This window comes from Onychostoma macrolepis, chromosome 08 (genome assembly GCF_012432095.1).
Source record: "Onychostoma macrolepis isolate SWU-2019 chromosome 08, ASM1243209v1, whole genome shotgun sequence".
NCBI classification, from domain to species: Eukaryota; Metazoa; Chordata; class Actinopteri; order Cypriniformes; family Cyprinidae; genus Onychostoma; species Onychostoma macrolepis.
In genome coordinates, this window is record NC_081162.1 from 6818509 (window position 1) to 6940404 (window position 121896).

The window sequence follows — 121896 nt, forward strand, 5'->3', positions numbered from 1 at the left end:
TACTGTGTTGCACGGCAATGTTAAAGTCTGCTTCTGCCTTGACATTGTTTGGAAATATGTGAAGGAAACATTTCAGAGTAAAAATATAAGTAACTGGCCATTCTGTGTCCAAAATGCAAGTTACTTAATATTAACTGTTGCATAAAAACAGTATCACTGTCTAAAGCTATATCAGCGCCATCATCTCAGGGGTGGTATTCAGCGGGATTTTGCTGTTACTCTTGATTAAATATCACAGCTTCTCAGATTTATTGGATAAATCATCTATTCATCTACAGTATATTAAAATGTGATTACATCAAATAGACTGCTGTGACAGTACAAAGGACAGAACTGTATAATTTATTCATTTGCATTTATTGCATTATGATATATTGCGCATATTTACAGCTACTTTTATATTTGAAATTGATTTGATAGGTAACAGCCATAACTGTTAAAACTGTGTTATTTGTAAAATTATGTATGGTTAGAGAAAAAGAAAGATAATAAAGATATACTTGCGTACAAATAAAGGTTCCAAAAGGGGGTTTCATGACATTCGGTTCTCCAAAGAACCTTTCAGTGAACAGTTCTTAAAAGAACCATATTTTCTCTTAGTGTGAAGAACATTTTGGAAAGAAACTGGAAAAGAAAGAAACTTTGGAAAGAAACTTTCTGCAAAAGAATCTTTTGTGCAATGGAAATCCAAATTCATATGGATTGCTTAGATAATGCATTCTTGGAAAAATCTGAAAGTTCATTTTGAAAACGTTGAGTTTTTTTAATGGTATAGACGTTAATATCTTTAACTATATCTGTTAATATCTGTAATCTGAGCCCAGTTTGAGACATTGTTGAGATGTCTTCTTAAACTCCGTTGAACACATGTGAGATTACTAGGATATTTTTCTCAGGAGAAAAGACTGAAAAGCACAAAACTTTCTTTGTTCTCTGTTTAACCTTATTGTTTTGGAGGCTATTCCTAACACTTTTGATTTAAAAAAAAAGCATATATTATTATATTTTTAAAAAATCATAATAAAATTTGAATCAGGTGTCAAATCAGGTGTGTCATTCCAAGAAAAATCAGTAGAAGCAGTGCTGAAGTGACTGCTTGAAAGCTGTTATATGAGTTATATGAAAGCAGTCTCTGGAGGTCAGACACTGGAGATCTTACTCCCTTCCCATGTTTCTCTTCCTGGGTTTCATAACACAAACCTGAGGCCCAGTGGAGAGCTCTTCCTGCAACTGAATAGAAAACACTTTTCATGTCCTTACAAGATGACAATGAGAATGTTTCGATTTTCCTACAAAAACACGGGAACTTCGTGAACGGCCGGAGTTTCCTGAATGTGGCCACTGGTAGGAAACGGTTAGAGGAAGTGAGAAAGCGCAACAGGAAGCACTCGGTGTGCGAGGATAGTAGAAAGTGTTTCGTGTGTTCGCGTATGAGTGGGAAGTGTGTGTGAGAGCTGAGTTGTTTATGGGGATTTTCCTTTGCATCTGCATCAGGACTTCCCATCCAAACGGAAAACGGCTGGAGTTCCCTTCTCAATTGTTCCACAATTATGACAATGTTTTTATGCACTCCAGGGCGGCTTTCATAACACACAACAAACGGCCAATTAAACCATGTGGTCAGGTGAACACCCTGCTTGAGCGCGTTTGTTAGCTCTTTATTAAGTGTCTCTGTGGTTTTGTTTCATATAACTGTCCTTTGTAATCCACACTACTGAGATGGGCAGTCTCATTTTGCAGTTTTGCATTTACACCCTGCTCCCTAGAGCTCCAGCAACACAAATAATAAGGGATCCCCTCATTATGAAGACACACTCCCACTGCTCCGATCCATGCTGATGTCAGAGACGAGCTCTCTCTCTCTCTCTCTCTCGCGCTCTATAAGGTGACCTGCCTCTTTGGAAATGCTCTGACAAGGCATCTGCATTTGAGTCTTGCTATAGCTTTAGTTTAGTAACTAGTCTGACTGATGCACTTTGTAACTGGACTAGCTTTGGAACATTTGCCCTCTGAGGTCTTTGGAGTCATTTAGAATAAAAGTGGATAAACCTGCTTTTGCACCGGGGATTTTTACTTGTTTTTACATTGGGATTCATTTTTTGAAAACCTTGGAAATGTGTTCTGGAAGGAATCAGAGGACTCTGGCTGCTATTTGCACCATCTTGATGTTTGTTGTATGTTCAGCTGAAGGAGAGGTGAGTAGATTTGAGCCAGTGTGTTGCACACATGTAACAGACATTGCTCTTCATGTTTGAAGGCTGTGCAGGACTACATTTTTCTCCTTCCTTACAAACATTCTAATGTTGTTGAACTCTGATGCTAATTTCTCTTTATTGAGCATAACACATTTTGAAATAATGGAACCAGATATTTGTTTGATTTCAGCTCAAGTCATCTGATTTATTCTATACTCATAACTGTTAATGAAGCAAACTGATATTGTTTTCTTGACATGTGAAGATAAAACAAAAATTCGTTTTAAAAATGTGTTTAATGTGGTAACAGCTAAATGTTGTGTGATTAAATGTATTTTTAATAAATGTTAAAGATCAAAATATGCACTACTGTTAAAAACGTTTGTGTCAGAAAGGCAAGAAATTAATACTTTTATTCAGCAAGGATGCATTAAATTGATCAAAAGTGACAGTAAAGACATTTATAATGTTACAAAATATTTCTATTTTAAATAAATGCTGCTCTTTTGAGCGTTCCATGTATTAGAGAATATTGAAAAAATGCATCACAGTTTAAACAAAAATATTAAGCAGCATAACTGTTTTCAGAAATGTTTCTAGAGCAGCACATCAGCATATTAGAATGATTTCTGAAGGATCACTGAAGATTGTGGATTAATGATGCTGAAAATTCAGCTTTACATTTTTAAATATATTAAAATAGACACCAATTATTTTAATTGATTATTTTTATTTATTTTTTTTTTACTGTATTTTGGAGCAATTAAATGCAACCTTGGTGAGAACAAGAGACTTTTTTCAATAAAACATTTATTAAAAAATATTTATTTTTATGAGTTTTTAGTTTAACATTTTACTTGAATATTTTAATTTTATAAACATGACCTTTTGACCATAGGTTGCATCAAGAAAGTATTTGTTTATGGAGATCACATCAGGTAGAAATAGCTCCTAATGGTAACAACGGCACAGTTTATCTTACAGTGTATATTTATGATTCAATTCTACAGTCACATTTCAAACACAGACACCTAAGTGAGTGTATTATATAAACACAGCCGAACCCACTCATACAAACTTACAAAAACATTGGCCTGACAACTCCTACGCTGTCATCTCAGTGAAAGCCTTTCATTTCTGACTGCTGGCCTTATGTAATGAAGCTGTGTGCTCGTCTCTCATCTGCTGTTCCTGCAGGCGTCCAGAGGCTGTTCCCGTCCCTGCTCCTGCCCCCCGTCTCCACCCTCCTGTCCGCTCGGCGTGAGCTGGGTGCTGGATGAGTGCGGCTGCTGTAAGGTGTGCGCCCAACAGTTCAACCAGGACTGCGGCCCTGACCGACCCTGTGACCACATCAAGGGCCTGCGCTGCCACCTAGGGGCCGGAGGGGACCCTCGACGTGGTCTCTGCAGAGGTAAAAAAAAAAAACACACTGCTGAGACAGATCTGCTCTAACAATAATGAGTGTTTATGGGAGAACTTTTCTGTTCTGTATATATATACACACACAGTGGTGGCCAAAAATTTTTTTTTTTGCCTCCAAAACATGATTTCATTTCTCTGAGCTCTGAGCACAACAAGTATCAGATGAAGTGAGTTGTACTGTTTTTATCCACTTTTAACTTTAATATTTGGTATGTCCACCTTTTGCAGCAATTACAGCAGCACATCTCTCTGGCATAGTGTCAATATATTTCCTGAGAAGTTCAACACTAATGTTATCCCATGACTTCTGCAACTCAAGCCAAAGGCTTTCCTTTGAATGTACAATAGATCTGTCCAGTTTATTTTCCAACTCGCCCCAAATTTGCTCGATGGGGTTGAGGTCTGGATTTTGAGGAGGCCAGTCCATCATTTTCAATATTTCAGCAGATTCCTTCAGTCACAGGTAGTTCCTGCAATAGTTCATTTTATGGGTATTGTAATGGCCAATTCAACCAAAATAACTGAAACCTCTTAAATATGCCAAATGGCCACCACTGAATATATTTAGTCTATACTTACACTTACTTGTATATACTTAGTCTCTTAATTTACTTCTTCCTCATTTATAAAATAGAAGGATAAAATATAGGGCAACTTCTGCTCTATAACAGATGAATAAGAAATTCTGTAATATGTGTTAAAATGCGGGAATTTCTACTGCAAACTGACCTAAGAAGATTAAAAAATTGCTGGTGTTTGTTTTAAAAATGTAACATAAACAAATAAATAGATAGATAGTCAGATAGACAGAAAGACAGACAGACAGGCAGATAGATAGATAGATAGATAGATAGATAGATAGATAGATAGATAGATAGATAGATAGATAGATAGATAGATAGATAGATAGATAGATAGATAGATAGATGATTGATGGATGTCAAAAATTGTGGAGAAAAATGTTTCTAAAAATATAAAAATATTTATAAATATATAATCTGTAGTTGTATTTGTCAGAGTTGCAGTTGAAAATGACCAAATTTATGAATTAAATTTGTTTTTTGAAGAATTTAAAATATGAAACAGTTTTATTTTTATTTGTATAACCTTAGTTAATTATCTGTCAGCCATAGGGTAACTCTATAATACATTTAAGAAATTATATAAAAATGTTATGTTATATTATTAAATTACCATAATCAAATAAACTTTATAAATGTATAATATATTTACAAAATATGTTATAATCAGACCTGTTTGATTGTAAAATTTGTAATGAATGAATAAATAAATTAATTAATAAAAAAAAGAAGTAATGAATCACTGTCCCCAATACTTATGTCATTACATTAATGCCAAACATTGTAAATAAAAACTTTTCTAAACATATAAATATATAATCTGTATATGGTTGCCAAACAGTAATTTATTTATTTATTTATTTGTTTAAAATAAGATACAATGTATTTATTTTTATTTGTATGAATCCAAAGGTAATTTTTAGTCCAAGGACTTTTCAAGTTTTACTCCAAAAATGGGTAACAATTTATTTGATGTGTGTCCTTGTTACATGTATTTGTATTTACTACAGTAATAAGAGTAAATAATGCTTTGGTACAAGAACTAGCACTAAACCAAACCCTAATCCTAACCTTAAATAGTAATATTACTTATTCGTGTTGTTACACTGTAACAAGGACACATTCAAATAAAGTGTGACTCAAAAGTGATTTGATTATTAGAATTGTTATTAGTTAAATAGTCACTTTAGTGCTGCATCTCTGGCTCTTGACGGAATGATGTTTGTTGTGTGTCTCAGCTGAGGCTCAGGGCCGTCCGTGTGAGTTTGCTGGTCGTGTGTATCAGCACGGAGAGGATTTCCAGCCCAGCTGTCAGCACCAGTGCAGCTGTATGGATGGTGTGGTGGGCTGTATGCCGCTGTGTCCACACAACATCCCTCTGCCCCGCAGACACTGCACCAACCCGCGTCTGGAGACGCTGCCGGGACGCTGCTGTGAGGAGTGGCTGTGTGACGATGATAACAGCATCAGGGAAGACCCACCGGACCCTCGTCCCCAGCACACCCCATCCAACCACATCAGCAAACTCATACAGAGCGCTAACAGCGTCCTGTCCCAGAGGGGCTCCTTTCAAGGTATTCTTATTATATATTTTACACTGTAAAAATGATAAGTTGACTTAACTTAAAAAAATTGAGGAAACCCGTTGCCTTAAATTATTCATTAAATTATAATTAAAAAAAAAAAGTTAAGTGAACTTGACAATTCACTTAACTTATTTTTTAAATTATTATTTACTTAATTAAGTCAACTTATCACTTTTTACAGTGTATATACTGCATTATATATTGTGACAGTGTTAGTTTAGTATCTATTGTTGTTATTAATATTTTAAATTTGTTTTTATTTTTAGATTTTCTGTTTTAATTTTAGTTAAAGTTTTAGTAAACCAAAAACTATAGTTTTTATTCATTTTTATTTTTAGTTATTTTATTACATCAAGTTAAACAAGATTAAAGAAATGCTGATAAAAAAAAAAAAGGTTTTCCTTTTCTAAAATATTTTATTTTAATTTTATTGTAGTTAACATTTATTTTATTTCAAATAACAAAAGAGTTTTTTATCATCATGGTCTGTTGAGATTGAGTTAACTGTTTTCATATTTATTCCCAAGGAATAAATTCAAACAACATACATAATAAAATAAATAAATAAAGAGATAAATAATGATAAATAATAAATAAATATTATATATTCTAAATAATATAAATAATCTATAAAATAAATACTTCACAAAATTAATAATTTTTCTAACCTAAATGAAACTTTTTTAATATGGGTTTTATATATGGGTTCTGTATTGTAGCAATTTTATGGAAGATGTTTAAAGGCTGTTAAGATGAACATTTGTTTATAATCAGTTATTATATTAACTTGTACATTTTAAAAAAATATAATTTTAAATGAGACTTGGGGTTGGGTTCTTTTGACTTAGACCAATATGCAACTGCCTAACAACCACCCAGAACACCCTAGTAACCACCATGGTGAAATGTGTTCTTCATGGCTTCTCGTTCTCATTTACCCTGCAGAGTGGGCGTCCTTGCCAGTGTCTCGGGTTCCCTTCCCATCATCCGAATGTTTCCCACAGACCACAGGCTGGTCCGGATGTTCTGCATCCTGCGGGTTTGGCATCTCGAGTCGTGTGACCAATAGTAATGCCCAGTGCAAGCTTGTTAGAGAGACTCGTCTTTGCCAGATCAGAGAGTGTGACATTACTCCAGCTATGAAGGTCAGATTCTACTTTTTTATGGTGTAATGCAATATTTTAATGCATATTAAGCAGACAGTCTACTAATACTCTAATGACTGCTAGTTGATATTTAGTTGCAGAGTTACTTATAGCTAATGGAATGTCTAAGTGGACTATTAAAATAAAATGTTAGCACTGAGTATACATACATTCATATATACAAATATATAAATGCCCATACTGTAAGCTCATTCATATGCTAGAGTGCAAAAATGAAATAAAATAAAGTAAAACATTACTTTTAAATCTACAATGAAATATCTGTTACTTTTTCAAATAAGTAACGCAAGTTACTTTGTTTTCCCATTTATTAACTGACAGCTCTCCTCTCTCCCTCTAAAGAGAAATTGAGTTTTTATTAATTACACTTATGGTGTGAAAGGGCCTTTACGGTTTGTGTTTTTTTTTTTTTTGCTTTTTGTTATTAAAAAATAAATAAGCAAGCCCAGCCCAGGTGATAAAAAAGTAACGCTAAAGTAACGTAATGCATTACTTTCCATAAAAAGTAACTAAGTAACACAATTAGTTACGGTTACACTTTATTTTAAGGTGTCCTTGTTACAGTGTAATTATACATTTAAGTACTGAGGAATATTAATTAACTACATGTACTTACTATATGGTTAGGGTCAGGATTACTTGCATGTAATTATGCATAATTTATTGTTATTATAATAGTAAGTGTAACATGTTTAACAAGGACGCCTTAAAATAAAGTCTTACCTTAGTTACAATTAGCTACTTTTTTAGTAACGCAATATTGTAACACGTTACTTTTAAAAGTAACTTTCCCCAACACTGGTTGTTTTTATGCAACAGTTCAATAAACAAGAAGTTAATATTGAGTAGCTTCTAGCTTGTGTTTCAGCAAAATTTGGCCAGTTGCTTCATATATTTTAATTCACATATTTCCAGGAGAAGCCAAAGGCTCAAGCTTATCAATCACATTAATGGTTTCTCGTTGCTTTTATGTCATGTAGAAAGGAAAGATGTGCAGGCAAACGTTGAGGTCTCGGGAACCGGAGCAGATCACGTTCGCCGGCTGCTCTACGGCTCGCCGCTACCGGCCTCGTACCTGTGGCTCGTGTGTGGACGGCAGGTGCTGTCAGCCGTCCTCATCCCGCACGGTGCACCTGCGCTTCCGCTGCCCGGACGGCGAGAACATCACACGTAACGTCATGTGGATCCAGCACTGCCACTGCAGCAAGAGCTTCTGCGGGGTTCAGAGAGAGCGATCCTCACCCACCGTCAGCCTTCACAACGACATACACACCTTCTCTCACTGAACACATACTCACACACAACGCGCCATCACTCCATAATGGCTAAAACTCGCATTTCACTCACAAAGGACGCTCCAAAGGAGTTTCCTGAACTATAGAATAGTAAACTGTACTAGATTGTATATAGTTTTTGCACTTTATGTGTTCCTCCTTTGCTTTGACCTACAGGCCCTGATTCTCATGAAAACATGTCCAGGTCACTTTTCTTGAGGATTTGTCAGAAGGCATTGTTAACTGTTGTTAGCCCATCTTTCTGCTTTTATTTATTCTGTTATTTTTTAATCTGAAGTGTTTATTGTATCTTGAAGGATAAGTGATTTATTTGGCATCAGATGAATGACTTCCTGTCACTCGATGGGTAAGAGAATGCACTAGTAGTGAGGGCAGTGAGATATTACCTGATTAAGAGATCAAATTTAAACTTTTTAAAATATTATTTCTATCCATTCTTCACACTGCAGAGTTTTTGCTCGTATATTAAAGGGATAGTTCATCCAAAAATGAAAATTTGATGTTTATCTGCTTACCCCAGGGCATCCAAGATGTAGGTGACTTTGTTTCGTCAGTAGAACACAAACAAAGATTTTTAACTCAAACCGCTGCAGTCTGTCAGTCATATAATGGCAGTCAATGGGACTCGTGACTTTGAAAGAAAAAAAAAACATACACAGACAAAACCAAATGAACCCCTGCGGCTCGTGACGATACATTGAGGTCTAAAGACACGAAACAATCGGTCTGTGCAAGAAACTGAACAGTATTTATATCGTTTTTTACCTCTGATCCACCGCAATGTCCAACTGTCCTGAGCGCGTTCACAGCATCCGGCGCGTGACGCGTCAATGTGCTCTGGCATAGTAGATGCATGCGCGGAAGTGGTCTAAACAATGAGTGACGTATACGCACGGTGGATCAGAGGTAAAAAAACAATATAAATGCTGTTCAGTTTCTTGCACAGACCGATTGTTTCGTGTCTTTAGAAATCAATGTATCGTCACGAGCCGCAGGGTTTAATTTGGTTTTGTCTGTGTATGTTTTTTTTACTCTCAAAGCTGTGGGTCCCATTGACTGCCATTATATGACTGACAGACTGCAATGGTTTGAGTTAAAAATCTTCATTTGTGTTCTACAGACGAAACAAAGTCACCTACATTTTGGATGCCCTGGGGGTAAGCAGATAAACATCAAATTTTCATTTTTGGGTGAACTATCCCTTTAAGGTGTACAGATGTCTTTCGCAATTTTCATGAGTTAATGTGTGGAGGAAAGCAGGATAGAGATGTGTTTTTAGCACAGATGAGTGTGAACGGATGACTGGAGACTTGCTTTGTCTTTTGTACAGTGTACAGGCTTCACTATAGGTGGAGTGACTCTTTGAAACTGCTTCATTTTTCGGGGCATGCTTTAAATTCTAGACGCTCTCTTGTATAGGAGTAAACGACTATTTGTATAGTTAAGATATTGACTATAAATGACTTTGCTGATGAGTTTGTTACAAAAAATAAAACATTTTCAAATGCTTGTTTGTGTTGTTTGTAACTGACTAATTCCTGCTTTGTTCTCAAGAAAAACTTCTAAGGGGGCCGCATGATGACTTATATTATGTTAAATTGAATTAACTTAATTAAAATGTAAAAGCAAAACATAAAATGACATATATTTTTAAAAATTGCACTGCTGAAAAACTGTTGTTTTATTAAAGAACATACTAAGTGAAGTTTGATGACAAACTTTGATGTTGAGTTTTAGGTTTTATTACCAGATAGACAGAAAGAAAGTCAAATGAAGACAGGAAAACAAATTAAATCTCAGGTTGGCATTAGATTGTATTAAACCCTCCAGAAACCATATCAAACAGGCTACCTCTTCAGACACAATTAGACTTCATAAAATCGCTAAGAAATTGCACATTTCTAGCACGTTTCCAACAGTATTTCTTAACAAGTGTTGTTAGGCAATGTTAGCATGTTATTTGGTGTTATTAGCATGAGTTAATGTGTTTTACAACATGTCTAATGAAATTGGCTAAGAAAGCTCTATCTACTTTTAATAGTGTAGTGATTCATAGAACAGCGCACACAAGTCATTTTCAAGTCAATCCGCACGACCACCTTGAACTTGTTCTGAAATCTGCATTGGAATCTTTCACCCTCATGTGTAATTCATGATTACGTGGATTCCTATTGAAATGACTGGATTTTGCCAGTGAAAATTAGCCAAAAACATAAGTCACATTAGCAAAATACCATGGATAAATTATGATTAGTGTGGAAAAATTATGGTTAATTTGTAGTTGGCTAACCATTTTTTTGTAGTAAAACCATGGTTAATTTTCATAGGGGATTTAACTTTAACTTTAACAGTTAACTTTATGCTTCTAGCAAGTTGTTAGCACACTGCTAGCATGTTCTTCACATATCTTAGCATGTCGCTAGCATATTTTAGCCAATTTTTAAACACACTGCTAATTTTAATATGCTTTTAGCGTGTTCCAGCATGTTGTTAGCACACTGTTAGCATGTACAGTGCAGAGCAAAGTTTTCAGTTTATTTTATTTTTATTTTTTATTCAACAATGTGAACATTTTTTCAGACTAACTCGTCTGGAGTAAATAAAAACAGGACTTTCATTTTTTTTGGACTATCCCTTTAAACTTGTACTTTATGTGTGCATCCGAGCGAAAGAGACAAAGAGAGAATGACTGTCAGTTGAGGTCTCAGCACAATTTCTTGGCTTTGCCGTACAAATATTACAGTCGGCTTTCAAATTCCACACTCTTCTCTGCCCAATCTGTTCTTCCTCCATATATACATATAACACTTGATGAGCTCTTTATGCGGTTTAGAAGATCACTAAAACCCAAACCTCAACCACAGTAGGTCTGAAAATGCTTGCTTAATTAGAAGTCAGTGTATACTGTAATGAGGCAGCCACATCAGTCATGTAACATACTTGAAACATCAGTAGCCTATCACTGCTCTTAAAAATTTAAGGTTGCCTTCAAGGATATGGACAATGATTTTTGTTAAGTATATGTTATAAAATTAAAGTTAAAGAAGGCTTATAGAACTGCTTGCCATTGCCAGGGACAAGCTAACGTCATCACTGATGTAAAATGTGCCAGTTTCTGAGATGTTTGCTCTATAAGGGCCTCACAGATCTCCAAAAGACTGTTTGACTTGTTTGCCAAGTCAGAGTAACTGTTCTAGTTCAATTGTGTGCAGGCTGTCTTTGTTAACTTTAAGACATGTCCCTTGGCAACAACAATCACCCAACAAAGAGAAAAGACTAGTACAATAGTACAAAATAGCAGTGTATGGAGCTTTGGGTTTAAACTCAAGTGTCATGTGATACAGTAATGGATTCATGCATTAGCAGACAATTTCCATAGGTAACAAAATAGCAGTTGAATCTTTTAAAAATCCAGAGAAAAGAGGGGCTTAACCTTCAGAAAGTTTTGTTTGTTCACCCCAGGTGGTCAAATTACATGGTTTATGAGCCGTTTTATTTTCTCTTCATGTTATATTTATTTTATATTTACAACAGGGTGTCACCGTTTAAAGAATGTTCCATTTAAAACATAAAAATGTTTAAATGGCAAAATATAGGACACACCAAACTTGGGCCAGTGTAGTTATTAATAACTAAAAGTGTTGAAATAAAGCTGCATTAAAATCTGAATATAAATATTACACGAAAAACTCAAACTTAAAAAAACTTGTGATTGGCAGAGCTGCTGAATAAACTAGGCTAAATAAAATTATGTTGAAGAACTACAAATACTAAAACTAAAGCTGGGAAAAATTTAAGCTAAATAGAAATGTAAAAAAAAAAAAAAAGTAAGAAACTTACTTAAAATTGAAATAAAATTTGAAATTAAAAATAAAAGCTTATTCAAAATATTAATAAATATTTTATAAATGATAAATATATACATTACATATGATTCATATATTATAAATATAATAGTATATAAATAATGCTTTAAAAAACAGTGCTTGGGTACACACTTAAATATTACATTTTTGGTCACTGAAATAACAGGAGAATCTGTGGTGCATAATTTCTGTTCAGTCCAGTGGGAAGCTCCAAAGAGGAAGGCCAGGATGATCCAGGTCTGCTGCAGGCTAACAGCGAGATGTGAGGTTCAACACGGATCTGACAGAGGAACTGGAAGTATGTCCGAACACAGAGCAGAAGGCCACAGGGTTAAAGGCTAGCACACATACATCTAACTTTCACAACAATAAATAAAACCTGCATCTTCAGGTTAGTTAGCAACAATGAGCATATTGATACTTAAATAGGAAAAACATAATTAATATCATATCAAATCCGGATAAAATAAGTCTTGGTGGAGCAGTGGGGAGAAAAAAAATAGGAAAAATGCTCAAATGAAAAAAAAAAAAAAAAATCAAGTGGCAGATGATGGCTGCATCTACAGTCTTCCTCTGTTTGTCTGCTATAGATTACTCTACAACACTGACCTCTAGTGTCACCAACAAGACCTTAAGATGATTTTACAGAGGAGAATGCTACAAATCCGACACTCTCTAGTTAAGATTATGAATTCAGATTATGTGGCTCTATCTGTTTGTGAATCGTTCTTTTGAATCTTATCAGAGAATCGAAACTGTTGAGTGAGATGATTGACGGGCGTCCGGTCAGCAACTTTAATAGCAGAAATATTACAAATAAAACATCCTGGAAATACATTGTATTATATTATATTATATTTGGGTGACCGTTTTTATGAGCTGAATCATGACTGCAATTAAGACACATAAAATTACAGTAAACACCCTTATTAATAAATACCCTTAGTAGCCTAATAAAGATGAATCTCAGCGACCATCCAAGGTGGCACCTGGATTATTTAAATTATTATTATAGCCAAATAGCATTATATGTAAAGAATATAAATATTAATATATAATTAAACAATCTATCTTAATTTTAAAAACATGAAAACAAAACCTTTACCTTTTTATTTATTTTTTACATTTTTATTGAAGAAAATAGTTTTTGAAACTATTGTTTTATATATATATATATATATATATATATATATATATATATATATATATATATATTATTATTTATAGTTATGTTAATATTATATTATTATAGGCCTTCTAAATAATATAGTTTTGGAAAGAGAGGGTCAGAAAGCATAAATGTCAAGGACTACGCAATGAAGTAACGCGTCTTGATGTAAAATAATCACTGGATTGGATTTTTGACCCAATTCTTGAAACAAACTGTTCAAAAGAATTTTTCAAAATGAGGTCTTCAACTTTAGTTGCATGTGAGTTTGTCCTTAACCTCTTAAGACCCTGCGGCCTCAGATGAGGACATTATAGTTTAGTGAATTTCTCTGAGACTATACATGCCACAGTTTTAAGTCTGGATGTCCTGTACAGAGCACATTCAGGGCTTTTCAGAGATACTAAATGATTGTTCATCATGACCACTCCCTCTCCTTGGTCTTCAGAAATGTCTAATATTAATTTAATGACACTCTTATGGAAATATGATAATATTTTGTAATTATCATTTAAATCTGACAAATTTTTAAACTGTGTGCCATAAATCAACATCTCAGGAAAATGTTATGAAACAGGATGTTGATTTCATACATGTCCTCATATGAGGACACCGGGTCTAGAAGCATGTTTGTCACATTTGGGAGACATAACAAATGAATAGGGAAAGAAAATATATTTCAATATTCCTATGAAATATTATATATTATTATGAAAATCTTGTCAATTATTGCTCCCGTTTTTACACTTTTTTTTCATTAGGGTAGAGTGGGGGGAAACGCCCCCCTACTGTTTTTCCCAAAATAACCACAAGATAAAGTCAAGATAAATTTTTATTGTAACTATGGACTACGTTGACGAGAGTGAAGGGGAAGTTTTCACCGTGAAGCTTACACTGGTGATGTACCAGAGAGAAAACAGATTTCACAGTAAATGTTAGTTTCCAGCAGTAAGAAAAAAAAGTGTTTGAAAGCTTGTTGATTTTGCTGTAAATGTTTAAAGCAAATTGCTTTGTCAGACTGGGGGGCATTTTACCCCACCCATGGGGGTGTTTTGCCCCATAGGTGGGGTAAAATGCCCCACTTGGCACAAATTTAATTTTTGTTAAAAATCAAATAACATGAAAACTCTGGACATTTTTCATACTTGGTTTATAGTTTATGCCATTTTCACAAAAATTATGATAACTTTTCTGAACACATTTAACTTTTGTTTCACTGAAGAAAAAAAAGACACAATCCTTAAGGGGTGCGTTGTCCCCCCACTCTACCTTACATGTTGCCCCAAGAACACATTAATATGCAAATTAGATTTAGTTTATAGATACATTGTATATAATGAGAAAACCCCTTTATGGCCATTTTAAACACATTTTGCATAAAGTAAAATGGCATATCAAATCATTCTGTTATAACATAATGTAGTTGAGGCTCATCTTTATACAAAGTTTGGTAAAAAAAAAAATCCTGAAAACTAAAAATGTATTGGTGATTTTAAAAAATCAATAGTTTTTGCCTATGCATGTTCATTCATGTCTTTTTATTAAAAAAATAAATAAATAAAAATTGAGTCCCGATGTCCTCTTTCTCTCTCTTTTTAAAAAAAATGCTCTAAACAATGTAATGACATCTATCTATCTATCTCTCTCTCTCTCTCTCTCTCTCTCTCTCTATATATATATATATAACAATCCTAAATTTACTTTAGTGTAACGTTTACTTACCGGTAATTACAGTGAATTTTCATAAGGGTTACTTTATAAATACCCATGCTATCTGTTTTGTTTGAGAATAAAAATTGATTATCCGGTTTATATTTTTATAAAGAAATTTAATATGCAATATGTCTAATTTGAGTGATTTAATATTCGTGACGGACAAATATTTATTAGGCTTATATTGATTATGTTATAAGCCACGCCCCGAAATGATTAAACCTATCAAGGTGAAGTGTACAGCTCTGTTACGTCACGCCTCTGATATTAAATAGACCCGCGACGCCTCTGTAAGTCAGTGTCAGTGAGCTTCACTCGGTGCCCGTCTGCTTCAAACATCTCACGGAATAAAGTCCACACTCTCGAGCTCTTCTTTTGGAGCGCTGCGCAATGCAACGGAACCAGTAACTATTCACTGTCCAGCAAAGCGACGTTAATTAAACCGTGTTGCCGGTTATTGTACAATGTGGGCGTGAAGAGGAGGACAGTCATAAGAGCGCGAGTCTCGAGGTGGATAACTTCAACTTTATACAGTGTAAGAACTCACTGGAGCATCGACGCTCTTCAAGGTCAGTCGCATTCTGTACACTCACATAATGAGACATTTTTAATGATATAAATTCAGATGGACTACATTTCAATGTATGAGCTGAGAATTTAAAGTTTAGAATGCACTGTGGTTTCATCAAGACATGTTCTGTATTGTAATGCTGCTTCTGTGCTAGATGCAATTGATGTCAAATATTCATGCAGGTTATGGCTATTTGAGATAGATAAACAAATAAAAGAATATATATATATATATATATATATATATAGATCAGATCAATCAACTGACAAAGCCAAAAGAAAATAAAAGTGATCGAGTCAGAAATTTGAGTTGTCCTTGTGTCCTTTGGATGGTGAACAAGAGTTGGACTGCACATATATATATATATATATATGTATAAAAGTGAATTTTATATACATAGAAAAATGCATTAAATGCAATTAACCTAGTGGTTTAAAGGGTAAAGATGTAAGAATTACAATTAATTAGTTTTTTTTTTTGAAGGCTGCACTGTGATCCTTAAATAGAGTCTTTTTTTAATGATTCTTCTTCTATGCCTGATTTTTTGGTATTCTTACACCAAGTGCATAGAAAAACATGATGAATCATTAACTTTTTTAGTGTTTAGTCTTCACTTTGGCACTATTACTTTATATCTTATATAAATTTGTCATCTCAATGTTGACCAATATATTTGCATCACTGTGTAGTTTAGGATGCATTTGATGACTTGTTCATTTGATTTCACAGCCAACAAATATTCATTTATCCGAGGTACTGAAGAGTTTAAGAATTTATATTTAGGAAAAAGAAAAACATTGTTTAACCACTGTTTTAAATTGGGAGAGCCATGTCCTCTTCATTGCACTGCTGTATTGTTACATCTAAAGATTTGTATGTGATCCTGCGCCACAAAACCAGTCATAAGGGTCAATTTTTTTTTAATTGAGATTTATACATATTCTGAAAGCTGAATAAATAAGCTTTCCATTGATGTATGGTTTGGTAGGACAATATTTGGCCGAGATACAACTATTTGAAAATCTGGAATCTGAGGGTGCAAAAAAAAAAAAAAAATCAAAATATTGAGGAAATTCGCCTTTAAAGTTGTCCAAATGAGGTCCAACTTTATGAAGTCCATATTTATGGTAGGAATTTTACTAAATATCTTCACGGAACATGATCTTTTCTTAATATCCTAATGATTTTTGGCATAAAAGAAAAATAGATTATTTTGACCCATACAATGTATTGTTGGCTATTGCTACAAATATGCCCATGTGACTTATGACTGGTTTTGTGGTCCAGGGTCACATATGGTTTGTTAATAATCATACATGGTTAGATTAAGTTCATAAAAGCTGGTTTTCTCATTTGCCTCCTTGCAGCTGTAGCTATGGTGAACAGCCAGGTTACAGGCGGCGCGTGTGCGTCCAGGTCGTGCGCGGGCTGTGGGGGTCGTATCGCTGACCGTTTCCTGCTCTTCTCCATGGAGCGCTACTGGCACACGCGCTGCCTCAAGTGCTCGTGCTGTCAGGCTCAGCTGGGAGAGATCGGGACCACCTGCTACAGCAAAGGAGGCATGATCCTCTGCAGGACAGACTACATCAGGTCAGACGCAAGCTCCAACACCAAAGAACCTGAGACATTTAGATTCGTTGTGAGAAGTGTTACAGTAGATGTATTTGATCAACTGATATTAGATGACCAAATTAATTGGGCATGATAAGTAGCTTGTTTTAAAACAGTATTTCTGTATGACCCCTCTTAGCTCAGAGGTCATGACCTTCTCAACCACATCTAGCAATTTATTATATTAACATAATCTGTTGAGCTCATTGTAGTAAAACTCTTTAACTAATTTTAATAACTAAAAAAGAAAGAAGTCTAAACCCTGTTACTCTCATTTTCTTCCCTTTTACAAATAATAATAATTCCTAAAATGGTGTCACCCAGGGAGTAACATCATTTGGATCTTTTCTAAAGTATTGTATTGTATTGAGCATAACCCTTCCACTCTGTTACCCACATTTTTGTGAACAAACATGTTTTTTGTGATTCGTGTAAATGTGATTTATAGGTTTATCATTTACTACAAACCAGCATTTGGTCCCAGACTAGCTGTTCCTGCTGAGTTATGGCTTGATTCTACCTAAAATTTCAACCCTGTTACCGTTTACATTTGACCAATTTTTTTAAAATTGGATACGTCTGTTTGATTGTATTATCTACTAAAATTTGATGCGTTTTAACGTTTATTTAGCTGAAAACACACAAAAAGTAAGATTTTCTATCTTATTTTAGTAACAGGGTTAAAATATAGAAAACCACATATAAAATAATCAGAACATACAAACATTTTTGTATATTTCGTTTGACCTCTTAATTTGTACTGCACTAATATAACTTCTACGCACTTAATTTCACTAATCAAGTGCTGTATGGTGTTACTTACATATTTTAAGAAATCGTTAATTGCTACAAAATGTGGGAGCAAATTACAAATGGAAAAACTAATCTTACGCTCTTAAAATACCATGCATGACGTGAGTTAGATTTAACAACTAATAATGAGTGTGAAAAAGGCTTTTAACTCATAGTGCCATGTTTTTTCACCTCCACATTTAGTAGTGACCACATCCGAAATCTTAATTATTATAACAAAGACGCGAGTCGATAATGAGACTGTTTGAGGCAAGAGTCTCCACAGTCATTTGCAATTCAAATAGCCTAGCCAAAGTTGTCTGAAGCTGTAGTTGTCATGCTATGCTGACAAGCATTTTGTTCTTGTGTTGATTTGCATTGGACTCATTTGCATCCACCGGGTGCTGATGATCTCTGCAGATGCATTCTCACATGCTCCCACAGAGAACATCAGAGACGCTGCATGCTGTCTTAGATGCATCACACGGCATCATTTAATGTTAAGCCTGTTGTGTCAACTCTGTGGGAGATTACACTGCTGAAGTCATAACTGTTCTCCTGCAATAAAGCAAAACATGGTTCTACGTGTTTCTTCTACTTCATTTGTGTTTTCTGTGCTTTCCAGGTTGTTTGGGCACACGGGGGCTTGTAGTGCATGTGGTCAGTCCATTCCAGCCAGTGAAATGGTCATGCGGGCACAGGGCAACGTCTACCACCTCAAGGTTGGTTATGTGAAGCACAATTATGACAGCATTGTAAAAGTTCACCCAAAAATAAAAAATACTCTCCGTCATGTCTTTCTAAACCTGTATTAAAAAAAGCAGTTTGCTTACCTTTGTGTCTTTTCAAACCTGTTTGACTGACTTCTTGAAACACAAAAAAATTTGTATGGACAACGAGAGAATTTTTTCAAAACATCATCTTTACAGTCTACAGAAGAAAGAAAGTCATACAGGTTTGGACGACATGAGGCAAATGAGGTAAATGGCAGATTTTTCATTTTTTGGCTGTGCTTCCCTTTAACTTGAGTTCTATATTTAATGGGTTTCTAAATAGCAGATGTTCATTAGAGCTGAATTAAACACGTGAATCTTTATTTATTTATTTGTCATATTACAGTATGGTACATTTATTTCTCTGGGCCAAGCCTAGATATCTTACAGCTTCTCATAATAATGTTCCCCTAATGCTAACCTCGTTCAGTCTCGTTCTATTACAATGAAACTGACCTTGGTTGCATGAGGATTAACTCATTAAAAAATAATTTTAAGCACTTAGATGAGGCAGTTAGTTCAGGCTAACCCTGACTAGCAGCTCTGCATACTTTAATAAAACACATGGCTAATAATTAAGCACTTATAACACACCGCAGGGTCAAATTTACTTGATTCTGTCTTTTCTGTTCTAGTGCTTCTCCTGTGCAACGTGCAGAAACCAGTTGGTCCCCGGTGACCGATTCCACTATGTAAACGGCACCATATTTTGTGAGCATGACCGGCCAGGAGCTGCGCTCCTTAATACTCACCTGCAGAGCAACCCAGTGCTACCGGACCAGAAAGTGAGTTTTACTCTTTAAGGTCATATTACAATATGAGTTTGGTCTTTGTCTGCAGTCCATAACTAAAGTGTTTTCAAAGAGCATAAACATGCAGTTTAACTAATCTTATGTCTTGTAGGTTTGCTGAAGGACTCCCCGTCTTCTTCGTCCCTTCCTATTCTCCTCTCTCGGTTTACCCTCCAGTGTCCTTCTCATCACAGCTCTTCACTGACATCCTCCAGACACTCCTCCTTTGATGCACTTATGTTTTCACAGACTTAAATGAAAAAGTATCTTTGAGTGGGAGAACGAGTTTGGGCTGAGAGCGATGGAAGCATTTCTTTATATCTGACTTCATATCAAACTGTGTGGGGGATTCTGCAGTATCTCTCATTGTGGCTTTCTCGCCCCCTGAAAACAGAAGTGACTTCTGTTTTCTCACAGGATATCCTGCCTTTCTCACATCTAACCTCAGAGAGAAGGCTTCAGCTGAAAGCAATGTGTGCTTTTTCGAGTCAAGATGAAACTGCCTTCACAACCCGTTTTTGACATATATCCGATTTAAAAAGGATATTTAATCATGAACAAATGCATCAAGAATTGTTTGGAACTTGAAAAGTGGCATTACATAAGAGAGACTGGTGATGTCAGCCTAAAAGGGTGAAAGTTATTACATTTTGTTGAATTTTTCTGTTGCCTTTTTTTAATTTGAAAAGATGTGTACTGATAAACCATGCACACTAAAGGTGTGGTCACATCGGTTTTGCTGTAAAAATATCTGTTGTCAATACTGTAGCAGTGTATTAAGCACAGCTCACACTTGAATCACTTTCAAACCATTTCCAATTGTGGTGAATTTGCGTGACCAATTCGAACATGAGCGAAGTCTGTGTAGAAACTATTTCAACCTCATGCAAAATTGTAACCTACTGATCCTTCGCAAAGAGCTTGTTTCACAGGCGATCTGACCAATCATAACACTGAATCTGCCATCTTGTCTGACAAACATATCAGACAGGGCTGCATTTCCCAAAAGCATCGTAAGCTTCGGTATATCGTAGACCCATTGAAACCAGTGGAGCTACGATCAACTTAGGCTTATGATACTTTTGGGAAACGCAGCCCAGGAGAGTAGATTAACTTCAGTAGACTCAAATTTGAGAAATGGTGTGTATTGACGTCTTTCCGCGGTTTAAATAAAATACGTTCTGATGTTCATTCATGTTTATTTCATGCTTTAAATAAATATGAAAAGACGATCACTTCACGTGCCGCTTGAACTGAGGCAATCTCTCGCGACACATTAAAGAGCCACAAAATGGTATTTATTGTTTTAATTTCTTTAAAAAATTATTCAATTTGAAAGCTGAGACCTTGTTTCATACCAGAAGTAACCTGCTCTGTCTTGTCTGTCAGTGCGATGTCAGTTTTCTCTTTGTCTCTTGAGTGGGTTGGACATAGCAACAGTAACCAAGGTGGGCGGGTTTTTGTGAAGGGTCAAATGCCAAACAACTGGATTTCGCCCACAAATTTGCAACAAGAAGTAAATGTGACACACTTTAACATCAGAAAAGTGCATTTAGAAAGTAAATGGGGTCGGTTTTGAATTCATGTTGACTAACGTCAAAAACAGAATATCTTCGTACATCGTTTGGGGTGTAGAATTGTAAATATGTTTTTATACCAGTACTCTCTGTAACGGTTGAATTATCTGCTCAACATGTGATGTCTATTTAAGGAGCAATTATCCAATAAATGGGAAAACAACAAAACCCAGCCGCCAAGAATGAATTTGTTGTCCCTTTTTACCATCCAGATTTCACTGTTCATTGTTTATTACTGTTTTTCTGCTAGTTATTAGCTTTACTCTCAGCGGTGCAAACCTGATTACCCAGAGGGTTAGTATGAATAGGGCTTGAGCTCGGACCATTACAGAAGCAATTAAATGTGAGCGTGGAGTGTGTAAGTTCATTGTGAGTGTCGTATCTGTGCTGCTATTGCACTGGGGAGGCTGAACTCTGCTCTGATCCCGTGTTTGAATTTAATAAGGACTAATCTGCCGCCTAGTTAATTAAGAGGCAGTCGCTCCTTTCCATTCGCTGCCTCAAAACAATCACACACGTTAAATGTTTACCATGTCGCAATTAAAGTACACAGCACAACTTTTTCACCCCCTCTCCTTTCCCACAACCTCCTGCCCTTGAGTAAGCCACCTCTAAACTAGTGGGAAATTGCTCTTCTTTTAAATTTAGAGACAAGTAATTGACACACACACACACACATATATATATATATATATTTCCCCAAGGATTTGTTTTTTCAATAGTAATTCTACAGGTTTTTGCAATTAAAGGACAAAAAGTTGATAACCAATAAATTACTAACCAAATTTTTGTAGTTATCTTATTATTTTGTATGTATATTTGTTTTAAGAGAAAACCTACTCTGCATTAATTTCTTGTTTTATATGCATTAATTTAATGTCTCATGCATGGCAACAAAAAGCACCATGAAATTCATAAGGACTTGTAGGAAAGATGCAGCGATACGGTCTTTAAATTAGCTCCAAAAATGGCACCTTAATGCGCTTAGTTATAAAAAAGCATCCCTGATGTCAGTGTAGGTGCTGATACTGCATCAATTATTTATTTCACATTCGATTGAAAAGCATCAGGCAAATTCATTAACGTATGCAAATGATCACAATTGCAATTATCTTCATATCTTGATAAGTAAGGAAATCAAAACCTCGGCACAATTTGAATCCCACCGTGCCTCAACTTACACTCTGCATTCAAACCAATCAAGCTTCATCTGCATATTCCTAATTAACCACGCATATTCACATGCCAATTAGAGGGTCTGAGGAAGAAAAAAAAGCCTCTTAGTCAACAGGCATTATCCTCTATCAGAAAAGTTTGCAGGTGTATGAATTGCTATGCTGCTTCTGTCATGGAAAAAGTGTTTATACTCACTAATTAATCATATTAACACATGCAAATGAGTGTAATTGCCTGAGTTTCCATGCCTCACGCTGTGAAAAAGTGGGAAAGAGAAGAGTGTGGATATTTGTACTAGCTAACAACTTAGAACATTTAGAAACGCTTTGTTTTCCTCTCACAATTTCTGTATCTAAATGTCACACGGCCGGTGTCTTCAATTTCAAAACATTCACTTATTCAGCCTTTTCACCACTTTCCGATGCTTCCTGTCATTTCGCCAAGTGCAACATGCTCTCAAAAATGTTTTTGTTGGTCCTAGAACAACATTCTATCAACCAATCAGATTTTGAGGTTAGGGTTAGGGAATGAGGTAAAATGCTTTTTATATATCACATTCATATCATCAATATATGTCCCTTTCATTTTAGTTAAGGGTTTTGGATAGAGTTAAGAACAAGTATTTTGAACAATTGTAGGTTTATAAAATTGCTTCAGGAACAACAAAGAGAACAGGCATAATCATGGTATAATAATAACCATCAGTGCTGGATAGTAACTGATTACATGTAATCTGGATTATGTAATCAGATTGCAAAAATTAAGTACTTGTAATTAAATTATATTGCATTTTTAAATACTTGTAATCAGACTACAGTTATGTTTTTGATTACATGATTACACATTATTAACACAATAGCATTACTCATAATTTATTGATTCTCCTTATCCTTTTTCATCTTATACATTTCCTCTCTAAAGTAGCCCATGGCTTATATATTTGCTTTCTCTTTGTATTTTTATATCAGTATGGTGTAAGATTATCCTATTTAAATCAATGTGATAAACGAGTTAGGTCAAAAGTGATCTAAAAGAAAGTCTGATTACATTACCAAAAATCTGTAATGTAATGGATTACGTTATGGGATTTCGGCTGCAACCATAGAGAGGACAGGAAATGACACCATCTGCACGAGCACCATGATTCAACTTGGGAAATCAATTGAAATTCACTTCAGTTGACAGAATTTATTTATTTGGAACACCCTGTAACATCATCAAACAGATGAAACTTGAGTCAGACCTATTAGAGAAGTTTAAGTATGATGACACAAAACTTCTGTAAATTAATAATACATGATCTGTAATATGTTTGAGCAATATATGTGTGTATATAATACATCCATGTGTATTCATATAATAGTATTAATTCACTATAAATTGTCTTATTTGAAAGTGCTTTTGAAAAAGTCTTTTGCAATGTCTGATGTGTTTTTGCTTATTTATCAATAATTGTGGTAGTTTCAATGTAATCACATTTCTCCCCTGCTGAAAAAAACAATAGAACCCTGCCCAAAACACAATAGAAAATGTAATGGATTTAATGGGAATTGTATTGGTTTTAATGGAAACTATAATGGTGTCTACTGGTATGTGATGGATTCTATTGGTGGGATGTTAAATCCTATGGAAAAATGCCCAAAACACACTACAAAGAGGAATTTTGTAAGGGTTTTACTGGAAAAAGCTAATGGTTTATAATGGTATTTTGATGGAAATCATTAGAATTTCTGTGATGGTTTCTATTGTGCTTCTATTGTTTTTTTCTATTGTATTGTTTTTTGTTGTTTTTTAAAGGGTCACACACTTTATACCGGCAAACATCCATGTGCAAAACACACCTAATATTAATTAAACTCATTTTCCCTCCTTTCTTTTACTCTGACTTATTTCTTATATTAAATACTGGAGTGATGTGCAATGAGTAGTTAAATTTCCCTATAGGCTACAATTCCTGTGAAGTAATGTATCAGTGTTCCCTTATTCTCTTTTTCCTTTTTCTCTTCTTTTGGCTACACAGGACATTAGCTGAGTCAGATTGTACATGCTAACCACTAACACACATCGCCAACAAATCTTTTAGCATTCATCTTTTGACCCTTTGACCTTGATTTGTTATTAATAGTATGTAGAGGGTGAGAAATAATGCAGAAATCGGAATTGATGTGAAAATTCACATCCACTGCATAAATAAGTGCTGCAAGGATGACATACTGTAGGACAACCTGTAATTTAGCATCACTCTGTTCCCTTGACTAAAACCCATTAAGATTTTTCCACTGGCTTTTGGATTTATTGCAGAAAATAAGCTCTAAGATTCTTACTCATTTTTTTCATCATGTTAATCAAGAACACAACTTATATGAGTTCTGAAGCCTAAATAAATCTGAGGTAAAAATCTAAAGTTATTACAGTATGTATTAGCATGCATGCTAACTGCTTAGCTCTGCATTTTCTTTTTTTAAGCAGTGTGTGAGCAGGAAGTTATGCGAGCTAAACTCACACCGCATGAGCCTCATAGCACGATGTTCAGCCACAGCCTTGCCAAACCTCAGCGCATTCTCTTTTTTGGTCTTTCTGCCACTTTTATTGATATTGATAGTATAGACAGGACAGATTATGATGCAGAAATGCAAACTAACATGAGCAGCACTCAAACTTACGTCATTAGCCTCATAGCATTGTTGGAGCATGCATGCTAACCCCTAAGCCTCAGAGTAGAGGTCTGTATGATTTTTTATTAAAATTAGTCCCCCTCCTGCTAAAAATAAGTTATATTTCTTTCTGCCCTATCTTTTACATGTTGACAGAGTCTCACAAATTCTCTCGCTTTTCCTGCGCACACACATTGGAACATGCATGCTAACCGCTAGTATTTTGTTTTTGGCATGTTTATTGCTATTGATAGTTAAAACCAGGGAACAGGAATGGAGGTGAGCTGAACTCAAAGCACACCACAGCTCGCTGAACGCGATAGGCCGCGGCTCTGGCAGATATCAGAGCACTCAATAGACTTGTGGTTTTGGTCTCCATCTCTCTGAGTCTCAACGTTTTGACAAAACAACGCTCACATCAGACTCTCTGCTTCGTGATCCTACACGTAATATCAACTCATTAGACTTTCATATAACAGGAGGGTGCGGTCGGTTGTCGCGAGCTCCCTCAGGTCTCCATCAGATCGCTTTCTAGAACATGTCTCTTCAGTGTTAGCTAGTAATGAGCCACTTGTGCAGTGAATCAGTAGGGCCTCTGCGACAGAGAGACAGACTTGACAACTGTGAACTTCCTAGAGCAGAGAATGTCAGAGAAGGAGAGAGGCAGGGTGAAAAAAAGCAGGCTCCTCGGCCAATCAGAGCGCTTTGAATAATTAAGGCGATCGGCTTAATTAGCTCAATTACGTTAATTTGACCACGGAACATGGCCATATGGTGAAAGGAAACAAAAGAGGGGGGAACTAATTAAAAGTAAAATAATGAGGATTTTAATTAAGCTTTTCCCCAGACGTCAGTGAGAGGGGATCTGGTGCAGGAGAGAGTAATTAAAGTAGTGTAGCGCTGGCAACATTTCTCTCTCTCTCTTTCTCCTACTTCTCTTTCTCTCCCTCACTTTTTCACTCACTCTCTCAGAACTGTGAGGGCTCAATCGGTCTAATTAAATCTGTAAATAAATTAGCTACATGGAAGCCTGCTTGAGTTGACACCCCACCCCCAACACAAACACTCACCCACACGCCTCTCCTATCTTTATCTCCATAGCATGACTTGCGGCTGGGGCGGAGGTCTACCTCAGATTAGTTTCTGACTAAATATTGCTCGCCAAAGTTGTGGAAGCTTTGTGCGTTGTGTATTTTACGTGAAGAGCTCCACTACCGTTGTTCTCACCTCTTTAGTTTCCATCAAAACACCAGTAAAACCATGGAAACTTGCTGTTAATGACCACTGTTGTCAAAAAAACTAAATTGAAATGGCTTTTTGAAAGAGATGCCATACTCATTTACTATGGTTTTACAGCATTACCTGTGGTAATTTGGAGTAAAGAAGGGTTAATATGGTACATTTTCTTAGGATGTGATTACACAAGGAAATATGTATTTTTCCTTTTCCTCATAACTATGTCAGCTTTCTTTTCTCAAATATGTTTGTATTTCCTGCCCCTAATTTGCAATCCAGGTTCACTGAGAAAAACGTGCCTGTGGCAATATTTCTGAAAAATGCTATTTTGCGAAACTTTCAAAGCGAATTGTCCAGTGAGTGGCTGCAAAAGCATGTTCAGTTTTATCTGAAACAGATGAATGTGAATGTGGCAATGTTTTATTATATTTGTTGATGTATGTATCACAGTAGTTCGTAACTGAAATGTCCGGTTATTGGAATTAAAAGGCTACTGATAGTATTAACAAAAGCAATGCGAGATAAAAACACATTAGCTTGAAGCAACCATGTAGTTTTAGCTTGCTTCTATAAGTCTTTAAACATTTTTATCCTAACTTGTGTTTCACAGGATTCGTACATTGTAAATGCAATGCTGTACCAGGTGCACTACCGAGCAATTTTACCACATCAGAAAAACCATATATGGAGCTGGTTTTGTGTTATAAATGTCAAAATACAAATCATGCACTATTGTAAAAGTGTTTTGAGGTCATAATATAGTATTGTGCAAGGAAATGCATAAAAATAAATCTTTATTAATTAACAAAATCTGTCTGGTAAACGTGAAATCTTTCACCCTTACACAAAATTTCGTAGAGCTTCCTATTGAAATGACCGGATTTACTTTAAGTTTACTGCTCCTGTATTGTTGTTTGGATAATTTTCACATGTGAAATCCAAGCATTTCAATAGAAATCCACAAGATCTGAATTTTTGCTTAATTGTGAAAGATTTCCCCACAAACATTTTGCAACAAGTTCATGCTGATTATGTAGATTTGTCACATTGACCAAAGAAAGCTGTCTGGTTTGAAAGCAACTTGTGTGAGCTGTGCTTCATACATTACTATGCTATTGGCAATGTACCTTTGTGGCCAGCAAAAGTTCACTAATGTGACCATACCTTAAGCCTTGAACCCGTGACACACAAATATCCAATGATTGTCGTTCATCTGCTTTTATATCTGAGCTCATTTGAACCAGAGCCACAGGCTTCCACAGGCACAACATCAGACACAACACAAAGCCCTTAATATTGCCCATGCTGCTCTGCTCATCGGTTTCTGTTCCTGTTAAAAGAGTCCACCCGCAGGTCCGCTCGCCATGTCGGACTGAACCGTTCCTTTAAGGGCTGATTTGCCTGTAATATCTCATTACACCAGACCTTGATCACGTCCTCTCTTCTTCTGCGTGCCCCCAGCCCCCAATCTTTTTTACTCACATTGATGGCACATTTTTAATTAGAAAATGCATTCAGACTGACAACAAAGTGATTTGCATATTAAATTAACAGCTACTTACATTCCATGGTGCCTGGCAGAGGAGCCAGTTACAAAGAGTGTGCGAAAAAATTGTGTACCCAGACTGCTATATAACAACCTTTCATGTACCTTTCATTTGCATGCATCCCCAAATATAAATTTAAATCCATACACTGGTGTGACAACTGAATCAACCCATACAGAAAGGTAATATATTCACATATATGTGAAGCACTGTTAAATATATTGAAATATATTTTGAAAATATATTGAAAAAATACATATAATGCTCATGTTGCGTGTGTGTGTGTGTGTGTGTTTACATAGGCTATTTGTGAAACTATATTCATGCCTCATATGAATTTTTAATCAATGTGTTTTTGCAATGCAGCAATGCATTTTGTTTCTACACTACGTTTACCATTTTTAAAGCTATTATATTATATTATATTATATTATAGATCCCATATTCTCATTCAATTTAGGCCTACTGTCCACTTAAACAATGTTATCAAGTTTCAGGACAATTTCCTAATTTTATGTACTATTATGTAAATGCTGCGTAACTTTCATGTGTTTGATGGGCGCGCGCGTTGAACATTCAAGGCGCATTTAAACTGGAGTGGAGGGAGTTACCATGGAAACGGGGCGGCAGCTCAGCTGACAAGTAGCATAAAAACTCCGTCTCACTGTTGTTTTTACTGCTTTCAGGTAAGTTAAATTAAATTACTAAAATTACACAAATAATACATACAACTGTTCCTGACACTTTCTTACATGTAATTGACATGCTTCTGTTGAATATTTACTTTACAGAAATGGTTCAGTGTCATCGGAAAAAGTCTGTTAGCATCACAACCGTCAGCTAACTATAGAGGCTAACAATAAGAGCTAAGCTAGCTATATATTTGAGCCCTTATTTATGAAAGTTTGGGATTTTAATGACATATTATGTGTAGATGAGTAATTTTTATAGCTTTGTAAATGTTTTGCTGTCGATTTGTTAATGGATGAATTGAAATAAGCTAATTAATTTCACCTAAAAGTATGCACTGTACTGTTAATCCACTTACATGAACTAAAATGGGCGGAAACTATTCCAAAGAAATATTGATAAGAATTGTACCGTGATTTCAGGAGTGTCAGAAAAAAAAAAACCTCTAACAGAGATATATGAAACACCGGTGATCTGAGAAAGCTTGTAGAGAATGGGAACCTACATCACGCCGCGTCGGATTCCGCCATGTTTTAGGTCACGCTCAGGAGCACACAGCATAAACAAATGCAAATCACCCCAGAAAAAGCCGACCGTTTTACATGAATATTTTTTGAAAAACATCTTACATACGCTTAGAATAAAATGGACTAATATGTAAATCTCTTTAAATAATAATAATTAAAAAAAAAAAAATCGCTCTTTTGTTTGTCTGAGAGGCTGCAAATATTCATTACTATTCAATCTCCTTCACTACAGTGGCTATATAGGCTAACTGATAAAACACTTATGACAATTAGCCATGGTTTTACTATAGTAAACGTGTAGCGACCGTGTTTTTGGTGTATGTATTACCATTCATATAACCACAATCTTATTAAATACCATGGATAATAGTTAGAGTAGCAAAACCATGGCTAATTTTGTAAGGGGAGAATACACTATATCTCAAACTAAACTAGCTAGATCTCAAACAGTGGATCATTGTTATCGTCATATTGCCCGGTAAAACTGCTCAGTGTTAAGAGTTAAGCCATTATAGACGTAACAGAACTTGAAGCTGCTTTGAAACAATGTGTATTGTGGATGCTATGCAAATAAATACATTGACTTGACCGAACCAAGTTGAAGACTCCTACTAGCGATGCCGAACAACGATGCGAGCGCTCAAATAAATCAATGATCGAAACTTAATCTGTACAAAAAGTGGCCGGGTATTAACGAGCTGCCGCAAATAACATTTCTATATATGAAATGTCTTCTATTTGTGGTGTGTGAGGGCTTACAGTTTAATGCAAATCACTGTATCTATAATATATTAAATCTACAGAGATGAATTATAAAGCCACATTTTATTTTAGATGTTAACCATACCGAGTTTCAGTTTAATTTTCATCCGAGTTCCATAGTGAATGTTGACATATTTAATGTTTATATGATTCAACTTAGATCGCGTTGGAATGATCAATTGCCATAGCCCTTATCATCAATGTCTGCAGGTAAAACTCTGCTTTTTCGGCTTTCTAACGTTTTTCACAACGGCCGTGCAAAGGGATATGGCAATTGATGATACAGTAAGCCTTAACCACTGCAACGCAATCTTAAGTAGAATAATATAAACATTAAATAATATAAAACGTCTACATTCACTACCACTCAGTCTCCGCTGTAGCTCCCGTGACCTAAATTCCCAGAATGCATTGCCGCTGTGACGACACATTCCCAGACTCAAATAAGTTCATATGCATTTTTCACAATATATAACATCATGCATCTTTAAAACCTAAAAACGTAAATTCTCTTTTCTTAAGATTTTTTTGTATCTTCCTCTGCTGTAGTTTATTTCTAATAAATATGACATTGTATATTACATAATGTTGGCTCTGTGACAGATTGTTTATGTTCCTATATTTTTCCATGCTGATGGCTGTGCAGCAGAGTTGGAGGGGACCTCTTATCAAAGAACATCTCCAAGGCACTATGAACCATCTGACTAGTAAGTAAAACCCTCAAACATTCAAAAGTTTATCATATATTTAAAAAAAAAAATCAAATAAATATCAAATATTTTTTTAGTCCTGTATGTCTTAGAAAGCCATCCTGTTTAACACTGCATGAGGACACTGCAACCTACAGAGGGGTACAACATAATTCAAAACGAGACACAGATGATAATAAAAAAGTGCTTTGAAATGAAAATTAATAATGGTAAGACAGAACCGAGAACCGTGAGTGCCTCACTTCAAAGTGAAACAGTCTGTAATGGTCATCATCTGCCATACCAGATGGACAGTGAAGGTGGGAATTAGAAGTAAGATTTTCTAAACTTTAAATGTAGTAAAGTGTTTGTTCAAGTAGACTTTGTTGCTTGTGGAAACCTCACACAAGCCTGAAAGGTGCTTAAAACTTAAAATCTTAATTGCACTCTTGAAAACTGTTCACCAAAACTGAATTTCAGTCCGGCAGAATTTTCTGCACACTTCACCACCAAGATCAAAATGAGTGTTGTGAATGTAAAAGCTTCACATCACGTTTATAACAATCATTGTTAATATTTGAATTGTATTTCAGGGCTGTTCGTGAAGACAGACAATCAAGAGATGTTGTGACAAGCTGGACAGAATTCAGCTCCAGATCTACCCTCCACACCAGACTTCTCACTCGCAAGGATTGCTTTCTAATAGCATATTATTTGTTCTCTTCAGGGTTAGGTGCATGCAGATGTTACTTGATTTTAGATATAATGAAAACTATATATATATATAACAGTCACGGCCAAAAATATCAGCACGCTTGGTAAATATGATCAAAGAAGGCTGTGAAAATTAATCTGCATTGTTAATCCTTTTGATCTTTTATTAAAAAAAATCACAAAAATCTAACCTTTCACTGGAGAATAAGAATTTAAAATGGGGGGAAATAAATGTTTTTCCTCTAATACACATGGGCCACAATTAACGGCACCCTTTTATTCAATACTTTTTGAAACCTCCATTTGCCAGTTTAACAGCTCTAAATGTTCTCCTATAATGGCTGATGAGGTTAGAGAACACCTGACAAGAGATCAGAGACCATTCCTTCATCCAGAATCACTCCAGACCCTTTAGATTCCCAGCTCCATGTCGGTGCTTCTTCTCTTCAGTTCACTCATTATCTACAGGGTTCAGGTCAGAGGACTGGAATGGCCAGCAGAAGCTTGGTTTTGTGCTCAGTGACCCATTTTTGTGTTGTTTTTGAGGTTTGTGTTTGGATTATTGTACGGTTGGAAGAAACATGGCCCATTATAAGATTTCTAACAGAGTCAGTCACTTATTGATTTTTTATCTGTTGGTATTTGATAGAATCCATGATGCCATGTGTCTAAACAAGATGTCCAGGACCTCCAGCAGAAATATAGACCCACAACATCAAAAATACAGCAGTATATTTCAGCAGTGTTTGCTACTAAAAAGCTGACCATAGAAGCCAGTCCCATTTGAAGTTCCAGTCGTGTCTGATAACTGAATATGCTGGAGTTTGTTTTTGGATGAGCGAGGAGAATTTTTCTTGAAACCCTCCCAAACAACATGTGGTGATGTAGGTGCTGTTTGACAATTTTTTTTTAAGGCTTTCTGACCCCGAGACTATTTTCTATTAGACTCAATTAACTATTTTCTGCAATTCTCCAGCTGTGGTCCTTGAAGAGTCTTTAGCCGCTCAAACTCTCCTTCTCACTGTGCATTAGGACGATATAGACACACGTCCTCTTCCAGGCAGTTTCGTAACATTTTATGTTGATTGGAAATTCTTAATTATTGCCCTGATGGTGGAAATGGGAATTTTCACTGCTCTAGCTCCTTTCTTAAAGCCACTTCACTAATTTGTGAAGCTCAATTATCTTTTGCTGCTCATCAGAAATATATTCTTTGATTTTTCTCATTGTGATGGATGATTGGGAATTTGTTTTCCCTCCTATTTATATTTCATAAGCTTTCAGAATTTTGTTAAATATATTTTTAATATATATTTAAAAATATATTTACATATATTGTATAATATATATTTTTGTGTACAGAAATGTAATATGTTAACAAATATTATAAATTAATATATGGACATATATTGCAAATTAATATATTTACATAGTCTGGTATCTAAATGTATTTACATATAAAGGAAATAAATATATGTAAATATCTCCGATAAAAATATATTTAATATATGTGAAAAATATTAAAAGCGGCCAAAATCAAATATTTAAATATATTTTAATATATATTTCAAAATATATTTACATATATTGTATAAAATATATTTTCTTCTATTTTAATTTAAGATATTTGAATATATCAAATATATATTTATTAAAATATATTTCAATCTATGTGACTTCTGTATGGGAATATTCAAGTATTCCAAATTAAACGTAAAATCGAAGAAAATTGAAATTTTAGCCCTTAATGGTTACATCCCTGATTTTATGTGAATGAAATCTGCAATGGAAATGCCCCTCTCTTCATCTATCTTCACAAATTTTCCCAAGTTACATCAACTTATCAAGCCCAGTATTTTTATATCGCCCATATTTTTCTCCCACTTCCCTCCTGATTCCAGATAGGACAGTTTACAGTGATAGTGGCAGTGTTGTGTCGGTTTGAGGGCTCAGGAGAGCCCTGTTCTGGTCTCGTTCCCCTCAGGGAAGCCAGATGCTGCTATTTGCCCCAGAGACTGCAATGTAACAGAGGACCCTGACTAAATAAAAAACATTAACAGCGACTACACGGCGAACAAAGATTGGCTGCTTCAAAATGCTCCCCAGTATCACGTCTTGATTAGGATGTTGTTGATGCAGACTCAAGACTGTCAGGAGAGCTTGACACAGAGCGACATCCCCTACCCTCTCCCCTGTGAGGGAAGTAAACAAGAAAAATAATTAGACATGCTGGCATTAATAAACAATTATATATGGTATATTAAAGCAGTAAGTCATTTAAGGGTGCTTTACAGTGATTTTACCACAAGTAAGGGGTGTGCTTGGGAATAAACTTGAACCATGGTACAATCACTGTATTACATGCTGTTGAGTTGCTTTTATAAATTCCCAGCTGACCACTGATAAAAGATTAATTGATATGTTCAATTAATGCCATATTTTTATTATATTATATTATGGTTTTCAATTATTTTAAATATATATATTATTAATATTATAGATATTTAATAGTATTTTACACAAATACATGTGTATGTGTGTGTAAATTACTATTAGATATCTATAATATAATATTAATATAATATTATTAAGATTTAATTATTAGTGCATGTGCAAATTACTATTAAATAGCTGTAATATTATTATTATTATTATATTAATAAGAATTAATTATTGGTGTGTGTGTGTGTGTGTGTGTGTGTATGTGCACACACACACACACACACACACACACACACTAATAATGAATTCTTATTAATGTAATAATAATAATACGATTATATTAATATATTAGAATGAAACACACTTTCATTCTCTCTCTTCATGTTATTACAATTAAACATTTTAATAATAAAAATATAACATATAATTTTTCATATTATTATTATTTATTTTTTATGTATTTTTAATGTAGTTTTTTTTCTGGTTTAATTTCAATTCATTACAACTTTATCATCCTAACAATTTGAGTTTGAAGCTGTATTGATTTATGTGCTATTTAACGTATTCACTTTAATGAAATTTAATCAGATTCTGTAATTCTGTTTTATTAAGGAAGGCATATCTTTTGTGTTCACATGTTAATGACCAAAGTATTACAGTCATTCTTCGTCTTGGTTCATGACAGATCCAGTCGGTCAGATGTTACTGAGGTCCTCATGTATCTAGGGCATGTGAAAGTGGATACTTTGATTGTAAAGGACTCTAATTTCTGTCCTCTTGCATGCATTGCACTTTTTCGCTTTCATTCTCTCTCTCTCCATCTATCTATATCCCCCCACAGCCCAGGTGGGTTTGACTGTTCATTAGCACCCTGTGAAGAGGAACAGATGCAGATAGAAACACCTTCACACAAACACATGCAGACTGACATCAGTAGCAGAGCACACAATTAAAGTTTCAAGACACTGAATATCCCCAGGATTTAGATCACAATTAGAAGACATTTCTTTTAGTGTCTTTTTTTCTTTCTCTCACTCTTTGTCTGAGCTCTCAGAGTTCTGTGATTAATCCAGATGTAGTTCATAAGAAAAGTCAACCCATGTATGATATTCCTTCATACGTGAAACACATAAGGAGATATTATGGTGGATGTTCATGCTGCTCTTTTCCAAACAATGAATGAATTTTGTGCTATAATACTATTTTTTACAGTTGACATTTTGTATACAAGACTAATACAAGTTCTGAAGCCACAAGAATGGCAATTTCACTTCATAAACTAATTATTTAGTCATTATTAATTATCTATAATAATGAATAATGATTTTCAGTTTGTTCTTCACCACACAGGTGATTTATGAGTTTTCTCAACTTATTTTTGTGGGAGATTCTCAAATTTTTGTTGTATAAACTTAAAACGACAAGTTGAGAAAACTCAAAAATCTGCTGAAGCTGGTTGCCTCAAAATTTTAAGTTGGCTCAACTTTTTTTTTTTACAGTTTAGGCTATACGTAATACATTTATTTAAAATTTCCAATTTTAGTTCTTGCAATTTAGTGCTTCAAATGCATTTAGGATGATTTCAATGCTTTCAAAATGGAAAAAAAGGCAGTGTGAACATTCTTCAAAATATCTTCTGTTTTTAGAAGGAAGGAAGAAAAAGAGGGGAATAAAACAAAGGTGAAAAAGGGAAAGAGAAAGAAAGAAAAGGGAAAAATAAAAGAAGAAAATGAAAGAAAAAACAAAGAAAGAAAAGAAAAGAAACAAAGAGGTTTGGAAGGACAGAGTGAGTAAATGATGACCGCATCTCCATTTCTGGGTGAACTGTCCCTTTAAGAGCTTTAGTGCTTTTGTATTGCTCACTTTGGTAAGTTTTGTTAGATGCTCTGCTGTCAATGTGAATCAATATCTGGTAGTTAAATGTCAGTTGGTTTGGCATTTGAGAGACTGATATCTTTCACAAAAAGGGGAAAAGATGAGCGAGGCCTTCCTGTGGCCTCTGAACTCTCAGTCACGGCTCTTGCTGAGGTGTTCACAGGTGCGTCTGACACAGACGGGGTGTATCTGAAACAGACAGGAGTAAAAAGCCAAGAGGCAAGGGGTGCTGCGAGAAAGCGGACAGACTCAGATGAGATAAGCCTGAGCTACAGCCTTACACTCGCTACGGCTAACCTGGAAATGGCAGGGCTGGAGTGAGTCCTGAAAACTGTGTGTGTGTGTGTGTGTGTGCGCGTGAAATGTGTGTATGTAAATGCCAGTACAGCTCCTCTGAGGGAGCCCCACCTTACTGAACCACAGCGCATCTCTCTCGTTATCATCCTTCACACACCTGCTCACACAGACAATAGTGGCAGTGTGTGTGTGTGTTGATGGAAGAAACAAGAAGTGATCAAGCAAGGTCAGGAGAATCTCCATCCTAAGTGCGTTGGGCTCACCTGCTCTTCATCTTTCTAAACAGTCAAACTGTGGTTTGTTTATTCATTCAGTGTGTGTGTGTGCAATTGATAAACAGTAACTTCGGTATCTCTGTTCTTGATCTTTTTGGTTTTCAGCTTTCGGTATGCATCTGACCTCAGCGATTGTGCTCGTGAACGTGCGTGTTTGTGCAGCCTGTGTCGATTATTTCAGTAAAGTGCTGTTGAAGACCTGAAACATGCTCCCTTGCAGTCTGTGAGGGCCCATAAAGGACAAATAATAGATATAAATAAAGGGATAAAAAAAATTGAGATTTGAGTAAAAATAATATTTTCAATGCTTTGCTTTCTCTCACACGTTTTGTGAAATGAAAATTTTGAAAAGGAACACACATTTTTGAGTTCTTTTTAAGGAAATGCAAATTTGTCAGTGAAACACAAAACGCTTGTGAGTGAGCGGGAAGTTTCTCAGTGGAACCCAAAAGTTTGGAGTTCTTTATAAGTGAATGCAAAGTTTTTTTCTGGGAAATGCAAAGATTTTGCAAGAGAACGCAACATTTGTGGCGGAACGCAAAACTTTTAAGCACTAAACTGAAAATGTTTCTTTTTCCTCCCATCTCATAGTTTTCCATCAGCGTGTTACTTTAGGGGCTCCGTAGAATGTAAATAATTTGGGATGGAAATTTATAATACACAGACAAACTACTTTACTAAAAGTAATCTGTCTTCACTGACTATGACAATTCAAACAATCTACAGTTGTCAATACAGTATACTACACTTCATTAACCTCCAGGTTAACCTGTGACATTTTTATCAGCTGTTTGGACTCATTCTGACGGCACCCATTCACTGCACTGACGTAATGTTAAATTCCTCTGAATCTGTTCCCATTAAGAAACAAACTCATATACATCTTGGATGGCCTGAGTGTGAGGAAATGTTTGGATGAACTATTCCTTTAATCATATGACTGTGTGTCCACCAAAGTGTTTTTTAGCCAGCTGAAAACACCTAGCTGTGAGAGCGCTTCTGCAGTGCAGTGCTTTCAGTTGAGATGCTGAGGTTGCTATGATATGGAATATCTTTCGAAATAATATGGCAGACGCATCGCAAATAAAATGTTTCACTAAGCATTATTTTTCATAACAATATTGTAGTAGTCGGGGAATTCCAAATGTTAAAGACATGAATATTCAGAGACAAGCAATATTAACTTATCCATTGTTTTCAGTCAAAGTACAAGCAGGGTGTGACAGTCGGTGAGGTATTAGTCCCGCCCCTCCTCTACTGTGATTGGACGGCTGGGTAAAAAGTGACAGTGATCAGCGCTGCGTTTTACCCAAAGTTGAACATTCCGCTGAGACACGCTCCGCATGCTCCTGCCGTTTTAAAAACCATTTCAACTTGCTACTCAAAATATCCTTTGGACCCTTTCTTGACCATGTGCAGGCCATTGCAAAAACTTGCCCCCCTTAGTTACTGGTGCTATGTCCGACATGCCGCTTTCACTCCACACGTCATGTTCTCACGCAGTGAAAAATACATCGCGGAGCAAAGAGGAAACTGACAACGTGCCGACAGACAAGACGGACCAGGTTACTTCTATGTAAGGTATGAAACAAGGTCTCAGCTTTCAAATTTTGTCATTTTTTGAGAAATTCAAACAATAAATACCATTTTGAGGCTCTTTAATGCGTCGTGACAGATGATCATCTCTTCCTCTTTCCTAGTTATAGCACAAAATAAACATGAAGGAACATCAGAAGGTATCTTGTTTCAACTGCTGAAAGACGTTCACTGATGTTAATCTACTCTCCTGTCTGGTTTATTTGTCGGACAAAAATGGCAGATTCTGTGTTATGATTGGTCAGATCAACTGTCAATCAAACTCTCTGCGAAGGGTCAATTCAACAAAACATTTCCTTTGCACTCTCAGAATAAGCATCCATCTCCTTCAAGAAAAATTCCATCACAGCTACCAAAACTATATTTCATATGTCGTTGAGTTGTGAAATTGTCAAAGTGCAATTAATAATGCACAGCAAGCACACATGCGTTCACTGAATGGGTGCTATAGCAGGCATTAATGTAAACTGTTTTTACAAGGGTTTGGGTTTAGCTAAAGTAGTTAGCATTGCCCAGTGAGCCTCTGCTTGTAGATGCTATGCAATCTCAGGGAAAACAACACTCTCCATTGACAGCCATCAAAAAGTATTCGATTTCATAGATGTTTTTTTTTCAAGCTTTTTGATTAGCCAGTTAGCCATTTAGCATTGTCATTTTCCTGTGGGTTCAGAGTGATTAATTGGCATTTTTGGATCAGGTATCAGATTTCAGACTGCATACTCACTGGTTCTTGCACTAGCTAAGCAGTTGCCATGACTGGGATGCAAACGTGTAGCTTTCTCCATATATTATAAACTGCCTTGTATTCTACAAAAAGTTTTCTATTTTCAGTGAGCAACTCTCATGGTGGAGAAAATGTTAAAACCGTTAAAGTTCAAAATGTTTCTTACTTTTGTACTGCCACAGTAACACACAGAAACACGTGAAGTAAGTACAGTTTGCAGTGCACTGGCCAAGCATTTGTAGGCTATATGAATTTGTGAACTTGCATATTCATTTTTTTTTTTTCAGGTGTAACATCTGATGTACACTGCTCTGTAGTTTTAAGTTCATCAGATACATTGATGCATTAGAATTTAACTAACTTGTCAAATGCATTGCAACTGACGAAATCAGTGCAATGTTCATGCATCTGTGCTTGTGTGTGTGTGTGTGTGTGTGTGAGGTTATTGTATAAGTCTCAAAGGAATTCTGATAAGACTTTTGGAGCCAGACTGTAGACACTGTGCAGCAGACAAACCGATGACTGGGCAGATATCGCTCTCTCTCTCTCTCTCACACACACACACACACACGTTTGTTTTTGTGAAAAGTGGGGACATGGGGTAATCTCCTGAAAAGTCACCTTCTCCTTGTAATACCCATGTCATACCCTTGTCATTATACAAATTTATGTCCCCATTTGTCACAAAACACACACACACACACACACACACACAAACACACTCTCTCTCTCACTCTGTTTCTTTCTCACTTTTAGTTCTTTTCAAATCAGACATCCCTTTAGAACTCAAGCCTGGGGAGACTGGGGCAAGTTGTCACACTACACTTTTTACTCCAGTAAATATTTTATTAAGGAATGTTTACTTTTACATACACTTTCATATACATTTAAAAAGTTTGTGGGTTTTATTCAGTAAGGATGCATTAAATTTTACATTGTTACAAATAAATAAATGCCGTTCCTCTGAATTTTATATTAATCAGAGAATCCTTATCAAAACTATCACGGCTTTCACAACATATGAAGCAGCACAACTGCTTTCAACATTGATAATAATAAGAAATGTTTCTTGAGCATCAAATCAGCATATTAAAATGATTTCTGAAGGATCGTTTGACACTGAAGACTGGAGTAATGATGCTGGAAATTCAGCTTTGATCACAGCATAAATTACACTTTACAAAATATTACAATAGAAAACAGTTATTTTAAATTGTAATAATATTTTAAAATAATAGGCCTACTATTTTTTACAGTATTTTTGATCAAATAAAGAACCTGAACCTGTTAGAATCAAAGATACAGGTTATAAAACATTTAAGACAAGGTGAACAAGGTGTTTTAAACCAATATAAAACCACACACACAGAAAACATTTGTGTAATTCAACTTTGGACCTTGTAATTTTTGAGATACAGCCCGGTGACAACTAGCCCCAGAACACAACTACCTGCTTAAAGTGCATTTTTCAGCACTACCAAAAAGTGCTGCTTGCTTTTATAAACAAGCAGCAGATTGAAACGCTCACACCAGATGAGCAGTTTAAGTAACAGAGCATTCAGTGAAGATGTCAGCAACGATGGTGTCAACAATTACAATAAGAGATGACGGTGAGGATGATCTAATGATGATAATAATCAGTCATATTTCATTTCAGCTCAGTAATTATTCACAGCCTCAGTTCCTCTTAAGTGTCTGTTTATAGAAGAACCACCCCGTTACTTCCCTGCTTATACTGATTGCTATCAAACCAGCAGGAATTTAACCCGCAGATCTACACACCATAGCTGACAGTGTGGAAAGAGAAGATTGATTATAGATGTCACACTGAGGTAATGAACGCAGTTCCACAAATGCCCACTTAAAAGAGATCGTTCACCTAAAAGTGATAATTCTATCATCATTTATTCACCTTGTGTCATTTCAAACCCGTATGACTTTCCATTGTGCATCAAACACATATAGAGATTTTGCATTGCTTTTCCCCCATACAATAAAAAGGTGACAGACTGATTTTGGGGTGAACTATACACATAGTTGTGTTCAAGTTTTACTGAAAGTCCGGGAAGTTTAGTCTAGTTTTAATCAGAGAAAATTTGTCATGCTTTACAAAGTTGTATTGCTCAAAACGCTAACTGTGATTACTGATCATGTATTCAGTAATCATTTTTACCTGAATGTCAACTCATATGGTTTATTATAATCTAGTTTCCTGATTTATTACATCATCATAAATATAAACAGTCTCTACATTATGAAAACTTTGTCTCTACAAAAAAAATGTGTAGATTGCATAAGTGCTTTCAACAAACACAATCACAAATTAAAATAAACAAAAGCAAAATAAACATCTGCTTGAACAGATAATTTCCATAATTTCTGTATATTAAAGCTTCAGTTGCTAGAGTTTAATGCAATGGTCATGTGAAAGGACCTTACTTGGGTTTAAATCACAAGAAATATATAAACTGATCAAATGTTTAACTTTGATGCTATGTAAGCATCTGCCAAATGCAAAAACAGTAAGTCACATTGCAACTTCCAAACATACCCGTCTGTAAATTATTATGACTGCAGTGCTTTGAATTTAAATCATGCTATTAAAGTGCCTAAAAATGTAAAAAGTCAATTACCAAAAACTAATTGATTAGTGGGTTGTTGTGCAACTAGTTGACCATCTGGTCACTCTGCTTTGTTAACAGGCTAATAATATTCAGCTAATTCAAAGTAATCTCTCTAAAACAGGAGTGAACAGATGAAAGTGCAGAGGACAAGGAGGTGAGAGAGGGAATAAGGGTGAAAGAGTAAAAGATTGGTGTAGATCACGGCAATTTGGGGGCTTTGTTTATAACCGAGATGAAGTGGACCATCACAAAAGGAGTCTAGCAGAGGCTGGAGGAGTGATAGAAAGACTGATTAGAGGAGAGAAAAACAGTGAGAATGAGGACAAAGAGCCACAGTTACATTCCTGTACTGAGCTTAGACTAATACAAAAATGCTGAAGAAGTCTGTGTTGTCTGTGTACTGAAACATATCTCACTGTTTGCATAGCAAGGAGTCTGAGCATAACTTCAATATCAGTCCATTTGAGGCCAGGACAATCTGTTGGGGATAAAAAAAAGAGTATTGAAACAACGCTATCGGTGCCGCCATCTCAATAACATGTGCTACACTTTGCACTGAGTGATGCTATGAGTGATGCAAAAGATGAGTAGTTGGCAAGGTGATGAAACAACAAACAAAACTAACACGATGACTACAATCTACAGTCAATAAACAGAAGCAGCACCGATCATAACTGAGAGAGGCTGAACTTCTCTGTGATACATTATATTTACCATGAAACCTGATTTAAAAAGTAGATAAAGCTAATTTTTTCATTAGTAAATTGTGGTTCTGTTCGCACACAATTCAGTTATAAACCGATCCGCCCTTAGGAGTCGCACTGAACTTTTGCATTAAATCAAGAAGCCGGCTTTTTTTTTTTTATTTTTGCTGTTAACTTATACATCACACAAAACAAGACAGAAATAAAAAAATAAAAAAATAAATTCAAGAAGAAAAAATTTAAATTAAATAAAAATAAATATAACATTCATCCACACAATGAGACAACACAGGGTTATAAAGAAATATAATACAAAAAAATAAAAATTCATTGCCATTTCTATATATTGTAATATCTCAGTCAGGGGAAATTTCCATCTGGTCTATTGGTGTATATTTTCCATATAAACAAGGAAAGGTTGCCAAACTCTCTTTTCAAACAAAATGTTTTAGTTTTATTTCTTAACCATGTTAACTTTTCTAAAGATAGTACAATTATTAACCTCAGATAATTGCAAACTTATTGGAATAACCGCATCAGATTTACACTTCATTGCAACTTCTAAGCAATCAGTAATTACATTTTTATAAGCTTTATTCTATTGGCTTTGCTTGAGGTTTGAGTTGGTAAAGTTACCCATCAAACATATCTCTATGTCTGCTGGAGAGGAGATTCCATGTATAATAGATAGCCTATAATACAGCAATATATTATATATAATTATTATTATTTATTTATTTTTTCGCCAAAATCAGTAGGTCTATTGTATCTGGTTTGAAGAGCCAATTTTTAATTTTACGCAAAATGCGATATCCGCCGAGTTATTCTGTCATGTTTTCTGCCTTTCTTCTTTCCAAACAGCGACAAAAGCCAGTTTCTCTGCAGAATGCGAGAAATCCGATCAACCAATCACAGCGCACCATTCCACGCACTGTAGACAGTAATAGAGTGGGGGAACTATGACGTCACTTTGTAGGCGGATCGGCGGTTAGCATGAAACTGGTTCCTTCGACAAAAAACCAATAGGATTTTCCCATAGGCTTTTGGATTATCGCAAAAAATAAGCTCTGTGTTCAACCATAGTTCATGAAACTTACACGTTTTGTCCATCAAGATAATCTTGACAAGATAATATAACTTTGACGAATTTTGAAGCCGAAATAAAAGCGCCAGAACTGAAAAGCTAAACTTAGGCTATAAACGAACTACAGCACCACCGTCGCTCGCCTTCAGCGTCACCACCAGCGCGCTCCCGACAACTGTTTCAACTTATTTTTAACATGTTCAGTGAAGGATTTACTCTGTATATGAATTTTAATCCACGCTACAGTAACCGTTTCATGAATAAATACAAAACTAGAGACAAACTAAAACTGAAATGAGACATTAGTAATAAATAGTATAGTGAATAAATGAAATAATCATAACTAAAGGACATTTAAAGCACGTATTTCTGTACATTTTGTAATAAGGTGCATTAAAAGTCAATAAATCCTTTTTTTATTAATTTTTTTTTTTTTTTAATTAAAAACGTATCCCCGTGTATTTAAATAACAGCAGAGTGAGCGAGTTTTTGGATATGGTAAGATTAAACTTATTTAGTGAACAAAGTACAACATTTCAGCTATCATTTTGTTAGGATTGGTACACAAAATGTTATTTTATCCATGCTTCAAGGAAATCCTATGTTTTCTAACCGCTTCATGTGGCCGCAAACATTTAATTTTTACATGCCTTTAAGCAATATGCATCATTAAAGTTTAACTTTCAACACGTTAAGCCGGCAAATGTGGTGTTTACATGTAATAATCGTAATATGCGTTTACCTTATGGTGCAGAGAGTCTCCGTGTCAGTGAAGCCATAAAACAAGCATCTTCCCTCTGAAAACATGTCGCATTTCGGGGCAAAGCAAAAACATCGAACAACAATATAAAATGCTGTAAACTATTCATTGGTTATCCTAAAATTAATTGAATTACAAATTATACTACAATTGGAAAATACTGCATATTGATAAACTGTTCGGCGTGATGACGTTTAATGTCTCTGACAGCGCCTGTAGTCCCATTTAGCAACTTGTTAGCAACCGTCTTTTTTAAGAAACATAAAAGCTTAAAAAAATCACGAGTGGGGTGTAACTGGTGTGTTTTATGTCGTAGAATAAAACGTGAAAGTATCTTGAGCCTGTGTGAACCACGGACCTTATTTTAGGGATTTAACCAAAATCCCATTCAAAAAACCCATTGACTCTGGGACGATGGAACCGGAAGTGCTAAAATGCACTCGCTTCCGGGTTTTCGCCTACAAAGTGACATCATAGTTCCCCCACTCTATGGCGGCGCTTTGAATTCACCCGGCATCCGAGTTTTCCTCATCTACTTTGTACTTTGTGATCAACAAACAAGCGTAGGGCTGCATGATAAATCGCATGTGATTGTCATGCGCATCTCGTCAGTAAAGCCAGTTCTGTGATTAATAGTAAATCTCCATCACGTGCTTTCAGATGGATACACAGAGCCGTAGATCACTGACAAGCCACATCGCGGTCATAATCACAGATGAGTCGCATTCGATTATGAACGCGATATTGCGTAGCCTGTCAGTATGAGTGTTTTTATTAATGCCATTTTGTTAATACAGCGTATAGCATTAGTCAACTAAATGAATGTAACATGGCAAAGATGAATGCACTTTTGGAAGCTGCAAGGGAAATGTCATTTTGGAATTTCTGTGGTCTAATGTGATATTGTTGTTCATGTTCTTGTTCATGATGAAATTTTATTTTATTGTTGTAATTAATTTATAGCATTAACAAGATGACCCGTTGAATTCATTTTGGGAGTGATGACTGATTGAATGTATTTTTAGTCCAGTGCCTGTATTAGTATTGACCAAGTTCAGAGGCTGTCATATGTGGATCAACTTACTATGTTGTGTATTTTCAACAGTTTCAATATGAAAAATAACTTTTATATTGATTCAATGGATTTATTGCATTTAAAAAAATAAAAAAAACGTGTCATGGATTTATTGCATTTTGGGGAAAAAATAAAATAGAATTTTATAATAAATCTTTGAAAATCAAAATCTGGATTTGAATTTTTAATGTTATTATAACATAAAGATGCTATATGTGAAAGTTTGAAACAGAAAATAGTGGTTTTCATCTTGCCACTTTCTTGGTAAAGAAAACACATTTTTACTCAAATTAATCAAAATGGATTTATAGCGTTTTGGAACCAAACTTTTCATGCGTATGAATATCTACTGTATATCTGCAATAGACTTCATCAGATTATTTTGCTAAAGTATATAATAATAAAATAAGATTAAGTTGTTAGCTAGTATGACATTAAAAATTTGCTATAGTTTAAAAAACCTATAATATTGAGTTTATTCATTTAAAAACACAAACCAACACATTCTCACTGTTCAAAATTTTTCCCATTTCTTCAGGAATTTAAATATAGGTGGTTTTTAAACCCAGAGGCTGCACAATGTTGTGGTGACATGATGGTGGATGCACTGATGTGTCAGAAGCTGTTGAACGTGGCTATGCATATACATATCTATGATTCTGGCAGTGTCATCCAAGTCATTCATTAAAAAGTCTGTTTAAAGTAGTTATTTAGTGTTGGTTCATATGCTAGCCAGCTTTGGAAATGTGCAAATGTGACCGCACCTTTAACCTTTCGTTTATTCACCATAGAGAAATTAATGAATGAATGAACAAATGAATATCCGCACAGGATCACAACTAGGATGAAAAGGGTTTCCAGTGTTTATCAACTTAAATTATTTAATAATTATGAATTCATTAGTTCAGACTTAATTACTCATAATTTATAACAAAATGGAAAAATATGGAACATTATCTCCTCAATCCCACACTTTTGAATGGAATACACTGGAATCACAAACAGTCTAGCTGCGGAAATCTTTATATTTCACAGCGTTTAAAGTTCAAATTGCATCTGGAAATTCAGAACTTAAAAAGTTTAGAATCCTAAAATATTCTTGCTATAGTAAAAGGGATTGATGCTTGTCTTATATGAAGAACCACTGTTTAGATGTGTTTAGAAGTGTTTTAGTGTTTCTAATACTTGAAAAATAAAGTAAACTGCATGTTTATGTGCGGCTGCAACGTGATCTCATGATAATTCGTATGTATTTTACGTAAAATGTGGTTCTATAAAACGTACATTTACTTACGTTTTACAGGCACTAAAACGTACAATACTTACGTATTTTCAGCATTTAAACGTACAAAACTGACGTATTGACGACATCTACAAATTTATCCTTATGAATATTGAAATTGCGCCATTAATTTTATTATTAGTTGTTTTTAGTTGTCATATCAATTACCTTGTTTTCAATTGCATCATTAAATAGTTTACTCGTTTACTTAATACGAAATGATAACATTTAGTTTTGTTGTGTGATTTCTGCTGCCAGCTCGTTTCCAATAATAGACCTACATAACATTAAACAAGACTTCACTTTAAACCTTAAAATAAATAACATTTTAAATCGTTTAACCTTTACTTGTCATGTACTTTGTTTGCCATGGGCCACAAAAGGCATTTTCTCCGACATGCTGTGACTGACAACAGAACTATAAAAAAAACACCAAAACCGCAACATAATTACGAAATGAAACGATTTTATTCGTGCGCTGTAATCCAGATCTTCAGAATCCATACGACTGCGAGGAACAGACCCAAATCCAAGCCTTTATTCGACGATATTCATCTCCATCTCGAGCAGCAAGTCCAGCGACCGTAAACAGCAAAGCCGGCGCTGACTGACGCGTTCGTTACAAATTCAAATGTTGCCGCTTCAAATGACAGGTTTTACTGCAGGATAATCGAATGCTCATTGGCTCTCGCCTGCATTCGTCACAGATTGCGACATGCCGTGTTTCTGGTGAGGTGTGTATTTGAATGATGCTAGTAGCACACGCGCCTTCATGAGTTCAGAGAGAACGAGAGGATCAGGAGAATCTGGATCATACAGGTGCTGGTCATATAATTAGAATATCATCAAAAAGTTGATTTATTTCACTAATTACATTCAAAAAGTGAAACTTGTATATTATATTCATTCATTACACACAGACTGATATATTTCAAATGTTTATTTCTTTTCATTTTGATGATTATAACTGACAACTAAGGAAAATCCCAAATTCAGTATCTCAGAAAATTAGAATATTACTTAAGACCAATACAAAGAAAGGATTTTTAGAAATCTTGGCCAACTGAAAAGTATGAACATGAAAAGTATGAGCATGTACAGCACTCAATACTAAGTTGGGGCTCCTTTTGCCTGAATTACTGCAGCAATGCGTTGTGGCATGGAGTCGATCAGTCTGTGGCGCTGCTCAGGTGTTATGAGAGCCCAGGTTGCTCTGATAGTGGCCTTCAGCTCTTCTGCATTGTTGGGTCTGGCATATCGCATCTTCCTCTTCACAATACCCCATAGATTTTCTATGGGGTTAAGGTCAGGCGAGTTTCCTGGCCAATTAAGAACAGGGATACCATGGTCCTTAAAGCAGATACTGGTTGCTTTGGCACTGTGTGCAGGTGCCAAGTCCTGTTGGAAAATGAAATCTGCATCTGCATAAAGTTGGTCAGCAGCAGGAAGCATGAAGTGCTCTAAAACTTCCTGGTATACGGCTGCGTTGACCTTGGACCTCAGAAAACACAGTGGACCAACACCAGCATGGCACCCCAAACCATCACTGACTGTGGAAACTTTACACTGGACCTCAAACAACGTGGATTGTGTGCCTCTCCTCTCTTCCTCCAGACTCTGGGACCCTGATTTCCAAAGGAAATGCAAAATTTACTTTCATCAGAGAACATAACTTTGGATCACTCAGCAGCAGTCCAGTCCTTTTTGTCTTTAGCCCAGGCGAGACGCTTCTGACGCTGTCTGCTGTTCAAGAGTGGCTTGACACAAGGAATGCGACAGCTGAAACCCATGTCTTGCATACGTCTGTGCGTAGTGGTTCTTGAAGCACTGACTCCAGCTGCAGTCCACTCTTTGTGAATCTCCCCCACATTTTTGAATGGGTTTTGTTTCACAATCCTCTCCAGGGTGCGGTTATCCCTATTGCTTTTTTCTACCACATCTTTTCCTTCCCTTCGCCTCTCTATTAATGTGCTTGGACACAGAGCTCTGTGAACAGCCAGCCTCTTTTGCAATGACCTTTTGTGTCTTGCCCTCCTTGTGCAACGTGTCAATGGTCGTATTTTGGACAACTGTCAAGTCAGCAGTCTTCCCCATGATTGTGTAGCCTACAGAACTAGACTGAGAGACCATTTAAAGGCCTTTGCAGGTGTTTTGAGTTAATTAGCTGATTAGAGTGTGGCACCAGGTGTCTTCAATATTGAACCTTTTCAAAATATTGTAATTTTCTGAGATACTGAATTTGGGATTTTCCTTAGTTGTCAGTTATAACCATCAAAATTAAAAGAAATAAACATTTGAAATATATCAGTCTGTGTGTAATGAATGAATATAATATACAAGTTTCACTTTTTGAATGGAATTAGTGAAATAAATCAACTTTTTGATGATATTCTAATTATATGACCAGCACCTGTATTTTCAGCGATTAACAACATAAATTCTGCTCTGCACCTCACACAAACCTACTGTATTCCGCCAGAGAGGACTGCGGCTGCAACGCATCGTCATTTGGATTACTTTTGGTAGTGCTTTTGACATTTTTGCAATAAATAAATTATTGTAATTGTATTTACCTGTCTGTCATGTCTTTCTTATACTGTACAGAAATAACTTAACTTTACAATAAGGTTCATTAGTTAAGATTAGTTAACAACATTAGTAAACATGAACTAAGAATGAACAATACTTCTACAGCATTTATTAATCGTAGTTAATGTTAATTTCATGCATTATTAAAATCACAAGTTGTGTTTGTTAACATTAGTTAATGCACTGTGAACTAACATGAATAAACACTGAACAACTGTATTTTCATTAACTAACATTAACAAAGATTAATAAATAGTGTAATGAATGCATTGTTCATTGTTTGTTCATGTTAGTTAATACATTAACTAATGTTAACAAATGACACCTTATTGTAAAGTGTTACCGAAATATCTATGTTTAGGTTTAGATGCAGGAGTGGGATTAGCGACTATAAAAACATTTTTAATGCTATATTGTTACTAAAATGGTTATTTTCCTGCATGTAAACAGTAAATTGCGTTTTATATCCTTTTATATTCGCTATAAAATGGGTAGGTTTAGGTTTGGGGGTAGGTTAAGGGGTCTAAAATCTAAATTGCTTATTAATAAAATGATAAAAATGCATATTCGCTGTAAAATGGGTAGGTTTAGGTTTGGGGGTAGGTTAAGGGGTCTAAAAGTCTAAATTGCTTATAGATAAAATGATAAAAATGCATTGATTCGAATATCTTAATGATATAAAAGATACGTAAATATTTTTTTAGTTTTTTAGCTAAAAATATGTATCGAGTTGTACATTTTAAACGTTGAAATACGTCTAAATTGTACGTTTTAGCTTCAATAAAAACGTACAAAAATGTATGTTTTGTGTTTGTAAATGTTACGTATTAATACCTACGTATGAACATGAGACCAGGCTGGCATATGTGAGTGTTTCTGAGAATTAGGGAGAGAGAGAGAGAAATAAATTCATACCAATTGAATCTATGGCAGATGTTAGACTGGCACACACACACACACACACACACACACACAATACCACCCAGTTTGTGTTTCTAAAGCTGAATTCACACATAATCCCAAATTTCCTGCAACATTCCAGCATGATTTCCATTCTCTCTGTGAAGCAATCTGTCCACCCTCCCTAACTAACTACACTACACAATTGTGCTTCCCATTTTAGCGGCACGGCCTTATTCTCTAATCTCTGGAACATTCTTTTGGTTAATTTAAGCTGTAACAAATAAACTAGTCCACACAAGTAATATACCATACACCCAATCTCAAAACGCAGAGGTTTACATTCCTCATAGTGTAAGCACTGATGTTTAGAGATCAAACTGAATTAAGAGAATTATAGAAGCTTTCATAAACAGGGAGGATCTCACATTCCTACACGATTTATAAGAACCAGGATAGGCCAATAAAATATCTTGAACTCCATCGTGTGAAACACTTTGGTGTTGTGTGAATCACACCCTGAGATCAGGTTGCGTTGCATGTTTTTTTCTCTTGTCTGCTGTGTTTTTGTGCTCCAGCCCTCTGGCCAAGACTGTGGGCCTCTCCTCCATTGTTGCCCTACTGTGAGCGCCACTTTTCCAGCCTCCCATCTGGGCTCTGGGGGTGGGGATGCTTTCCTTAAGCTGTGGGGAGGTTCTTTGAAACGACTTTAATTGTGTAGGTGAGGCCGCTCTTAAAGTGCAGCAGCTAATTGGCTGTAAATGAGTCCATCTGCTTTGATTTGGAGTTGCAATGAGTCTGCAGTTCTCATGCTCTTTCATTCTTTCCAGTCTCTATATCGACACTTTGCTCTTCCTGCCAAATCGGGATGGGCATTAGATTCTATACGAAATCAAAATCTACCCTATTTACCATCAGAATTCAAAACAATACAAAGAATGTTATGTAGCAAATCAGCTCAAAAGGGGAATGTATATAAATAATTACAATTAATTACAATTTTGTACTGTCGGCTGACAGTAATAACTGTAGCAGAATTAAATTGCCATCAACTGATCTGTTCGTCCAGCAAACATTCAGTACAAGTTCATATCAACTCTAAGAAAGGATATTTTCGTGGCCACAGAAAATACTTTCCTATTAATGCATTAGAGCATGTAGTGAGGGTCAAAATCGTAAAGAGACATTAATTTGCAAGGCAGAACCACAAACTCATGTAATTTGTGCGCACGACTTCTATTAACAAAACGCTAACACACATATCTAATCTAAACAAACAAACGAATAAACATACACTCCCGCGTACATACAAAGGGGAGCTAAAGTGGATGAATGAAGCCATTAGAGAAACCAGAGAATGCAGTTATGGACAGAGTCATTTAACCACCTGAGTAAAAACCATCAGCGCCGTTTATAACGGGGTCTATAACTTATACTAAACCTCTGTTTCATTTAGTTAAATGTACGATACTTGCATTGCCTTGGTCGTTGAACGAGTGTCCGGATGCAGTGTCGGATGAAAGTCTTGATGGTTTCAAGGTTTTGGACTCGTGATCACGTTCTTCCGGGTTGAAGAGTGATGAATTCCAAAGATGTCCTGACTCGATGGTGATTGGGAGTTTCTTCCCAGGTAGAAAGTGAAAAAGAGCTAAGAAAGAGATCTGCTGAGATCCGATGATCTTTGGTTGAATGGAAAGTCAAGGCCGAAGCCTGGCTCAAACTTAAGGTAGAGAAGACTTCTAGCTCACATCCTCATCTTCTCAGTATCTGAAAGAACCGCAGACTGGAGGCGGGTCACTGATGTGATAGCTTTATCTGCTATAGAGGTCACTCCTTTCAGGTGTCAAAGAGCCAATGGTGTCTTGAACTTTTGGAGGGAAAGTTTACAACTCTTTGTCTCAGAGCATGGTAATTTGCATATGTAACTGGATCAGAAGTTGATATACAAACTAGAAAAGATTCTTAGAATACTAATATGTTGCATAGGTATCAACATATAATATACCCTCTCAATTAGATCATCCGAAGACGAATTGATAGAGACCAAACTATAAGTGCATAAAACAGTATACAATACACAAGAACATATACAAGAACAGTAATAATATACACAATGACCTGAAGGATATGTGTGTTCATTCAAAGAAAGGTTTTTCTATGAATTAATTAGAGAAAAGTCCATTTTTATGGCATAAAAGATGGTGAGAGGGAGAGCTCTCAACATGCCATTAGGTCATAAAGTTTATCTGGTCTGGCCGAAGTGTCCTGGTTGTCATGGTAACCGGGGGCCTGGAGTCATTCACAGACATTCTGGCACCCAGTATGTGTATTGGGTGAGGGGTCTGTGACTATTTGTCAATCTAATGACTGACTGATTTTGTCTGATTGGTCCAAATGTTATTTAGAAGGAAAAAAAATGTTTGTCTTTAATAACATTAATAGAATTTAAAGAAATTAGCCATTGCATTGGATGAACTAATTGACATATAGTTATTTTGTCATTGTTTTAGCAAAGTTGGCTTGACTAAATTTTTTCACCACCCAGTTAATTTTTTTCTCATTGAAATTCAAGTTTTGCTCTGAAATGCATATTGCGGAAGTAAAATGAGTTGCAAACACCACTTTGACTTTAGGCTCATTTTAGACTACATTTTAAAAGACCTTGTCACATCTAGTTTATGGTTTCTGTTCAAGGACTCATTTTGATTTTCATTTCATTCTATGGTTCCTGTGTAATAGGTTTTGTGTTTAGTTCCTGTTTCCTGTGTAGACTGTGTTCAAAATCGCCCCTAAATCCTCATTCACTATTCCCTACATTAGTCCACTAATATAGTCCAATACAGACACTGAGTGTTCTAGAAGTGCTACCGCTTTTTACACAGTGATTGCTGTTTAATAATCATTAGAAAACTTGCAGCTCCAATAGTACTGAAAATCTCATTAAAGGAGTCATATGATGATGATAAAAAAATACAATTATTTTGTTTATTTGGTGTAATGCAATGTTTATGCAGTTTAGGGTTCAAAAAACCCATTATTTTCCACATGCCGTACATTATTGTTGCTCCTCTCTGCCCTGCCTTTCTGAAATGCATCAATTTTTACAAAGCTCATCGTTCTGAAAAGCGCAGTGTGCTCTGATTGGCCAGCTATCCAGTGTGTTGTGATTGGCCAAATACCTTAAGTGTGTGATGGAAATGTTATGACCCTTACCATATTTGGAAACACACAGCGTCTCCACAACATGGCAGCGACGGCAACAATACTACAGCGAGAACAGACGCCTTCTTTCTTTGCTTGTACCTTTGGGTGGTGTTATGCAAATCTTCCCACACAGTGACGTAGATATGTGGGAGCATGTTTAAATGAGGCGTTTTAGGAAGGCGTGGATGAGTCTTAACTTTTATGAAAAAAAAAACATTAGTCTCAAAATCGCATCATATGACCCCTTTAAACTATTTAATAATTAATTAAAAAGAGATGTACCACTGTATATTAATGGTGTACCCACACTGGACAATAGGTGGATTGATGATTCAGCTGCTCTGGCAAGACGTAGAAATTCATTCGGCATGTCCCTCACAGTGCATTATGGGTATTCTCTAGCCACTGAATGTACATCAGTTGTATATTTGTTATTGCAGTACATTATGGGATTGAATGAGTGCACTCAATAACGTCCAATGCATTGGAAACAAATGGGAAACCAATTTTAACTACTAGAAATGTTTGGAACTGCAAAACAAAATCTTTCTGAAATCCCTTTTTATCATCCTCAAATTTGGAACACAGCCACACAAGATTTGTGGCTTTGATTTTCTCAGTTTTAGAGTAAAACATTTCTTGGAAAATGTATGTTTCATATAAAGTTTGAAATCGTGGGTTTTTTATGCATTTTTCACAATATATAATGTATTTCTATAACTTTTTTTTGAAAACATTAAATACTAATGGACAATAAATATCACAGTATTATAGGACTTTAATGAATCAGACAGCGGCTGGTATTTATTGCACTATATTGTGGTCTTCAAACCATGTTTAAATTATTTCAACCTTTACTACTCAACTACACAAATATCAACCCCACTGTGCTTTAAGATAGTGACAAAAAAAGAAACAAATTACACAAAATAAATTAAAAATGTTCCTCAAAATAATTTAGCTGGCTTTAAAATCTGAATCACATTTGAAGCCATTATATATAACACTGCACCAAGTTTCTGAAAGCCATTAAAATAATAAAAGCTTACAGTACAGAGAATTGTTTATTGCGATTACTGTAATTAATAAATGTATTAAACTGTTGTCTTTTAGGATTATATGACAGATTTTCAAGTGGAACTCTTAATGGAGTCCTCATTGCTGGCTGTAAGACTGAGTGATATTCAGTTTGCTGTCATCTTATCACCATCTAACAACCAGTGTGAGTTTCCTGTTTGCCTCTCTAGTTCTTATCACTCCATCATGATAACAATAGACAGCTAGTGCAGCTTCTGTTTCACATGTGAAACATGTTGAGAGTTGGGTTTGGCCTAAGCACGCAATACCTGAAGAACCGTTAGCATACCCATTCATCTCATTCAGCAAGGTACTTGCTCACTACTGGGGCAAGACTCCCCTTGGATGTACATGATTTGCTCATGAGAGATAACTTAATGACATTATCATACTTTAACAACAATATATGGAAAGAATTTATAAAGGGAGGGTGAAATACTGTGTCAATGTGATGCAAAACACGTCTAGAAGTGTATGTAACTGACTGAGAGCACACACTTATTGTGAACTGCTGTCTATTAAAAATAAACCAGCATAAAGCCCACTGGCATGTGTTTGTAGGAGTTAACAGCTTTAAGCGCTGATTATTAAATTAACTCTTCTCACAGAAGCACTCAGAATCACTAATGGGGTTCATCATTAGTTGAACATGTACTAATTCTGGTGTATTTGCTAAGATAAGCATTATTATTTTTCAAAACCCCTGACCTTTAGTTATATTTTATCCAACAGATATGAATTATGTCTTAAATTGTGAAAATTGATGAGGTGAGATGAGCTTTTACTAGGGCCAGAACATCATAGAGACCTGAAGCTGGCTCTTTTGACTCTTTGGACCAAGAAAGCACCCAAAACACCCTAGCATTGAGTTTCAGGAACACACACCACTTTTAATTTTTTAAATGTACTATAATTGGGTGTTTTCAAGTTCAGATTTATTATATTAGTCAGTGTGAATCGCGCAACTTTTTTGTCGTACATTCCTTAGCAATTCCACATAATCAAGTGGCAAGCAACTTGTGCAAGCAAATGATTCTTCTAGAAATGTCTCTAGATTCTGTAAAACCTGGTGCCATAATAAAATAAAGGGTTTGGAGATCAATAAAAGCTTTTTCCACCTAAGGATCCCCGATTTCCCCTTAACTACCCAAACTGCTTGTCCTGCTGCGCCCACAGATACAAAGATACAGCATCAATACATGCAATCTACCACGGCAGGCTCTTTGTGTGTGTGTGTATGTGTGTGTGGCAGTAGAGCATGAGTGTGTTATCCTGCAAGGAGACAGTAATTGGGATGCCACCAGTTTGCATCAATTCTGTGCAGTTGGGGACAAAACAGGGGACCATTTAATGTGCTTCAGAATAATCAAAGAGAAAAGCTTGTCCTTTGTTTGGGCCGGCGTATGTGAGTGAATGGCACAGAGAGATAGTTGGCGACCAAGAAAGAGCCCTGTCTTTTCATGCTTGGAGGGGATCGGACCATAAGGTGCGATCGGCATTTTAAATGATTGGAAGATTCAGTGTAATTTCTTCCATTCAGTGGCCTGGCTTCACACTGCGAGAGTAATGGAGGCCTGAGAGAGCGTCTGGATGACCGCTACTGTCCTGCTGCTACGGTGAAGAGGAGAGGGACACTGGGTAATCGCACACACCAATCCTCTGTTAGCTCTCCTGCAGTCACCTTCAACTCGCTGTCAACACCAGAGTAAAAAAAGGAAGGATCCAGTTTTACAGAAGTTTTACATTTGCAAATCTACACTGAATAGTGATGGTCTTCCAACAAACATTCACACTGTGTCTGAAAGCCTTGAAACTTAACTTTATTTTTGCTAAAATTATGCACGTTCAACAAACAGCATTTTCACTGTCAGATGATTGATTACATAAGTCTTCCAAGATACCATGCTGGGTGATGTGCTCATAGGTGATGTAAATATTGTTAATTACTTTCTAACAAGGCCACATGCAAATGTCTGGGTAATTTGTAGAGTTGGGGTACTTGGACTCAGACTCAGACTGCAATTATGAATGTACTTGGATTTAGACAGATTCGGGTGGACTTGGACTGCAATTGACCTATCGGTAAGCCCCTCCCCTTGAACTCAGACTAGCCAATGGCAGTCGAGTATCAGTTGCACAGGGAGCGGAATTCGGACCTCTTTAGGCTTCAGCGCCATAGAGAAACATTGGAAGATCCGAAGCTCACATTGGTTTTATGGGGTTTATGCTTCAAAAATGGAAAAACGATGTGTCTGGGGTACTTGATTCACTGATTCCAGGTATCCTGAGAGGATGGGCAATATAATTTATTTTATTACATTTCCTGAATCCAAACAAAACAGAGCAAAATGTCCCTAAGTATTCACCCCAATACAAATGAAGACAAAAACGTTCATTTTCTGGTTGTCATACACTCATTAAGTTACAGTTTTCATCTGCTCAAGCAGAACGTTAATGTTATCTTGTGCTTTAGCAAGGTATCTCTGGCTAAAACTAGCTAACGTTAAAGTTAGTGAATCCATGCTAACGTACAAACTTAAATAGCTAACTGTTCTCGCGTCTTGTACAGTATAGGTCAAAAACACATAAACGAAGGTCTACATTTCAGTGCCTCTCCATATTAAACTGGTTAAATGTACATTAATTTAATAGTACCCTGCGATACATGAACAGTGTTGATCCTGCATGTTGTTATCCGCGATCGTGATGACCATAATATGAGACTTCTCCCGCTTGCATTGTGATCTGTAAACCCTCGCTTCCAGTTACCCACCGTATTTATTTTTAAATATTTTATAAATCCCTCCATGGAATATTTCATTCCGTTTGGTGGCCTTCTGTGTCCAGAATTGTGCCAAAACATTGTGGGACAAGGTTTTCACACTGCAGCTGTCATTGAAAGACAGTGAGCAACTCAGTTTGTTTGTCCGAGGGAACAACAGTAACTAAGGGGGGCGGGCCTTACCGATAAGTCAATTATGAATGAACTTGCACCTTGGCAGACTTAGGTGGACTTGAACTCAGACTCAGACTGTAATTATGAATGAACTTGTACTCAGACTTGGACTACAATTATGAATGAGCTTGGACTTGGATGGACTCAGGTTGACTTGAACCCGGACTCAGACTGCAGTTACAAATGAACTCAGACTTAGACTGCAATTATAACTGAACTTGGACTCTGGTGGACTTGGACTCGAGAAATGCAGGAGAAATGGGCAGTTATAAAGATCTAAATGACTTTGACATGGGCCATATTGTTTTGGCCAGGCAACTGTGTCAGAGCATCTCTGAAACAGCGAGGCTTGTAGGGTGCTACTGGTCAGCAATTGTGAGAACCTAGCAACAGTGGTCCAAGAAGGGACAAACCACAAATTAGTGACAGCATGTAGGGCGTCCAAGGCTCATCGATTGTAGAAGGTCTATGTGGTGACAATTTTAATGATGGGCCTTTGTCAGACTGGTCAAAGTCTCCATGATGGCCCCTGTCCACAGCTGAAAGCCCCTAGAATGGGCACATGAGCAACGGGACTGGATTTTGGGGCAGTGGAAGAAGGTTGTCTGGTCTAATGAATCCTGTTTTCTTATACATCATGTTTTCTTGGATGTAGTGGCACGGGGATACACTGTGGAAAGATGACAAGCTGGTTGAGGGACTGTGAAGCTCTGGACAATGTTCTGCTGGGGAACCCTGTTTCCGGCCATTCATGTGTACGTCAATCTGACACACGCCACCTACATAAACCTCATTGCAGACCAGGTACACCCTTCATGGCAATGGAATTCCCTGATGGCATTGGTAGGATATTTCACCTTGCTACATGAAGTGTACTGTATGTTTGAAGTAGTCAAGTGCACATTCATTTTTACAAAGGGTTTCAAAGTAGCTTCTCCAAGACCAGCTTTAATGCCCTCCTACCATTGCTAGAGCTGTTCTTCTGTCAGGTTCTATGTGTGTTTCACAGATATTTGGGCTGAAACAGTACATTTAAACCTGTGCCTAGCCCTTATCCTAACTCCCCGTGTCGCTTCTCATCCTTTAAACATTCAGCCTCTCTTTCATTCTCTTTATCCTGCTCTTAATGTGTCAGTGGGAAGACTTAGCTATTGTTTGAGCTTAGTGCTGGAGACCTAGCGAGGCCATTAGCCTAGCAGCAAGTCTCAAACAGCTAAATTACCCTCTTTCTCTTCCCGTCTCATCTCTATTTTTAAAGTAATAACACAGGGAAAATGTCCCCTCTTTTCTTCTGTTCGATGCCATCCTCCACTTTGGGAAGGGAGCGATTCAGAGATGAACTGTGAGAGGCAGGGGTTTAAAATAAGTGATAGGTGTACGGGGAGGAGGGAAATTGGAAGGCGCCCTTGGCACAATACAATAAAAACATCCTGCAATTTGCAGTGACTCCCTACTCTTCTCTCTATCAAATCAGACATGCTCAGCCGGTGAGGTGTACTCACTCGTTCTTTTATACCTTCCTCTCTTTCCCTCCCTCTGTGTCACAAAAAAGATTATTGATGTCTTGTAACCCATTTCAGAAATCACAGTAAATGGAAAAAGGTTACACACAATAAAACCATTATAGATGTGCAAGGAACTAAACAAAAAGGCTTGTCAAAGTTGCCTCAAAGAACGTGTCGTTTTGGTGTTTTTACATTTTTACAGACAATATGAAACAGTAGTGTCAAGGTTGTCGTGTTTACTAAACTCACAGGTAAAACTAAGTAAAATATGAAAAGCCTCATTTTCAATACAGTAATCTTCAATAACCTTACCAATAATCGGTGCATCAAGGTACTATACCCTTAAGGCATTACTATGAACCTTTTAGTGCAATAAGGTCCAAAGTTGACCCTTTATTGGTACTGCATGACTGGTTGTTGTACCCAAAAAGGTAAAATTTTGGACATTTTTTGAGTGACTTATTTTCCCAATTATGGTTCATATTTTGCTCCAATAGCCTCTACAGCAATTTGAATATTCCAGAATTTATTTCCATTTGGAAAAACCTGGAAAGTCCACTCTTGTGATGTTAAAATGTATTTTTAGACATGTTTGACTATTTTAATCCTCATTCATGTCTTTTCAATATAACACACGGGTGATGGAGTGATAGTTTCTTACATCTGGATTTCTGCATTGATTACTTATAAAAGGTGGTATTATGTTTAGATAAACACAATCTGACCAATGAACACACTATATATCATTGTAATTGTGACATTTCCTGGAATTCTGAAGGAAAAAGTCAGAATTGTGAGATATAGAAAGAAATTATTATCAAAGAAAGATTATCAAAAATCGCAAATTTTTCTTATTCCATTGCAGGAAAAAAGACAGAAAGATGTAAACTCAGAATTCTAAAAAATAATAATAATAAATTCTGAGTAAACATCTTGCAATTCCAAGTTTATTTATAGGCCTGCACAGTTAAGTTTCAGTCAGATCCTGTGGTGTTTACATGACAACTATTACGCCATTGCCCTATTCAGAATATTGCCATAATCTGGTTATAGAAAATGTAAAGCATCCCAGTGTTGCTATGTAAAATACAATCAGTTATACAATCTGTAATGAGAGGAAAATATGTTCTGCAGTCAGTGCGCTGAGCCAGAGACCATCTAATAAAGGACGGACATGCCAGTACGGTTGTGTCATTCAGTCCCAAAACTGAATTATCCTGATTTAGAGCAGAGAGAGTACTAACATGAGGTAAAACAATGAACGATATGAGCCCAGAGAAAGCTGATGATACAAGAGCTATGGGGAGCAAGGTTTAAACGTGCAGCAGACCCACACACCTCCCAGACTATCCCACACTAAGCAATGAGAGCAAGCAACGGCTTTGATCTCTATCTTAGCTGCTCCAGGAAATGAGCTCCGTATTAAAATCCTACATGACACACGACCCCAGAGCTGAGCACAGCACGCTGTAAAAACAAAAACACAAATCCCTCGCGCGCACACACGGACACATCTGAGCACTCCGCACTCGACAGGAAATTAAAAACCTTTTAAAATTACCCATAAACCACAGAGGCTCCGAAATGAGAAAATAATCACCGATTATTCGCGGCGTTTTAAAGTGGACCGGTGAAGAATTTGACGACGGCCCTCAATCTTTCGCGCTTGATAACTTCTTTTAATGGAGTCGTCGTGCACGCGCACACTCTCGCGCTCTCCACAGTATTTTCCGAAACTGCATGCACATAAATGTAAGCCCCTTTGCAAATCGAGGTCAATCATTTAAATACGGAGGGTAATCGTTTTAATTAATACACACAATTAAGAGAGGCCAACATAGCGCAGAAAGGAGCCTTCAGAACAATGCATTGCATTTTAAAATTTCCCAACATCAACAATTCATTTGAAACGTTTAATAAATAACTAGATATTTTGTAATTCTCATATAAAGCTGTTTGTATCCCTTAAAAACAGTGTAGAATATCACATTGTGTTTCAAACTGAATTAGCGCACTTGGAATCATTAAGTCTAATCTTGTTAAAATCATTTAGGCTACCTACTCTGTATGAGCAAAGTAGCCTATACCTGAAAAGTTATGTGGGTGATGTACATATTCAGAATATTATTCATTATATTCAATATTCATTCATTATCACAGTTTATGCATTCAGTGAATCATTCACACACATGGTAGCAACCCATCTGATGTGAGGCTATTTCTGACAAGAGAATGCAATCAGATAAAGATATTGGACTGGTTTTGCAGGGCACTGTGAGCTTATTTATAAGTATAACAATGCCCCCTAGTGCTCGGTAAATGTCTGGCTAGAGGAGTTTATTTTAGGGGTTTATTTTTCTTTTAAAACATCCAATCACACCATGCACTTTAGGTACCAATGTGTTTAATCATAATGGTTATGATTAATGGACTTCTGTATTATCAATTATTTTGATGGTAGGTATATGAGTAGTCTAGTTAATGATTATAAACCTTCAGGATATCCTTCAGTCAGGATAGCGTAATATTTATTTTTTGTAAAATGTAAAACGAGTAGCCTATGTGAGTGATAAACTATAGGCCTACATGCGTTCAATGGACTGCAGTTTAACAACATAGCGATTGTTCAGCTGGCGAAACCTAAAAAGCTTGTCTTTCCTAAAAAGGCACGATTCAGTAGACAAAACCCTCATAAAATTTTTGAAAGTTGTGAGTTGTGATAATTACATGATCTAGGACCTTTATGTCATTGTCTATCCCCCACGGCCTCGTTTTCATTTGCATTAATTTCAATATAACGTGATTAAGGTCTATAGACATACAGTAGCAGGTAATTTCGTTTGATACAAAATATCAAAGCCAGTGGCAACTGCAAACAAATGCTGTGAACTTATCTTGATTTTGTTCATTTTAGTGGATGTATGAAGCCTATCAATCTTAAATTGTTTTTCATGCTATAGGATTTGTTTATGGAAAATGCACTTGCATTCATATTTTATGTAATGCAAAGACATTCAAACATTGTGTGCAGAACCTTTAAAAATAAAATAAAACAAAAAATAAAAACAGTGACTTCATTGCAGTTCATAATTGTATGAACAGCTTATTATTCATTGCTGTTCATAATAAAATAATTTTAAAAAAAAACTAATTTCTTTTAAATAATTTATGAATCATAACTGGCAAACTGGCTAGCCACTATGGACTTTGGTATATTTTCACTTGTAAAAACAATTTTCGTCTCTCCCAAATATATAGCTCAATTACAATGCAAAGTAGCCTGATATTACTCTGGAACTTCAAGTTATAGACAAACACAGCAGATAGTGAAAGGCACAGCGGGTTATAGCCGCCTCTTGTCTGAACGCTTCTACATGTGGAGTATTTATAGCTGTCGTCATGCAGGACAGAGTCCTGGTGTCATTTCCCAAATGACTGAGCATGCAAACAGCTTCTGTATCTGTTACAGACAAGGGAACTAAATATAGTCTGAGCCGGACAACAACATGCACAAGTAAATCTCACAGACATTGGCTCACTCTAGAGAATCTCCAGTTGTACTTTGTACTTCTGTCAGCTGTTAACTAATCCTGATTGTTTGGTTGTGGCATGATTCACTTCTGCGCAAGAAAGGTGAGTCACCGGGCCTTCACTGCGGGTGTGAATTTGATATTTCTGTATATTTCCTTGATTATTGTAATGCAATAATCTGGACATTTAAATGAGAGACTTCTGCTTTTGAATAATTTGATAGTTAACTTTTTTGCCAGGTTAACTGATTTAATTTCCTTGAATGCTGCTTAACACTGAGGTCAAAGACAAATAAGAGTGCCCATGATAAAGAAAAGTGTAAAATCGTTTTCAAGTTCTTTCTATTCATGTTGGTTTTATATGGTTTTCTACAATGCAAGTGCGTATATACATCTCATTATTTTCAAAAAGGTTTTAAATGTACTTTTTGAGGTATTTTTACAAACATCATGAATTATTAATTCATGACTATCACTTTATTTTTACACCACCATATCACAACCTGAACAAACCCTGTCATATAAAGGTCCGGTGATCTGATATTTTAAGAGACTTATCAACCTTTATCTGCATGTGTCCTGTGTGTGTATATGTTTAAATTATTAAGCAGTTTGAAAAGAAAAGAAATAATAATAAATGCCAATAAGGTCAAACTACTTTATAATGATGTTTTCAAAAATGTAATAAATAAATAAAAAAATCAAGATGTATTTTAATACATAAATTAAATATATCTTTGACCCAGAGAAATAAGGCAATGGTTCTTTCAACATTCTTAAGAATTAAGGTTCCAAAAAGCAGTTTTCGCAGCAATGCCATTAAAGAATAATTTTTGGTTTCCCAATGAACCTTTCAGTGAACAATTCTTAAAACAACTTTTTTCGTAGTTGATGTTTTAATTATCTGAAAAACCATCTTCCACTATAAAGAACCTTTTGTGCAATGGAAATATTCAATAGATGTTAAAAGTGCTTCATTAAACCATCAATGCCAATAAGAAGTATTTATTTTTAAGAGTGACCCATTGAGCTAGAGCCCACTAGGGGGCCCCAGTAAGTTTAATATGAATTTAATATGATCCAAATTGAAATGCCTAAAAAACACTTAAATAAAGATGTAAGCAAATATTTAATTACTTCGATACTAATTTAGTGCAACAAATGTCATCAAAAGTGGAAAAAGTTTTACTCACAGACCAATGACCACCAACCGCACCTTGCAGATGGAATCATAAGATTGTGGTATCATCAGATCAGTCAGATGAATTTATCTCAGCAGACATGATGTGATTGAATTTGATGTGCCTTGTTGCCAATGTCTTGGACAAAGGAGGGGACATCTTTTATTAACAGAAGTATCTGATCTTGAATTTTCTTTTTATTCCCAAGGACCTGGACCAGCAATCACTGAGTGCAGATTACTAATGACAGTTTATGTATGCACCATGGCATGGAATGTGACCTAAACATCTAAAATGAGTGGGTACTAAAGAGAGACAAAGTTTGGACATTGACACTGTCGGCCCATTGAGGGCAGATTGTTGTAATTTAAGGCCATGGGACTGTCAGATAAAGCTGTGATTGGCCGAGGCCTCAACAGTCCTGATCCATTGGTGCGTGAGGCCTACCTGATGGCATATGACTATATCAACTATGTGACGGCCAAACCAGGCATCCCGGTGGGTCCAGCACCATCCCGTGCCACGGCCGCCCTGCGTTATGCTGGAGATGAGCTACTCACTCGCTTCCCCATCTTCTTTCGCCGCTGGCCGCGTGTTTTCCAGGACGTGACGGACCGAACGGCCTGCTCGACCCTCGTTTCCATTCTGGATGAGCACTTTGCACCCACACGACGTAGAGATCTCGCCTGGAGCGCCGTGCTGTCTGTGTTTGTTCTCTCTGGACAGCTGGCACTGCACTGCCAGGAGAGGGGCATGTCTGATATCCTGCCCCAGATTCAGGAGTGCGTAGGCAGCTACGTAGAGAGGGTCATCTGCCCCGAGATCAAGGACAGAGGAGGATGGGTAAGTGTCAAGGGTCAAAGCAGGTCTCTTCTCGTTAAGCCTCAGGACCCATTTGGCTCCACTCTGAATCATTATGATGATTCATTATTGTCGCCATCTGGATTTGCAAGATGTTTTCAGCAGAATTGGAACTGCACATTTAAATATTTTGGAACATTAGATTGAGCCATTTGTGCAATGCACTGTAACAAGTATATTTTCCTACAAAATAAGCACAGAAAATGCACAAAGAAAGAAAGAAAAACATTGTTTAATATGGAGGATATTGGTAAAGGCATTTCACAGTCCTTTTCTGTAGAGAATGCACATTAGGTGAACTAATACTGCCATGATTTGAGCAAAAGAAGCACAATTTATGATACCACAAGGACTCTTGTCTTTCATCTTCATGGGACATATTTTATCTTTATTATTGTAATCAAACGCACTGGTTTGTAACGCATAGGCCTATAGTTTTACCGTTTAGTAATTATTCTAGTTATATATCTGGCGGTTAACTCTGCTGAAAAAAACAATAGAAAATGTAATGGTTTGTTATAATGGGAATTGTATTGGTTTTAATGGAAACTATAATGGTGTCTACTGGTATGTGATGGATTCTGTTGGTGGGATGTTAAATCCTATGGAAAAATGCCCAAAACACACTACAAAGAGGAATTTTGTAATGGTTTTACTGGAAAAAGCTAATGGTTTATAATGGTATTTTAATTGAAACCACTGGAATTTCTGTGATGGTTTCTATTGTGCTTCTATTGTTTGTTTGTTTTTTTAGCAGGGAATTAATCGTAAGTCTCGCACATTCACAGGAAATAGCTTACTTTTGCGTTGAGAAATAGGGTGGATACTTATATTAATAATTATTTTATAATATCTAATATTGTGCATTGCTCTCAGTCAGGTTTTATCAGTCGTTTTGGCGAGAAGCAGAATCTTGAAGACCAGGTGATGAAGGTGTGCTGCTGGTCTCTGCTCTTGCTGAGTGTTGGGATCTTATCCTACTTTGTATGGAGAAGAAAAACTTAGACAACAGCGCCATCTGCTGAGAAAATGTAATAAGGACACTCATGATTCACTTGGTTTGTGGTAAGATTAAGATTACGCATTTCAGTATTGCTTGTTTTGAAACTATAAACACAAATTGTTATATAATAACTGTGAAAAATAAACCATCCCTTGTTAATAAATACCATGTTATCAACATTTGTTTCATTAAAACACCTCTAATTATGCGGTGCTGGCCAAATATATAATTATGACTTAATTTTACTGAAGCTAATACTCAATTTCAGTTGAAACATTTTGACCGCACATGATTGATATGTTTCTCATTATCTCAGAGACCCTTTGATATTATTTGACATAGTCCTAAAATTAATATTCTGTCATTTACTCACTCTCGTGTCGTTCCAAACCTGCAAGACCATATTTCTTTTGTTAAACATAAAACTAGTTAATTTAAGAAATGTCTCAGTGTTTCTGACCATACAGTGGATACTTTTTTAAATGATCATCTTTTGTGTTTTACAGGTTTGGAAAGACATGAGATTGAGTAAATGCTTAAAATTGGTTTTGTATACAAATAAATCAGTTTTTAGTTGTGTGTGTGTATATGTATACGTATATATATATATATAGCTTGTTTTTACTCAATTTTATTGTTAAAGCTATTAAAATTATTACAATTTTATATATATTAAAGTATTTAGGATGAATGATCTCCATCACGTGAATGAAAAACTGCCAAGCAGCCAACATGTTTAAGATTGTTAACTATAATACATGAAAATACAAGATCAAATTTAATTGAACATTTCTGGGCACTATATAACTCCCATGTACGTCATTAGATTTGATAACTTCTAAATTAAACATTAAAAATTGACATCAATTTATAAAATACATTTTAAAAGCCAAAACGTGTTCATGGTTCATTTCATACTCATAGAAGATAAATGTACACTGTGTGAAAAGTTAAAATGCATAAACCAATATTTATGAATGTCATAATTTGTCTTATTTTATCAATTATTAGTATTATTTGCATATATGGGTGTAATTGGTGACAGTTGAAACTTATGGCTGGTAACCTTAGTAAGCGTTCTGCATGAGATCAGATGTTAATTCATGTGAGGTCTAGGAACAATCCCAACAGGTTTGACAAGGATGTGTCAGTGTATGTGACCAGTGAAAAATGAGGATGGGTTCAAATTGGTTCATTCATATTTGCAAATTAAGGAAATGAAGAGCGAGACATTTCAACAGAAGAAAAAGCCTTTAATGACATCTGTACAAACAAGAGACAAGAACAGAAAAAGAAAATTGAGCTTTGGAAAAATTTGTTTCCTTGTACATGAGCAAAATGATACAGCCTGGAAAAACGACACACTTATATTAAGAGACTTAAGCCAGCTCTTCCTCTCCTTCCTCCTCAAACTCGCCCTCCTCCTCTGCGGTGGCATCCTGGTACTGCTGGTACTCGGACACCAGGTCGTTCATGTTGCTCTCGGCCTCAGTGAACTCCATCTCATCCATACCTTCTCCGGTGTACCAATGCAGGAAAGCCTTGCGCCTGAACATAGCAGTGAACTGCTCTGAGATCCTCTTGAACAGCTCCTGGATGGCAGTGCTGTTGCCGATGAAGGTGGCAGCCATCTTGAGTCCCCTGGGTGGGATGTCGCAGACAGCGGTCTTGACGTTGTTGGGGATCCATTCGACGAAGTAGCTGCTGTTCTTGTTCTGAACATTGAGCATCTGCTCGTCCACCTCCTTCATGGACATGCGGCCACGGAAGATGGCGGCAACTGTGAGGTAGCGGCCGTGACGCGGGTCGCAGGCGGCCATCATGTTCTTGGAGTCGAACATCTGCTGCGTGAGTTCAGGAACGGTCAGTGCACGGTACTGCTGGCTCCCCCTGCTGGTGAGAGGAGCGAAGCCAGGCATGAAGAAGTGGAGACGAGGGAAGGGCACCATGTTTACGGCCAGCTTGCGCAGATCTGCGTTGAGCTGGCCAGGGAATCTGAGGCAGGTGGTGACTCCGCTCATGGTGGCGGAGACCAGATGGTTGAGGTCACCGTATGAAGGTGTGGTGAGTTTGAGGGTGCGGAAGCAAATATCGTACAGAGCTTCGTTGTCGATGCAGTAGGTCTCATCTGTGTTTTCCACCAGCTGGTGGACAGACAGCGTAGCATTGTATGGCTCTACTACAGTATCGGACACTTTGGGTGAGGGCACCACGCTGAAGGTGTTCATGATGCGGTCGGGATACTCTTCGCGGATCTTGCTGATGAGGAGGGTGCCCATCCCTGAGCCAGTGCCTCCACCGAGAGAGTGGGTGAGCTGGAAGCCCTGCAGGCAATCGCAGCTCTCGGCCTCTTTACGAACCACGTCCAGGACAGAGTCCACCAGCTCTGCTCCCTCGGTGTAGTGACCTTTAGCCCAGTTGTTTCCAGCACCACTCTGACCTGTTGCAATAGGCAAAGTATTTAATTTTCACACCTGCATTTTTTTAACATAAATGTGACCACAAAACCAGGAAAATGAATAAATAACCCCATTGATGTATGGTTTGTTATGATAGGACAATATTTGGCTGAGATACAACTATTTGAAAATCTGGAATCTCTGAAATATTGAGAAAATTGCCTTTAAAATGGTCCAAATGAAGTTCTTAGCAATGCATATTACTAATTAAAAATTAAGTTTTGATATTTACAAAATATCTTCATGGAACATGATCTTTACTTAATATCCTAATGATTTTTGGAATTATAAAAAAAAAAAAAAAAAAAAAAAACGGGTCAGGGTCACAAATGCCATTTCTTTAATTTAATAACAATACTCACCAAAAACAAAGTTGTCTGGCCTGAAGACCTGACCAAAAGGTCCGGATCTCACGGAGTCCATGGTACCAGGCTCCAGATCCACCAACACAGCACGGGGCACGTATTTGCCTCCTAAAAGATTACAAAACAGGGTTAGAAAGACAAAATGGTTTACTCTAATAACACATGCGCTCTCACTTAACGTTAGTAGTATTGATGTGGTCATACCTGATGCCTCATTGTAATAGACATTGATCCTATCGAGCTGGAGGTCGCTGTCGCCATGATATGTGCCGGTGGGATCAATACCGTGTTCATCACTGATAACCTCCCAGAACTAAAGAATATAGTAGATAATATTAGAGGACTGGAATTCAGAGGATTGAATATAAAACTACAGGCAACAATTCATGACAATGTTATTCCTGCATGTCAGATTTAAAAGCAACAATTTATTCGTTTATTATTGTGGCCCGAAATATTTCACTAAAACTGTGCTATTCAAATATTCACCGCGTGGGTTTCACAAAAGGCGCCAACTGTTCACAAACGCCCATGCGTACTTCACATCAACATGCGGTTTGCCTCCATGCGACGGATAAAAATTCCTTTGTTCATCTAATGCACGTTTATACACTTTAATATCGTTTACAAATTGTTACAAAGTTGCAGACAATTGGTGTTCTTGAAACTCCTCCCGCTCAAAACTCGCGCGCGCGCCACGCACGCCGGTTGGCTGAGATCCATTTCCGGTGGCTTTACGAATTAATCGATTTATTGAGCACCTTTTTTTTTTTTTTTTTTTAATATTTAAATATATTTCAACTAGCAAATGTAAATTATTTGATCCTTATCTGGTAATATTTAATGCAATTACTTAATTTAAAAAATAGCTTTGGCTGTAGACTGGGCTAGGCTTTTACTTCCTTTTGTCGCACTGCAGTGAATCTCACAAAGGGGAGTTCCAGACAGACCACGGCGAGAACAAACAGTCGGAGATAACGTATACAGATTTCTTGAGCAACTATTAAATTTCGTCGTCTTTTTGATTTTTCCAAGCGTTTCACGATGTAACAAAATAAAACTCGAATGAGGACGCACATGGTTGACCTAGATTTCATTCAAACCAGATAAGAACATCCGCTTTAGGCGGCTCATAATGGAGTGCGAACAATGAGATGCATAACAGAAAATATAACGAATAGATTAGTTTTGCTTTTTTTTTTTTTTTTTCACAAATATCTAAAAGAAAATGCAATATCTTATTTTCTATATAGTCTATATTATAAACCAACAACTGCAAATTTTAAAGAAACAAACAGACCTTGGCTCCGATCTGGTTACCGCATTGTCCAGCTTGAAGATGCACGATTTCCCTCATTTTTACTCTTAAGTTAGAAGATTTGACAAAGTGGTAACCCTTTTTCTTTCTTCAACTGGCTGAGAAGAAGACTGCCCCCATATAAATAGACTCCCCGCCCCGCCCTGGACACAAGGTTAGTATGTATCAGCACGCCATTAGCTGTCTTTCAAGAGCCCGCCCATATGTGTCCTTCTGCCCAATCACAGTAGAGACAGGGAATGCTGATTTGCCCTCCTCGACTGTCAGTCAAATTTGTTGTCAACGTATGATTTTCTACGACAGTACTTTGTTTTATAAAAAAAGGAAAGAAAGTAGTTGACATACCACAGAAGCAAAATCCTGTAATGAAGCTGTAAATCGCACACAAACGCTTGGTTGTTCATGGCTCTGAAATGTTCTGCGAGCCGAGGCTCAAGCTAAACAGCGCGGAATAATAACAGGAACTAAAATGTAAAATCATATTTACAGGGCGCGGTATGGCTAAATATCATAACATTAATACAAAACTGTGTAAGGTACTATTGAATAGAATGTTTAACAAAAAAAAAAAAAAAAACCCCACATAACTCAGTGAACCCATAGTGTTAAATCAAAGCGATTATATATGTTGCTGCTCTTTTTTCTTCTTCTCCTGCATTACACACTGTACTTACTGTTTATTGGCCTCCTCCATTGACTTTTCCCTCTACTTTCCGGCGATGGTATGTGATTAAATTCTGCCCACTTGACATAAAAAAAAAAAAAAAAAGAGTGAGCAGAAAATTTCCTTGTGAAAAAGAAGTACAGTTTAGCACACTCTTAAAAAGAGTAGCTACTTATTAAGTAAATAATATACCTAATTGTGAACTGAATGTAATGTTTTTTGCTAATGCTAATTGCAATTAAATGGTAAAAGGGTATTATAGTTTAAAAATTAAAAATATATGTAATTAGTGGGGGTTTTTTTTGTTGCACTTAAGTAGGACGTAAGTACATCTTTATATGTAATTTCATAATTATTTCTGTTGTCTTTGAAATAAGGTTTAAGTATAACTGCCGAATGTACTGACAATATACTTCAATGTCATTGAAAACGTTCCATTTGTTTAAATATATTTGTAATTTGCATGTATTAGCCTAGTCAACACATCAAAATAAGTGTACTTGTTTAAAGTCAAAATATTTTTGAATGAATAAATTAAAATGATTTAAATTGTACTTTGTGTTTAATTTGAAAATATTACACATATAAAAAGTGCACTTTTTTATTATTTTTTTTATTATTATTATTATTTTTTTACAAAGTGTACATAGGCTAAGTGTGTGTTAAAGGGATATTCCACCCAAAAAAAATTTTGTCATTAATCACTTACCCCCATGTCGTTCCAAACCCGTAAAAGCTTTGTTCGTCCTCTGAACACAATTTAAGATATTTTGGATGAAAACCGGAAGGCTTGTGACTGTCCCATTGACTGCCAAGTAAATTACACTGTCAAGGCACAGAAAATTTCAATCTGAATTTTATGAAGCGACAAGAATACTTTTTGTACACAAAGAAAACAAAAATAACGACATTTATTCAACAATTCGTCTCCTCTCTTCTCTCTGTGTCAGCGTAGCACCATTTTGGAGAATATCAGATGGATGCAAAGTGCGTACACTATTCTTTCATCAGTAACGCATGGATACGTATTGTACGTTTATTTACACTTTGATTTGAACGGAAACAGTGTTACTGATGACAGAGAATAGCATATGCACTTTGCGTCCATCGGATGCTTTTCAAAATGGTGCTACGCTGACACACAGAGACAGAGAGGAGACGAATTGTTGAATAAATGTTGTTATTGTTGTTTTCTTTGTGTACAAAAAGTATTCTCGTCACTTCATAAAATTCAGATTGAACCACCGATGGCAGATGGACTATTTTGACGATGATTTTTTATACTTTTCCTTGACAGTGTTATTTACTTGGCAGTCAATGGGACAGTCACAAGCCTCCCGCTTTTCATCCAAAATATTTTAAATTGTGTTCCGAGGACGAACAAAGCTTTTACGGGTTTGGAACGACATGGGGGTAAGTGATTAATGACAAAATTTTCATTTTGGGGTGGAATATCCCTTTAAGCCATGAAGGTGAACTCTCAAGTATACTTCAGTGCATGGCTTTTTATTTCATTTATATTATTTTAGATGATATTATATTCATCATTAATATTATATGCTATTATATTAATATTATATTATTTCATTAATATTGCTTTAGGTTTGAAGTACACTACAAGTTTATAATTCAAAAGAATTAAAGGGATAGTTCTCAGGACCAGAAACGTAGCAAGGACATCTGTAAAATAGTTCATGTGAAATCAGTGGTACAACCGTAATTTTACAAAGCTACGAGAATACTTTTCTGTGCGCAGAGAAAACAAAAAATAACAATTTTAAGTTGTGCTTCTGTCTATGGAGGGCCAGAGAGCTTTCGTATTTCATAAAAATATTGTTACTACTGAAAATTTGTGTTCCGAAGATGAACGAAGGTCTTACAGGCTTGGAACAACATGAGGGTGAGTAATTAATGACAGAACTTTGACAGAATCACAACATTTTTGGGTGAACTATCCCTTGAAGCACACTTCTTTTTCACGTAGATAAAGCAGCATACATTGGCTTATGATGTTTATTAATATTGTGACAAAATGAAGCCCTTTTGCAGTTATTCTCAAAAAGAAATGATGAAAAGTTTTTGTGCTTTTTGTGTATGTGTGAAAGTGAAGAAGAGATTCTTGTAAATATATTAAGGTTTCATGTTACAGGCAGACACAATTCTGGTTTGGGTGCAGTTGTATTATTAAAAAGCAATCTGACTGTAGGAAAGGGAATGCATGGTAATATAATCCGCATTGGCACAGTTGCTGTGACTTAGACTGAGAGAATGAGGGTTTGCCCCAGTCCTCCTGCTGTATCATGGGCAAAGTCCTCAGGGGGTTTTACAGGCCTGACCAGATAAGATTGCAGATACTATTACAGAAGCAGATGGCACTCTGATGCCTTTCTGATTTAAATAATCCAAAATGAGGCTACTTATATACAGTTCTCCTATTGTTTCACTACAATGCACAGGTTGCTCAGTACGCTTAATCGTGAATATAAAAATAGGTTAATTACAGTGAGTAACTTACAGAACAGAATCACTTAGGTGAGTCATGGCAGTTTGGTGAAGTTCTTTCAGTATTAATGGGTTCAACTTTCCAGTTAGGATTATATAAAGAGAGAAAAAAAAATGATATTGAAGTTATGCTTGCAATTCTGTCAAAATTTATTCCCCCTCTTGTTGTTCCAAACCCATATGACCCTTAATAGTCTTATATCCAACACAAAGAAATATAAGAAATTGAAATGCTTTTTGCGCCCTGACAAGAGAATAATAAAGAATGGGCCTCATAGGGCCTAACTCTTCTTTGATTTTGAAAGTAAGAAATCTGATGGGCCAATTTCCCAGGGAACGTGTGAGTAAAAGAGGGTGGAGTGGGTCAGAAAAGTGAGAATTAGGTGAGAGTCAAACAAAGACGTCATTCTAATAGCTTAGGGTGCAGGAGAAGTCAAAGGATGCATACATATTTGTAAATAGATATTTACGTTTTTATGATGTCTGTCATATCTGTGAGATCTAATATATCATTTTAATGCTCTGTTTTGTCAGTTTCCCTCATACTGAATTCCCTTTGAAGTCAAGATGACATGTATGCTCTTAGTTATGCATGTTATAGATTTTATTGTAAAAAAAAAAAAGAAAAAGAAAAAATTATTCATAAAACGATGCAATTTTGTAAAATAGTATGTCACCTCATATTGTTTGATCACAATTTCATAACTCATCTTTTGGAGAAACGTCTTTTCTCTGGTGAAGTATGCTGGACTTCTCTAATCATTTATTTTACTTAAACCACAATCAACTGTAAGCTTTTGTTCATTTTCTAATGCAGGGCTGACATCTCAAAATCCATTTAACAGCTGATGCATAGAACAAAGTCCCCGCCCTACATTATTTTCTTTTTCAATAATCCTTTTTATTCAGATGTGCGTAACAATATGGAAGAAAAGATCTGTCCACTTCATCACAACTTTAATCAAACTTTAAAACTTATTCCTCTGAAATTACTTTTTTTTGCCCCACACAGGCTATTCGATAATGTTAACCAATAGTCAGATAGCTACAATCCAATCAATTCACCATGGATAAAATCATGTACTGCACTACATTTTATACAATATACTGTATCTTCTATCACTTGGAAATATTTGCAATTTCAGAAGTAAAATGGGTTTCAAATGGAGATACACATTGACTTTCACTCAGCAGAATGACAGATTCAATTCTGATACATTAACTGGACACACTCTGTCTCTCTCTCTCTCTTCACTCTTCTCTAATATAGACAAACACATCCTGTGATGTGTAATCCTTTCCATTTGCATAAAAATGAAACATTCATTTATGAAATCCTATAGTGACCCTTGAGAAAAAGAAGTAGACTTTATCATACTTTTAAAATAAGTGCTTATTATGGAAACATAAAATACTTTAAGTTAATAAATTTAAAGATGTACCTACTTGCAACTTCATCATTACAAATGTGTTTGTTTAAATACATGACATAATGTTTCAACAGAAACATTGAAATATATTTTAATTCACCAAATGCAGTACAATAGAATTATGACATTACATATAAATAAGTACTTAAGTCATATTTAAGTGGTTCAAAAAAGCACAGTTAAGTTCAACTAACTGCATATTCCCTCACTTGCAAATAACATGCAATTAAGTGTCAAAATATAACTTTCAGTTCACACTTACTGTATGTAATATCAAATAACACACTACAGTTAATGTTAATCAAGTACCTTACATGTGCTTTAAAAGTTTAGTCAGCACATAAAAGTAAGTGTCCATCTTTAAAGCGCTTTAAACGATTAATTAAACATAATGACTTAAACTACATTTAAGTAAAACGTTTAATGTGACATTAAAGTGCAGTTTCTAAAATGAAACATGAAAATCATGAGAGTGTACTCTCTCTGTACAAGTGGCCTTTTATTTCAGTAATAATAAAATCTTTCCCCCCCCCCCTCCAAAAACATACTTTTAAGGTTCCCTATCGAAAGGTAACTTCCGTTGCGTCGTCATTGACAGAAACTCCTGTTTACTCTGTTACTGAAGCCAGATTGGTTAACGTTTGTGTAACTGCACAAACCAATGGCGCTTGAGCCCACCAAAGGGTCTTGCTATATAAGTCGGCCCAGAGCGCCATTTCATCAGAATCTTCTCCTTCATCGACGAGATCATCTCTTTGCTGACTCTGCAAGAAGCCGAAGAAAAAAGAAGCTTACCTGCTCTACGCTGCTCTTCACCGCTCCCACCGTTGAATCCAGCCCCGGCAGTGGACGATTTCCCGGCCATCTAGTGAGGTGAAAGAACACATTTCTGAGCAAATTTCCAAGCACGTTGTTTCAAATGTCGCTTTGCAAGTGTAACTCATGCAGGGACCCCCTGCACGAGTCGGGGCACGACAAGAAATAGAACGCATAAAATGCGCATAAAAATAGAACCTCTCGCCTCCCGGCTGCCGGCTTGGGAAGCCATCCCAGGAGTGTCAAGGGGGTTCTAAAAACCATAGAACGAGGTTACTCACTCCAGTTCGCTCACAGGCCGCCTCCATTCAGAGGCGTGGTGCAGACCTTCGTGCAGGGCAATGAATCCCACGTTCTCCGAGCCGAAGTGCACACACTGCTTGCAAAGGGTGCCGTGGAAGTAGTCCCCTTAGCAGACAGCGAGTCAGGCTTTTACAGCCGCTACTTCTTCGTTCCCAAAAAAGACGGTGGGCTCAGACCGATTCTCGATCTCAGACTTCTGAATCGAGCCCTCATGTGACGGCCGTTCAGGATGTTAACATTGAATCAGATCCTCGCGCAAATTCGGCCCGAGGACTGGTTCATGTCTGTGGATCTGAAAGATGCTTACTTTCACATCCGAATAGCGCCCCGTCACAGACCGTTCTTGAGATTCGTGTTCGAGGGAATGGCCTATCAGTACACCGTCCTTCTGTTTGGACTGTCCCTGGCCCCCCGCACTTTTACGAAGTGCGTGGACGCGGCTCTTTCCTCTCTGAGGCAGATGGGAATCCGCATATTGAACTACCTCGACGACTGGCTGATGCTAGCCAACTCAGAGTGGCAATTGAACGCTCACAGGTCATTGTTGCTCAACCACCTAGAGCGCTTAGGGTTGAAAATCAACCCATCCAAGAGTTTTCTGTTTCCCAGACAACGAGCGTACTTTCTGGGAACAGTCATAGACTCTGTGAAAATGCGGGCTTGGGTTACGCCGGAAGGCTCCCTGACTATCCAGCGAGCAGCGGCATCTTTCAAACTGGGGACCTCGCGTCCCCTCAAAGCATTTCAGAGGATGCTCGGCCTCATGGCTGCTGTCTCCTCAGTCATTCCTCTGGGCCTGCTACATATGCGGCCCCTCCAATATTGGCTAAAAGCCTGCGTTCCGTCCCACACCTGGTGCCTGGGCCACACTCATGTCAAGGTAATAATAATAATAATAATTCCTTACATTTATATAGCGCTTTTCTAGGCACTCAAAGCGCTTTACATTGTGAGGGGTGGGGGGGTCTCCTCATCCACCACCAGTGTGCAGCATCCACCTGGCAGCCATAGAACGCCCACCACACACCAGCTACAGGTGGAGAGGAGACAGAGTGATGAAGCCAATCAGCAGATATGGGGATTGTTAGGAGGCCATGATGGTCAGAGGCCAATGGGCGAATTTGGCCAGGATGCCGAGGTCACACCTCTACTCTTTTCGAAAGACATCCTGGGATTTTTAATGACCACAGAGAGTCAGGACCTCGGTTTAACATCTCTTCTGAAGGACGATGCTTTTTACAGCATAGTGTCCCCATCACTATACTGGGGCGCTAGGACCCACACAGACCACAGGGTGAGCACCCCCTACTGTTCTCACTAGCACCTCTTCCAGCAGCAACCTAGTTTTCCCAGGAGGTCTCCCATCCAGATACTAACCAGGCTCAACCCTGCTTAGCTTCAGTGAGTAACCAGTCTTGGGCTACAGGGTGACATGGCTGCCGACCAACCGACCAAGGTAACCCGCCACTGCCTCAAAGCTGTGGCCCCTTCGACAACTTCTCGCCTGTTTCAGTCAGGCATTCAGCTGGGGACGACCTCCAGGAGGAAGGTGGTCACGACAGACGCTCACAGGTCAGGTTGGAGCGCTCTGCACGAGGGAAATCCGGCGTACGGCTCCTGGACGACCCATGAGCGACGCCTGCATATGAATGGCCTCGAAATGATGGCTGTTTGTCTGGCCCTGAAGACCTTCCTGCCAGCCTTAAAGGGACATCACGTCCTAGTCCGGTCGGACAACACAACGGTGGTGGCCTACATCAACCACCAAGGCGGCCTCAGGTCACGTCCCCTTCACATGATGACTCGACGTCTCCTACTGTGGGCACAGAAAGAATTCCTCTCACTACGAGTGGTTCATGTGCTGGGCAGACTGAACCAAGGAGCGGATATGTTGCGCACCCCTTCCACGCTCAAGGTCTATATGGCACCCATCGCGGTGAATCATTCTCCCGAGGCTGGCCGGACTATTGGCAGAAATGAGCTGGTTGTTAAGTTCCTTAGAGGTGCTCGGCGGTTAAATCCTCCTCTAAGACTGTACCAACCTGGGATTTATCTATAGTCCTCGGGGCCCTCAAGGGTCCTCCCTTTGAGCCGCTTCAAACAGCTGGCTTAAGGGTCATGACACTCAAAACCGCTCTGCTTTTGGCCTTAGCATCCGTCCAGCAAGTGGGTGACTTGCAAGCCCTGTCTGTCAGTGCTTCCTGTCTTGAGTTCGGACTCAACGACGGTAAGGTCGTTCTTCAGCCTCGCAGCAGCTATGTACCGAAGGTGCTCACAACTCCGTTCAGAGCCCAGGTTATCTCCCTTCTAGCCCTCCCTGCAACGGATGGTGATCAGGGGCCTAACTTGCTATGCCCAGTTCGAGCAATGCGAGTATACTTTAAGTGTTCTAAGTCGTTTAGACAGTCAGAACAGCTCTTTGTGTGTTTGGAGGCCGCTCTAAAGGGCTGCCGGTCACAAAGCAAAGGCTATCTCATTGGATAGTAGAGGCTATCACCCTAGCCTATGCCTCAGCGGGCGTACAGTGCCCTATAGGTGTGAGGGCCCACTCCACAAGAGGAATGGCCTCCTCCTGGGCCTGGTCCAGCGTAATCTCTATTTGGGAGATCTGTGCGGCTGCCGGCTGGTCGTCGCCGTCTAACTTTATTAGATTCTACAGTTTGGACGTCCCTGCCCTGTCTGTCTGTCTGTCATCTGCTTAATGCTACTTTCAGTAATAATAAAATCTGAAAAAAAACAAAAAAAACATACTTTTAAGATTCCCTATCGGAATAGGTGGGAAAGGCTTATGACAAGCAGACCCCAGATTCCACTCGGGTCTCTTATAGCTCGGACTCATGGGGCCCACACTGAGTGTGCCTGAACTGGGCTTGCGGAGCAGGCTTAGTTCTTCTTCTGCTTATAGCACGGCATTACTGGATGCGTTCCCCAAAGCAGTCGTCAATGACGACGCAACGGGAGTTACCTTTCGATAGGGAACGCTCCGGTTACTCATGTAACCTCGGTTCCCTGAGATAAGGGTAACTGGCCGTGCTGTTGCTGCACGTGAATCGATGGCTGTCGCTTCATTCTGATGAAATGGCGCTCTGGGCCGACTTATATAGCAAGATGATTTAGGCAGCGAGGCAGCTTAACCTGGAACATTTAAGTCGTTACACTGATTCTAGTTCTGTTTGTATTTTTTAACTGGTGCTGGATAGATAACATCAGTACAGAGCCATGTGAGGACACTATAGCATATGTTACAGTGGTTTGGTTTGGTTTTATTGAATTGTCTGCAATGTCCTTTCCTTCTGTTGGCTGACCGTCTGATTAGAGATCCCCCGAGGTGACACAATAAATGTCTCTCGTCCCTGACTCAGCATATGTTCTGCCAGTGAACCATGCTAGTGCTGGCTAAGGCAAGCGTCACTATTGCTATTCTACATAATAAGCTATTAGACTTATAATTCATATAATTCATTGGGTATGGGGGTTGGCACCTTAGCAGTGCATTGTCTCTAATATTTGGCAGTGAGTTCTCTACAGACAAGCACCACTCACATTTCCTCTGAAATTCTATATTAAATAAATAAATAATTAAAGGGTTATTAGAGGTCAAAATTGTACACAATACCATATCAGGAAGAGAGTAGCAGTCATTACTTTTTTAGTATTAGTGTTAGCATTGGTAAATCAGACCTTTGTGAAAAATAAGTATACTGTAGCATACTTTTAAAAAGAGTACTTTATATTAAGTATATTATAGAAATAATATACTTTAAAAGAATATACTTAACTGAATATAATGTTTTTGGACGCTTAATTGCATATTAATTACAATTAAATAAAATATATTATAGTTTAAATTGATATTAAATGCAGCTGGTTGAACTTAGAGTGCTTTTTTGAACCATAAGTAATTACTTCTATTGTCTTTGAAATATGGTCAAATAAGTCAAGTGTACTGCTGAATGTACTGACAAGCATTTAAGCTAAAATACACTATAGTGACATTTCTATTGAGACTTGTATGTTATATATTTAAATATATTTGCAGTTACACATTTGTAATGAAGTTTCAATTTAGTACAAAGTACATTTAAAACTAACTTAAAATCAAATAGAATAACACAATACAATTCAAATTATAATCAATACATGTGCTTCAGTATTTTATTTAACGCATCAAAATAAGTTTACTTATAAAGCACAACCAAAGATTAAAACATAACTAAAATATACTTTAAAGTAAAACTTTCCATTTTACATAATCACGAGGTGCACTGTTTAAAAGTGTACTTAAGCATGTTAAGAAACAGTCATGAAAGTGCCTCTACACACTTAAGTGGCCTTTTATTTCAGTATTATTATATTATCTGCAAGCACAGTGTTTTATACGTTTAAGATTTGAAGCACACTACAAGTACACATTCAATACAATTAAGCTCACTTCTTTTTCACAAAAGTAATCTTACAAAAATGTCCTAAATCATAATAAGTAGATTAGTGTTTTGTTACAGAGTCTGTCTGTGTGTGTGTGTGTGTTTATTGGGTAAAACAGATGTAATGCTCAGCTATAGCACTTCATTATTAGTCGTGGGTGAGATGTTGCATATCCTGCATACGAACAGCTGTTTCTCACTGAGGATCGACTGTAGATGGGAAATTCTCCCAGATCGCACAGGATATCAGATTCCACTGTGCACACGATCAATATGTCATGATCAGTAATTCACCACTGTACATAAAACATTACAACAGCAGTGTAGCATAAACAGCTGCGTCAGATGCTCTTATATACTGTTGTTTATTACTCAGGAACTGTTCGTTGAACGCGCTGGTGTCTGGCTGTTGTACAGTGAATCTGCCCATCCCCCCTCAGCAGTCAGAGCCTGAGTCATGGTCCATCCCCTCAGAGCACTTCCCACAGTCAGCTGTTCTAGACGCCACTGCTTGGGCCTCACAAGTGCATTTGACCACAACATTAGGCTCTTTTTATACAGTGCTAGCTGGAGGTCTCAAACTCTGTAAATCAGTTTTAGAGCCCCTGCATGAGAAACAGGCTTATAATCATCTCTCTCTTTTGCCCTATTATTTGAGGTCAGACTGAGGCTGAGCTGTACATTTAGCAGCTCCACAGATTTAAAGGGAAAAGGTTCCTGCACTGTATGCATGTATGAAAGATAACAAGTTTGATTGAATGTGATAAATGAGATTATAGCTAGGTTTCAAAACCTAGGGTTTTATGTTAGCATGCTAGGCTAACATTGATTGTAGTGTTATAATAAGCATAAAATACATCACACAAATATCAGGAAAAACAATTTTATAGATAGTTTTCAGTGTTTCGGTATCATTGACCATTCTGCTTGTTATTTTAGTATCATTGAGATACTATTCTATTTTTTTGTATATTTTGTTTAATTAGTTTTTATATTTTCTGTTTTAATTTTAGTTAAAATTCTAGTAATATTGTTGTTTTTTTTATCAATTTTTATTCATTTTTTAACCCATAAGAACCCAGACCAATTTCTCCTTATAGGAAAATTATGGGGCATATAAAACAGACAAAATGGACCACTTATAACATGTTTCTGCAGTTGTTTTTGAAACACAACCCCTCCTTGTGAAATATCTGTAATGTTACATATATACGACATTGGACGTTTATGATAATTTTTCATGTTATATATATATGTTACATTTGGCGTTTATTTCTCAATTGAAATAAATAAATAAATAATAACTTACCGATTTTTTTCTGTTTATTTGCTTTTCCACAACATATATCAAAATGATTACTTTTCTGGGAAGATCAAACAAAAACCTTTTTCAGAAGTAATATAGTTTTTGCATTTTATTTGCTTTGCCGCAACATATTTGTAACAAAACCACATAACTATGACCATTAAATTTTACAACAACTCTTTTGTAACATATCAAAATTCTACCTTTTCAGGTATATGGTTTAACCAGAAATAAATTTTTAGATTTTTAGATTATTATTTTTTTCACAACTCAAAAATGTGCAAACTGAATAAAAATAAATAACTACCTCACACTGGAGGTCAACATGTTAAACATGCACATAGATTTGTTAAAATATGCTTTGAAATGAGCAGCAGAATATATATAACACTAAAATAATTGAATCAGCTAAATTAATTGAGCAGCTCATTACCATTTTTATCATTTTTCTTAATGTGACGAATACGTCACATAAAAATTCCACCTACTTTAATAAGGTTAATAGCCCGATGTGACATATGTGTCACCACAATATCTTTGTAACTTGTTTTATATCAATTTGCTGAAGAAATGTATTCAAATCAGGTTAAGAGTAATCTAGGATATGTTATTAAAACATTAAAATTGTCGCATGGGTTGAAACAGTCTTTTGTAACAAAAACAAGCGTTTTTAATAATTGCTGACACTGTAACATGTGCTAACCAGACAGGAAACCATTTTGGAAATGTTGCCATGGCAACAAAAAATGCACACATTGTCACATGACTGAACCTGGTTGTTCATTATATGTCACTTAGAGACTTCCTGAGTTGAAAGTGAGGGATAATGCTTTAAAAATACCTTTCCAGATAATCACCAGTGTTTGTGACACCCGTTTATGATAATTTTTTCATGTTACATATATATGTTACATTTGGCGTTTATTTCTCAATTGAAAATAAATAAATAAATAAATAACTTACCGATTTTTTTCTGTTTATTTTCCACAACATATATCAAAATAATTACTTTTCTGGGATTATATGTTAACCTAGATTTTAATTATTATTATTATTATTATTTTAAATTTTAGTTTTAGTTATTATTTTACATCAGGTTATTTAGTTACATCAATCTAACTAGATGAATATATACGTGTATATGTGTATGTATGTAAGCATCTGGTGTTGGTAAAATAAGCTTTTTTAATGTTTTTGAAAGTTATGCTCACAAAGGCTGCATTTATTTGATAAAAGTACAATGTAATTTTGTATTTTTGCAATGTCAAATTAGTGAACGCACACACACGTTTTGTAATTTTGCTATGTAAAATTAGTGAACACACACACACACACACACACACACACACATATATATATATATATATATATATACACACACACACACACACATACAGTAAATATATATGTTTTTTGGAATCTATATTACATTATTTTTCAGGATTGTTTGATGAATAGAAAGTTGGAAGAGCAACATTTAGTTGAAACAGATTTTTGTTTTTATAGCATTGTAAATGTCTTTACTTTTTGATCAATTTAATGTGTCCTTGCTGAAAAAATAAATTTCATTAATTTATTTTTATATTATATTATATTGTGTTTATTATATTATATTATATTATATTATATTATATTATATTATATTATATTATATTATATTGTATTGTATTGTATTGTATTGTATTTTATTGTATTGCATTGCATTGTATTGTATTGTATTGTATTATATTATATTACACTTACATTGTTTTATCCATACCTTAAAATTTCAGAAGGCATCATAATTCCGCCTACCTTTTTAAGTAACTTTTGCTTTAGCAGCATGCCTATGATGCCTCAAAATGCTGTTTATGTAGGCAGTGTACTAGGCAGGGAAACAGTGCTAATGTTAGCTATTTAGGCTTTGGATTCCTCAAACAGTACACCAGCAGAGCAGATGGAGATTAGCAGGCTTTGCTCAACAGCTGTAGAGAGGCTCAAAATGGCAGGAGGCTGATTTGCATATGTATGAGCAGTGCACCACTATTGTAGTGAATCATTGACATGTAAGTCAATCATCCACAGCATCACCTTTCATATTTAACTTTCTTTTGATGTGCTCGAATGAATGTTATAGAGTATAGACTTTAAAGAAGGAGCCTTTTTCATGTTGTTTAAACTGGCAGCTCTCTTCTCTTTTGCAGTGGTCAGTGTGCATTATATGGTATTGAGTTATGCAGACACACAGCTGTGGGGGTTGGGACTCATTTAAAGCTGCCCACATCTGATTGAGTCTTGCTCTTGCAGTCTCTCTAGGGAATTGCTGGCAGGATATGAGCTCTGACGGTAATGCAAGTGGACTGTCCCACCCCCTCTGCTCTTCCCCGCAGTCAATGCTGATGAGGCCCTGGAGACGTGGACAGAAGAACACAGATGCACGCAGATATAGATGATCCACTGATACAGTGATCCACAACACTGGAGATAAACAGCATGCTTGTGAAACTGGTTTGTCTTACTGTAAGGTGTAATGGTAAGGCACATTTTACTTTTAGTGCTTGAGCAATTCCTGTTCTAAAGGCCTTGTGGAGATTTGTCGAGGGATCCTTTATTGGTTTTCGGGGGAAGGTTTTGCATCTTCACAATCAATAACAAGTCATTAGTGTGCCATGAGCCGTTCCCTAATTTAAGGAAGGAAGTCATTTGAGATAGGCTGCCAACGCAACATCTGCTGTACACGCTATATGGTGGTTATTTGTTTTATATATTTATAGCAAGATTATCTTTGTTAATCATTACCAGCTATGTTTGTTGGTCCACCAGCTACCAGCATAAAGCACATTTACCATTTAATACAAATTATTGATTTAAACCTAGGTCAAACCTGTAAAAGTTAAATAGAAATGTGCTGGTTTTTCATTTGGATTCAGCTGATGTCTTGTGTTGTATGAATACAGCTGTAGGACTTGAATGGAAGGCATTTTAAAGCATTTGTTTAAAGCAAATGCCTTGTCTGCTATGAAGGGCCTCGCCCAGGTTTACCTTACAAATAACTGGAGCTCCCTCTAGTGTTATTGTTATGTTATTGCCAAGCAAGCCAAGACAACATATCACAGCCACCGGAAACACCAGAGCCAGAGCCCATCCCACCAGACACATTATCCCTCTCTCCAGCATCTCCACTTTTACAGAACAAGCAGGAACCCAGTGTTTCTGTAGCTGTCTCTTTCTCTGTTTTATCACGTGATAGAAAGTCTAAGGCCTTCTCAAGCCGTACGGCTGACCCATCTAATCTGCGGCCTGTAATGCACCAATCTAAGATTGCTGTAGAGACAAAATGTAATTCCATCAAGTTAGCATTTTTAAACATTCGCTCACTAAAAAATAAATCATTTCTGATCAATGATTTAATAACAACAAACAACCTGGATTTTATGTTTCTAAATGAAACATGGCTAGAAGACAGATGCAGTGCAACAGTCCTCAATGAAACAGCCCCTCCTAACTTTAATTTTACAAGTGTCTGCAGGACTGTTAGGAGAGGTGGAGGTGTAGCTGCTCTATTTAAAGATGTTTATCAATGCAAGCAAGTGTCATTTGGTCAGTATTTGTCTTTTGAATACCTAGGTATTGTGCTGAAAGTTGCTCCACGCATTCTGTTTATCATTATTTACAGGCCTCCAAAATACTCTCCAGCCTTTGTTGAAGAGTTCACAGAACTGTTATCAATGATTTCCTCAGAGTTTGACTGTTTTGCTATTGCAGGGGATTTTAATATTCACATAGATAATGCAGAAATCAAAACTGCAAAAGAAATTATAACTGTTTTAAACACTTTTGATCTGATCCAGCATGTGCATGGACCAATACACAATCATGGACACACTCTAGATTTACTCATCAGTAGAGGTCTAAATATTTCATCCATTGTTATTAATGATGTATCTGATCACTTCTGTATTTTTATTTTTTTTGATATATTGATCTCTGTTACCACTGAATCTAGATCTGTCTCTGTCAGAAAGAGATGCATTAACGAGAACACTAGAAGGCTATTTATGAAGGCTATGTCTTTAACACCAAGCATTTCTGCAGACTCTGTGGATCTTCTCCTGGATTCTTTTAACTCAAAAGTTAAGAATGTTATTGATGATATTGCTCCGGTAAAAGTCAGCAAGAAGACTGGCAGACAAATATCATCTTGGAGAAAATCAACAGCAGTTCAGAGTATGAAAAGACAATGCAGAAAAGCTGAGCGGATGTGGCGGGAGACGAAACTCGAAATTCACTATAGCATCTATAAAGACAGCCTTCATGCTTTCAATGTGAAACTAGCCACAGCTAGACAGATCTTCTTATCAAACCTTATAAACAGTAACTTAAACAACACTGAGAAGATCAATAATATCAGAAAGAAGATTGGCACATCTTCTAGTTATGCAGAGGTCACACAGATTCGACCGCAATTTCAAAAATAAATTGTATGTCTGTTTTTGAAGCAATTGATAGCAAAATTTTGGAAGAAACAGTACAGCACCTTAAATCTTGACACACTTCCCACATCTTTTTTCCAAAGTGTGCTTAACTGTTTAGAAGCAGATCTCTTAGAAGTGGTGAACGCCTCACTTCTTCCTGGGACTTTTCCAAACTCCCTGAAAACTGCAGTTGTTAAGCCCCTTCTGAAAAAGCGCAATCTTGATAACACAATGTTGAACAACTATAGACCAATATCAAATCTTCCTTTCATAGGTAAGATTATTGAAAAGGTGGTTTTTAATCAGCTGAACAACTACTTAAACTCAAATGGATACCTGGACAATTTTCAATCTGGTTTCCGAGCGCATCACAGTACAGAAACCGCGCTTATTAAGATAATAAATGATATTCGCTTCAATTCTGATTTTGGCAAAATATCAGTGCTAGTACTACTAGATCTTAGTGCTGTGTTTGACACTGTCGATCATAACACTTCTAGAGAGACTGGAAAACTGGGTCGGGCTTTCTGGGATGGTACTCAGATGGTTCAGGTCATACTTAGAAGGGAGTTTATTATGTGAGTATAGGAGAGCATAAGTCTAAGTGGACATCCATGGCATGCCGAGTCCCATAAGGCTCAATTCTTGCACCACTCTTGTTTAGCCTGTATATGCTCCCACTAAGTCAAATAATGAGAAAGAACCAAATTGCCTATCACAGCTATGCTGATGATACCCAGATTTACCTAGCCTTATCTCCAAATGACTACAGCCCCATTGACTCCCTCTGCCAATGCATTGATGAAATTAACAGTTGGATGTGCCAGAACTTTCTTCAGTTAAACAAGGAGAAAACTGAAGTCATTGCATTTGGAAACAAAGGTGAAGTTCTCAAGGTGAATGTATACCTTGAGTCTAGGGGTCAAACAACAAAAAATCAAGTAAAAAATCTTGGGGTGATTCTGGAGACAGATCTTAGTTTTAGTAGTCATGTCAAAGCAGTAACTAAATCAGCATACTGCCATCTCAAAAACATTGCAAGAATTAGATGTTTTGTTTCCAGTCAAGACTTGGAGAAACTTGTTCATGCCTTTATCACCAGCAGGGTGGATTATTGTAATGGTCTCCTCACCGGCCTTCGAAAGAAAACCATTAGACAGCTGCAGCTCATCCAGAACGCTGCTGCCAGGATTCTGACTAGAACCAGAAAATCTGAGCATATCACACCAGTCCCCAGGTCCTTACACTGGCTTCCAGTTACATTTAGGATTGATTTTAAAGTACTTTTACTAATTTACAAATCACTCAATGGCCTAGAACCTAAATACATTGGAGATATGCTCACTGAATATAAACCTAACAGACCACTCAGATCATTAGGATCGAGTCAGTTAGAAATACCAAGGGTTCACACAAAACAAGGGGAGTCCGCTTTTAGCTATTATGCCGCCCGCAGTTGGAACCAGCTTCCAGATGAGATCAGATGTGCTAAAACATTAGCCACATTTAAATCCAGACTCAAAACTCATCTGTTTAGCTGTGCATTTGTTAAATGAGCCCTGTGCTATGTCCGAACTGATTGCACTATGTATAATCATTTTCTATACTTAACTGTTTTAAATTATTTTTAAATCAATTTTTATATAATTTTGTTTTATTTGTTTTAAATTCCTTGTTTTTATTGTTGTGATTATTATTATTTTTAATGACTACTTCACGTCCTTTTATGTAAAGCACTTTGAATTACCACTGTGTATGAAATGTGCTATATAAATAAACTTGCCTTGCCTATTGTGACATTTATTGGGAGTAGGACTTACACTTCTGGCCAAAAGTTTGGAACAATTACGATTTATTTACATTTTTTTAAAAGAAGTCTCTTATGCTCACTGCGTTTATTTGATTAAAAATACAGTATTATTATATTCTGTTAAATTATATTGTAACAATGTATTGCAATTTAAAATAAAATAATAAATAAATTATATTATATTATAAAAATGTATTACAATTTAAAATAACTATTTTCTAAGTCTAATATATAATATATGATGGCAAAGCATGTAAATAATAGTTTCTTCAAAAATATTAAACGGCATAAACTGTTTTCAGCTTTGATAAGAATTAAAAACTATTTTTAATAATTGAGGACCAATAGTAACTGACAATAACTGAGCAGCAAATCAGCATATTAGAATGATTTCTGAAGGATCATGTGATGCTGAAGACTGGAGTAATGATGCTGAAAATTCAGCTTTGCATCACAGAAATAAATTACATTTTTAAAATATATTAAAATAGAAAACAGTCCTTTTAAATTGTAATACTATTTCACAATATTACTGAAATTTTTGGCATTGGTGAGCATGTTTCTTTCAAAAACATTGGCTCCATCTAGTGTTGTAAAAGTGATATTTTGACATACATAGGCAGATTATAAAACAGCAAACATGTTTTTTGGAAAATACTTAATTTCCTCTTCAGGCTAAATGTCATGTGCTGTAGGATAGCATTCAAACAATCAGTTTCATCATGTTACATTTGTAACAAGGCAAGTCTATTTAAATAGCAGATTTCACAGTCATAATTTAGTGTGCCTTACAAAAAAAAAAAAAAAAAAAGGATTCTTTTTCAGTAGTTGTGCCATTTAGAGAGATATTTATGATATTTTTGAAACTAGCGTAGCCTAACAAAGCTAATACATTAAAAGCACCTCCCTAATACCATGTAGTTCCCCCTTGTGCTGCCAAAACATCTCTGATGCATTGAGGCAAAGACTCCACAAAACCTCTGAACGTGTCCTGTGGTATCTGAGACCAAGACATTAGCAGATGCTTGAAGTCCTGTAAATTGAGGTGGGGCCTCCATGGATCAGATTTGTTGGTCCAGCACAACCCATTGTTGCTCAATTGTTTGTCATGTTCCTCAAATCATTCCTGAAAGAGGCCACAGGAAACACCGCTGCCATGAAGGGTGTATGTGGTCTGCAGCAATCTTTAGGTATGTGTATTCAAATGAAAGGCAGTCTGATTTTACTGTAAACAAATTAGGGTCACTGAACTTACCATGTTGATTTACTGTTGTGTCATGACCCACATTTACCACTGCAGCTCAAACAGTGCCATGTAGATGTAGAGAATCATGCACAACATGGAACAGAGAAGGCTGGTACTAGAATCATTTGTTTTGACAATAACTGCACACAAAATACAAAGACCACAAAACTAAAATAGTAGATTATTCAGGTACAAATAAATGAGCATACATGTAACTGCAGCTCAATGTGTTCATGATAACATCATTAAACGTCCTGCACATTGTGCACAATGTTAATGAAATGCCATTCAGTACTCCATTTTACAATATAAATACAATAAATACAATATAAATCTCGATGATGACATTTTTTGAGGTTATATATTGTAGAAACCACATGTAAATATTACATATACTGTTGGCTCTGTGACATAGTTCTTATGAACCTCTATTGTACCTCACCTAAAAGAGCATGGAAGGTTTCTGTAATTTTTCACGTCATCTTTTACTTTATACAGTCATGGCCAAAAATATCGGCACCCTTGGTAAATATGATCAAATATAAATCTGCATTGTTAATCCTTTTGATATTTTATTTAAAAAATTCATAAAAATCTAACCTTTCATTGGATAATAAGAATTTAAAAGGGGGGAAATATCATTATGAAATAAATGTTTTTCTCTAATACACATTGGCCACAATTAACGGCACCCTTTTAGTCAATACTTTTTGAAACCTCCATTTGCCAGTTTAACAGCTCTGAATTTTCTCCTATAATGTCTGATGAGGTTAGAAAACACCTGACAAGAGATCAGAGACCATTCCTTCATCCAGAATCACTCCAGACCCTTTAGATTCCCAGCTCCATGTTGGTGCTTCTTCTCTTCAGTTCACTCATTTTCTACAGGGTTCAGGTCAGAGGACTGGAATGGCCAGCAGAAGCTTGGTTTTGTGCTCAGTGACCTATTTTTGTGTTGTTTTTGAGGTTTGTGTTTGGATTATTGTACGTTTGGAAGATCCAAACATGGCCCATTATAAGATTTCTAACAGAGTCAGTCACTTATTGATTTTTTATCCATTGGTATTTGATAGAATCCATGATGCCATGTGTCTAGAAATATAGGCCCACAACATCATAAATACAGCAGTATATTTCATTGTACACATGGGGTACTTTTTATGTTTGCTGCTAAAAAGCTCATTTTTTAGTTTCATCTGACCATAGAAGCCAGTCCCATTGGAAGTTCCAGTCGTGTCTGATAACTGAATATGCCGGAGTTTGTTTTTGGATGAGCGAGGAGAATTTTTCTTGAAACCCTCCCAAACAACATGTGGTGATGTAGGTGCTGTTTGGCAATTTTTTTATTTTTACAGATTTTCTGACCCCGAGACTCAACTATTTTTTGCAATTCTCCAGCTGTGGTCCTTGGAGAGTCTTTAGCCATTCAAACTCTTCTCACCGTGCATTAGGACAATATAGACACACGTCCTCTTCCAGACAGTTTCGTAACATTTTATGTTGATTGGAAATTCTTAATTATTGCCCTGATGGTGGAAATGGGAATTTTCACTGCTCTAGCTCTTTTCTTAAAGCCACTTCACTAATTTGTGAAGCTCAATTATCTTTTGCTGCACATCAGAAATATATTCTTTGTTTTTTCTCATTGTGATGGGTGATTAAGGGAATTTGGACTTTGTTTTCCCTCCTATTTATATTTTGGTGATGGATAATGGCTGGATAATTTCATATTCATAATCACCCTGGAGTGCTCAAAATTGTGAATATGAATGGGAATATACTTCAGATATATTTTACTCAGAAGAATTTCTAGGGGTGCCAATAATTGTGTCCAACGTGTATTTGAGAAAAACATTTATTTCATAATGATATTTCCCCCCATTTTAAATTCGTATTATCCAATGAAAGGTTAGACTTTTGTGAATTTTTTTAATAAAAGATCAAAAGGATTATCAATGCAGATTAATTTTCACAGCCTTCTTTGATCATATTTACCAAGGGTGTCGATATTTTTGGCCATGACTGTATAAGGGCTGAATGTTTGGATCCAAACTCAAGAGGGCAGCAGAGAGTCACGTACTGCACTCATCACTGCAAAAAATAAAAAATAAAAAAATAAATAAAACAAATAAAAAAATAAATGAATAATAAATAAGTAAAATAAAATAGAGGACTATTTATTTATTTACTTACTTACAGATGTCAATGGGACAGTAACCTCCAAAAATGTACAATCTATGTAATCTACAATTGTGTATACAGTCTATGTCACGGGCCAGGGTGCCCTGGCTCCCTCTGCTGTCTGTGTTGTCATGTCTTTTTCGGCAGCTCGTGACAGGTGCAATCAGCACTGATCTGGCGGTGGGGCTGCGCATGTCACGAGCTGCTTCTATTCCGCCTGTTGCTCATTACCCTTTCCTTTATATTTCTCTTCTGACTAGTTCCTGTTGTGAGTAGATTGTTTTGTGTTCTGTGCTTTGGTATTACACTCACGTCTGTCTGTCTGTATCCCAGGAAGCATAGAGAGAAGGACTGCCACTCTCTGCCTCACTCCACTCTTAGGTGGTTGGTCCTGTGCGAGCGCTGGGTCTTGGGCAGTGATCCGCTCGTTGGGTCCGCATCTCACTGCCGACCGTAGCTGGATTACCCCAGAGACTTGCTTGCTGTGTTTTGTTACAGTTTTATTTGTTTTGTTCACTTTTGGTAAATAAACCTTGTGCTTGTATCTATCCTCTGCCTTTGAGTCCTCTGTTCTCCTCGTGCCATCACAGTCTATACACCTAACGGTTGCTTATTAGTGCCTTAAAGGTATATATTATTCAGTGGTGTAGTCTAGTTTTTATAGTGGGTACACTCTGATTTTTCCCTGCCAGTTTCATACTCACCGTCCTAAAGTGACAACCCCATAAGCACAACCACACTCACTAATTCATACAATAAGCATCTAACAGAGTTTTCTGAAAGACCGCTTATGTGATATCCACATGTCAATTTATTATAAGCAACAGAAGACTTAAACAGCCAATGACATTTACAGCTGGGGAGGCTGGACTGATTTTCTACTGTTTAGTGTTAATCATTTAACTCAGCCAGTTACATTTATCTCAAGAATATGGTGCCTGGAGCACGGGTTTTATCAGCTGGCAATTTTCAATGCACATTTAAGAGCACCTGTTTTTAAATTCCCTAGCTGAACTTTCAGTCCACAAGGCTGGTCAGGAGTTCTCATCTCTCTCATCATCTGAAACAAGGAGATATAAACATTGTATTCGGTTTAACTGCTGTACACAGACACACATACACAGTATCTGTGTTATATTTCCCTTTCTACTGCATGCACCACACTAACGGAACGTAAGTTATTAGCTAGTTATGTTGACTTGAGAAATACTGTTATACTATTTAAACCAACCTGGCATAAACGTACCTGGGGGCACTTTTAAGCGAGACATTTTTTTTGCATACCTTACTGCACGTTTTGCCGCGGTTTCAAAGAGAAATGTCCACTGAATGGCACTAAAACAGGGGTTCAATAGGTAAACCCTGGCACGCTTTTATTACGTTGATATACATATTGCTATGTTTTTATTACGTTGCTTCAGGTACGTATTGTGGCGGTTCAGAATTCAAATATCCGGGGACCGTCGCTAAAAATTAATGCTCTGTCGTGTTGGAAATATATGCTCTACACCAAACCCAACCCTAAACATACCCGATAGTGTTGACAAATGCAAAACTGATATAAAAACGCATTTGTTGATGCAACCATGCTATTTGAACTTCTTTATATGCAGATTTGAACTGTTTTGTCTAACCGTAGTTATGGGATTCGAACCGGAGCTCCTCGCCTCTCAAGTCCGTTTCCGTAAGGAATAAAAGGCGTCTGAGTTTTACTGCCTCTAGTGTTCATTTCTTTTGGAAACTGCAGTGACATGTACTTATTGGTATGTATTCCACGTCTCACTAAAAAGTGCCCCCAGGTACGTTTATGCCATGAGACCAGGTAGATTTAAACTTATTATTCTTCTGAGACCAAGAATTTTCAATTGTACTGTATATCCTCCTAGGGCATTAAAGCGGTCATATGATGTGATTTCAAGTTTTCCTTTCTCTTTGGAGTGTTACAAGCTGTTTGTGCATAGATAAGATCCCTGAAGTTGCAAAGACTAAAGTCTCAAAACCAAAGAGATATTCTTTATAAAAGTTAAGACTCGACCACGCCCCCCTAAAACGGCTCATTCTAACATGCCCCCACATGTCTACGTCACGGTGTGGAGAGATTTGCAAAACACCTCCCAAATGTTCACGCAATGAAAGAGGGCGGGACTTATATTCTTGCTGTAGTAGTATTGTTGCTGCCGCCGGCGCAATGTCCTGGAGATGCTGTGTTTGTTTGTGAAAGCGAAACTTCTTTGTTTGGGCTTCCAATAAAGGACACAACTAGAAATCAGTGGTTAAGTTGTATTTACAACACTGTTCCAGAAAAGTTCAACCCAAATATTAGAGTGTGTGCAGCGTATTTTAACAGAGGACTATTTCCTGAACCTGGAAGAGTAGCCTACAATGCCTGCTGTGCTCAAAGACTGTTTCAATAAAGTGGGGCAATTCCAACTTTGCAAGGACAGTCTGGCGCTTCTGACTCACAGCCTGTAAGTATGTTTTAATATTTAAAGAATTTGCCACTGACTATTCAAACGTGAGTTTTGAGCTGTGTAGAGTAGCGCTTGTTGTTTGTCTTTCTCCGATCACAAATGCAGACATGGTAATGTTTTACTTTTACGTATAAAATCAGTAATTATGTCCCCACTGGCTGCAACAAATGCCTCATTTGTAATGGGTTTTATTGTTTTTGTGTCGTTACGCCGGGACACGGCATCACAATACGGTAAGGGGCGTAACATTTCCGTCTCACGCTTGAGGTATTCAGCCAATCACAACACACTGGATAACTGGCCAATCAGAAAAGATGAGCTTTGTAAAAATCGGCACGTTTCAGAAAGGCGAAGCATAGAGGAGCAACAATAATGTACAGTATGTGGAAAATAATGTGTTTTTTGAACCTTAAACCGCATAAACACATTGCATTACACCAAATACACAAAATAATAATAATGTTCTTTTTAGAAACGTCATATGACCCCTTTAATGCCATAGGCACCAAACTCATCAGAGATCTTGGACCTGATCTGTAGTTTGTTTCTATATCTTTTCTAACTGATGAGACTTAGTTTTCATATAAATAATGATCAAAAATCAAAGATTTCCCATAGACTTGCATTGGCTGAGCAAAAATGCCCTCTCTAGAGGACAACTGCAGTCCACTAGAGGGAGCCACAGGATAATAAATCTTTCAACTCCCCTCATTTACTTTCGTTTTCAGTCAGTTAAATTTACAAATAATTGCAGACATTTCCTTTATGCTGCCAAGCAAAGCTAACATATATTTGATCATGACCAGGTCAGGTAATGATTATCTGATGACCAGAGGCCAGCGTGAAAGATGCTAGGGACAACACGAGACAGTGCTGCCACGACTGACAGTGGCTCCACGCTGTTTAGTGTCCAGCAGCAGCAGCAGCAGTAGCGAGTACCGTCAGCACAGCTGAAGAGTTCTGCGTTCAAATACACGCAATAAAGATTGTCGTAAAGCCCCAGCAAAAGTAATTACCATGAATGTGTCCGGGGGTAAATAGTAAGGATATATTTGAATTATTTACTAATAAACTAGTGTTTTCTGTGTCAGTGTCGCAAAGATGAAGATGATGATCCTGATTCGCCATCTCCTCATTAGACGCGCCTTTAGAGAGAAGTGCATCTTCACGGATTATGATTATAATGAAAGAGTTTTTGTTTTTGATTTGATTTATTTCATTAAGTAGTAATTTAAAACTTTCCATAGATATATTTATCATATCTGTGATGCATATATTCGCTGACTTTCGGTTTATTTTTGTGAAGCGCTCCTGTTCAAGATGAAACGGCAGAAAGCGCATCGTTTATTTTATAAAAGCACAACGTTTTGTTGATATTGTGAGTGCACACAAATAAAAGTAGACCCTTTACAGTTCCGAATGATTTATTACTCTTACCTTTATAAACAAAAATTATTTTAAGTGCAATTGAGCTTCCACTCTCCGTACAAACTATTGGATGCAGCACACATTTATCTAGGTTTAACATTTAAACATTGTTATATGCTTGAACTGTTTCAGTATATAGATTTTATTTTAGGCAAGTCGTGATGATTTGAGAAGGCTAATGTTTCATCAAACATAAGCTATGATCAGCCTGCCGGTCTGCCGCTGGCTGCCTGGTCATTACTTTAAGAAAGAAAAAACTTATTTAATGAACAAAAAATTGCCCCAAAAGTTTTTCTAAATGAATAAAAAAACGAAATGAAATATAATCACTTTGCCATTACATACAAAACTGAACTATTTTAACAGCTGAAACATGAGCTGTTTTGGGAGAAGTGGGGGGGGAGACGGGCTCAGGTCGGACTCGGGCCAGTAATTCTGATAAGCTGTCGGACACGGGCCGGGCTAGGGCCTAAATTTGAGGCCCGTGCAGGGCTCTAATTCCACAGTCTGTTCGGAAATCTATAGGCTCTCAAATATGGTTCTTTCAGTGAGTGGGTCGACAGAAGGATAAAAAAAAAACCCCAAATAATATTTTAAACTTTTTTTCATCAATAATCAAAGCTAGTGTGTCGATTTAATTACAAATTCATATATTATATTTTAGAATAGGCCTGTTACATAATTCATCAATGCCAGTTTGTCATGTATAATAGGCTACACCAACCAATGATGATCTGGCACAAGTTAAAATTTCATTGGACAATAATGTGAAGTGGAGCGGTCATTTTCCATTCTTATTCATAAATCGGTTGAAAATTGCATGGGACAGACGAGCTTATTTCACCTTTACTCTTTCATGAAACTATCATAGTTAATGAAGCCCAAGTGCCACCTACAGGCCTATTATGTGAAGTGTAGGCTGGCGAAATGGTGACATGAAAGGATTTTATTATGTTACCAATTATGCAGCGTTATGAAAGTGGCTTATGCTGATCAAGCCTGCATTTATTGGATCAAAAATACAGAAAAAAACCCCAATATTATGAAATAATATTACAATTTAAAAGAATGTTTATCTATTTTAATATACAGTACTTAAAAATATAATTTATTTCTGTGATGCAAAGCTGAATTTTCAGCATCATTACTCCAGTCTTCAGTGCATGATCCTTCAGAAATCATTCTAATATGCTGATTTATTATCAATATAGGAAACAGTTGTTCTGCTTATTTTTATTTATTTATTATTATTTATTTATTTTTGGAACCCGTGATACTTTTCGGGGGTTCATTGATAAATAAATAAACAATAAAAAGAACAGAATTTATTCAAAATAGAGATGTTTTCTAACAATATAAATCTTTACTATCACTGTTTCTATCAATTTAGCAAAGCTTTGCTGAATGAAATTTCTTTAAAAATAAAATACTGACCTCAAGCTTTTCAACATATATTGTTACAAAAGTTATATTTTAAATAAATGCTGTGCTTTTTAAACTTTTTATTAAATCAAAGAATCCTGAAAAATGTATCACAGGTTTCCAACATTGATAATAAATCAGAATTGCATAAAATGTATTTTAAAGTATATTAAAAATTTGAGCAAATAAATGCAGGCTTGATGACCATTAGTGACTTATTGCAAAAATATAAAATAGTAATGTATCCAAACTTTTGACCTGTAATTTTTTATATACAGTATATATATATTTTTTTACATTGCCCCTATTTTACATTTGAGCCCCTGCCCCTGAGGAACGCTCTGCACGTCCCTGCTGCGTATCACGTAGACTACACCACTGATATTATTGAAATAGACCTTTTACCCTTCTACCCCAGTGACAGCTGTACTGTGTAGATTTAATTTAATTATTGATGAATTTTTGATTTGATGAAAGAAATAGTTTTATTCAAACCTACATATCAGAATTGAGGCTCAATAAAGTCTAAGTATGTTATATAATAAAATGCATTTGGATCAGTATTGCCCACATATATCAAAATATGTGTATGTGAGTATGAATACACACATACCTTTTTGGATAACTGGCATAATGATGCTGTAAATTCAGCTTAATATCACAGGAATAAATAACATTTTAAAATACTTTTCAAGATTAAACATAACATATCATTTAATATAATAAAAATGTACCTGCCCTAAACTTTTAAGCAGATAACTTTAAAACAAACAAAACCACAGGTTGTTTTCCTAGCCCAGAGAGGAATGCTATAAATGGCAAAATAAATAACATATTTTAATATAATGCTCATGTCTGCTTTTGTTGCCAAACCCATTACTAGGGATAATCTTACAATTATATTGGCTTTTCAGTGGATCAGCAGGCTTCAGGAATGATATCAGCTCTCAGCAGCTGTTGTGGTGATTTGAGGTTATGAATATGACAAGCCCGTTGAAATAAATTAGACAAGTGTGTTGATCTCATGTACATGTGTGCTATAGAAATAGCACAATCAGTCAGAAATCAGTGGATGCTGTGTGCTCTCATTTTTACGTAAAGCTCACATGATATTGTTAAAAATAGAAAATGCAGGATTACATGAATAAAAGTGCTATTAAGGAGAGATTTCACTGTGGGAAAGACAATGCCAAATAAATCTGCTGCAATGTTGCTTTTAGAGCAATTGTTGAGATATTCAGCATGTGATGAACATACTGAAAAAAAACTAGTCTTCATTTTAATGATAATGCAGATCAATTTAACAATAATGCAGAACGTACAACAAGAACAGAAGAAAGATGCCAAAATCACCCGTATACAGACAGCAGGGCGTGATATTATTTGAAAAAGCAGTCTGGCTTCCAGCATGATGTTAGTGATGCTGACAAACACTTCTTTAACATGTCAGCCTTCACTTTAACCTATAATAAAATCTATCCAACAGCAGAGAACAGGTATGACCTAAAAACCCCTCAGGCTGAATATTCAGTGTGAAATGTGCATGATATCTTTGCATCGTCTCCTTTAGCACTTGAATGTGTCTGCAGTGTCAGAATCAAGGCAGCAGGTGGCAGCAGAGAGCTGTTTCTCAATCTGTCCATCCACCCTTCACTCTTTGCCAAATATAAAAGCCCTTTCACACATTTCACAAAGCGAAATGAATAAGCCTGAGGCTGAAGGAAATGTACATTCACATCTGTACAGTAGAGGGCGCAGCTCAAACATTTCAGCTGCCATTCTTGAAGAAAGTTCAACACTTACTTCAGCAACAAAACACAAATTTGATGTTTAACATTCATTTAACAGTCATTTTTGCTTATTCGAATGGTTGAATTGGATCATTGAAGGTATATATATATGTATATTCGGTGTGCAGGTATATTCAGTGTGGAGGTATATATATATATATATATATATATATAAAATTAAAAAGTAAATTAAAAAGTAATGCGTTACTTTAGTTATTTAACTTGCGTTACTTGTGATGCTTTACCACCCGGTTAATGTATATTTATACGTATATTACTAGTGGGCGAATTGAGAAAAATTACTGGTCAAACATTTCTTGAAGTCTGGAGGTGTTGTTCCCTACTTGGAGATAAGAAAGGTACTTTTCAAAAGTTTGAGGTCAGTAGGCCTATATGTTTTTTTAGTTTTTTTTTTTTTTTTATTGTTTTTGAGAGAAAACTCTTCTGCTCACCAAGACTGCATTTTTTAAAATAAAAAATACAGTAAATTGTGAAATATTATTACAGTTTAAAATACATATATTTTTAATTGTAATATATTTTAAATGTAATTTATTCCTGTGATGAAAAGCTGAATTTTCAGCATCATTACTCCAGTCTTCAGGGTCACATGATCCTTCAGAAATCATTCTAATATGCTGATTTGCTGATCTTTGTCACTCTTGATCAATTTAATGCATCCTTGTTGAATAAAAGAAAAAAAAAATCTATGAAAAAACAAAATCATACTGACCCCCAATTTTTTGTTGTTGTTGTTAAAAGTACATTAACAGACAGCAAACAATCATTTGAAGACTCGTATTTATTTATTTCTATCCCAGACACATGAGGTAATGTCAAACATCTTCGGTGGAAACTGATGTTGATTTATATTTCATTTTACATTTATATTCCCCCCAAAGGGAACTTGCTTTTTTATGGTGTTTAATATTGAGCATATTGTCTTAAAGTCTTTAAAAAATGCTCACACAACACACATACAAATACCACCTTAATTAAATATATACATTCTCTTTGACTATCTTACCATATTTACAAGTCATCCCGATGAGCATCCATGCATTCAGTGTTGCTGGCTTTTTCAAGTCCATTAAGTATGAAAATATATAAAAAATAAAGCTGCCTCTTCTTCTTATTAACAGTCAGATGAGTTTGTGTGGCATGGTGTTAGGAAGCAGAGTGGGCTTTTCTGTTGCGTTTCGCCCGTCGGGTCGGTGGAAAGTTGATGAACTCAAAGTGTTTGGGTTGGTCCGAGTTTGGGAAGGGGAGTGGTCCTTTGTGGAGGCGCTTGATGAAGTGAACTTCCCGCTGGTTCTCCCTGGTTTTGGAGGCCTTGATGGGCCGACCCTTTCTGCTGAAGGCCACATACCAGCCCTCATATTTAGCGTTCTGGAAAGCAGTGTAGTTGTTCTCCAGGACGATCTCTGTGAAGATGCAGTCCCTTCCTCTGCCATTAGGCTGCGAGAAACAGAGAAGCAGCCACATGTTACTTCACTGAACTTTAAACTCAAAACAGGTGAATAACTGTGAAATGAAGGAGTTACTAAATAACTCTTTATTAATGATCAATTACTTTAATAATACATTTAATTTACATTATATATAATCCTGTAATTACTTATAAACAATGCTTTTTCCCCACACTGAAAATAAGTTTATAATGTACCATCTGAATCTGTCTGTTGCATTCTTACTTTTTTCTGTGCTGAACAATTAATTTTCATATAAAGGATATATAATTTTGTATATTTTTATTTTAAGATATAATTTCTTTTTTTTTTTTTTTTGATCTGTTATTGCTGTCTTTTAAAATATTTATCAAATAAATTAAGTAACAAAGCCAGGGTTTATTTTATGTTTGTGTCATTATTACATTATTCCACATACATATATTTAGAAATAATATATCGTAAAAGAATATACTTAAGCGTGAATTGAATGTAATGTTTTCAGACACTTTATTGCATGTTATTTGCAATTAAATGAAATTAGTTGAAATTAGAGTGCTATTTTGACCCACTTAAGTAGGACTTAAATACATCTTTATGTAATTACTTCTAATGTAATGCTAATGTGTTAAATTGTACTGCCGAATGCACTGACAAGCATTTATGATAAACTAAAATATACTTTTATGTCATTTCTGTTAAAACGTGTCATGTCATATTATAAAAAAATATATAAAATATATTTGTAATTTCACATTTGTAATAATGAAGTTGCAATTTACACTGTAAAAATGGCACAATGTACTGTATTAATATAAAATATTTTCCATATATATATATATATATATATATATATATAGGTGATTTACCTATGTATTTTTTATCTGTGTTTACTGATGTAATATTGTATAACACACTACAGTTAAAATTATAATCAAGTACTTTACATGTGCTTTATTATTTTAGTCAACACATAAAAATAAGTGTACTTATTTAAAGCATGACCAATTCAAAGTTATTATTATTAAAACTTAATGATTTAAAATATACTTTAAAATATATCAGTCATTATTATAAAGTATACTTTTTGAAAGCGTACTTAAGTGTGTTAAGAAACATAATGAAATATGGCTCACTTTGAGTGCACTTTTGTCACCTTTTATTTCATTAACATTATATTGTCGGCAAGTATTGTTTGTTTTAAGATTAGAAGTACACTACAAGTGCACACTCACTACAACAAAGCACACTTCTTTTTCAAAAGGGTTGGACTTCATACTGACACCTAGCTTTATAAAGTTTTATTTATAAACTGCAAGTAGCCGCTGGTCATGTGATCCCAACATGGCAGCCACCATGATGGGCCGCACCACCAGACTTTGTTTTAGATGTTTAGTAATTCCAAATTTCCAAAAGTAATTCAAAGTGCTTTCAAATGGCTTGGATCTTATACAAGCAGTGTTTTGACCTGTTTGGCCCATCATTATTTATTCTTCCTCACAGCCTGTGCCCTCATCTCTCAACACGGTTCACTTCATGCTCTCACTGTCTCCATCTAGTTGTCCCAGCGCTTTGTCTCATGGCCAATCCATAGCGCTGAAGACATTTTTTCCACTTCCGCGAAGGAAGAGGTGGATTAGCATCTGACTAAACACAGAATGGGTGTGAAAGCTGTTTCCTTCACAGGCCTGGCCGTCGAGTCTCAGTGATCTTCAATCTCCTGTAGAAGATGTCGTTCACACATCTAGCCGCTGATCTATATGTCCTGATAATACCTCACCAATCACAGCATTTGCACAGCCAGTGAGTTTAGTATTGAAAAGAGCTGCTTTGGCATTTTGATAACTCCTTTTGTTTTTAACAGTAAATGTTATGAGTTTATGAGATATAATATGAATTTGGAGTGAGATGAGGGTGGGTAGATGATAGAATTTTTATGTTTAAGTAAATCATTCAAGATGTGATTTGATTGATCTGATCAAATTTAGATTTCTGTCACCACGTTTTAGACCAGGAGCATTCAATCTTTTAGATGCCTCAGACCCCCAAATATGATCATCCTCATGCGAGGGACCCTCAAATATGTATTTTCATGCATAAAAACCCAATTTATACCGATTTAAATTGGTCTGCTATACACTATGCTAATTTAAAATATTATTCGAAAAATATAGTTTCTTTTACATTTTGTACTCACTACTGTTAGATGCCATTTTTATTATTTATTTTAAGCAGGTTTTTATTTTGTATTCATTAATTTATAAAATTAGTAAATAAATAATATTTTTTACTGTTTACTTATTGATGTGTGTATATATATCATTGTATTAATTATTTAATATAAATTTGTATTATTTAAGTATTAGTTTTGCTCATTTATTTATTTATATCTGTTTTTGTTTGCTTATTTTATACTTATTTAGACACTTTTATACACTTTTTAAATGGTTTTTCTCTAAACCTTTACACGGCCCCCCGGCACACCTTAATGGCTATATGTGTGTGTGTGTAATATATTTATATATTATTTTTTATACGTTTTTTTAATCAAATTGTGTATTATTTGTTTATTTTAATCTTTTTTTTATTACCATTTTTTTTTCTTTACACTTTTTAAACACTTTCAAACATTTTTACACTTTTTAAACTTTTTTCTGCAAACCATTGCAGCCCCCTGGGGGTCCTGGACCCCAATTTGAAAACCCTTGTTTTAGACAACACTTTTACCCTACTTTTACCCAATAACAGGCCTACAACTTAATTATCAAATGGCGTGCAAAATCTAGTTGGCTCAAAAATCTAATACACTTTCCCCAACAAAAATTAAAATACATTTCCTGCAAAATCTCCAAGTAAGATGGAGGTACATACCTTGCCGACTAGTTTCCCCCTGCGGTTCATGCACAGGTATCTGCCACTCTCTGCTCCTTTGATCCGGACACGACTTCCAAAGGTGTCCGTCTCCACATAAAGTCTGGCTGTATAATGCAGCAAAACTGTTAGCAACAAACAAAACACTGTAGCCTTGAATAGGCTCAGCCATTTATCAAAACCATAGAATATGCTACAGTCATAATGAAAACATACCCCATGTGCAGTGTAAAAGTAATTCTACCTGACCTGACCCTTGAAAAGTCACCTTTTTTGGCATAATCCAATGAAATCAGGCTGATTCAGTCATGTTTCACCAGTTAATTTAGATGTTGCCATGAAGCATCAGTAGTTTTTAAGATCTCAGTATATTTATGACATATAGAATATTGCAATATCAAGATTTTCAAGATGACTCCACACATGTCCCAGTGTGTTCCTAAACTCCCATAAGTCCTGGCTAGTCAAATCAGTCTCATTTCCCCTTGCTGTTTGAAGCAAATTAACACATCCTAATCAACACAAAGCGGAAACGATTAGGCAAAGAAAAGTCTTTTGAACTATCAGCGAGTCCCTTTTCAGCCAATAAAGCAATCAGACGCGAAACCAGCGCTATCTGCACCGAAACCTGCCGTGAGTTAATTACTGTAGATGAATGCGCGACTCACCGAAAGTGTTCCCGTCCTCGGCGGTGGCGCTCACTCTCTTGCCCTGGATCTGCACGTGTCTGCCGCTGGTTCTGCTGTACAGCTGATAGACGCGAACCTGCCGCCGGCTCAGCTGGTCCGTCAGAGAGCCCTGTTCCCTCACATACTGCTTAAAATTAGGAGAAGGGTGATTCTTCTCCCCCTTTTCGGTGCAAAGGGAAAATAAGATCACATATATTTCTCTCTCTGTTGCTGGAATAGAAAACCTTTTCGTTTTGTAAATGCCAGCAAGAGCACTGATCGAACTCTAGTGTAGAATCAGCAGACTGCTATGGAAAATGATTTAATTCTAATCTAGAGCAGTGGTTCTCAAACAGGGGCCCGCTAGAGGGCCTCAGCAAACTTAAAAGGAGCCGCGAATGATTTAAATTTATTTGAAATAAGTTACATTAAAGTAGCCTATAGATGTTGATTAGAAGAATGTTATAATCAGTCGACATGTAAACTGACTTCCTATTTTAATATGTCCAATCAACAAATGTTAATTGAATGAAGAACATACAGTGTTTTATATATATATATATATATATATATATATATAAACATTAATCGATTTTGAAGCTTTGACATGTAACAGACTGTAAAAGTATCAAAGGAAGAATACTGGAGTCAAAAAGGTTGAGAACCACTACAAAATTGACTAAATGCATTGCCGAAGCCGTGCAATAAATATGACACACTTTAACATGTTACAAAAAAAACACGAAATAAATAAATAAATAAATATTTACCTGCGCGTGACACCACACCACGAAGAAGTGAAAAGAGCTACAAAATAAAACAAAAGTAAGGAAGGTTAGTCAATATGCTAAATATAAACAATACATATATAATATTGTGTGAACTAAATCATAGCAGCACATTATGTTCTCTTCAGTTCAGCAAAGAATTTCTTACCAAAAAAGAAAATAAAAAAGAAACATTTAAGGTTCTTAGATAAGCCGTATGGTTCTTCTGAGATTAAAAACGCTTTGTTTGTTTTTGAAAAAAACAAAAAAAAAAAAGTGTAAAAAAGTATAGGAAATAAACGTTTATTGTAAGATTAAACGCCTATAAACATAGCTAAATATCAATATACTCACATGTACAAGCAGCGCTGATTTAGTCCATACATTGTGGGAACGCAAAGTATAATGTCGTATCCAGGGTTCTCCTGAATGATAATCCAGCTCTGTGATCTCTCGATTAAATGAGCTGAGTCAAGTAAAGAGTGCAGCAGCGCTAGATCTTCAGATGCGCGTCTCCGCAAACACACACGCGGATAAATCCGATTAGCAAAAAAACGATCCACATGTAGTCCAGAACATTATGGAGTTCCATCATATGTGTTCGTACAACGCAGGTCGCTGTCTAAATCATATTTTTGATGATAGTGGTGCAGTGGGTCCAGAGTGTTCTTGATGTTGTGTTGGCACTGTCACTTGTGGAGAGGCGCAGCGCGCTCTGCGCGTCTGGATCCCTCACTGCGCCAATGTGATAGACGTCAAGATCCCTCCCATGAGTGTTGCACCTTTCCCCCCCTCTTCAGAGACTCCTGAGCTGTGTTCTGCTAGATTAACATGTGGAGGTGTTTCCAACTTCTACAACATTCAAATGAACTGCATGACCATGTGACTATCCACAACCTGCATATTTCTGGAGTAGGTTGAGAGGTCTCCTAACTTGGTCCCATCTGATGGATGATTAATCTTTCCGAATGAACTCTGATGTCTTCAGATTATCCTCTGTATTTAAAGCTTTGAGTTTCAATGAGAAAGGGGTGTGCCGCCTGATGTTTGGTTTGCTGGGGCCCATCTCAGTGTTGGTCTGTCCCCGTGAAGGGGCCGCGGCTCACACCTTTTGCTAACCTGGCAGCTCTAATGAGAAAACAATGGTGGCTTTTAATCACAGGACTCCAGCGGGCTTTTGTTAGCTCATGCGGAATCAACATCAAGCACTAACGATATAACGTCAACAGGATGCTCTCTTTCCGACGCATAGTTAAGGTGCGTCACAGCAATTAGTGCTGTCTTACAAGTGTGACTATACCAGAGCCGCCACTTGGTCCCTTCAAATGAAAATTCATGTGAACTTTTCCACCCTAGGAGAGTGAAACTCAAGGATTATATACTGTCAATCAGTGTTTCTTAACTGGGTTTTGCTTCATAACACAGGTTGGTGATCAATTGGTTACCCAACACAACCAACCCATATTTAATGTAGTATGTAATTTAGTTTTGTGTATAATTTTTGAGAATCAGGACACGTCTCACGACCTGGCCATGTTGGAATCTAATTTGTCTAGTCAAAAATGACAAACTGTGTGACAAAATGCAAGTTTGATTGGATGAACCAAAATCCGTGTGTGGTCAAAATGCTTAAATATGTATTTTGTGAGTTTCACAAGTTGATTCATTATTTTGCTATCCTAAATGCAATTAATTGTAATTTCCCCATCTGCTATCTGCAACCTTTTACATTGTGGCATATTTTTTAATCAAGACCCACCAGTTGAGGACCACTGTTGAGAGGTTATTTATTGCTTTATTTATATAAATTTATAGATTTTATACCTCTATTTTATCACACCGAGGTCCTTTTATTCAGTTTATTAATGGTCTAATTTGCTGAATGAATTTAAATTCATACTGATTCTTTGGTAACTGTCCATCTGACTGGGCATGATGGCGACAGACATGAGCATGACTCTTGGTGTATATTGCAATGTGTTCTCCGCCCATCAGTTTGTATTTTGCTAACGATAGACAGATAGTCGGGAGGTGTGAATAGTCATTGCCGATAAAGGTGGGTGAGACAGGTGTGTGTCTGATTTGAATGTAACCGGGGGACTGAATAATAGCACAAGTCTTTATGTTCTAAATCTTGCAGGAGTCTATAACTGTACATGCTTTTTCACTGATATCTGCAACTTTATTTCTGCACAAATATTGTTTTGGAAGGATAAATCTGCTAAATGGATTTTATGATGCCAAAATGTGCTAAACTGATCTGAGAGTACTGTACTGTACTCCAATTGGTAGCTAAATGCATGATCAAAATAGCCAAAATATTGCCAAAATATATGAACAATCATGCAAGAGGTGAGAAAACATTATTATCGACAGGCATTCCAATGGACCTTTTCATGTTTTCAGGGTTCTCAGAAGCAGAAGTCATCATAAACTGTGAAAAAAATTGGTATAGAAACCATTTTCACTCAGAAATACAAAGAAACAACAAGTAACGTATTGAATTAAATGTAATTTTGAAGCAGAATGACTAAAATAGTATTTTCTTATTAAACACACTGAAAATTCATTTTTTTTACAGCATAGTTGGGTAATTTTATAGTGGTGAACAGAAAATACAGCAAAAATCATTTTTGCATTCCCATTTGACACAATAGCAAATGAAAAATCCATGATGGTGTTTCTATGACTATATATATTATTACATGGTCAGATATGAGGAAGATCACTCCCCAGTGGATGTATTAGAAACAGTCACATAGCAGCTTCAACTATGTTAAATATTTTATTAATTAATTATGTTAAATAATATATATATATATATATATATATATATATATATATATATAAAGGGTCCATTCAGCCAAAATCTGCTTTCAGTGAAATTTTGTGGGTGCAGGTTCCAGGTGGACCTGCCGAAGAGTTATAATATTTAAAGCAATGTCCTGCAAAACTTCTCTGCTGCTCTCATAGAGTTATGAGAAATGATGTGAATTCCTCACCTATTAAGAGACAATGTCCAGTGGTGGGAAATCAAAGGAAGACAGATGTGTATTAAACTGTGATCTGACCCTCAGAACTGTTTGACATACTGTACATTTAAACAGTCACACCCTGACAGACACATAGAGACAAAGCAGCTTTTGCGAAAGCTTGAACTGAAGACCCACATAGGCTCTTAATGTGTGTGTGTGTGAACGGCAAGCATCAGAGGGCTTAAGCAGTGGATCTTCTCACCAGACCGGAATTCCGTCGGCCCCAGCAGGATGCCAAGGGTGTCGGCCATGGTTTTTTAGGATCGGGCGGCTCAGAGCAAGAGGGATGTGATGTGTCCTAATGAAACACCACACGTCTAGCACCCCCCATGTCCCTCTCCCACTTTTTTTTTCCTCCCTTGCTTCACCCCCTTCAGTTTACGAAGCAGCGGTGAGATCTGAGGCCCTGAAACCTGATCTTATTTATTCACGTCTCGAGCTTTGCTGGTGCTACCTTAGCGATGGAAATAAACCAACACAGAGTCTCGATCAGACACCTAGCAACAGAAACCTAGGTAGCAGTTCCCCCAACCACAGCCCAGGCCCAGAATATACCCACGGGTATCCCGTTAAATAAAGACTGGGAGATGCTGTAAAAAAACACAGATGACAAGTGGACATGGGATCTTGTTTGGGTTCAGAGCTTCAATGTCAAAGTGTTGACATGTGATGACAGCGCACAGACGTGTTGAGCCATTCATTTCTACCACAAGTCAAGTCCCGAATGGCCCAGGTCCAACATAAGCAGCTCTAAAATGAACTAGTTATAAAGCATAACACATTAATCTATTTATTGAGTGATTGCTAATTGACAACGCATATGTTGTGTGTAAGAGCCACATGTTGTTTGGTCATCCTTGTATTCTTAGAGCATGCAGAGCAGTCACTTCTTTTAGTGTTCGTGATGATGCATCTCAGAATGAAAATTTGGTCATTGTTTATTAATATTCATTTCATTCTTAATTCTTTGTTCAGTGGAACACGCAATGAGGCTTTTTGAAGATTCTTAATGAAGATCTTTTCCATAAAAAAGAGCAACAGAATTCATCGTTGACATTGGTTCTCACATTGGTGTTTACAAAGAAAAATATTTTAAAATTCACGTTTAAAACACACAGGCAAAGTTCATAGAAATATATTTTTTGTATTCATGAAATCATGCTAGTTTTCAAAAAAATTTATACCACTTTCAAAAAGCGCGATGATATGTGGTGCAACCGTCTTTGAGACTTTTATGTAGGCCTATACATTTTAATCAATACTTTTCAGGTTTTAAAATGTATTTTTCAAGGTAAAAGTACAGTTTTTTTTCCAAATGATCATGAATTATTTATTCATGGGAGATTTTGGGAGTTGCACCACATGACATGAAGTAACCTTGACTTGTCATAAAATGGTCAAATTATCTGGTATTTTAAGAGGCTTACAGTATTCATAGATATGTATATTGATGAAAACTTCAGACATGTCTTGGAACGGTCAATGTGTCGTCACTCACAGTAAAAATCAATGAGTTCTCCAAGATGCCACAACTTTGTGCAGCTTCTGGTTGTAAAAACGGCCATGATTTAAATTCCCCAAAAAATGGGATAAACTTTCACAGGTGAGAGTGTTTTTGGTTTGTGTTTTTATATATTAACTTATATATTAACTTATATATTAACTTATAGCGGCCCATAGAAACAGCGGTTAAAGGGATAGTTCACCCAAAAATGAAAATTCTGTCATTAATTACTCACCCTCATGTCGTTCCAAACCTGTAAGACCTTTGTTTATCTTCAGAACACAAATTAAGATATTTTGAATGAAATCCGAGAGCTTTCTGTCCCTCCATAGATAGCAACGAAACTGACATGTTCAAGACCCAGAAAGGTAGTAAGGACATCGTTAAAATAGTCCATGTGGCATCAGTGGTTCAACCGTAATTTTATTAGACTGCAGCTTGTTTACAAGCAGAAGGCATACGCTATACATGCATGATGTATGTATGCATTTTTTAACTAATTTTTAAACTATCCCTTTAATGAAACATCTACAGGTATGTATACATATCTATGAAACTGTTGACCTTGAAACAGTCACGAGGGTCTTCGGGATCTCATTTTCAGCTTTTTTTCTGCATGTCGTTACACCACAAGACTTTGATTCGGCCTTTTTTTTTTTAAATATATGAATAAGCAATGAAGCAGTTGTTAAATATTTACTACCTGGACTAATACTAATATTTTCTACCTGGACTCTTTATCACACTTGGTCTCAGTTTTGTCTTTCATCAACATTAGCCTTTAGTTGTGTGCTAGTGTACTGTGAGCTGCAAGTGAAAGGTCGATTGGTGGTCTCCCTAACAGCTTAAACCACATCGTAAAAAAACTGGACCATAAAGAACAACTGGCTACTCGTTTCTGACCCCACAAAAATAGAGACAAAGCTTCAGAAAGTGGGTGGTCTGCTCTCTATGAAAAAAATTAGCGTTGTGTGAGGGTGAGGTTAAGTTCTTGTCTTCATAACGCCTCTAATGTGCGTCGATTAGAACACATTAGCATGCGATCAGAAAACTGAATCAGAAAACGCCTGAGACACAACAACAACAACAAGAATCTGTAACACACTGCTGAGCAGAAATGAAAACCTTTGGACGAACCAATAACCTACATTTCCCTCCTAATGAAGTGTTTAGGGTGGATTAATGGCTAATTATTACACTGTCCACTGACCCTTCGTTTTACCCCAGCCATTTGCAAGCTGACCATTTGAGCTTGCCAAATTTGACACAGCTGACACAGGCAATAAATTTGAACTAGTTCCACCTCCCCCTTGATCTGTGATGAGGCCTAGCCCCTCACCCTCACAACAAACACACTCCTTTAGTCACAAATCCACAGGTTAAGAGTCCTAGAAGCTCATCACATTTTCTGACTGTTGGAATTAAAGGGTAAATTGGAAATCAGGTGAAATGGAATCAAACAGTTGTCAGATTTTCCCAGAGTGATGGTCATGTGACATGAAGGGCGCTTTAGATGGCTGTCAGAGGGTCACATGACTAGTAGGTCTTCTAAGTGGTGACACTTATTTTTAATATATTTGATTATCAAATAACTGATTACACTAAAATATAGCATAAATATGTAATTACTCAAAGATTTAATTAAAATAGCACACTTATAGTAATACATTCTTTCTCTCCTAAATGTTTAGGTGTTATCATAGTTATTAGGACATGTTTTATCTATTTACAACAATTATTCTGTAAGCAATTGTCAATGACAGGAGTAGTCAGCATAAAATGAAGACACATTATATTATATTACATTTAGATATGTTGAATAATAAATAATATTAAAATATTTATATGTTCTAACATAAACATACAAATAGTGCTTGGGAATGGTTTGAAAAGTACATAATTTTTCCTCTCTCGTGTCGTACCAACTTTTTTTGATTTTGAATAAATATTGCACATAGTCATATGGATTAATTTTCTATTTTATTTTTGGAGTTCGGCAGCATAAACCCAACATTTCCTTAATGAAAAGCAGAGGCTTAGACATTCTGCCTAATATCTCCTTTTGGGTTTCCCAGAAGAAATTAATAATACAGGGTTAAAATAATACATACAGTAACAAAACCTTACAAGATTAAATTAATGCATAAAATAAATAAATGAATGAATAAATAAATAAATAAATAAACACATACATACAGACATACACCAGTAAATTTATTTATTTGTTTACAAGAAAACAAGGGGATCAAACTTTTTTAAATGTTTTAAAAAAAAACTTCACTTGATCCATTGGGTGAGGTGTTTTCTCTTTTAGATTGATTAGACACTGTGATGACAGAGTGACATATGCATGTATAAATATACTTGTATACCTCAGCATGCATGAGTTATAATTTTGCATGCCAGGTCCAAAGCAACTACCTATGATTAACAAATTATGATATGCTTGAATCTCTGGGACTCTCTAAGAGAGAAATACACAAATCCATAAGGGACCTGCTCTGAATGTCTACTCAAATGTGGAAAGTTGAGTTTGTGTTCCTCGATTAACACCCAATAGCTGCAGACAGCCGCTGACTGCTTCATTTGCCACCCGTCCCGCCGACATTTCAGAGCCCAAATCCAGTCATGTTACTCAGTCTCCAGTCATTCTCGCACGGGCAGTTAAAATAGCCGCCTGCTGGACAGTGAGGAGGGGGTTGACAGGCACGGCCTGGCCTGCTTTGTCCAAGAGCACTCAAACATCTGTGTTATTTTTAAGAGGCAAAATGTCAGCGTGCAGTGAACAGACGGAAAGAAGGACCATGTGTGGCAGAATCTGGGGCTCCGGTCACAGACTTATCACCGGATTGGTGTGACCATCACTGGGGAACTTAACAAGACAGAGAGCCAAAGCTGTGATTATCGCTGCTAAATATTAAATGATCAATTTAAAAACCTTATGAGTCAATTACAAATAAAGATGTCTACTGTGGTTTATTTGGGGTCTTCTAAATAAATAAAATATTTAATATATATATATATATATATTTTTTTAATAGAAATTAATATTTTTATTCATCAAGGGAATGCATTAAAATTAATCAAAAATGACAGTAAAGACTATGTATTCTATTGCAACAATAATATTTTATTGAATACTTTCTTTTAACTTTTTGTTCATAAAAAATGAGTCTCACAGTTTCTACTAAAATATTGATCAGCAAAAATGTTTTCAGCATTAATAATCAGAAATGTTTCTTGAGCATCAAATCAGCATATTAGAATGATTTCTGAAGGATCATGTGACACTGAAGACTGGAGTACACTGAAAAAAAATGATTCATTGAATTTACTAAATTTTTTTAAGGTAAGTGGTTGCAAACAATTTATTTTAGCTAAATTTAAATAAATTTAGTTGACTAACTTTCAACATTTTTTTTTATTTAAATGTAGCTCAAATAAATAGATTTTACCTTAAAAAAATGTAGTATAATTTTTTTCAGTGTAATGATGCTGAAAATTCAGGAATAAATTACATTTTAAAATATATGAAAATAGAAAACAGCATGAATTTATAAAAATATTATTTATTTAAATTATTACTTATTGTTTATTTGATTGTTTTTGAAATTTTGAATTTAAATAAAAAATATTCTGATGTTTTCTTTGTGTCACACATTGACGATTTGGACAAACTTATGATGAAAAAGGGGGGAAAAAATGCATTCAAAATACAAAATGGCTTGTTGGTTATGTCATACTGACTAAATTAATACAATTTTAAAACAAAGCAGTTTCACATCTTTAAAACAATAATAAAACATTATTATTACTTTTAAAAGGAGACCTGATTCCTAATTTGTTTCCTTTACATCTAGGGGAGAAAAAGCAAATCAGCATGTTTCTGATTAGCTTATCTTGATCAAACGGTAACAGCTTTTTAATAATCAACGGTTGGTTCTGTATACAGACTGATGTGACCTCCATGTCCCAGTGGAGACGTATGCGTCCATTAGATCAGCAGTCTAGTCTGTGGCTGCAGGGTCTCGTCAGCGGTCATATTGGGGACTCATGTTGTCATCAGCAAACACGAACACTTCAGCACATTCATATCACACATACACAGACACTCACAAACACACCGCAGGCTCCATTAACAGTTCTATTGAGTCCTACAGAGCCACTTAAAGTTCCTTATTGTCTGCTTTTGAAGAGCACTGGTACATTCACTCTGAGGGAGTTCATTTCTTTCTTCAGCAAGCGGCAAGTGGACCAATAGCTGTGCCTTTCATCTGGTAAAATTAGCCTGTGAAACATCTCATCGTATTGCTCACACATTAACACATTAGCAACTACGAAAACACTTTGACTCGCCCCAGCAGGAGAACATACCACATATAACGCCCAAAATTCAAACAGAACACAGGACGTGAGACCTACATTAACATCATGGTTGACAATCACTAATGATTTGCAAGGGTTTGCTGCAGGCTTTATGGTTGATATGCTTCCTCAAATCATGTAGCAGGTTAGGCAGATGTATACTCTTCTAAAGCACAAACATACAGTTTTTCACCTGGTGGATGATAAAAAAGCACAACAAATTCAATTGATTTTGACTGAAGGAAGAGCCAAATCAACTCCAGAGACCAAGAAGACATGGGCTCCTTTAAAGTGGGCCAGTAAGCAACAACTTGGAAACTACCTAGCAACGATGAAGCAATCACCCAGAATATCCCAGCAACACATCTTAGTATATATATTTAAACAGCCTCATAACCATTGGCAACACCTTGGCAACTGATACCCACATGTTAAAAACACTCAAAACATGTTAGCAACTGCATAGCAACACCTTGGCAATCACCCACAACTGCATGAGAACAAACTTACAAGAACGAGCAAAATCTTATATCACAATATTAATAATTTTATTTCATGATAACGATATATTGCAATGTAGTTATTTTTGCTTTAAATAAGGTTTTTATTATATCAACGTTTTTGATACCATGGAAATTTCATAATTCTTGTCACCGGTGTCAATATCACAAAAAACTAATACAGCCTAAATTTATACAAAACAAAACAAAACAAAAAAGTCAAGACAAGTAAGCAGTCAGCGATTAAATAAGAAACTAATTACAAGCAATAGGACAAAAAAACTACAGTAGAACAAATATATAAGAAATGCTACATACTTTTTTTTAAAGTAATCAAATATAAAAACACTTAATATTCTTCACTGTGTAAATTAAATATATATTTCTTCTTATTAAAGTTATAAAAGTGATTTAGTCAAGAGCAGTGAGAGATTTTCTCTCTTTTGTTGTTTGATTAACATGAACGACAGGGAGCTGGAACATTAGACTGCTGTCACTTTAAGAGCTACCCGGATCCACTGTTTACATGTGAGCTTTCTTTCTCAGCTGTTTTCTTTCACTTAAGACCTAAATTACTTTGTTTATGAGGATGATAGCCACATATTAAAACAACACCTTCTGCTGCCTTAGTAACTGCATAGCAACACACTTAAAATTGTTTAATACACGTTAGCAGCCACATTAACACTCTAGTAACATCCTGAATGCTTTAGATACTGATAGCCACACATTAAAAAACAACTTAATGACTGCTTTTTATAACATTCTCACAATATACTGCTTAGAAAAACCCTGGCAACGACCCACAACACTGTAATAACTGCATAGCAACTGTCTAAAAAAGTATTTACAACACTTTAACGCTTTAAATGTTGAAACACCATGGTAACCATCCTCAACACCTTAGAGACACTGAGAACACTCAATTTGAACATTCAGAATGCCTTAGAAAATGCTTAGCAACATTCTAGCAACCACATAACAACACACTTAAAATTGCTTAAAACATCTTACCAGCCCTAGTAACCATCCAGAACATAAAAAGCCACACATTAAAAAACCTTAGAACACCTTAATGACTGCTTTTTGTAAGCACCTTGGCAACACCCTAGCAACCACATGGCAACACACTAAAATCACTTAGCAGCCACATCAAAATGCCCTAGCAACCATCCTAAACATACTGATAGCTGCATGTTAAAAACACACCCAGAAAACCCTAGCAACCACATAGCAACACACTAAAATCACTTAGCAACCACATCAAAATGCCCAAGCAACCCTCCTGAATGTACTGATAGCTACACATTAAAAAACACAAAGAAAACCTTAACAACTGCATAGCAACACCATGGCAACCATCCACAACACCCAGCATCTTATCCAGGCAGCAGATACCTACTAGAAACTACAGGAGTGTCAGAATTGTTGACTTTTTAAAGTATGACTCTGAGCCGCACGTGTGTGTGTGTGTGTGTGTGTGTGTGTGTGTGTGTGTGTGTGCATGGGGGGCAGCTGTCTAGCCTTTGACTCCGCCCCTCCCCTTCCCCTCTCTCCAGACTGTGCGTCTGATCTCTCTGTAGTTCACACCTGATCCCAAACCACTGCACTTCACACAGGAATTTTCCATTTTCTATTTTCTCTAGCAGCCAGTCCGGCCCCTCCTTCCACCCCCAGCGGCCCTTACAACTGCCACACACACACACACACACACACACACACACACACGTCTGGTTTGCTATCCTTGTGGGGATGCTCCATAGGCATAATGCTTTTTCTACTGTACAGACCGTATATTCTATTGCCCTACACCAACCCTACACCTAGACCTACCCCTTACAGGAAACTTTCTGCATTTTTAGATTTTCAAAAAACTTAATTCTGTGTGATTTATTAGCTCGTTTACCTGTGGGGACCTCAATTTAGGTCCCCACCGTGACACGAGTTCCCATGAGTCTGTGTGTATTCAGGTTTAAGTCCCCACCTGAATAGAAAAACAGGTACACACTCACACACACACACACACCATATATGCTAGTCTAAGTCTGTACAAAAGTGTGCACACTAGATCACCACAACACACCACTGTGTACTCACACCTTCATCTGAAAGAGCAACAACCATTTATGCTTTGTAAATGGTTTTAAATTCTGAGTGTTGTTGCCTTAAATTTGGGAGGCTCTTTCAGTTAATAGGAGGCTGATGACAACATCCGGTTTTTAGAAGACATGCACCTCATAAAGTCAAGAAGAGATGCATTTGATTTAATATGCTTTGGTCAATCCATAATTCCTTTACTTTCTGTTCTTTCAAAGTTTTCATGACTTTACTATTATTCTAAAATGATTAAAATACTAATAATAATGAATTAAGTGTCCACATGCTTCACTGGTAGTGTAAGATGTCAGAATGTTGATGAGGGGAAATTTTAAGAAAATGTTTGATGTATTTTATTTATTCTTTTTATAAGATGATAAATATTTAATTTAATTTAATTTAATTTAATTTAATTTAATTTAATTTAATTTAATTTAATTTAATTTAATTTAATTTAATTTAATTTAATTTAATATTATCTTATCTTATCTTATCTTATCTTATCTTATCTTAATATTATTAATTATTAATATTATTTTTGCTGAATATTCCGGTCATTTTTGACAGTGAAGCTTCTTGTCCGTATAGGCGGTCATTTAGCGTGGGAATTGTGTGGTTTTATTCGGGTCAGCCGGCATGCCCTCTTACCTGTCCCTGACCCCTGAACTCCCAGTCAATCTCTCTTCACCTTCCTTTTCTCTCATTCCTTCTTCCTTCTCAATGATCTCCTCACCTCCATAATCTAAAGCCGCATCTCTCACTGCAGTGACCTCTCAATCACACCTGCTCCAAAGTAAAATGCAGAAAGACCTTTCAAATGTTTGATTGTTTTGTGTGTGTGTGTGTGTGTGTGTGTGTGTTTATGTGTGTGTTAGTCATTTTTGAAACCAGGTTTCCCTACTCAACTCAAGTGCACTGCATTTTAAGATGTACACATGCAGCTGAATTTGTAATGCTATTTAATGAATTTTTAGCAGGCACCTGAACTCAGCAGATGCCTTTGTAAAACACCTTTTAATTGGGTAAAAGTTAGACAAAGAACATGCTATCTTTGCCTTAGGCACGCTTCATCCCTGCAGAAAAGAAAGGAGAGTCACTTTCTCAGAGTTTAAATCTGAGCTTAGCATTATGTAAGCCGCATTGTTAGTACACAGAGCTGAAGACAAAGGTAAACCTGACACTGAGGATGCGCTGGTGAATACTGAGCAGGGATGTACAGTCCTTGTGAAAAATAAGTGCACTTTTAATTGTACTGCACTTGTAGTGTACTTCGATCCTTAATAGTATATGCTAAAATATTACATAAAAGGCTACTTAAGTGTATTTAAAGTCATACCCTAGTAAAAAAAGTAATATATTTAAAATACATTTATTTCATACTAAGTATAGTTCAAATCTATTAACATATTTATTGACATATCACTCGAGACTTACCGATAAAAACTTTATTTGGAGTACTACTTTTACACAATGCACATTTCTTAATATTAAGCTTAAAATGTGTTTTAATGTCACTATTGATGAGGATTGTATGATCTTTGAATAATATCAATCTTTAAATGCGAGATATTTAAAGTGTACATGAAGTATACTTGCAATAGTTCCACTTTAGCACAATCAAATATACTTCAGTATATCTATAGTTGGATCTCAGCACTACTTCTGCACAATTAAAGTGCATTTAGTACAAAATTAGTTGCTCCAATTTAGCATACTTTAAGTATACCAGATTAGTATATATCAAAAGTACAAATGCAGGGTATTTTTATTAAGCACAAAAATATGTAAATGTGTTTGTAGTATACTTAGCGTGAAATAAATGTATTTTTAATACATTTTAGTATATTTATTTTTCATTCTGTCACCTTCAAGTTGTTCCAAACCAGTATGAGTTTCTTTCTTCTGCTGAACACAAAAGAAGATATTTTGAAGAATGCTGGTAACCAAACAGTTGACGGTAGCCATTGACTTCCATAGTATTTTTCCCCTATAGATGTCTATAAGTTAATGGCTGAATGCAAAAAACAAAAAAACAAAAACAACAACAACAACAACAAAAAAAACAGTGTTCAAGTAGTTATTTAGTTATTGGTTATTCAGAAGTTTGTGCTGCTTTAGAAACATCAGTGAAAAAGGAAAGTGTTTTCAGAATGAAGATTACGAATGCCTTTTTAATTGTAAATATCATGTGCACCGATTAATTGCTCAAGGAATCGACTGGGAATGTGCATTAGGAAAGTAAACTGGGTGAATTTTTCATGTTGACTTTAAACTTTCTATTTGAAATGTGAGATCACTGGACACCTTAGCATTTGGCTTCTTGGAAATGCATTCGGTCACTTCAGATTCGTCTCTTTAAACACACCAAATCAAATGCACTGACATCAGCATACAGCGAGTGATGGAGCGAGGCTTTGATGCTGTGTGTGTGTGTGTGTTTGAGGTCGGGCAGAGAGCAGGGTAACAGAACACCGCTGCAGACAGCACTTAAACACTCAGTGAGAGACACTCTCTCAGCTCCTGTTTCCAGTCACCTGTGCGGATGTGTGCGCTGAGGAGAGCTCTGCAAGTTTCTACAGGACCCCCAACAGTGATGGCACAGGGGCCAAACTCATCCCAGCACTAGAGTAATGAGAGAGAAAAGTGAACGAGAGAAAGACAGTGGTTACCTCTCACTGCTGATTATCTGGGAAAAATAAAAAAATAGAGAAACTTAGAATTTCTGACTGAAGTTATGAGCTATTTTTGTTATGTGCATAATATAACAAAATTGTAGCAAATTACCATGTTTTCATGGTTACCACATTCAATGTACTCTTAAAAATATTGTGGGAATAATGTATATTTTAAAATAATTTTTGCAACTCAATAAAATGCAGTTTAAATTTATATTAAAAGCAATTTAAGAGTTTTTGACCCTCTATAAAGTACATCCTTATATGTAATTTAACTTGTATTGTCTTTGAAATATGGTTAAAGTGTTCTGAATATACTGACAATCATTTATTGTTAACTAAAATGTCATGTATTTAAATATATTTATAATTACACATTTATTATGATGAAGTTGCAATTTAGTACATTTAAAATATATTTTTATTACATTATCGCAAAGTGCTTTTTTAAAATAAACTTTTTAAGTCCACTTAACTTGCATTTTATTTCAGTTCTATCTGCAAGAACAGATTTTAAAAAATACTTTCAGGATTTAAAGTACATTGCAAATGTACATTCAATACAATTAAGCACGCATATTTAAAAAAAAAAAAAAAAGCATTATTAATAAAATAATTATGTTAGAATGAAATGGTAGACCATGATGACAGAATTATCATATTTGACATAACTTTTTCTTTAATGTGCTTAGCTGCACCTTCCATTGAATAATTTGTCAATATTATAAATAATGTTATATTGCTTGCCAACCATAAACAAACTATTTAGGCTAATAAACTAGGCTAAATAAAATAAAATAGGCTAATAAACTAATAAAATATTATGTGGCAGATAATTGTTTATAAAATTAAACATTTTATCAACACTGCTTAATTGTGGTACAATCACTGTAGTGTACTATATCTTTGTGTACATAGCTGTAAAAAATGGTCTGAAACATTTTTGCATCAGGACATGGCGTACAGCTGCCAGAGTGTGTAACGTGGTTAGCCGGATAACATAAACACAGGTGGAGAGCTAGACAGCATGAACATGCATGTACACACACACATCTCTGAATGGTCAATGGTTACGTGTCAGTCCTCTGTGACAAGAACATTCCAGAAAAATATCAGCCTCTCACAGTGTTTTTGTCTCCTCCCCTGTGTGTGTGTGTGTGTGTGTGTGTGTGTGTGGGAAGCGGTGAGATATGGGGAAAAGCCTAGCTGTCCATCATACAGTGGTGTGTATAGTGCTTCTGTCACACTCTGTTTCAAATACACAGAGACAGACTCTGTCAGACCGCGGCCTCTCATCATACTGTTCATTCCAGCTGCATATCTCTGATATTCCTGCATGCTAATATCACTAGGTATTAAACAAACTTCTCACTTTATTGTTTTCTGTTCATTTGGCATTGCTTTTTTAAGAAGTCATCCATAAAGTCTGACTGGAATGATTGCTATTTTGTATTTTCTTGTCTTACACTAACACAAGAGATTTGGCTTGAACTTTCCTGATAAATTGGCAGATGTCTTGTTTCATGTTTCTTGTTTCATTATTTTGTGTAATATAAATCACACAGTAAAAGCTTTGCAATGCCTAGTACCTTGCACCATCTACTGCTGTACATTATGCATGTTGTTTGTATATATTGTGTCTATAATGTTGTGTTTCTTTAAATTCTAGTATTTTATGTCCTGCAAATGAATTTTTATTAAAACTAACAGTTTTCAACTTTTTGTTGTCTTTTTGTTTTTTGAGTACCACATTAAAATTGTATTGGAAATATTTTATCATGCCTTCATGTTTTCATGTTTTTTTTTTTGTTGTTTTTTTCTTTTTACAGATTAATTTAATGTACAATTAAATCATTTAATTTATTTTTACCATTTAAAAATAATAATCATTAAAAAAAAATATATATATATATATATATATATATATATATATATATTTCTTTATTTTTATTTTTATTATTATATTATTTTTATTATTATCTCATACTTAGGCCAAAATTTCTACCATAACAAGTAATTTAAGCTGTAATAAGGTTTTTTATATCTATTTATTTTTTGTAACGTTTTATGAAATATATGAAATAAGAAATGTAAAAAATGTAAGGTAATTGTATCACTGTTTATTGTGTATAATTTTCATTTAAGCTGTAATTTTGTTAAATGATGCAGAAAAATGTAAAACATTATTTGTGTGCAATTACGACACATAATGCTAACCATGAAACTAATTTTAGCATCACAAATAATCCAGCCATTTTATCCAAAAAAATGTGTAAAATGTTGTTTCCACCACAGAACGTTCTTAATTAACACAATACAACATTTTGAGATGCTAGAAATGTGGAAATATTCCCAAGACTTAAAAGGCGTAAAAGATTCTGTCATGTAAATGTAATTAGATATTTTTAGTGGACAAATTAAATAAACTAGTTTATTTTCTAAACATAGAGGTAAAAAGTAATAAAATAAAATAATAAAATAAAATAACTCACTCTCGTATTCTGCTGCACATTATTCACACTATACTTTAGAAAACAGTTTTTCTTATAAAGGTTTTTAAATACATGTTTTTACAGATTATCAGTACAAAGAAATATTTTCGTGCATCTTTACAAATGCAGAGCTATTCAAATCATATTGAAAGATGGGTCAAATGCCACTATCATCTTGTGTGGCACCTTTCTTTTTGTCTTTCTGTTTTTGTATAACCTTCTATCCCTTGACTGTGTTTCAATACACAAACGCAGCTAGGCTTTGGAAGCAGGGCAGAAATGAGGTCTGGGGTGAGGGGCATCATTACAAGGGTTTGGTTTATCTCCATCTTAACTGAGCAGAACGAGGTATGCTTTCCCAATCTGACCCACGCTGAGCCAAAAAATCCACTCTGAATGGGCAACAGGGAAACAGCATGTCGTTTTGTACAAAAGCACGGTTAGAAACAATTAGTAAACCCAAGGCGGAGGTTTGATTTAGGTGGTTAATTGTGGGTGGGAGGCGGAGGCTCAGTCAGAGGTGGGCCGAGAGGCCCAGGCACGGGCGAGAGCTAAGCGATGGAGTCAGGGCTTCACAATGGCTGCCTTTCTTTCACATTCAGGTGCGACAAAGCAGGTATGCTAAAAGACTTAATCCCACATTCAGACCCCTGACAGGACAAGAGAGGCCTTTCACGCAGGAAGGTGGTGCGTTTGTGTTTCAGGTATGTCCTCCCCTCCCATTCTCGCTCTGCACCTAAAGTCCGATCTCACAAGACAGAAAAACAATTTGCAAAAGCATTTGCATTTCCTCAAGGAAATAGGCTAGTGGTTGCAAGGAAGCAATATAATGTAGTGTGGTTATGTGTATCGTGAGTTGTTGTCGTCACAAAACTTGCATGTGTCTTGTTTTCTGTCAGTCGTACAGAGGAATAAACACATAGGCCCGTCCCAAATGCCTACCTCAATGCTCCTACACTTTAGATGAAGCATTGGCACCCATGAGGCTTGAAGTGACAAATGAGACAACCAACACTATTAAAAATAGGTTCTTTAATGGCATCAATGGTTCTATCTGGAACATTTCCGTTGCACAAAAGGTTCTTTATAGTGCAAAAAGGTAAAAAAAAAAATGGTTCTTTTACTGTGAAAATCTTATTTTTACTCTTAAAATGAACACCGTAAATTATTTCCAGGATTTCACAAGATGTAACATTTCACAGTAAATTACATTATTATCACTTCACAGCTTTTAACTGTGATATTTAACAATGTAATAACGTATTCACAATTTTATTGTAAAAATATTGCAGGCAGGGAAGTTACAGGGAAAAAATACTGTAAATTCCGTCTTCTGCATGAGTTCTCTCATCTCCTCTGTGGTCTCATCCAGCGGATTCAGCGGTAAGTGTTGAAATTTTGTGAATTAAATGACTTTTTTCTATGATATAGTATTAACCAAATATCATTAGTTGTAGGTACTGTTGTCACATTGTTAGCCTACCCGATCTCATGAAAGTTTCTATTTATATTGTGACACGTGTCCCGAGCCGTCATCAGCGTCGCCCTGGCAACAAAGGAGGCACACCTGCACCCCGCACTACCGGCAGACCGGCCACACCTGAAGCTCGTCAGAGACCGGCTTTTAAAAGCCGCCCTACACGCACACTCCAGTGAGTACTGAGGAAGTCTCCACTGCTAATCTTGTTCTATCTCCTTTCTCCCAGAAGACACGGTGTGACCGGTCCTGCCGAACCACAAACGCACGACACAGAGCCACCACTTCAAGGACACGAAGGGATTGATTGGGACCACTGCACGGAGCACCTCACCACGGACTCGCACGTTTCTCTTTATCAATAAATCCACCCTCCGGGGTTTGTTTGACACTTTTAAAGCCTCGTTGTCGTGTGTGATTCCTCACCCCCGCCACACTGGTGGAGAATGCGGGCAGGACGGTGAGGAATCGCCGACAAAGGAGCTGGTGAAAACCCGGCCAATCTCTCCCGAGGAGGACGGGGACAGGCAGGTCTTTTAGGATCCCCGCTTCCACTGGCCAGGATCCTTGGGCCGAAGCAATATTGATCCTCCGCGTGGGCACCTGCCGTGTGTCCCCATGGACACAGGTGATGGACATGAGGGCTTTGGGCTCCGCTCGGGGGGGGAGAACGGCCGGTTGGATAAGGCTAACCGAGCTGCCAGAGTCGAGGAGAGCGGGGTATGGGCGTCCGTTTATCCTCACCTCAGCCTGTGGGGCGGCGAGGGGTGGCTCTCGATGTAGGGTGCAGCCTGTCAGCCAAGCTCGATTTGGAGAGCGAGGTGGCTCGGTGGGCATGGGCTCATCCTGGGGGCCGGGAACCGCTGGCCTGTTTACTGGTCGCGGGGTGCCCTCCGGCGTGCGTCGCTCCTGGACCACCCTCCGGGGAAAAGGCGGCACTCGCTCCCCCGCCTCTCGGTGTA

The 121896-nt window shown here is 36.4% G+C and overlaps 5 protein-coding genes and 1 long non-coding RNA gene across 11 annotated transcripts; 3 read left to right on the top strand and 3 right to left on the bottom strand.

Moving 5' to 3' along the window:
- Positions 1-1802: 1802 nt before the first annotated feature.
- ccn1l2 (cellular communication network factor 1, like 2) lies at positions 1803-8791 on the top strand. The gene is made up of 5 exons (XM_058785032.1): positions 1803-2195; positions 3393-3606; positions 5437-5772; positions 6730-6929; positions 7931-8791. Exons 1-5 carry the CDS (start codon positions 2115-2117, stop codon positions 8234-8236), a joined length of 1137 nt encoding a protein of 378 aa, XP_058641015.1. The 5' UTR covers positions 1803-2114; the 3' UTR covers positions 8237-8791.
- Positions 8792-15281: 6490 nt separating this feature from the next.
- si:dkey-90l8.3 (LIM domain transcription factor LMO4) lies at positions 15282-21294 on the top strand. The gene is made up of 5 exons (XM_058784840.1): positions 15282-15561; positions 16931-17153; positions 18592-18688; positions 19375-19524; positions 19643-21294. Exons 2-5 carry the CDS (start codon positions 16939-16941, stop codon positions 19649-19651), a joined length of 471 nt encoding a protein of 156 aa, XP_058640823.1. The 5' UTR covers positions 15282-15561; positions 16931-16938; the 3' UTR covers positions 19652-21294.
- An 11685-nt stretch (positions 21295-32979) lies between these two features.
- LOC131546331 (uncharacterized) lies at positions 32980-43566 on the bottom strand. The gene is made up of 3 exons (XR_009272658.1): positions 43466-43566; positions 41352-41413; positions 32980-33294 (listed from the first exon to the last, which is right to left on the bottom strand). It is a non-coding gene; the product is annotated as an uncharacterized LOC131546331 (long non-coding RNA).
- Positions 43567-61502: 17936 nt separating this feature from the next.
- On the top strand, positions 61503-88259 carry bcl2l16 (BCL2 like 16). Of its 4 annotated transcripts, XR_009272439.1 has the most exons (4): positions 61503-61704; positions 62991-63625; positions 64520-64708; positions 82520-88259. XR_009272439.1 is itself a non-coding variant. In XM_058784324.1 (3 exons), exons 2-3 carry the CDS (start codon positions 63158-63160, stop codon positions 64646-64648), a joined length of 597 nt encoding a protein of 198 aa, XP_058640307.1. In that variant the 5' UTR covers positions 61503-61704; positions 62991-63157; the 3' UTR covers positions 64649-64809. The 4 variants fall into 4 exon arrangements, 3 of the variants coding, with proteins under 3 accessions (XP_058640307.1, XP_058640306.1, XP_058640305.1); XM_058784324.1 differs by lacking the exon at positions 82520-88259 and having other exon boundaries at positions 64520-64809; XM_058784323.1 differs by lacking the exons at positions 61503-61704; positions 62991-63625 and having other exon boundaries at positions 64662-64708; positions 82603-88259.
- On the bottom strand, positions 65879-68929 carry tubb2b (tubulin, beta 2b). The gene is made up of 4 exons (XM_058784320.1): positions 68771-68929; positions 67675-67783; positions 67468-67578; positions 65879-67086 (listed from the first exon to the last, which is right to left on the bottom strand). The coding sequence occupies exons 1-4, from the start codon at positions 68825-68827 to the stop codon at positions 66026-66028; spliced, it is 1338 nt and encodes a 445-aa protein (XP_058640303.1). The 5' UTR covers positions 68828-68929; the 3' UTR covers positions 65879-66025.
- Positions 88260-96097: 7838 nt separating the features above from the next.
- Positions 96098-103529, bottom strand: fgf17 (fibroblast growth factor 17). 3 transcript variants are annotated; one of them, XM_058783827.1, is made up of 5 exons: positions 103144-103529; positions 102793-102829; positions 102023-102167; positions 101355-101461; positions 96098-98493 (listed from the first exon to the last, which is right to left on the bottom strand). In XM_058783827.1, exons 1-5 carry the CDS (start codon positions 103173-103175, stop codon positions 98203-98205), a joined length of 612 nt encoding a protein of 203 aa, XP_058639810.1. In that variant the 5' UTR covers positions 103176-103529; the 3' UTR covers positions 96098-98202. The 3 variants fall into 3 exon arrangements, with proteins under 3 accessions (XP_058639810.1, XP_058639809.1, XP_058639808.1); XM_058783826.1 differs by having other exon boundaries at positions 102023-102170; XM_058783825.1 differs by having other exon boundaries at positions 102023-102203.
- Positions 103530-121896: the final 18367 nt, after the last annotated feature.

What these genes read in the sequence shown, in the direction of transcription:
- ccn1l2 (XM_058785032.1), top strand. Translation starts at nt 2,115, where the DNA reads ATGTGTTCTGGAAGGAATCAGAGGACTCTGGCTGCTATTTGCACCATC. An exon ending in CCAGAGGGGCTCCTTTCAAG is followed by an intron (nt 5,773 to 6,729) that starts GTATTCTTATTA and finishes TTTACCCTGCAG; the next exon opens with AGTGGGCGTCCTTGCCAGTG. An exon ending in ACATTACTCCAGCTATGAAG is followed by an intron (nt 6,930 to 7,930) that starts GTCAGATTCTAC and finishes TATGTCATGTAG; the next exon opens with AAAGGAAAGATGTGCAGGCA.
- si:dkey-90l8.3 (XM_058784840.1), top strand. Translation starts at nt 16,939, where the DNA reads ATGGTGAACAGCCAGGTTACAGGCGGCGCGTGTGCGTCCAGGTCGTGC. An exon ending in TGCAGGACAGACTACATCAG is followed by an intron (nt 17,154 to 18,591) that starts GTCAGACGCAAG and finishes TGTGCTTTCCAG; the next exon opens with GTTGTTTGGGCACACGGGGG. An exon ending in GCAACGTCTACCACCTCAAG is followed by an intron (nt 18,689 to 19,374) that starts GTTGGTTATGTG and finishes TTTCTGTTCTAG; the next exon opens with TGCTTCTCCTGTGCAACGTG.
- tubb2b (XM_058784320.1), bottom strand. Translation starts at nt 68,827, where the DNA reads ATGAGGGAAATCGTGCATCTTCAAGCTGGACAATGCGGTAACCAGATC. An exon ending in CTATTACAATGAGGCATCAG is followed by an intron (nt 67,579 to 67,674) that starts GTATGACCACAT and finishes GTAATCTTTTAG; the next exon opens with GAGGCAAATACGTGCCCCGT. An exon ending in GCCAGACAACTTTGTTTTTG is followed by an intron (nt 67,087 to 67,467) that starts GTGAGTATTGTT and finishes CTATTGCAACAG; the next exon opens with GTCAGAGTGGTGCTGGAAAC.
- bcl2l16 (XM_058784323.1), top strand. Translation starts at nt 83,518, where the DNA reads ATGCACCAATCTAAGATTGCTGTAGAGACAAAATGTAATTCCATCAAG.
- fgf17 (XM_058783825.1), bottom strand. Translation starts at nt 103,175, where the DNA reads ATGTATGGACTAAATCAGCGCTGCTTGTACAT. An exon ending in AATCAGCGCTGCTTGTACAT is followed by an intron (nt 102,830 to 103,143) that starts GTGAGTATATTG and finishes TTTATTTTGTAG; the next exon opens with CTCTTTTCACTTCTTCGTGG. An exon ending in TGGTGTGGTGTCACGCGCAG is followed by an intron (nt 102,204 to 102,792) that starts GTAAATATTTAT and finishes TGCACCGAAAAG; the next exon opens with GGGGAGAAGAATCACCCTTC.